Here is a 144,179-nt window from a genome sequence, read left to right as displayed (position 1 = left end):
AGAACCTTGAGACAAAAAAACTTGGTTTGTTTAAAAAAAAAAAAGTCGCAGAAGTCTTGGGGAAAACAGTTCCAGGAAGGGGAGGCGGGGGCGGGGGGGGAGGGGGCTCTGAGCATGAGAGGGGCTATGCAATATGGCTGTGACTGTGGCTGGATTTACAAGTTGTAAGGGAAGTAACATGTGCACTAAAATTCATCTGCTACAAAAGTCAAGGCGGGTAGAAAGACTTAGGCTAAGCAATCAGCCCACTGTCTCCTAGCAACTCCTCAAGGAAAGCAGGATAGATAGGACCAGAAATGAATAGCATTGTAGCCTAAAGCATTACAGGGTTTCTTAGAAGCAACGTTAAAGCCCCCTATTTTCATTTATTATATACTATTTCTTCCGAGACCAGCCATGGAGATTCCATTTCCTCTTTTAAAGGAATCAATGGCACTTGCTAACACATTTGAAAACAAGAACAGTTAACAGTCCAATTGCCTTAGAACTTCCTCCTTTCTTTGTATGGTGAGAATTACAGAAACAAAAAGAAGTATAACAACTGTTTTAAACTTAAAACCCTACATTTATATTCATAATCTTTTATATTGGAAATGCTTTAGAGGTGTAATGAACTCACACATAAAAAATGTATCCTAGAAGTGCCAAGAAATTGGAAACTTTTTTTTTTTACTTTGCCTGAAATTTAAAATTCTCTAACTAGGTCAGGAATATCTTGCTACAAGAGCTACTCCCAGACATTGCCATTTTGTACATTCTCTCTAAAAGCATCGGTCTCAAAAGAAGTTCATGCACAAATTAGTGAGGAGATTTTATTTTTCCAGATACTGAATACATATGATAGAAAGAAAGAGCAAGGTTCTTCATGCATACCTTTCTTGTGCCCTACTTTGATTGGAATCTGACTCTACTTTCACACCTTCCTGGCCTGCCCCTCCCCAAAGTGAAGCAGCAATTGTCTAGAATGAATATAGACTTTGAACCCTGCTGATGAACTGAAAGCGCGGTCCCAGTTTCAAAATCAATGCACCATTTAGAAAAATCAGATACGATGAATTCAAAAATTCAATACATTGTTTCACTTTAAAGGAGCTGTAATTTGTCAAGAGATAAAAACACAAAGAGTATGTTGGAAGTAACCCTGAAATTTTGTTATAAATAGTTTGCCCACTTATAATGCTATAAATTCAGGAAGAAAACATGCCATTTGGTTTTTATGTTGTTGAATAAGGAATGAAAGGTGTTATCTTTTTTCCAGTACATATTGTCATTACTAGATACATTTTAAAATATAATGTAAGATGGCTTTTTCTTTCTCTCTATAACATTTCCAAAGCAAAAAGAGCAATTGAAGGCATGAATTTTATTTCATGGGAGAGATGTTATTATGAAAAGAGAGTGTGTACTATTTATTGTCATGTTTTGAATTTATACTTTTTTATAATGCCTTATGTGAAATATAACATGAAACAAAAGAAAATTTTGGGAATTTGTAGCTAACTCTATACTTTCCGTTAAACTACCCAATTAGAAGCTACATTGATGTTACAGTGAGATATGACTTAATAAGCTCACCTTCCATATTTACCTGATATGAATTTGTGTTTTAACATACTAAGTAATTGAACTCTCAAAAATGGGTAATCACTACATGCTTTTTAAATTGAACTATTTATTTGTGCCTGTGCACATATATGTGCATGGAAGTGGTTGTAGATACCAGACAACAACATAAAGCAGTCAGCATTCCCCTACCACATCCAACTTGGTACTGGACTCAAGTTGTCAGGTTTATGGCAAATGCCTTTGCTAAAGATCTATCAACTAGTTTTCAACATGTATTTGTTTTTAAACAGATAAAGTGTTTCATAGATTTGAAAAAAAAAAATAAGAGCTCTACAAAGTTGGATTAAAAGTGTTTTCCCACCATGGGGCTGGAGCGATGGCTCAGTGGTTAAGAACATTGGTTGGTCTTCTAGAGGATCCAGGTTCAATTCCAGCACCCACATGACAGCTCACAACTGTCTGTAACTTCAGTTTCATAGGATCTGACACCCTCACACAGACATAAGTGCAGGCAAAGCCCCAAGATACATCAAATAAAAATAAATTTTCAAAATCCAATCCTGAAGAAAAGGTTCAAAATATGTTGTGGTACTTTTAAAAAGTAAAGAATTTATTCATCTTATATATGGATGAAATTTTAATATAATATGCTAAGCAAAAATAATCCAATCAGAAAAAAAATACTCTGCGGTTCTATTTACACAAATGCAGAGAATAGGCAAACACATAGAAATAGAAAGTAGATTATTGGTTGCCTTGTGGTGATAGATAAAATCAAACCTAGTGAGCACTGGAGAAAGAAAGTAAGAGATGATGAACAGAGTTATATATCAAAAATCATGTTTTGGATGGATTTGGTTCTAAGGAGGCAAGTGTATAAGTGCTTTTGTCAGTCACTTGTGAATACAGAAGGCAAGGAAACTGCCACCATAAAAATCATTTTTAAGTTTATCTCACATAATGTCCACTGCTGCATATTATTTGTATTGATGAGGACATTGGAAGATGGAGTGTTTCTGGAAAGCCACAGATCTTGTAAGAAATAGAGCCAAGATTCAATTAATTCTCACTGAACAGCAATCTATGCATTTTCCTATTTCTTACTCACTAAGTCATTCAGTCGTGGCAGAGGGTGAGCTTACCCAGGAAATGCCTGTAGAGCAACATGGTGGGAAAACCCAGTATAGTTTATTTGTAGTTCACATTCTGAAAGGAGAATGTAATAAAGGATGCAATTTAAAGGGGTGGGAACTGCCACTTAGCTACAATATTGCTACTTGGCTTCCAGGGGAAATTTTTATTAGCATCTTTGAATGAACATGCCTTTCTGGCTTTACAAAGTGGTATTCGGCTAACAATAAGAGACCAGGTCTCTTAGATCTTTAGCTTCTCAATTTCAATATGATGCCTTAAGTGATTTTTAATTAGCTATTAGATGCTCAAATTATTAGCAGATTATTATCCAGACATGTCTGTATTTTAGTTCTAATATATTTGTTTTCTGCTGCGCTGCATCTCAAAACAAGAGACTTTTTAACTTTCATCTTCCTTTCCATTTTCAACACAATGCAATACACGTATTTGGGTAGATACTGAGAAAGCAACATCTTACTTCATTAACTATCACTGGCTCAAAGAAAAAGTGCAAACTGTCTTGAAGAGATGGCTAATTCTACTGTCTACATGGATATTTAAGGTAACTCATGTAAGAGTGCAGACAGAAGTGGTATTCACAGCAGAGAAAGTTCCTATCTTCTCAGAAGGAACTACGAGGAACAGAATATTAGCAGAACTATGAAAGTTAAAAGTGCTTCTAGGGAGGTGTTCAGATCCTGGAGGAAAGGCCTTCTAAATTATACAATGGCAGAGAACTTGGCTGAATTGTGGACTAGTATTTGGTGGAAGGTAGATTGTTTAAGTGATCTACTTGGATCTCGACCAGAGACAATTTCCAAGCAAAATGTTGGAAGCTGTGGATTGATTTTTCTTCACTACTTACAAGAGCATGCTAGAGGACAGAGGTAAACTGAATAAAGGATTGTTTATAAAAAGGAAGGAACACTTAATGACTTGGGAACTTCTCAACATACTTAAATGCAGGAAAATGAAAAAGTATGCTTTGAAGAAAATGCCAATGGTATAACTATGCTACCTTTTGGTAAAAACACTGGGAATGTGACATGGGTTTAATGAACCATCCCACCTGCAGACAGGAATCGTGATGAGGTTACCTAGGGAGGATTTGTACTGAACTGTCATGTCTAATGGCTTGAACTGCCATGGATTTTTGTGGAAAAAGAAAACGGATACAGTTCAAGAATCTCATACCAGGAGAGACGCTGTCAACTTGGACTGAAAGGAAGAAAGAAAGTCCTTCTGTGAAGACTCGCAGAGGGAAACGTGCCATGTGGAGACAAAAATGATTGAATTGACATCTTCACAAGACAAACAAAGTGAAAGCTTGTCAGCAGCTGCCGAATGTCAGGAAGACAGAAAACCCAACCTGAAGACTTTAGAAGGACTATGGTCTGGTCAGTACTTTGATTTTAGACTTCTAGATACTAAACACAGGAGAATAAATTTCTAGTTTGTACGGCACACAGTTTGCTGTACTGTCATGTCAGTCTTTAAAAAGTAATACAGCAGGTATAAGAAAGTATAAACTAGCTGAAATTCCCTCTTGTGTTGCCCTTACATAAATATTCTGTACTGACCTAGCAAACCAAAATAACCAATCTAACATAGTAAATTTTGCAGTAAATTAATTAAACAATCTGACAAATAAGTGAGCTTTTTCAAGTTTGCCTTACAATACATTTTAAAATTCAAATAATTACATTTTGTCTATTTTCATCTCCTCTGATCTCCAAGCTCCTCATTTCTTTCATGACTATAAAGTCCCAGCCAATATTTTGCATGCTAAATCCAAGTAAATACAGGAAGCATTCTTTTTAACAAACACCACTGCTCATTAGTAAAGGATTTAAATTCTTCAAGGGCTTTATTTATGTCCTGAGCCACGATCTGTCAGTCATTTTGATATGCATAACAAGTCAGAAATACCACCTTGATGAGACTGTCCAACAGTATCACTGCTTCAGTCTCAGATGGCCTCCAAATCCCTGTAATCTAAGTAGCTGGGATGGAATGATCATCTAGTTTCTGACTGCATGCTCTATTGATTTGGTAACTTCTTTCAGCTCTTAGAAGAGTCAAGATTGGATTGCACTACACACTTCTTTTAGCTTTTAAAATACAAGGAATGACATTCATTAGCTTGATATTGATCCTACTGATTGCCATCACTCCCTTCTGCAAATAGTTGTTTCTTGTTGGGTCTCTGCAAACACTGCCTATTACTGAACACATATACTCTGTATGATGCCAGAACTGTGTGCTGCATATCCTGTGTGAAGCCATGATATTAAAACAAAATTAAAATAGTGGTCTCTAGGGAATTATCATGATTTAAAAGTATCTTCAGTTTAAAAATTAACAATTGCCTGTTGCACAATAACTGTGGCCATCATTCTGCTTTTTAAATCAATACTATGACCCAGGTCAAGAGAACCAACACCTCCTAGAAACATAGATTAAAAAAAAAAACTTCACTCTGCAAAAGACACAAAGAAAAAGAGTAAAATGTACAATAATTGGAAAAGCTTTGTGGGTTTAGCTCTTTAAATACCCCTGTGAATTCCTTGAGACCTTGGGACTGGATCTATACAGCTTCCTCCCCTCCTTTTAGCTACTATAGATAGAAGATAGTGTATCAAGTCCTTCCCTTCAGCATTGTTTTTCAGGAACAGTCAAGTCAGTTGAACAGTCAATAACTGCGTTTGAAGATGATACATAGTGGGGATCTAATTAAAATGGTGGAAAGACAGAGTAAGCAATAGAAACAGGTTTTTAAGAGATAAAGTCAAGAAAATGTGGAAATAGGGGAAGAGCAGAAGTGGTGGATGCTTTCAAGACTTTGTGGTTACGTGGCTTGGTAGAGGATTGGTACAAATGTGAGAGAAAAGATAACTATAGTTTGATCTAAACTGTATTAATGTGCCTATAGGAAATCCATTTAAATCAGAATGCTAAATAACTGTTTCTTTAACACTTTTTTCTGTCTGTTAAGTCAAGTTATAAATAATAAATGAATTATGCAGGCCTTAGTCAATCAATCCTTTTACTTCATATTATAAGTCATTGTTTTTACCTGTAGTGAGAATTTTGGTTTCTTTAAAACACACACACACACACACACACACACACACACACACACACACACACACAGGAAATAGGAGAATATGTTCTGTTTGAATCCCAAGTATGTAATATAGTATTGCTTCCAACTGTCCACAGCAGCTGACTATGATTTGCCTCATGCTCTACCAGGGGGAATGATTTTGACAGCGGCAGATAGTTTCTGAGAGTGTGTGACCTTTGTGCTTCTGAAGACTTTTCAGAGGGTATATAGATGCTAGAGGCAGGAGTGGCAAGGGTTATTGTGGGTTGTTGGCTGTTGATTGGTTGCTGTTGGTTGCAGTATTTAAAATAATGTGTGCAAAGAAGAAACAAGAAGAAATTAGATATCCTGATAATAATCAAGGTTGTTCCAAGGAACTCAATGCCCCTGATCAGCAGGAAGTAGTCTAATGATAACATCACCCCCTTTCCCCTCTATCATATTTTCTCTTCTATCTAGTGTTAGGGGATTGAACTGATGAAAAGAGGGTAGAGAATAGTGGAAGAATTAAGAAGCCACAAAATAGCAAAAAGACAGCTACATTACCATGTATTTTTAAAACCTAATTTACAAGGAGAAAAATGTCAATATTCAGCAAATATAAGAAATTCTTGGTCCCGGGAACATCCAGGTTAGATCCATCTCCCAACAATTACATGGTTGCAGAGTCTACCTGGGGTACAGCCAACAGAGGTGAGCTGCACACTGAACTGTGAACTCTGTTGTCAGGACCACAGCACTGCCTGCCTCCCTAAGGAGCCCTGCTGGCATCAGGAACATCTAGCAAATAGCAGGGACAACCAGATGGCTAAAGGCCAGCATACAAAATCAATAAAAGCAGGGCTATGCAAGCAAACCCTTGCTATGCTAACACAACAGAAGCACAAAAACATGACCTTAAATCCAATTTTAGAAAAATGATAGAGACCTTTAAAGAGGAAACAAATACAATCAAACAGGTGACAAAAATGAGTAAAACTGTTGATTGATTAAAAATGGAAATAGAAGTGAAAAATTAAAACACACAAACTGAAGGAATCCTAGAGATGGAAAACCTAGGTAAGGGAACAAGAACTACACATACAGGCATCTCCAACAGAATATAAGAGATAGAAGAGAGAATCTCAAGCACAGATAGTACAATTGAAGAGCTTGATACATCAAACAAATAAAATGTAAAATCTAAAAAGTTCCTGACACAAAACATCCAGGAAATCTGGGATACTATGAAAAGATCAAAATCTAAGAATAATAAGAATAGAAGAAGGAAAGATTCCCAGCTCCGATGCCTACAAATATTTTCAACACAGTCATAGAAGAAAATTTCCTCAACCTAAATAAAGAGATGCTTATAAATGTTCAAGAAGTTTACAAAACACCACATAGATTGAACCAGAAAAGAACTCATTCCCCCCACACACAAATACTAATCAAAACACTAAATGTACAGAACAAGCTACACGAAATAAAGGCCAAATAGCATATAACATATATAAAATGTCAATATGCACCAAATACAAGAAATTCTTGGCCCCGGGAACATCCATGTTAGATTCATCTCCTAACAATCACCTGCTTGCAGAGTCTACCTGGGGCACAGCCAATAGATGTGAGCATATATATATATATATATATATATATATATATATATACATATGTCTCAGAATAACACCCAACTTATCAGCAGATACTTGAAAAGTGAGAAGGGCCTGAGCAGATGTCTTGCATTGCAGACTCTAAGAGACTACAGATGTCATCCCAGACTACTATACTAGCAAAAGTTTTAATAACCATAGATAGAGAAAACAAAATATTCCATGAAAAACCCAAATTTAAACAATATCTATTCACAAATCCAGCCTTACAGAAGATAATAGAAGGAAAACTCCAACCCAAAATGGTTAACTACACACAACAAAACACAGGAAGTAACTCCACATTAGAAAAACCAAATGAAAGGAAATGTGCATGCATACAAACATGCACGCACACACACACACACACACACACACACACACACAAAGAGAGAGGGGGGAGGGAGAGAGAGACACTTATACCAGCAACATGAAAATAACAAGAATTAACAATCATTGATTATTACTATCTCACCATCAATGGACTCATTCTCTCAATAAAATAACACAGGCTAACAGAATGTATATGAAAATAAGTTCTAATGCATACAAGAAACATACCTCAGCCACAAAGATAGAAACTACCTCAGAGTAAAAGTCTAGACAGAGGTTTCCTAAGCATACAGGCCCAAAAGTCAAGTTGGAGTAGCAATTCTAGTATCTAATAAAATAGAATTTCAACCAAAAGTAGTCAAAAGAGATGAGAAAGGACTTAATACTAATAAAATGAAAAATCCTGCAAAATGACATATCAATTGTGAACAGCTATTCCCCAAATGCAAGACCATACATATTTGTAAAAATAAATAAATAAATAAATCTTACAAAGCTTAAATCACATATAAAAATCCACGCATTAACAGTGGGACACTTCAACACCTAGCTCTTACCAGTGGATAGGTCATTGAGACAGAAACTAAATAAGAAATAATGAAACTAACAGAGGTTATTAATCAAATAGACCTAACAGATATCTACAGAATATTTCACCTAATCACAAAAGTATATACCTTCTTCTCAGCACCTCACAGAATCTTCTCCAAAACTGACCATATAGTTGATCACAAAGCAAGCCTGAACAGATGCAGGAAATTTAGATAATACATTTACTTATCAGATTACCATGGATTAAAATTAGACTTTAACAACAACTGAAACAACAGATAACCTACAAACTTTTTGAAACTGAACAACTCTTTATTCAACTACCACCAGGTCATGGAATAAAGAAAGAAAGAAATTAAAGACTTCTAAAATTCAATGAAAATGAAGGCACAACATACTCAAACTTATGGTACACAATGAAATCAGTGTGAAGAGGAAAGTTTATAGAACTAGGTGCTTTTATAAAGAAACTAGAGAGTTCTCATACTAACAACTTAACAGTACACCTGAAAGTCCTAGAACAAAAAGAAGCAAACACACCCAAGAGGACTAAATGACAAGAAATAATCAAACTCAAGACTGACATTAATCAATTAGAAACAAAGATAACAATACAAAGAATCAAGGAACCAAGAGCTGGTTCTTTGAGAAAATCAGCAAAATAGACAAAAACTTAGCCAAACTAACTAAAAGGCATAGATAACATCCAAACAAGAAAAATCATAAGTGAAAAGGGAGACATAAGAACAAACACTAAGGAAATCTAAAGAATCATTAGGTATTACTTCAAAAGCCCTATACCCTAAAACACTAGAAAATTTAAATGAAATGGATGGTTTTCTTAATAGATACTAGTTAACAAAGTTAAATCATGATCAAGTAAACAATTTAAATAGTCCTATAACCCCTAAAGAAATAGGACAGTCATTAAAAATCTCCCAAGCAAAAACAGTAAATAAATAAATAAATAGGCTATAAAAAGTCCAGGGCCAGTTGGTTTTAATGCAGAATTCTATCAGACTTTCAAAAAAGGAAATAACAATACTCCTTAAACTATTCTATAAAATACAAACAAAAGGAATATTGCCAAATTCATACTAGGAAGCCAGAGTCACCCAGATACCTGAACCACACAATGTCTCAATAAAGAAAGAGACTTTCCAACCAATTTCCCATATGAACACTGATGCAAAACTACTTAATAAAATACTCACAAACTAAATCCAAAAACATCATCCATTTTGATCAAGCAGGGTTCATCCCAGGGATCCAGGGATGGTTCAATATATGGAAATCTATCAAAGTAATCCAGTATATAAACAAACTGTAAGAAAAAAAAAACACATGATCATTGGATTAAATGCTTAAAAGGGCTTTGACAAAATCCAATTCTTCTTCACCTTAAAATTCTTAAAGAGATCACAGATACAAGGTGCATATCCAAACACAATAAAGGCAATATACAGCAAGCCAATAGCCAACATCAAATTAAATGGAGAGAAACTTGAAGCACTCCCACTAAAATCAGGGAATAGTCAAGGTTGCCCACTCTCTATCTATTCAATATAGTACTTGAAGTTCTAGCCAGAGCAATAAGACAACTTAAGGAGATCAAGGGGATACAAATTGAAAAGAAATATGTCAAAGTATCACTATTTGCAGATGATAGGACACTATATATTTATCAGCTGTATGAACTCTAAATATTTACTTATTTATTTATTTTATTTTTCCATGATGTCAGAATTTATTAAACAAAAATTTTACAAGCTGTTAGGTCCCAATTTCCTTTGATAGTGTGATCATTGGCAAGTAGAATTTCTTTTTTCATACATTTGCACATGGGGGAGGGCCACCTATACAATCATCTTCAAGAACACAACACACTTTATATGAGACAAGGTCTTTCATTGGACCATAGCTCGCCAATGATGACATACTATTCATAGAGTCACAGGGAATCCGCCCTCTCTACCTCCCCAACATTGAGATTACAGGTCTATACTACCGTGCACAGTTGGTTTTTAATTTTTGTTCTGTTTTGTTTAGTTTTGTTTTGATTTCCTTTGAAAGAGTCTTTTTTTTTTTTTCTTCTTTTTCTGGAGCCCAGTGGTTGGTTGGTTTGTTTGTTTCTTCGTTTTGTTTTTTTTAAAGATATTTTCTTTATTTACATTTCAAATTTTATCCCCTTTCCTAATGTCCCCTCCAAAAATGCCCTATCCCCCCCCCCACTGCCCCTCCCAACACACTCACACCCATTCCTGGTCCTGGCATTCCCCTATACTGAGTCATAGAGGCTTAACACGACCAAGGGCCTCTCCTCCCATTGATGACCAACTAGGACATTCTCTGTTACATATGCAACTAGAGCCATGAGTCCCACCATGTGTTTTCTTTGATTGGTGGTTTAGTTCCTAGGAGATCTGTGGGTACTGGTTAGTTCATATTGATGTTCCTCCTATGGGGCTTCAGACCCCTTCAGGTCCTTGGGTCCTTTCTCTAGCTCCTTCATTGGGGACCTTGTTCTCCCTCCAATGGATGACTGTGAGTACCCACTTCTGTATTTGCCAGGCACTGGTAGAGCCTCACAGGAGACAGCTATATCAGAGTCCTGTGAGCAGGCTCTTGTTGGCATCTGCCTAGTGTCTGAGTTTCGTGGTTGTTTATGGAATAGACCACAAGTGGGGCAGTCTCTGGATGGTGGTTCCTTCAGTCTCAGCTCTGAACTTGCTCTCTGTAACTCCTTCCATGGGTGTTTTGTCCCCCATTCTAAGAAGGAAAGAAGTATCCATACTTTGGTCTTCCTTCTTCTTGAGTTTCATGTGTTTTGCAAATTGTATCTTGGATATTCTAAGTTTCTGGGCTAATATCCACTTATCAGTGAGTGCATATCAAGTGACTTCTTTTGTGATTGGGTTACCTCACTCAGGATGATATCCTCCAGATCCATCCATTTTCCTAAGAATTTCATAAATTCATTGTTTTTAATAGCTGAGTAGTACTCCATTGTGTAATTGTACCACATTTTCTGGATCCATTCTTCTGTTGAGGGACAAGTGGTTTCTTTCCAGCTTCTGGCTATTATAAATAAGGCTGCTATGAACATAGTGGAGCATGTTTCTTTATTATAAGTTGGAACATCTTCTGGGTATATGCCCAGGAGAAGTATTGCTGGATCTTCCAGTAGTACTATGTGAAATTTTCTGAGGACCACCAGAATGATTTCCAGAGTGGGTTTAAAAGCTTGCAATCCCACCAGCAATGGAGGAGTGTTCCTCTTTCTCCATATCCTTGCCAGCATCTGCTGTCACCTGAATTTTTGATCTTAGCCATTCTGACTGGTGTGAGGTGGAATCTCAAGGTTGTTTTGATTTGCATTTCCCTGATGGTTAAGGATGTTGGACATTTTTTCAGGTGTTTCTCTACCATTAGTTATTCCTCAGTTGAGAACTCTTTGTTTAGCTCTGAGCCCCATTTTTTAATGGGATTATTTGATTTTCTGGAGTCCACCTTCTTGAGTTTTTTTTATATATATATATATTGGATATTAGTCCCCTATCAGATTTAGGATAGGTAAAGATACTTTCCCAATATGTTGGTGGCTTTTTTGTCTTGTTAATGGTGTCTTTTGCCTTACAGAAGCTTTGCAATTTTATGAGGTCCCATTTGTTGATTCTCAATCTTATAGCACAAGCCATTGCTGTTCTGTTTAGGAATTTTTCCCCTGTGCCCATATTATCGGGGCTTTTCCCCACTTTCTCCTCTACAAGTTTCAGTGTCTCTGGTTTTATGTGCAGTTCCTTGATCCCTTAGACTTGAGTTTTGTACAAGGAGATAAGAATGGATCAATTTGCATTCTTCTACATGATAACCACCAGTTGTGCCAGCACCATTTGTTGAAAATGCTGTTTTTGTTTTTCCATTGGATGGTTTTAGCTCCCTTTTCAAAGTTCAAGTGACCATAGGTGTGTGGGATCATTTCTGGGTCTTTGATTCTATTCCATGGATCTACCTGTCTGTTGCTGTACCAGTACCATGCAGTTTTTAATCACAATTGCTGTATGAGTACCATGCAGTTTTTATCACAATTGCTCTGAAGTACAGCTTGAGGTCAGGCATGGTGATACCACCAGAGGTTCTTTTATTGTTAAGAATGGTTTTTGCTATCCTAAGTTTTTTGTTATTCCAGATGAACTTGCAAATTGCCCTTTCTAACTCTTTGAAAATTTGAGTTGGTATTTTGATGGGGATTGCATTGAATCTGTAGATTACTTTCAGCAAGATAGCCATTTTTACTATATTGATCCTGCCAATCCATGAGCATGGGAGATCTTTCCATCTTCTGAGATCTTCTTTAATTTCTTTCTTCAGAGACTTGAAGTTCTTACCATACAGATCTTTCTCTTCCTTAGTCACACCAAAGTATTTTATATTATTTGTGACTATTGAAAAGGGTGTTGTTTCCCTAATTTCTTTCTCAGCCTGTTTATCCTTTGTGTAGAGAAAGGCCATTGACTTGTTTGAGTTAATTTTATATCCAGCTACTTCACTGAAGCTGATTATTAGAGTTAGGAGTTCTCTGGTGGAGTTTTCAGGTTCACTTATATGTACTATCATATCGTCTGCAAATAGTGATTTTTTGACTTCTTCCTTTCCAATTTGTATCCCTTTTATCTCCTTTTGTTGTTGAATTTCTCTGGCTAGGACTTCAAGTACTATATTGAATAGGTAGGGACAAAGTGGGTACCCTTGTCTAGTCCCTGGTTTTAGTGAGATTGCTTCAGGTTTCTCTCCATTTAGTGTGATGTTAGCTACTGGTTTGCTTTATCTTGCTTTTATTATGTTTAGGCATGGGCTTTGAATTCCTGATCTTTCCAAGACTTTTCTTATGAATGGGTGTTGGATTTTGTCAAATGCTTTCTCTGCATCTAATGAGATGATCATGTGTTGGGTTCCCCCCCCCCTTTGGGTTTGTTTATATAAGTGCTTATTTTGATGGATTTCTGTATATTAAATTATCCCTACATCCCAGGGATGAAGCCTACTTTATCATGATGGATGATCGTTTTGATATGTTCTTGGATTCATTTTGGGAGAATTTTATTGAGTATTTTTGCATCGATATTCATAAGGGAAATTGGTCTGAACTTCTCTTTCTTTGTTGGGTCTTTATGTGGTTTAGGTATCAGAGTAATTGTGGCTTCATAGAATGAATTGGGTAGAGTACCTTCTGTTTCTATTTTGTGAAATAGTTTGAGGACAATTGGAATTTGGTCTTCTTTGATGGTCTGATAGAACTCTGCACTAAATCCATCTGGTCCTGGGCTTGTTTTGGTTAGGAGACTATTAATGACTTCTTCTATTTCTTTAGGGGATATGGGGCTGTTTAGATCCTTAATTTGATCCAGATTTAACTTTGGTACCTTTTATCTGTCTACAAAATTGTCCATTTCATCCAGTTTTCTAGTTTTGTTGAGTACAGCCTTTTGTAGTAGGATCTGATGATGCTTTGTATATCCTCAGGTTCTGTTGTTATGTCTCCCTTTTCATTTCTAATTTTGTTAATTAGGATACTGTCCCTGTGTCCCCAATTTTGTCAAGTTAAGGGTTTATCTATCTTGTTGATTTTCTTAAAAAAAAAAACAGCTCTTGGTTTAGCTGATTCTTTGTATAGTTCATTCTGTTTCTACTTGGTTGATTTCAGCCCTGAGTTTGGTTATTTCCTGCTGTCTACTCCTCTTAAGTGAATTTTCTTCCTTTTATTCTAGACCTTTTAGGTGTGCTATCAAGCAGCTAGTATATGCTTTCTCTAGTTTCTTTTTGGCGGGACTCAGAGTTATGAGTTTTCCTCTTAAGACTACTTTCATTGTGCCCCCATAAGTTTGGGTATGTTGTGGCTTCATTTTAATTAAACTCTAAAAGGTCGTTAATTTCTTCCTTAACCAAGATATAATTGAGTAGAGTGTTGTTCAGCTTCCACATCAATGTTGGCTTTATATTATTTATATTGTTTTTGAAAATTAGCCTTAGTCCGTGGTGATCTGATAGGATGCATGGGATAATTTCAATATATTTATATCTGTTGAGGCCTGTTTTGTGACCAATTATATGATCAATTTTGGAGAAGGTACAATGAGGGGCTGAGAAGATATATCCTTTTGTTTTAGGATAAAATGTTCTGTAGATATCTGTTAAATCCATTCGTTTCATAACTTCTGTTAGTTTCACTGTTTCTCTGTTTAGTTTCTGTTTCCAGGATCTGTCCATTGATGAGAGTGGGGTGTTAAAGTCTCCCACTATTATTGTGTGAGGTGCAATGTGTGCTTTGAGCTCTACTAAAGTTTCTTTAAAGAATGCGGATTCCTTTGCATTTGGAGCATAGATATTCAGAATTGAGAGTTCATCTTGGAAGATTTTACCTTTGACGAGTATGAAGTGCCCCTCCTTCTTTGTCTTTTTTGATAACTTTGGGTTGGAAGTTGATTTTATTCGATATTAGAATGGCTACTCCAACTTGTTTCCTTGAACCATTTGCTTGGAAAATTGTTTTCCAGCCTTTTACTCAGAGGAAGTGTCTGTATTTGTCCCTGAGGAGGGTTTCCTGTATATAGCAAAATGTTGGATCCTATTTATGTAGCCAGTCTGTTAGTCTATGTCTTTATATTGGGTAAGATATTAAGGAAAAGTAATTGTTACTTCCTGTATTTTTGTCGTAAAAGTTGGGATTCTGTTCTTACTGGGTATCTTCTTTTAGCTTTGTTGAAGAATTACTTTTATTTCTTTTTCTAGAGCATCGTTTCCCTTCTTGTGTTGGAGTTTTCCATTAATTATCCTTTGAAGGGCTGCATTCATGGAAAGATAATGTGTGCATTTGGTTTTGTCATGCAATACTTTGGTTTCTCCATTTATGGTATTTGAGAGTTTTGCTGGGTATAGTAGCCTGGGCTGGCATTTGTGTTCTCTTAGGTTCTGTATAATATCTGTCCAGGATCTTCTGGCTTTCATTGTCTCTGGTGAAAAAGTCTGGTGTTATTCTAATAGGTCTGCATTTATATGTTACTTGAACTTTTTTCCTTACTGCTTTTAATATTCTATCTTTATTTAGTTCATTTGTTGCTCTGATTATTATGTTTTGGGGGGAATTTCTTTTCTGGTCCAGTCTATTTAGAGTTCTGTAAGCTTTTTGTATGTTCATGGCCATCTCTCTCTTTTAGCTAGGGAAGTTGTCTTCTATAATTTTGTTGTCGATATTTACTGGCCCCACGTCTTCATTCTCATCTATACCTATTATCCTTAGGTTTGGTCTTCTCATTATGTCCTGGATTTTCTGGATGTTTTGAGTTAGGATCTTTTTGCATTTTGCATTTTTTTTGATTGTTGTGTCCATGTTTTCTATGGTATCTCCTGCACCTGAGATTCTCTCTTCCATCTCTTTTATTCTGTTGCTTATGCTCACATCTATGGTTCCTGATTTCTTTCCTAGGATTTCTATCTCCAGAGTTGTCTCCCTTTAGGATTTCTTTCTTTCTTTTTTTTTTTCTACTTCCACTTTTAGATCCTGGATAGTTATGTTCAATTCTTTCACCTGTTTGGTAGTCTTTTCCCGTAACTCTTTAAGGGAATTCTGTGTTTCCTCTTTAAGCACTTCTAGCTGTTTAACTGTCTTTTCCTGTATTTCTTTAAGGGAGTTATTTATTTCCTTCTTAAAGTCCTCCATCATCATCATAAGAAGTCACTTTAGATCCATATCTTTCTTTTCTGGTGTGGTGGTGTATCCAGGACTTACTATGGAGAGAGAGTTTGGTTCTGATGATGCCAAGTAACCTTGGTTTCTGTTGCGTCTCTTTTTATGCTTGCCTCCTGCCATCTGATTATCTCAAGTGCTTGTTGCCCTCAATATACCTCATTGGAGCCTGTCCTTCCTATCATCCCAGTTGATTCAGAACTCCTCGGAGTCCAGCTTTCTCTGTGATCCTGTGATTCCGGGATCCTGTGAACCTGAGATTCCTGATATGTCAGAGTTCTTGGCAGTCAAGCTTCCTCTGAGACCCTGAGATCCTAGTGTGTCCAAGCTCCTTGGATCCTGGGATCCTGGAATCCTAAGATCCTGAGCGTGTTAGTGGATCTTATGGAAGTGATGTCTCCTCTGGGAACCATGGGGCTGTCTAGTGTGTTCGAAACAAAGTAAACCAGCACCGATCAGAAGGAACCCGAGCCGCTGGTCAGACAGGGCGCCCTTGTCCTTGCGCCTGCTGTCACAGGCAGGTCACAATTGGTTTGGAACAAATGTTGTGTTCCACTCACCAGTGATCCTAAGATCCTGGGCGTGCTAGGGCACTGTGATGTGGAGAGTCCTCTGGGGACGTGGGACTGTCTGCTGAGTTCATGCCCAAGGTGGCCCAGAGCTGGCGCTGACCAGAAGGGACATTTGTCCCTGGTCAGGTGTGTTTCCTGCGTCCCTGATGTTGGCACAGGCCGGTCACTATTGGTTTGAAACAGATGATGTGTTCCACTCACCAGTGATCCTAAAATCCTGGGCATGCTAGGGCGCCTGCAGCGTGGAGAGTCCTCTGGAAATGTGGAACTATCTGCCAAGTTCGCGTCCAAGGTGGCCCGGAGTTGGTTCCGACCAGAAGGGACCAATTTATTTATTTTTTTACACTCTGTATTCCCACATCCCAAATCTCCTTCCCACCCCTTGTCTCCACGTGGATATCTCCACCCCCACCCCACGTGACCTCTAAAGACAGGGCATCAAATGAGGGAGAGGGGCCATTGCACAGTCACAACTCTGACCCATAATTGTTTCTGTCTGAAAGAATTACAGGGATGGAAATGGAGAGGATCCTGAGGAAAAGAAGGTTCAGGGATAGGCCCAAAGTGGGATCCAGTTCAAGGGGAGGTCCCAAGGCCTGACACTATTACTGAGGCTATGGAGTGTTCACAAAAAGGGACCTAGAATGATTGCACTCCAGAAGATGCAACAAGCAGCTGAAAGAGTTAGATGCAGATATTTGCACCCACCCAATGGACAGAAGCAGCTGACCACTGTTGTTGAATTAGGGAAGGCTGAAAGAAGCTGAAGAGAAGGGTGACCCTGTAGGAGGACCAGCAGTCTCAATTAATCTGGACCCCTGAGATCTCTCAAATATTGAACCACCAAACAGGCAGCATACACCAGCTGATAGGAAAGACATGTATGGTGTGTACTCACTTATAAATGGATAATACCCATTAAGTATAGGATAACACTGATAGAGTCCACAGACCCAAAGACAATAAGTAAACAGGGCCCTAGGTAGGATTCTTGAATCTCACTTAGAAGAGGATATAAAATGGATATCAGAAATGTACAGAGGGAGGGAACTGGGTGAAAGAGAGAGAGGAAGGGGAATGGAGGTGGAGAATCACATGTGTGGTAAATGGGAGTGGATGAGAGCTGGGAGAGAGAATGGAAATTGGTGGGGAACCATCCCTGGGAAGAACAGGAGACTTGGGACATGGGAGGGTCCTGGCAATCTATGAACATGATTCTAGCTGAGACTCCTAGCAGCTAAGGATATGGAGACTGAAGTGGCCACCTCCTGTAGCCAGGTGGGTCTCCCAGTAGGAGGAGCAGACACCAACCCATCCACAAAAACTTTGACCAAAATTTTATTCTGCCCACCAGATATGCAGGGACAAAGATGGAGCAGAGATTGGGGGAATGGTCAACCAATGAGTGGCCCAAATTTAGACCTACCCCATGGGAGACAGCCAATCCTGGACAGTATTAAAGATATTATGTTATGCATTCAGACAGGAACCTAGCATAATTGTCTTATGAGAGACTTCATCCAGCAGTTTATGGGAACAGATAACATTAGGTAGAGTCTGGTGAGACATGTGGAAAAGCCCCAGAAAGAATTGAGGGAGCCCCAGGTGTCAAGGACATCGTAAGAAGAACTATAGAGTCAACTTACCTGTACTCATGAGAGTCACAGAGACTAAACCACCAACCAAAGAGCATGTGTGGTGAACCTAAGACCCCTACACATTTGTAGCAGATGTGTAGCTTGGTCTTCACGTGGGTGCCTGAACACCTGGACTGGGGCCTGTCTCTGACTCTGTTGCCTGCCTTTGGATCCACTTCCCTTAGCTGAGCTGCTTTGACTGGCCTCAGGGGAGAGGTTGTGCCTAGTCCTGCAGTGACTTGATGTTCCAAGGAAAGTTGGCACCCATGGAGGCTTCCCCTTCTTTGAGTAAAAGGGGAAGAGGGAATGAACAGAGGGGAAATGATAAGGAATAGACGGGGCTGTTATCGGGATACAAAGTGAAGAAATAAAAAACAAAATTTTTACAAAACAATGGGACATAAATATTACATTCTGAACCTAAATGTTGCTGACAGTTGAATAAAAATATTTTTGTGGTATAGAGTTTTTGAGACAGGGTCTTGTCACACAACTCTAGCTATCTGATATTTACTACATAGCCTATATTGGCCTTAAACTAGTAGCAGTTCTTTTGTTCAGTTTACTAGTGCTGCAATTACAGCTATATTTTACCATTCCTGGCTTGAATAAATTCTTGTCACTGGACAACGAAGCTTCATTTTCAGAAGCAAGAGGTTTGCATGGGTAGAGAAAGGTCATCCAGTTTCATGGTCCTGGTCTTGAATTTGCTCTGAGTTTTGGGAACCAACTGTTTTCTATACACAAAAGAGACTTGGTTGTGGACACTACAGACAAGATCTTCTAAAGAGAGAAGCTTTTATTCCTGTAGGCAAAGTGTATAAATCACCCCAGGATCCACATCTGCCTGCCCATTATCCATATGTAAGTACAGTCTTTGGCCAGAGCAGCCATGTTACTTGAGATTCAGTCATAAATTTTGAGTTAGCAAATATTGTAGAACAGAGATTCAGTTTATTGTCATAAAAAATCAGGAATTCCTTTTGTCACTGAATAGTTTTAAATGATTGCCATGAATTTTTTCACCAATGTGGAAGTTTTATTTTAAAATGTCTTTTGAAGAAAAAACATCTGCTAATTACTGGATGTGGATGTGGGTGCCTACATGCTCTACATATGTGTGTTGGAAGACATTAGGAGGAGAAGGTATTCTTGCTATTTTTTTCCATTGTGACAGAGAGGAACACATGTGAACTCCAATAAAGTTAAAATAGGGAAAAGTGCCAGAAGTGAAAAATTAGTACCTTTCCTGGTTTCAAATACCATGTGTGTTTTTCACCCACAGCAAGTACAGATAACAAAGAAATACTTCTGCTGATGTGAATGAAATTTCACCCTCTTTTCCAAATTCATTCCTCACTTCAATCCCTTCACATATTGTGAGGACCTACCTATCTCTGCCAGTCTCAACAGAATGCCTTGTACAAAGAAGAAGAAGAAGAAGAAGAAGAAGAAGAAGAAGAAGAAGAAGAAGAAGAAGAAGAAGAAGAAGAAGAAGAAGAAGAAGAAGAAGAAGAAGAGGAGGAGGAGGAGGAGGAGGAGGAGGAGGAAGAAGAAGAAGAGGAAGAGGAAGAGGAAGAGGAAGAGGAAGAGGAAGAAGAAGAAGAAGAAGAAGAAGAAGAAGAAGAAGAAGAAGAAGAAGAAGAAGAAGAAGAAGAAGAAGAAGAAACAAAGTCTAAGAGCAACTTCTCAGCTTCACACAACTTAATAAGACTACAAAATCAAAGGCTGGTTGACTTTGGCTAAAATACACAACAAAGGGGAGATGGAACCTGTAGAGACCACCTCCAGGAGATAGGTACTGCCCCAGTTGAGGGATGGGGTCACCCACCCATCTCAACAATTTTTGTTACATTTACTTAATCTTTTTTTTACATTCCAGATTTTATGCACCTACCAGTCCACCCTCTGTTACATATCCTATACCTCCTCCCCCTGTCTCCATGAGGATGTTCTCCCAACCTCCACACCACCAGACCTCCCTATTCCCTGGGCCCTCCAGTCTCTTGAGGATTAAGTACATCTTTTTAACCCAGAAATGTTCCTATCTAAAGGAAAGACAGAGACAAGAAATGGAGAAGAGACTGAAGGAAAGGTCATCCAGAGACCACCCCACCTAGCGATCCATCCCATCTGCAGACACCAAACCCAGACACCACTGCTGATGCCAAGAAGTGCTTGCTGACAGGAGCCTGGTATGGCTGTTCCCTGAGAGGATCTACCATCACCTGACTAATACAGATGCAGATACTCATAGGGAACCATCAGACTGAGCCAGGGGACCACAATGAAAGAGCTAGGGGAAGGACTGAGGAGCTGAAGGGGACTGCAACCCCATAGAAAGAACAATATCAACTAACTGGTCCACCCAGAGCTACCAGAGAGTAAACCACTAACCAACCTGTGTATATGGAGGAATCCATGGCTCCAGATACATATGTTGCAGAGGATGACCTTATATGACATCAGTGGGAGGAGAGGCCCTTGTTCCTGTGGAGGTTTGATGCCCCAGCATAGGGGGATGTTAGAGTGCTGAGACAGGAGTGGGTGAGTGGGTGGAGAAACACCCTCATAGAGGCAAAGGGGAGCGAAGATGAGATGGAGGAGTTGTGAAGAACTGTGAAGGGAGATATCATTTAAAATGTAAAAGAATATAATGATTAATAAAAAATGGAATTATACTTATGTTTACTTTTAGTCATGATTAAGCCATGATCCTGGCTTTCTACTGTAAGATTCACTCCTGAACATTATTTTATTTTATTACTCCCTAAGTTTATACTTATGCTTTAGTGAGGACAGATCTAAAGACTAGTCAAAATATATTAAATCTGTGAGTGTTAGGACCTGAGGCTCCCTAGCTAGCTACTCAACATCCTCAAGACAGTGTCTCACAAGCACTTCAACCAAAACCACCGCTATCCAACTCCATGATCTTGACTGCCACTTATTTCAGAGAAAACTTTATTGACTTCCCTTATTTCAGAGAAGACATGATTATCCCTCTAAAATGTTCATTTTGGCTCCATCCTCCCACTGACTCATTGGTCCACCTGAATATCTCATGGATCTACTTTGCTTCACCATTTCTCCTATAGGCTTTAACATAGAGAGTTCATAGTTTTTGGACTGAAAGTTTGTAACTCAAGTTATCTTTATTGAGTTTAGTTTTTGACATCATGCTTTTTTCTTTTGCTTCTGAGCTGTTGTCTCATTATGTAGCACAATTGGCTTTGAATTTGGGGTTGATTCTCCTGCTTTCCATCCCTGAGTGCTGAGACAAAAGTGCTGAGATCCACCACAAGTGGATGACTATGATATTTCCTTACAACTTTCAATGGCTTCCTTCTATCCTCAAATCCCATATTATGTGGTTCATTTGGAAAACTCCAACCTATTAGTTTTGATTCACTAACATTCCTTAACTCTCATATTCAGTTTCTTCTTTACTTTAGAACTTTCCAGTAATTATCCTTTTTTAAATTACTTCATACTCCATAACGCTTTCTTCTTGTTCTAAAAGTCTGTAAGTAGTAGTCCAATATCTAATGAAGAAAATGCTCTTCTGAATATATGCATGCTTTTAGAAGGCATCCCAGAGTAGATGGCCTGCATTTGGCAGAATGTATTGTTAAAGTTCATATGACAAAAAAAAAAAAAAAAAAAAAAAAGGAAGATAGGAACACAGTTGAGTTCAAGACTGGGTTAAGTAAATTATAGTATGTACTACAGTAAGTAAGAGACTTTCAAAGGAATGGGATGAAGGTATATTGATCAAAGGGTATGATGTCCCCACCAAAAGAAGGAAGGAGCTTTGTCAGAAGAGTATGAGTCAGAGACCATCCGTGAGAAAGTGATCCCTTCACAATCTCCTTAACAAGTCAAAAGGCCTTGTACTAAGAGCTGGTTGCCACCCCCTTCCTCCCTATTCCTTTCTTGGCACCTGAGGCTATAAAAGCTGAATTATAGTCCCCTCTTCCCTATCTCTTCCTGAGTTCCCATGCCATCCAAGGACATGAGTTAGGCCTGAGCCCAGCCTGACCCCCAAGGCTGTCAAGGAGGATCGATGTTCCAGAGATAAGATCCAGAGTGCCCACTGCCTGGCGCCTGACTTCGGCCCCCATGTCAGCAGATGCCCACTTCTTTGTTCTTTGTATAATTCTCCCTCGACCCCTCCCATATTCCCCGCGATGTATGCTTTTAAAAAGAAGGCACCTCAGCCTAATAAACGAGACCTTGATAGGTTGATATCTACTTGGTCCTCCTACTTTCTTTCTTTTACTCCCATTTCCTTCCAGGTTCGCGGTCCCCCTCGCACCCACGAATAACTGAATCCCGCGGGACGGGTTAAGTATGCACGTGAAAGCATCTGGTACTGTGCTTAGATGCCATGGCTTGAGAAGGAAGACATCCACTGATTGGTAAGAACAGCCAAGGCAAGGAATTTTGATGAACTGGAATGCCTAAGACTCTGCTTCATATGGATTCTTGTGACTATTCTGAGATGGGAGCCACTCTATGACTACTAAGGCATCCCTGTTAGTATAGGGCAGTGCCACAGGTGAGAAAGAGGTGATGCAGCATGCAGAGAGAAGACAGAGCTGCCTGTGTTTAAGGGGAAAAAAAGACCACAGTGAGGAGTGACCATACAAAAAAGCTGGGAGTACAGCATTAACCACACAACTTGGCTAGCATTATAGATTTTCTGCCACCTGAATAATTAAATCTCAAAGAGAATAGTCTATTTGACATCAGAGAAAAGGAAGATGCAACTACCATAGGCTGAAAGAATTAGTAATTTCCATGCAGGTCACCCTTGCCTTACAGTTTCAGCCCAAACCAGAAACTATGGAACTGCTATAAAGCAACTAAATACTTCAGCATAGATTACTACAATAACAATGTAAAACAGAAAATAAAATACATATAGTTCTATGAAAAGGATAACTCAATTGTACTACATTAGAGGTATAAAGCAACTATACACAATCACTGATGATAATTTTTAAAAGAAAACAATGTTATTTATTCCATGATTCAAAATTGTTATGTTTCCAGTGGGTCAGAGGAATAATTATATAGCTTTGATTCAAAGTGAATAAGAGAAGTATGTACAAGTGAAGAGTGAATTGATTATAATTGTGCTGGAATTTTTGCAATTTCTTATCTAGAAATCCAAGAAGCTAAATAAAATTTCCATTATATTTTACATAATAGAATTTATATAACAGGTGGTAGAATTTCTCATGTTTGAGATGTAACATCTCAGAACAAAATTCAATTCCAAAAGAAATCATTTGAGGCATAAAGTAGATCTCTCTAAACCTTAAAAATCTTTCCTTTGTACATGCTTCCAACAGATATATATAATATTTAGTAGTTACTTAAATGGTCACAAGGGTTATAATAAGGCTGTTATCTCTCTAGGACCTTTATGCTGATTAGATATTGAGAGAACACTATGAACGAATATGTTTGTAAAATAATACATCTTGATTTCCAAAGCAAAAGTGATGTCCTCAAAATGTGTAGCAGCTCAAGGATTGTAAACTAATTATTAATGAACAGTTACGTAATCACCAAGATATTTTAGACTGCACAGTAATACAATCAGTATTCTCAGTGATATAGCATAAAATTATGTCTTCAGCAGGTCTTGGAGAATGAGTTAGTGCCACTGTTCTATAACTAGACATAGGGGTTTTTATGTCACTTTAGCTTCTTTATTTATTCATATCAATATGTATTCTCAGCAACTATGTAAATAAGAGGAGTCAAGGTAACAAAGGAGAGATGATATTATGACTAAAAAAGAAAGAGAGTGCATCAACAATAAAGATAGTAGCAGATAGCTAAAATGTATAGAGTAATAAAGGTGATACAGAGAAAATGTAATAAATAAATAAATAAATAAATAAATAAATAAATAAATAAATAAATAGGAGCTCTAGCAAGAGGAACTACAAATAATATATGAATACATGGAAATGAAACTATATGCCTTTGAATGATCAGTGTTACTTGAAAAGTCAGGGTGGAGTTGCCTTCATTACTAGAAACAAATGGAAATGAAAATACAACTTACAAGACCTTTTGGGATAGGATATAGAAAGGTAGATCCAAAATGGACCTTTGCAGTTTTAAGTATCTACATGGAAAAAAAAAAAACTAAAAATCTCAAGTAAGCAACCTATTGTGGCATTTCAAAGTCCAAATTAACCAAAAGAAAAGACCCAACTTGATAGAATTAGGTATGGGTAAAGAATATTATAAAAAACAGTAGTGAAATCCAGATAACCAATCAAGTAATATGTAAAAATTATGTGCAAAGAATTTGAAAAATCTTAAGAACCAAACACATTTCGAGACAAATGTCATTTAATAAAACTGAATGAAGAGGATATGAAAACTTAGATTATATGATAATGAACCACGAGCTTTAAACAATAAAGAGTACTACAACAAAAAAAAACCCTACTAGAATAGATTAACTGTCAAATTCTGACTACTAAAAGAGTAACATGTTTTTCATATCAAAATTTATCATAATTTACTATAAAGAGAGAGCCTGTATTAATGAATTAATAAATATGCAACAAAAGAAAAAACTATACATATTGGTTCATCCTTGATGAGCATGGATTAAAAAATTCATATATACATATATGTGTGTACAAACATATATTACATATATGTGAATGAACATGAATATATAAATGTACTACAGCACATAAATAGAATCAAAGACAAAAAAATCACATAAAGTTATCAAACATTCAGGAAAAAAAAAACCTTTGATAAATTCTATGTTCCTCCACAATAAATATCCCCTAAGAAACCAGGGACAGAAGCATCGTACACAAATACATTAAAAGCTTTATATGACAATCTCATACCCAACATTACAGAGAAGAGCAGAAAACAAAATCAGGCATGAGACAAGTATGTTTAATCTCTTCACTCTTATTCAATGTAATGCTTGAGTTCTCAGCTAGAGTAATGAGGCAAGAGAAAGAATGAAAAAGCATACAAATAGAAATGGGAAAAATCAATTTATCTCTATTTGTAGACAGCATGATTCTATGTTTAAAGACAAAAGACTCCAGTAAAAAAAAAATCCTCTAGATCAGATAAACACTTTTATCAAAGTACCAGGATACAGAAGCAACATAAAAAAATTAGTAGTTATAGGCATGGTTGTAGTAGTGCATACATTTAATCCCAGCATTGGAGAGAAGTAGACAGATCTCTGTAAATTCAAATCCAACCTGTTCTACATAGTGAGACCCTGTGTCAAACAAAACAACAAAACAAAAATCAGTAGTTCTATATGCGCCAATATCAAACATGCTACATATAAAAAGAAAAAAAAACACTGAGGAAAGGAATAGAGTAGAATATAGGTTTTTTGCTTTGTTTTATTTTGTTTTGTTTTAATCTAAACCAATATAGCAGACATGCCTATAGACAGATATAAAATTAAATCTTGCGTTTATATATGAGAGAAAAAAGTAATACTTATCTCTTACACATAATGTTAAATTTTTCAGTTACACTGATTTTCAGAGAATGTCATGACTTCATTTTTTGTTAAGGCTGGACAAAATTCCATTATGCATATGTACCACATTTCAGAATCTTAACCACAACCTTAGAATCCACATCTTCATGGACTGCCACATTAGTGATTAACCCTGTATTGCCAATAATGCATGCATGTCACATTAAGAAGAGAAATAAAAACATTTCCCCCTTGGAGTCATTTAACCAAAAGTGAGTTCAGATTTCAGTTCTCTAGTCTCTATTATCTTCCCACCCTCTGTCTATTTATGAATTTGAATCTGTGCCTGCCTGGGACTTTCTGGTTAATCTGTTAGTTCCTGTGTCTGTTTCTGCCCTGTATGTGACTTTTTCTGCTTCTGTCATTGTGTGTTTTTGTGTTTGTCCATTTTATTAGTTGTTTGTTTCTGTCTGTTGTGTCTGTATGTTTGTTTCTAACAAAGGACTTCATTCTCTGTTTATTAAACAGCACAGAAAGCATCACAAAGAAGGGATGGGGTATTTTAAGGAAATTTTAATAGAGTTTTACAAGGACTTAAGCCACTGGCACCAGCTGGTCCAACTGACCCAGATCACCAACATCATTTATCATTCAATATCCATAAGTGAGTCTTTTCAAACTTTATGGTAGAGTTTAGGATCTTGCTTTCAATTTCTGTATTTGCTGCTTTTAGCAAATGATACTGTTGCATTATCTGGGTCAGGAGCGTGAAGGAAACATAACTTAAAATTAGAACTATACATTAGCTTAAGCTGTAAAAGCTGATCACATAGGAAATCCAAGGCAAGTAAGGTTGATTGTTACATTGCTCCTTTAAGACAATGTTAAACAAACAGTTTGAGTATGCAGCAGGATGGAAGACTTAAGTCTTCAGTGATCTCAAGATACATTATTAATTTTGGCTGTGATGTCCAGGAAAAGTTTCAGTCTCTTAGAATGTAAGAGATATTTTCCTCATATTAAATCACCACACACTGATAAACTAAGAAGAGCTGAGTAGTCAAAACAATCCTGAACATGAGTAATGCTAGAAGTATCACAATACCTGATTTCAAATTAAACTACATAGCAACAGAAGCAAAACCAGCGAGGAAGGAATTAGCAGAATACAGGCATGTGGATTAATGGAATAGAAGCCCTAGAAATAAATCCTTGCAGTCACAGACATGATTCTTGACAATGTTGTTAAAAATGGACACTAGTGGAAAACAGCTTTTTCAACAAATGGCTCTGGAAGAATCAGATGTCCATAAATAGAAGAATGAAACTAGACCCCCTATTTCTTAACAATGTACAAAATATTCAAGTCAAACAGGATCAAATACCTTGATGTGAGACCTGAAATTTAGAAATTATTGGAGGAAAGTTAGAGACAAATTTAGATCTTCCTGGCTGTTCTGAAAAAGGCAGCAATGACCAGAGCTGAGCAAGTATCTGTGGAACAAGGTATCCTGTTCTTTGAGTATATGCCAATGAAGTGTCATAGCTGGGTCATATGATTTGTTTACTTTTGTTTTGGAGATTCTCCATACTGATTTCCAGAATGGTTATACCAATTTGTATTTTCACCAACAGGAACGAGTGTTGCTCTTTCTTTGCAACCTTGACAGCATTTGTTGTTGTCAGTCATTTTGTTAATCTTAGCAATTCTGCCTAGGGTGAGATGAAATTTCATTTGCTATGAGTTTTCCTGATTGAAAAGGATGATAAACATTCTTTAGGAATTTTGACCATTTTTTTCTTCTTTTACGAACTATATTCAGATCCCAAGCCCATTTTTAATTCGTTCACTTGTTTTCTTGACTCATTGTTTTTTGAAGTGTTTGTATATTCTTGGTATTATTCCTTTGTCAGCTGTATAGCTGGTAAAATTTCTCTCCTATTGTGTGGATGTCTTCACTTGATTTATTGTTTCCTTAGCTATAGAGAAGCTTTTCATTCTTATGAGGCTCCCACTGTCAATTGTTGACCTTAATTACTTGGCAAATGGAATCTGGTTGAGAAAGTTCTCTCCTATCCCTACATTGTGTAGAAAACTGCCTCTATTTTCTTCTAGAAGTTTCAGTTACAGAAGAAATACGGAAGGGTTGTGATGATCTAACCTATGAAATGGCCCAGAATTGAGATGAGACAGAAATAGACGGAAAATCCTGGAACATTTTCTCTCAGCTCTTCCATCCATTTCCATTGTGACTTTGGACATGTTCCTGAGCCTCTATTATATTACCTGTAAAGTGGAAAGAAGAGTGTTGCCTGGCTCACTAGATTATTGAAGAATCAAATGAGACACGAAAATTTTATGTCTTTTTGTTTTTAGAAACTGTTGCTTTTAGTAACTTCAGTTCCCTATATATGGGACATAATCTGTGGAATTTCTGTTCTATTTTACTGTCTCTTTGCATATTCCTTTGAGAATACTTAGCCGTCATTATTAATTGTTTTATATTCTACAAGTTATTTGTCTAAAAACTGAAAAGCAGAAAAATATGCATAAGTACAGCACTGAAGTTTCGATACAGTCCTCATGGCAAAGCACTCCAAAATACTTTAGTCTTTTCATTCCGTAAGCCATCCTGGGTATGATAGACAACTAGAAGCGTCTAAGTAATGATTCTTGAGTAATTAAATGATGAATTTGGGGCATAAGTTAAATAAACTTAACATTTCTTGATTCTTCTATATACCTTAGGTTAGAAGTCCCAGATCAGATGAGATAGGCAGAAGGAAGGTATTGATATGGGCATGACTTGTATTAGTAGTAAGAAGTGACAGTGACAGGTAACGATTTGACATTAAAAGAGGAAATTAAAGGGCACACTTTAATTAGAAACAAAAGCCACATGCTTTGAAGAGTAAGCAGCTATCCACATCACTTAGCTGAATTATAGTGTCAGTGAATAATAATTAACATTCTTAATAATGACTGTGACATTTTTAAAAATGTTAATTTCTGTTCAGTGTGTTCTATTTAAAACACTCAGGGTGGTGTATAAGGGACTCAAACATGACTTACATTGTAGAGTTATAAACATGTAATTTGCAATGCACCTTGGGAATTATCTAATCTATCTTTTAGATGAAGAAACTCAATTCAAGAAAGGGGAAATACACTTACCCAAGGTCAGGCACCAGAGATGCACAAGTAAAACTTTTGTTTGCTAACTAGATAACATTTTCCACTATTGTGCATAACAGACATAAATATATAATTTGAGTGTAATAATATAATTGGGCGGGCAAGCTCTACATTTATCAATTTCATATGTGTATATATCAACTACTTATAATTTTTCCTCACTAGCTTATTATTATCAACTAGTCCTTACTGAGTCTGTGCACTACTCAAAGAAAGAGATTTATCTGATAGATATGTCAAAGGAATAGCAGAAGATTGACTGCCATGTCTGGCATCAATGGGAGGGGAGGTCCTTGGTCCTGTGGAGGCTTGTTGCCCCAGTGTAGGAAGATGCTGGAGGGTGAGGCTGGAGTGGGTAGGTGGGGTAGCACCCTGTTAGAGGCAAAGTGGAGGGAGGAATAGGATGGGGGTGTTCAGGAGCCAGAGACCAGGAATGGGGACATTTGAAGTATAAATAACTAAGATAACCGATTAATAGAAAATGATTAAGAAGAAGAATGTCCTTGACTTGAGTGGCTTAAATTTTGAGGAGAAAGGGACAATTTTACCTGCAAGAAGTACAAATGACATAGGCACTTTGGGAATCAGGAGAGGAAAGAGCGAACAAAAGAAGGTCAGACATGGGCATCTGGAAGGAAGTTCACCTAAAGCTGTTGATGTAAAGCCACTGGGGCTGTGGCTTAGATGTAAATTACTTACCATGAGTAAGGCCTGAGGCCTTGGTTGAATCCCTAGTATATGCGGGGTTGGGTGGGGGCTGGGGGTTATAGACAGAGACACAGACAGGGAAAATGCTGGGACAGGATAGAAATTAGGATAATATTTTATAAACCATGTAATCAAGTATATTCTTTAAAAGGTATTATTCATAAAATCTGAGTACAGCAAATATTAAGATTTGAGCCTTCCTAATGTACTCATTAAAAGTGGACATTAGCAAAAAAAAAAAAAAAAACCTACAAAAAAACCCTACAAATTATCCAAGATACACTCCACAGAACTCAAAAAGGTCAACAAGCTGAAGTGCCCAGGTGAGGCCACCTCAGTCCCACTTGGGAGAGAGAAGAAAGCAATCACAAGTGGGGAAGGAGAGAGGGACCTGGGAGGGAAAGTGGATGGGGGAGGGGACGGGCAGTGTGTGTGTGTGTGGGGGGGGGGCACCTGATCTGGTATTGAGTGAGGGAAAAGGACTGAAGCCTTGAGGGCCAACAGAAAGAATGGAAAGAGACAACCTCAGGAAATAGGAGGTTGGGGTGAACCTCCAGAATACACCAGAGATCTGGGAGGTGAGAGACTCTCAGAAATCAAAGGGAGGGACCTTAGATGAAATGCCTGACAGTAGGGAGAGGGAACTTGTAGAGCCCACCTCCATCAGGAAGACAGGGCATTAAGTGAGGGAAGGGGTTGCCATCCCACAGTCACAACTCTGACCCATAATTGTTCCTGTCTGAAAGAATTTCAGGGATGGAAATGGAGAGGAGCCTGAGGAAAACAAGGTCCCTCCACAGACTCAAAGTGGGATCCAGCTCAAGGGGAGGTCCCAAGGCCTGACACTATTACTGAGGCTATGGAGTGCTCACAAAAAGGGACCTAGCATAACTACCCTCTGAAAGACCCAACAAGCAGCTGAAAGAGTCAGATGCAGATATTTGCACCCAACCAATGGACAGAAGCAGCTGTCCCTGTTGTTGAATTATCGAGATGTGAAGCTGAGAAGGGTGATCATGTAGGAGGACCAGCAGTCTCAATTAATCTGGATCTCCAAGATCTCTCAAACACTGGACCACCAAACGGACAGCATACACCAGTTGATATGAGACCCCCAACACACATATAGCAGAGGACTTCCAGTTCTGTGTTCATTCAGAGATGATGCACCTAACCCTCAAGAGACTGGAGGAGGCCCCAGGGAGTTTAGAGGTCAGGTGGGGTGGGGATTGGGGGCATCCACGTGGAGACAGGGGGTGGAGAGGAGGTGTACAATGTGGAACATTCGGAGGTTGGGGGGGCAGGGAATGGAATATGGAGTGTAAAATATAAATAATTTTTTAAAAAGAAAATTAAAAGAATAAAAGGATATGAGACTAAGATAAGTTGACCAAATACTGTATAGCAGCATTCTCTAATATATATCAGACATGTTAGCTACTTTCTAGTAGTCCAACTAAAACTATTAAGAATTTCATTTGGCCAAACTCCTCAGGGCTACCACTTCCATTGCTGGAATCTGCTTCCTCTGCTGCTGTTTACCTTTTTGAACTGTCTGGATATATCTAAACTAACTACTATACCTGCTTTACCACTAGAATGGTCCAACTTTTGAATGGCTCTCACAGGTGGATGAACTGTCCTGTGCTACTATGATATGCACTTGGCCAAAACTCATCCATTATAGATGAAGAAGCTGTAGTATGTGTTGTACCCAGTTAGAACCAAAGTCAACACACCCTCCCAACTTAACACACTAAGACCAAGTCTCATCTGGGGTTTTGTTATTAGAGATTTTTATTATTAATTCAACCCCATCCCTCATTATTGGTCTGTTTAGACTGTCATGTTGTTATTGTTTAATTTTGGTGTTATGTGTACCCAGATACTTATCAATTTCTTCTAGGATTTTGTATATGTTTGTTAATAGTTGATCCTAATAGTCTTTAGTGATTCGCTGTATTCATTTGTTATTAGTTGTAATAGCTCTGATTTTACTGACTCATTGGTATCTTAAGACCAACAAAGTACCTATAGAGTTGCAAAAATTCTCAGTAGAACACTAGCACAAGCCAAGTACAACAACACATTAAAAAATACTATGCACCATGATCAGCAGGATTAATACATCAGTAATGCATTACAACACACCAAATGACTAAAAGATGCATCTGATGCTCTAAGGCATTCAATACAATTCAACATGACTTGAGGATAAAATCCTTCAAAAATAGGAAGGAACATATATATATATTAGGACTGCATATAACAAACCTCTAGATGAATCATGTTAAATTGTCTGTAACAAAGCACATATGTGCACTTTTACCACTCCTAATCAATAAAATAGTACTAGAGTTCTTAGCCGGAGGAAATGGGCAAGAGAAGAAAGGTAAAAAGTTCTCCCAGTTGGGAAAGAGGAAGCCTGTTTTGTTGTTGACATGGCTGTATATGTAGGCAAACCTATGGATCCTACCAAAACACTTTGAACTGGTAGTCAAGCCCAACAAAGTGTCAGAAAATGAAATAAAAATTTAAAAAACACAGCATTTCACAAATCAATGGCAAGCTGTCTAGAAAAGAAATTGAAATTTAATCCTATTCATGATAGCCATTCAAAACCCAAATTTACCTAAGGAAGTGAAAATTTATTTGTAATGAAAATTTTAAGACACTATGAAGTAAATTATAGTATACAAAATGGAAACAGATAATCATACCCATGAATTAGGATTAACTCTTTTAAATTTTATATACCACCTAAAGTGAGATATCGAGTCACGCAATGTATATCGAAATATCAATGACATTTTACCAAGAACTAGACAGAAAAAAAAATGCAAAAGGTCTCCAAGAGCCAAAAAGAAACAGTGCAGAAGGGAAATGGTGACATCCTAATTGCTGACATGAAAACATACTACCAAGCTATAGTAACCACATTACTATACTAAACATTTCTTAAGCAACTGGTATAAAACTAAGTTCAGACACCAATGTGATACAACACCAAAACGTAATCTAGAACTCAATCCAGGAATACCAGCTAACTTATTTCAGCAAGCATGTCAAGAACATCCATTGGACTGTCTTCTCTATGAATGATATTGGAAAACTAGATATTCATAGACAAAATTCTGAAACTAGGTCCTTGCCTCTTCCTCATACTGAAAAATCAACTGAAAGTGGATTAAGAACCTGAATGTAATATACAACACTGTGATATTGCTGGACAAAATGTAAACAAAGACACTATGACTGCAGATATTTCCTATATATGACTCTAGAAGCACGGGCAACTCTAGAGAGATAGACTATATTTAACCTAAGCAGTTTCAACCCAGCAAAGCAAAAACTCAACAAGTAAATAGGCAACATACAGTGTGGGAGAAAAATATAAGCCAAATGATCATTGGACACAGAGCAAGTATCTAAAATATATAAGAAATTTAACAATAAGAAAATCAGCAAACAAAAATTAGCAAACAGTCCTGCTAAATGGACAAATGACATGGAAATTTACATTTTTAAAACAATATATAGACATATTGTATTATTATTCGTTATCTGCCTGATAGGGCAAGCTATGGTTTGTTTTGACTCAGGGTCTCACTTGGTAGTGAAGCCTAGACTAGAACTCACTATTCAGCCCAGGATGTCCTCAAACTTGCAACAGTTCACCTGCCTCATCCGCCCAGTTGCTGGGATTACGGGTGGCAACCTAACATATTACATAAACCACCATACAGTTCTGCCATGTTCAATGTCAAAACATTTCTTAAGTCCATTAATGTGCCTTGCCACTCACTTGTTTAGGTCATATCTCTTATCTGTATTGCTGTTGCAGATTCCCAAGGCTGCCTACTGAGTATTGCTCCACTCTAGTCCATGCCCTGAATGGCAGTCAGGGAGCTCTTTTCCAACAAGCTTCAGAAAGTGTCACCTCCATGTTTAACACTAGTCAGAGGCTTCCCTGTAGGAGCTCTGTCCATTTAGCAATTCTTCAGAAGCAAATCTAAAATAGTTCCAAGTTAAAATTGCCTTTATATCCTTAAAAGGCAAGGGGTAGGGGGCTTTCATAAAAATATGAGGCCAAAAGAAAGGAAAATCTGACCATTTTCCTAAACAGGTACTAAGGATTTCAGTATTTATACACACACCCAGAAACTATTCCCCATATTGCAGGACTAAATATGTCATAGTGAGTTTAGTTTATTACAACTTCCTCTTACTGCTATGACTATAAAAGCTACAGAAAGTTAAGACAATTTTTGCCATAAGCAAATTTTCTTAAGCCTAAATATTCTGCAATGCTTGTAACCAACTAAAATATTATTTTTAGTAAAGTAAACTGCCCAGTCAACTTAGTTGGAATACTAATTCTGTCATATTTCAGTAACAAGCTGTGCCTCAATTACAGAAAATCTTTATGAGAATCAGATAAAATTAGGTGGAAAGTGAAAGCCAGTGCTGAGGCTAGAAACGTGACAGTCAATTGGGAAAAGGTCTATCTAATCTCGCGTTTTAATTATATTGGAAAATATCTGGTCAGGAAATTCTGCCCTCTAACTGCCAAATGTGCCCTCAGTCATACAGCTGACAAATAATTGTGACATATGCCATGACAGGGAAACTAACAGCATAAGACAAAGCATTTCATATGGTTTGTGACGTACTGTATAACCTAATTACTTAAGCAGCTGATTATTCGGCTCCTAATTCATATGAGGCTTTTCTTCGTGTCTGGGACATTCTGTTAAGCCCCCAGAGATGAGGCCAACAGGCATCAAGTGTCTAGTCATCCGGGCACTGACTTTGTGAGAGGCAGACAAACTGGTTCAGTGACCACCACCTACCTCTAGCTTGTTTAAGATAAATCTCAGGAGACATTCCAAAAGAAAAAGAGAAGTCGGGTGACTTCTCAAAGCGAGAAGAAATGAGAGAATACTGGAGGTTTTGTGTTCTTCCTTGTGTGAATGTTTTCTTTTCCCTCGTGCAACCCAAGGGGCAAAACACAAAACTTCTGGAAAGATGGAAGACATCCCCCTCAGGAGAAAAGGGCATTTCACTCAGCAACTGAAGCTGGCTAGGTGTGACATACATAGCCACAGGACGGCCCTGTGACACCAGAATGGATGCAAGGGGTTCTTGCGAAGAATTGAAAGCAATTCCAAATTTCTGAGGAAGAGCAGCCCTAGCACTACATTGTCCTTTGCTGAAGTTAGAGCCACCTCCTGACAGCTGGAAGGGAAACGGTGAGAGTAGGTACCCAGCCAAGACTGGAGGGAGAAAGCGTGACACATTTCTCTGGAGGCCAACTAGATTCTGTGGACAGTAGCCAACTATGAGCATTTTTAAAATTATCTATCTTCCAGAATGGTGAGGGATCCGAAGAGACATGATGTCAAATGTTAAGAGTTAAGGAGTCATCCTGAAATCACTGTGACCTTTGTCATAGACTTGGCCAATACTAAGGCCTCCATACAGATATTTGAGGTTAGAAAAGCTGTGAGATTAAGACCCTGCAGCTGAGTGTTTGCTGCTGACTGATTGCTAGGACCACTCAAGAATTGTTCTTCCAGTGTATGGACATTTCAGAAGCTAGCCAGAACCAGGAGAAAAGCTAAGCTCCTAGAATAATCTAGTTTCTTTCTCAACTGCTGGTCAGGCTAAGAAGGGAAAAGGGGCAGGGAGGTGTTTCAGTCAAGTGCTTGCCTGGGTTTGGATACTTAGCAGCTATATAACAAGATAAATGGTAGTGCCCTTGTGGGCCTGGGGTTGTACAGGGATTCAGCAGTCTGACTCAAGTTTTGGTTTTTGTAAATTAGAGACTTTTTCTTTAAAAGACACTGGCCAGGACTGAACCAGAGAGGTTTCTGTAAGTGAGGTTACTGCTATTGTTAGCCCAAAGATCATAAGAGCAAAACCCACAAAGTTACAATTTTGGGTAGCCAAAGTAACTTATCCCATCCGGATACAAGCAAGGCTTAATTCTTTAAGGTACAGCAGGAACCTTGGCCATCCAAGCAAGTGTTTCATACCAAAGCAGAACAAATAAGTTAGCCTCTTTAATCTTCTGACCTTGTAGGAATAGCTGAGGCAGTGAATAATTTTCCAACAATCAGCTTTCCTTTCCTTTCCTTTCCTTTCCTTTCCTTTCCTTTCCTTTCCTTTCCTTTCCTTTCCTTTCCTTTCCTTTCCTTTATTTTTTTTATTTTTTTTTTTCTGAGACAGGGTTTCTCTGTATAGCCCTGGCTGCCCTAGAACTCACTTTGTAGACCAGACTGGCCTAGAAATCAGAAATCTGCCTGCCTCTGCCTCCTGAGTGTTCGGATTAAAGGTGTGCGCCACCACACCCGGCTTTTCTTTTCTTTTTTTTTTCCTTTCCTTTCCTTTCCTTCCCTTCCCTTCCCTTCCCTTCCCTTCCCTTCCCTTCCCTTCCCTTCCCTTCCCTTCCCTTCCCTTCCCTTCCCTTCCCTTCCCTTTCCTTTCCTTTTCTTTTCTTTTCTTTAAAAAAGAGCCCAACTGTACCAGGAACTGGTCCATCTGGGTCTAGCTGACAGGGTACATTCTAGGTTGGAGCAACTTCCTCACAGATCATATAAACAAAACCATTTTTTTTTTACAAGCCCAGCACAGTAGATTTATCCCCTAAACATAATGTTCATCACCACAATGCACACCTGCAATTCGGTGCCGGGAAGGTGGTGGTAGGAAGATCCCTGGGGCTTGCTGGGGCACACAGACACACAGACACACAGACACACAGACACACACACACACACACACACACACACACGCACGCACGCACGCACATGTTTTAAATTGAATGTGATGATATTTTGTTTTTTTTCTGTTTTTTTGGGGTTTTTTTTTGGGGGCGGGTTTTTTGGCTTTTTCGAGACAGGGTTTCTTTGTGTAGCCCTGGCTGTCCTGGAACTCACTCTGTAGACCAAGTTGGCCTCGAACTCAGAAATCCGCCTGCCTCTGCCTCCCAAGTGCTGGGATTAAAGGCGTGCGCCACCACCGCCCGTGATGATATTTTGTAATAGTTTGAATTTTAAAATGGAAGTGTATCCATCTTATTCCGCAAACAAGATAACCTAACGAGATAATCAGTGCAAATTCCTACTTCTGCCTCCCATGTTTCAATCTCCCGCACTTCTCTCTAAGATGTGACGATTTGCATTAGTTTCCTGTGGGCGCTGGAACAAATTATAAAGTGTTATGGTTTAACACAATAAGAAATTTATTCTCTCAAATTTCTGGAGGCTTCAAACTGAGAAGGTTGAACTCCGTCTGCCTCAGCACAAAGCAAGGGCTGACAGGGGCATGCTTGCTGCAGCTTGCCGATTTTGGCTGCTGGCAGCTGCTAGAACTTCTTGACAAACAGCTGATGTAACTCCATTATCTGCCTGGATGAATAGGTCCCCCCCCCCCCAGCTTCTCTGTGCATAACCTCTTTGCCTCTCTAAGGATACTTGCAATGGCACTGAGAATTCCTCTCAAAATACCACATAAATCTGATCATCTTTACCATGTAAGATAATAGGTACACATTCCTAAGAATAGGAATAGGTGTACTCATGGAGGCTGTTAGCCTCCCACACTTATGCATATGTATAAATATAAGCAAATAAAAGCAGATAAAAAGCATATAATACTTTTCACTTTTCAATAAAAGTCATTCACAATATTCTGCTCTATACTTTAGATCGCTACTCTAACAATATGTTGATGCTAGGCATGGTGACTCATGCCTGATAGGAAGAGTTGGGTATAAGGCCAGCCTGGGTTACACAGAGTTCCAGGCTACCCTAGGCTACAAAGCAAGACCCTATGGCCAAACCAAAACTTCACAATCTCTCTCTCTCTCTCTCTCTCTCTCTCTCTCTCTCTCTCTCTCTCTCTGTCTCTGTCTCTCTCTGTCTCTCTTCTCTGTCTCTCTCTCTGTCTCTCTGTCTCTGTCTCTGTCTCTCTCTCTGTCTCTCTCTCTCTCTCTCTCTCTCTCTCTCTCTCTCTCTCTCTCTGTGTGTGTGTGTGCGTGTGTGTGTGTGGTCTTTCTGCCTCAGTGCAGAAAAAGCATCCTTTTATTTTACAAGTCCATAGAACATCTACCATGGAACATCTACCATGGAATGGGTATTTGCAATTTGATGAATTATTTCCTTCCATTATTTTTATTTTTTCCATTTACAATGAGAAAATAAATAACTCTGTACACATGTATGCACAAATGTACACACAAATAAATTTAAGCAGTTTGACTGAAGCAGAATTTCTTTCTGAGGTTATAAATGAATTTGTAATTCTGAACAGATATTGCCAAATTACCTGTCTAAGAGATCTCTGCATCTCTACTCCCACCTGCAGAGCACAAGAGTACAAGTTTCCCCATATCCTTGTCAGCAGAATGTATCATCAGACAACACTTGGATTTGTGCCAATCTTAAGTTGATTATCTTGGCAAATTGTTTCTGTATATGTGAACAGAATTTTTAAGATTTGCAGAATATTCTCACATCCTAAAAATCTTTCCCTACAGTCAGACATTTCAGATTTTATTGTTTGAAAAAACACATTGATCATATCTTAGCATATATCTTTTTAAAATTTGTTTCCTTAGACTGTATTTCTAGCAGTTCATTTGCTCAAAGATCGTGAGGTTCTAAGGTCATGGATACAAATTGAAATCAGTCTTCTAAGAAATGTCTTAACTGATTTTGACCAGTAGTATAAGCAAGATATCAAAAAAATTGGATTTTGATTATGTACAAGAATTGAAGTTATAGCAGCAAAGGGTGTTAGTCATGCGATTATGACAAGAACACATTTATTAGGTACCTAATATGTGCTATTTTCCTAAATACTTTATATATGTTATTTCATTTAGGAAGCATATTTTACAGTTGAAAAAGCGAATGACTCCATCTCTGTGCCCTAAACCTATCCATGTTTGAGTATTCAGGTCCAACTCTATAGAAATGTAAAGACTTACCTAAAAAATAGGCTTCCCAGAAGAAAGGAGGGCCTTCTTCCTCACGTATCCTTCCAAGCCAAACCCTTCAGAAAGTCTTTATCCAGGCCATGGATTCTTCTGAGACCTTCTTTTTAAAAAATATTATTTGTTTATTTTATGTATGTGAGTACACTGTAGCTGTACAGATGGTTTTGAGACATCATGTGACTGCTGGGAATTGAACGCAGGACTTCTGCTCACTCTGGCCCCACTCCCTCTGACCCAATGATTTATTTATTATTATATGTAAGTATGTTGTAGTTGTCTTTAGACACACCAAAAGAGGACATCAGATCTCATTACGGATGATGGTGAGCCACCATGTGGTTGCTGGGATTTGAACTCCGGACCTTTGGAAGAGGAATCAGTGATCTTAAGTGCTGAAGCATCTCTCCAGCTCCTCTTCTGAGACCTTATCTGGACAGAAGAAGAGAAAGCTAAGATTTTTTTCATTAATTTTATTTTTTATTTTTAACATGTATAAAAAATAAATGTAATAAACCAAATACATGGACAAAAACACAAGAATCATATGATCATCTCAATGGAAGCAAAAAAAAAAAAAAAGAATAAGTCTTTCATAAGATTCAACGTCATCTTAATAAAGGCCCTAGAACAAGTAGGAATGTAGGAAACATATTTAAACATAATAAAGGTTATATATGACAAACTCATGGCCAATATCATCCTAAATGAATGAAACTATTAATAAGCCCCATTAAAATCAGTAATGGGAGAGGACTGCCCACTATTCCTACTGCTCATCCATAATGTGATTGAAGAATTAGCTGGAACAGTAAGGCAAGAGAAGGGATACAAATGGGAAAATATTAGGTCAAATTATTTTCAATTGAAGATTGCATTATCTTATACCCAATGTTTCCAAAATTTGACTAGAAAAATTGTAGAAATTATCAATAATTTTAGCAAAGATACATAGTTGATATGTATATTTTTTTTACAAAATTTACCAGTCTTAATACATATGAATAACAAGCATGCTCAGAAAGAGGTCATGGACACGACACATTCCTCTTCCTAGTTTCTCAAATAAAATAAGATATTTAAAATATACATAACAAAAGAGGTTAAAAAAAAACCCTCTACAATGAAAACTTTAAATGTGTGAAGAAAGAGATTAAGAAACATTCTAGAATTTGAAGACCTCCCAAGAGTATAGCTTGGTAGAATTAACATTGTGAAAAAAGACCTTCTTACCAAAACAATTTACTGATTCAATGAAATCACAATCAACATCCTCATCTCATTCTTTACATAAATAGAAAGAAAATTCTCAATTTGATATGGTACAAAAGACACAGAATGGTCAATTAGTCCTACATAAGTGTTTGTTTCTATTCATTCTTCTCGTTTTAAGTGCTAAGTGAATCTGTCTATGACCCCAACTTTTATACATCTGTTTCTATTGAGTTGATTTTGTTCAATATTAGAATGGCTACTCCAGCTTGTTTTTTGGAAAATTGTTTTCCAAACTTTTACTCTGAGGTAGTGTCTGTCTTTGTCACTGAGGTGTGTTTCCTGTATGGTAATTGAGAGTTTTGTTGGGTATAGTAGCCTGGGCTGGCATTTGTGTTCTCTTAGAGTCTATATGACATCTGCCCAGGATCTTCTAGCTTTCATAGTCTCTGGTGAGAAGTCTGGTGTAATTCTGATAGGTCTGCCTTTATATGTTACTTGACCTTTTTTCCTTACTGCTTTTAATATTCTTTCTTTTTGTTTATTGCATTTGGTGTTTTGATTATTATGTGATGGGTGGAATTTCTTTTCTGATCCAATCTATTTGGAGTTATGCAGGCTTCTTGTATCTTCATGGGCATCTCTAGGTTAGGGAAGTTTTCTTCTATAATTTCGTTGAAGATATTTACTGGCCCTTTAAGTTGGGACTCTTTGATCTCTTCTATACCTATTATCATTAGGTTTCCTCTTCTCATGTGTCCTGGATTTTTTGGATGTTTTGGGTTAGGAGCTTTTTGCCTTTTGCTTTTTCTTTCACTGTTGTGTCAATGTTCTCTATGGTATCTTCTGCACCTGAGATCCTCTCTTCTATCTCTTGTATTCTGTTGGTGATGCTTACATCCATGACTCCTGATCTCTTTCCTAGGTTTTCTAACTCCAGGACTGTGCAGGGGGCCTGGGTCCAAACAGTGCTTTCTCTTTGGTTGGTTATTCAGTCTCTGGGAGGCCCCAAGGGTCTAGGTCTTGTTGGTCTTCCTATAGAGTCCCTCTCCTGTTTGGGGACTAGAGTTATTTTTGTGTTCTTAGATCACCCCCAGCTGTTTTACTTCCTGCTATTCCTGGTTCTCAGAACAGGAACTTCTTGTTTGAGATCCCACAATAGCCAGTCTTTCCCATGTCTGTGGTGATTAGCTAACCCCCCCGATCCATGTGAATCACTGTTCCACAGAAGTGTTTGTAAAGGGTAGGAGGTTGGGAGAGCGGAGTGGAACAGGCAGAATCTGGCTCTTTTTCTGATTTAGTCTTCTTGTCCTTATGCAGAAAGCAAGCCAATGCTTAGGTGCTACTTTCATTTTGATGTGTCTTTACCAGCTACACCAAAACCAGACAGTTCAGTTCCCGGCAGCAATGCTGAGCTGAAAGAAATTTAACCTTATGGAGGTTAAATAACTACCAAGATGTTCCTAGCTAGTCAGTGGAAGATCCTAGATTTGAACTCTGATTGGCTATTTCTAAAAAAAGTATTCTTGGTAATATACATGATTAGTTGAAAGCCATAAATGAGCTATTGCAAGCAGAGTTCATAAAATGGTATACCTTTAAAGTAAGACTTGCTACACATTGCAAATAATACATAGGTATATGATATCAATTTTCTATATGAACTCTCTGGAACTAAGATATGAGGTTAAGAGAAATAATTTCCCCGTATCTGTAAACTTTAGAATATTCCCTACCAATTCTACTTACAGATTTGCTTCTGTCTAATGATTTTACTTTTCTCACTAGTCTGAATGATGGTAGATTTTAATTGTAAAATAGAGTTCACATTTATTTTATAGCCAGGCATATATAGATGATTTTAAACAGGTTATAGCTTGAAAAATAATTCAACTCCTTCTGCCTACATATTAATAGCATTATTCTAGAGCTTTTTTTTGTTTAACCAGCTATTTATCTTTGATGAGAATAAATGTGGTTTCTAACTATTTTTCCAACTTGGAATTTCTAAAATGTAAGTGTCTGAGTTAGTAGTGTATTTCATGTGTTTTGAACAAAACCTCAGCTACTATCACTTAAACTATTGCTTTTGCCTCAACCTTTCCCTTTCTTGGAGATTTCTAATGCATAAATGTTATAGCATGTGTCATGGCTTGGCCCCACAATGGCTTTTACATGGTAATCTCTCTTCCACCTTTCCTTCTCTGTTTCACTTTCTGTTATGTTAACCTACATCCTAGTTCATTAACTGTATTCTACTGTCTGTCGAGTAAGTTGTTAAATACATGCATGGAGTCTTTTATCTCAGAGGCTGCAATATTCAATACTGACTGTTTTACTGGGTGACTAAGTGCTCTAATTGCTTTATAGTTCCATTTCTCATCGTGTCTCTCTATTTTAGACATATTTAATACATCACTTTACCATTATCTGCTAGTCTCAGTATCAAACCCATGTGGATGGACATCTTTATTTTTTTCTGGTGGTATTTTAGTTTTTCCTTATTGCATAGCTAGAAAATACTGTGTGCCAAGTGGTATATACAGATGAATCACAGATATTGCAGATGATTTTATCTTTTACCAGAGTCATTTTCCCTTTTATTTCATTAGGCAAGAAAGATGAGGGATTAATGAACTGACTCCAATCAGAAATCATGTAATCTGGACTGTATTGCAACACTAGTAAGCTTCATTCAACATCTGACATGTTACTATTCCTTGTTCCTGGAGGGTATATATGAGCTCTCAAAGTTAAGAAATTTTTAATTTCTAAAAGTTTCCAGCTTAGCTCTTTAGTTTCCTACTCCATTCAATTTGAAACCTTGGCAAAGGTATTGATGGAGAAACCAACTTTGTGTTTTAGGTAGACCTTCCCTTGGAAGTTCTGTTTTTTTTAGAAAACTGGGGGCTCAGTGCCACATTTCTTGGGTAGTAACAGAACTATGTAAACATTCTAATGTGAAAACTATCTGAATGTATGAACCTTAATATATTAATTTATCATTATAATACCATACAACTGCTAAAAGGCTGCTGCTTTCTTTCTCAAAGCAGAAGTCTTGATTTGAAAACTGATAGAAAATCTTACCCTAAGAGGTGATAAGAAGTCAATTGGGGAACAATTCTCACTTTTCCTTTTTACCCCTCTTCATTTATTATTAATTCCAAAATTTTTCTTTCTTAAGATCATTATTTAAGTTTCCTATTATCACATTTCTTTCATTCTTTTTTTGACAGGGTCTCATGTATGCTAGACTGGCCTTAAATTATATATGTAGCCATAGAAGACCTTGAATTTCTTTCTTCTTTTTCCACCTTTTACTAAAAATAGCTTCTTTTCTCATACAATATATGGTTGTTACATTTCCCCCTCTTTCTGATCCTCCCCATTCCTCCCAATCCATTAATGTCCACTCCCTTTCTGTCTCTCATTAGGAAATAACAGACTTCTAAGACATAGCAACAAAGAATAATGAAATAAAATATAATAAGAGAAAGTAAAAGCCATCTCATCAAAGTCAGACAAGACACCCCAACAGACGAAAAATTGCCCCAAAAGCAGGCATAAGAAAACCCACTTGTTCACACATTCAGAAGTTCCATGAAAATACTAAGCTCAGTTGACTTAGAGAACCTTTCTCTCCTAGTGTTTTCCATCCCCTCTGGCTCTTACAGTCTTTCTGCCTCCTCTTCCAAAAGTTCTCTGAACTCTGAGGGGAGGGATTTGATGGAGACATACCATCATACTATTTAGTGCATTTAGAGCTCTCTCTCTCTCTCTCTCTCTCTCTCTCTCTCTCTCTCTGTGTGTGTGTGTGTGTGTGTGTGTGTGTGTGTGTGTGTGAGAGAGAGAGAGAGAGAGAGAGAGAGAGATGTTGGCCTTTGTGTCTCTGTATTTGTTCTCATCTGCTGAAGGGAGACGCTTCTCTGATGATGGCTGAATAAAGCACTGAGCTATGAATATAGCAGAATATCATTAAGAATCATTTTGTCACAATTATATTTAAAAACTAGTAGTATTCTGTTTTACCCCAGGTCTCTGGGCTGTTTGGTCTCTGGTTCTCAGCTATCCAAGTAGTGTCAGATATGAGTGCCATCTCAAGGAGTGATCCATAAGTAAAATCAGACAGTGGCTCCTTACTCCTGCAATTTTTGTGCCACATTTGCCCTAGCATATTTTGCAGGAAAGGCATCATTATACAACGAAGATTTTGTGGCTGGACTAGTGTTGTGGGTGGCTACTCTTTGGTAGCCTTCACAGTACTTCCTCATACCAAAGATACTAGAAAAGAGGAGTGATGGTTTTATGCAGAGATCAACTCAATAATTCCATATTCAGTGAGTTATATGGGTGATTGTGGGGCAGTGGGCTGTGCACAGACAGCCTGATCTCCAATGGAGCAAAGGTCTGGAACCCCAGGGACCTGATGGGTGGTGATTTCCATGGGATGGAAGGTGTTCGATCATGTCTCCCGGACCCCCAGCTCCTGTTGAAGTTACCGCCCCTGCAGGAGACATGTGTGGCTATCAGTCACATAGGAGCAGCACCAAGCTTTCCCACATGCAAATAAGGTTTCCCCCCAAGCTCTCAGTCCAAGTCAATGAGAGGTACCTGCTGTGGAACCCTGAATCACCCCCAAAACTGTATATAAATCCTATCCAGGGAATTAAAGGTATGTGAGGACTACTCTGTCTCTGAGTTTTGTTCCAAGAGCTGTAACACTTGGGAAGAGATCTTCTCTCCTGAAGTTCCACCTGAGGTTCCGCTGAACTCCTCACTGGATAGTCGCTTCTCCGTGGTCCAGCCCAACCCGACTCAGTGCAGAGCAGCTCAGAGTTACCAAGTGACCTGGAAGGCATGGCAGAGACTTTGTCTCCCTGCCAGCACTTGCATCCCTTTGCCGGAACCGTCATACCAGGCCTGGCCAGAGATCTCCGTGGAAAACCTCTGGTACCCAGGACCACATCTGGCTCCTGATGCAGGACTTGAACAGACAGGACTGCACCGAACAGATACTTGGGAAAGTGATCCCTCCACATCTCTGGCAACAATTAATCTGTCTTTTCCTACTGTGCTTTTGGTCAGTGCCATCTTGTGGATTTAGACAAACTAAAGGGGCAACTGAAGCCTCCTGGCCAGAGCTACTCTCTGGTGTTGGCTGAAGGTCCTTCTGGCCTCTGTCTAAATCCTGACAGCGTGCAATGGGCATCAGCAAAGACTCTCTATCTAACTTGTCCTTAAAACAAAAGGAAACCCTGATAATGCAGCAGCCACTTAAAAGCCACAGGGTGGCTGCCAGTTCTTAAATCTGTGGGAAGGCTTAGCGTTTGGACCTCTGTGGAATCCCCCGAAGCCAAATAGGCCAAGGGAACACTCCCATTGGACATGTGCTTCTCCTCTTTTCTATCATGGGCAACCTACCATCACATAAAACATCACCCCAGGCCAGGAAAATATGTGCCCTACTAAAACATGGAGGAATAAAGATAGCCAAAAAACCAAATCTCTTTGTTTTGGGAGGAAGTTCTTCAGATAGTACCATACATGGCCAATGATAATGTTTATAGCCCGGACTCATGGATCAGAGTAGCTTCTCTCATCAAAACCAAAGATACCTGAGAAGGAAAAATACCCTCCCATGATTTTTTACCAATCTTAGCCTCAATTAGGCAGTGCGTAGGGCCATTTAAAATAGGACAGACTGATAGCAACACAGCTCCTGAGCCCCCTCAGTCAGAAGAACCCAAAGATCAAGGCCCTAAAATCCACTCCATTTCAGATCTCACAGCCCTTATCCAATTAATAAGAGAAATAAAATCCATCAATCCACCACAGCCTCCTTATGCCTCAGAGGAAACACTAAATAAACCATCTGCTCCTCCTGACACTCCTTCTTCCACTCAAAGGCAAGGTGCCATTAAAAAAACAAAACAAAACAAAGGAGCTACCACCTTCATCTCCCACCACCCAAACCAGAGAGAGGTATCTCTCCTCCCCCTTCTCCAAGCCGTAAAAGTGAAATACCTTCAAAACTCATAGATGAAGTCATGCAGGTGTTGTCTTCAGCAATGGAACCTTACCGTTCATTGGTAGTGAATAATTTACCCTGACAACTGCTTAGTGCATTTTGGGATTTCCATGGGACTCCATTGGTCCAAAATTAAATTGGATTTAAACCAGTCTAGTATTGGAAGTTTCATTTGGTAACAAGAGATGACTAGTCAGGATTCCATCTCTCAATTGGAGATGGAGGATTTGGAGACTTCATTAGGATTGCCTTCATGTATTTTAGGAAGTTTCTACTGTATTAGGTTTCCATGCCACCTTTCCAAAGGTGCCCATTTCTAGCTCTCTTTCCCTGCATTCCCTCCCTTAACTCCATCTCACCTATCCCTTTCTATGTGATCCTCCAAATTCCATCCTCCTCACCCTGCCAACAGTCTACACCAAAAATCTATTCTTTCTCCCTCCCAGGGAGATCTATGTATCCCCCTCTAGTCCCTTTCTTTATACCTGACCTCTCGGGGTCTATGGATTTTTAGGTTGGTTATCCTTTACATAAAGACTAATATACACATATAAATAGATACATTCCATATTTATCTTTCTAGGTCTGGGATACTTTACTCAGAATGACCTTTCTTTTTTTTTCTATTTCCATCCACTACATGGATGCCATTTTGTTATGTCATTGTTTTAGTAGCTGAGTACTATTCCATTGTGTAAATGTACTACATTTTGTTTACCCATTCTTTGGTTGGGGAACATCTAGGTTGTTTGCAGTTTCTGGACATTATAAATAAAGCTGCTATGAACATAGGTGAACAACTGTCCATGTGATAGGAAAGAGTATCCTTCAGGTATATGCCAAAGAGTGGTATTACTGGGTCTTGAGGTAGATCAAGTTCCATATTTCTGAATAACTGTCATACTGATTTCCATAGAGTCTATACAAGATTGTATTCCACTAGCAATGGAGACATGTTACCCATATTGCACATCCTCACGTGTATGAGCTGTCACCTGTGTTATTAAATTTAGCCATTCTAACAGGTATATGATGGAATCTCAGAGCAGTTTTAATTTGCATTTCTCTGATGGGATACTGAAAGTTTCTTTAAGTGTTTCTCAGCCACTTGAGATTTCTCTGTTGAGAATTCTGTTTACATTTGTACCCCATTTTTATTGGATTGTTTGGTTTGTTGTTATCTAGCTTCTTGAGTTTTTTATGTATTTTGGATATTAGCCTTCTGTCATAAGATGTGGAATTGGTGGAAATCTTTTCCCATTCTGTAGGCTGCCTCTTTCTACAATCCATGGTGTCCTATGCCTTACAGAAGCTTTTCAGTTTCAAGAGGTCCCATTCATTAATTGTCAATCTTAGTGCCTGTGCCACCAATGAATGGATGTTCTGTTCAGAAAGCTGTCTCCTGTTCTAATGAATTTAAGGCTTTCCCCTACTTTCTCTTCAGTGTGTCTGATTTTATGTTGAAGTCTTTGATCTACTTGGATTCGACTTTTGTGCAGGGTGATAATTATAGATTTATTTGCATTCTTCAACAGGCAGACATCCAGTTTCTTCAGGACCATTTCTTGAAGATGCTTTCTTTTTTCCACAACCTATTTCTGGATTCTTCATTAAAAAAAAATCAGGTGTCAATAGTTGTGCAGATTTATGTCTGGATATTCAATTCTATTCCATTGATCAAGATCTCTGTTTTTATGCCAATAACACTTGGATTTTATTGCTATAGCTTTGTAGTACAACCTGAAATTGGGGAAGAAAACCAATAAGGCAACAAACCTTTATCCAAATTAACTAAAAGAGCAGAGAATAACCAAATTAACAAAATCAGAAAAAAAAGGGTACAGGCATAAGAACAGACATTAAAGAAATCCAAGGAATCATAAGAACATAGTTTAAAGACCTGCACTCCAACAAATAGGAAAAACTAAAATAAATCAATCATTTTCTTGATAGATACCACTTACCAAATTTAAATCAAGACCAGATAAACATTGTAAACTTTATGACCCCTAGTTAAATAGAAGCAGACATTAAAAGTCTCCTACCCCGAAAAGCCCAGCACCAAATGGTACTAGTGCAGAATTCTACTCACTTTCAAAAAGAATTAATGCCAATACTTCTTAAATTATTCCACAAAATAGAAGGAGAAGGAATATTGATCAATTCATTTTATGAGGTCACAGTTACCCTGATATCCAAACCACATTAAGTCCCAATAAAGAAAGAAGATTACAGATCAAATTCCCTTATGAATGTTGATGCAAAAATAATCAAAAATTACTCACAAACAAAATCTAAGAACTCCTTAAAAAGATCACCTATCATGATCAAGTAGGCTTCTTCCTACAGAGATGGTTCAACACAGGTAAATTGATAAATGCAATCCACCTTGCAGACAAACTGCAAGACAAAATTTACATGTTCATCTCATTAGATGCAGAAAACGTCTTTGGCAAAATCTAATACCCCTTCATAATAAAAGCCTTGAAGAGATTAGGGATTCAAGAGACATACACAAGCATAATAAAGACAGTTTATAGCAAGCCCATAGCCAACATCAACTTTAATAGAGAGAAATTCTAAGCAATTCCACTGAACCTATCCAATACAGTACAGGCAAAATCAGAGAAATAAGAAAGCTGAATGAGATCAAGGGGACCATTAACTTCAAATTCTCCAGCTGAGATTACAAGCTTGGATCCGAGCACTTGGATGCTAGAGGTAGATCCCAGTTTTTTTGGAATATGCTAAGCAAGAAATATAGCAGTTTAGCTTTGTGCTGTGTCACCAATTCTCCCTCCAATTTTTGCCTAAGTGAAATGTTGTTTTAACAAGTACCAAATTATCACATTCATCTGGTGTTATTTATGAACTTTCTATTCTATTGTGGTATGTTTAAACACATGACAGAACTAAACTTTGACTTACTGACAATCTACTCTGCATGTTAATATCCAGTAGGGAGATGCTATTCCTTCCATGGTTTTTTTTTTTTTTTTTTTTTTTTGAGAGTTCCCATGGTCTTTCTGGATTGCAGATTTTTACACAAGAATTTTAGAATCAGCTTGACTTATTTCTTATGAACCCTACTGATATTTCGGTACATTTTCAAGTGAGCATAGTACTGAAATTAGTGTCATCTGCTTTCCAATTTAGGAATATGGTATGTGCTATTGCCAAGTCTTATTTGGAATCCTTTAAAATGTGTTCTGCATTTGGCTCATAAACATTTCTTATTATGGGCACTTTTTGTTGCTACTGTAATTATGATATTTGCTTTCTTATATAGTCTCATTTTGAAGACAATAGACTGGATTGAGCTTTTCAATATATAAAAGTGAGATTGCTCTCCAGTACAGAGAAATTGCCAAAAAAGCTACTGAGATAAGCCAGAATTACTGTTTGAGCACAGAAGGAAGAAATATTGTTCTCCTTGAGTGCAGACCATTTAATGAAAAAACATGCACACAAAATTAAATGGATTCATCAAGGGAATTCAAAGTACTTTTCGTCCAAACTTTATATCTTTTATCCAAATTATAAACTGAAGTCTTTTTTTCTACTCCATCCCCTATCACTAACCATCTATTCTACCTCATAACAACCATCAGAATGGTATTTTGTGTATGTGTGTGTGTCTGCAGACATGTGTGTAGGTGTATATGTAAAAGTCAGAGTTCAAACTATATAATCAAATCAAATGTTCAATAAATAATACTTCAGAGTTAGGGGTGAAACTCTGTGGCAGAAGGTTTGACTAACATGTATGACACCCTTTTGCACCACCTAAAAATCATCATAATATCTCAAAGGTATGACTTATGTATTGAATCCCTTTATGATGTTCAAAATGCTCTAGTGTGAATTTCCTTGTATGTGTTCAGTCTTTCTCTCTCTCTCTCTCCCTCTCTCTTTCTTTCTTTCAGATTTATTTATTTATATGAGTACACTGTCATTGTCTTCAGACATACCAGAAGAGGGTATCAGATCTCATTACAGGTGGCTGTGAGCCACCATGTGGCTGCTGGGAATTGAACTCAGGACCTCTGTTAACAGCAGCCAGTGCTCTTAACTGCCGAGCCAACTCTCCAGCCTCGATTTTCCTTTTTTTCTAGCATTATTTCTGAATCATTAGGTAAAACACCAGCAGAATACCTTCAGTCTTAAACCACTTCCAACATGAACACTCTTGGCTTTTATCAGATTCCCAAAAGATAGCTTCTTTTTTTAAATGAAGACTTCCTTTCTCAGATCATGTTTCTAGTGGACATAGTCCTTTAGAGTTGCCCCCTTGAAATACTAGGGACACTTGTTTAACTTTGTCTGGAGTACTGCTCTGTGTGATTATCTCTCCATTGAGAGTGTAAGCCCTTTAAAGAGCCAAGTCTTCTTTCCATCCTCAGCCCCTAGACATGTACAAAGTACTTAATGAAACCATAGGCAAAACAGGACCAAATGGACAAATCTCTTTATCTTCCACTTCATGGGCCATTTGGTATCTTGAAAGAGGTAAAACATTTTGGTAGGAATATCATCTGGAAGTATTACAGGAGATGGCACCTGTAAATAGAAAAGAGATTTCCACCTCTTTTCTTCTCAAATGATGAGTACTCAAACAAAACAAAGGCAAAAGGTTTCTAGCCTAGACAGCTTACATTTTTTATTCTAGAATTCCAAGTCCTCTATTGTCATGGTCAAATAATGACAAATACTTCAGTTACTGGAAGACTTAGGTGAGTCTCAAAAAGAATCCAGGTCACTGCCAAGCTGGCACAGTACATAGCAGTGCATGCAGTCCTGGGCCAGATCATGACTTTTAGCAGATCAAGCAACCACTGCACCCTCTGCAGCCTGCACAGCATCTGCAAGATCGGCAGTGCCCAGAACCACACCTACAGCAAGCTACTGTATGGCCTGCTGTCTAATCGCTTACACATCAGCCCAGATCAGATCTACATCAACTATTAAGACATGAACACAGCCAGTGTGGGCTGGAACTGTTCTACTTTCTCTTGAGTCCTGCTCTCACCTGCACGGCTGTTCTTGGAACCTTGCTGCACACAATGTTTTGTGTTCACCCACCCATAGCAATGCCAACCTTCTGGTCAGGAGAAATAAATGGTTTAAGAGACAAAACAAAGAAAAAATGATTGAAAGTTTGACATTGGTTTAAGAAATCCCTAAATATGAACCAGCAATAGCAATACAAAAATTCTGGAAAATGATACTACTAACAAAGACAATGAGATCAAATAGAAAACAGATAGAGTGCATTATAGCTATTGTTGGAGGGAAGCGGTTATGAGAAAAAAAATGCAGTGGATGCTATTACTTGACTGTCAGAATATTGCCATTGCCAGATTTAAATATAGCCAACCTTTTCCCTCATATTTCAATTGTGTTATCAAAGTTATAGTTTTAAAAATTGTGCATTTATAATTCTATATTTTAAAATTACTAAATGTAATTTGTCAATATAAAACTACCAGGTCATGACTGTTTTATTAATATCCTGACTACAAGCAGAAAAACACAGTATCAAGAGAGCAAAGGTTATAGTTACTGAAGGCTTAAAACCTTGGCATTCCTTACTGGCAATGTGACCTTGGGTATATTATTTCACCTGCATGGTATCAGTTTTTCTATCAGCAAACAAGCCTTAGTTAATAGTACACACCTTAAAGTAGCAGTGCAGAAAAAAACATTCTATGACTATGTCCTACTTTGCACAGACCAAATGCTAGCCACTAGCCACATGCAGCTTTTAAAATCTTGTTACAGCAAGTAAGGATCCCAAATTAATTTTTAAATTCTATTTTAACTCATTTAAATGGAAAGTTGAGTAACAACACATGGCACTCTTGTTCAACAAATGGCATAAATACTACCCAACAATGCTCACCACAGAAAAGTGATATACAAGCATGGGTTAGTTTCTGTCAATCTTATTCTACCTAAAACTTATGGATATTTTTTCTTGATATTTTTATTTTCTCACTAATTTTTCCCCTTTGCATGTGGCAAGAGTTTCAGAAAACACTAGACTAGTCTGTACAGCTATCCTCATCTTCTTTGTGGGGGGAAACATATCTGTACTGCATACTTAGCCTATTTTAAAGGATTTTTTCCACCAGTAATGGATCCATTCAGATTCTAATACAACAATGGTTTGTTGTGTTTTGTTTTTACTACTTTTATCTGAATTTTTAAAGTATAAAGCTATAGCATAATTTCCCTATTTGGAGAATTTATAAGATTTTATTATTGCACTTGACATAAATTGCCCAACCATTCTAAACCTTAAAACATTTCATTAGGCTCTTAAAAAAAATCACACTAAAACTTACCATGTTTTATAAGATGGCTAGAAGAGGTTAGAGAGGGTTAATATTTCACACAACCCTGGAAAGGGAGTAAGCTCAAATTAATAACCCTAGGCCTATGTCATATAGCAATAACACTTTATTTTACCAACAGTCCTAGGACATCAAATCACTTTTTCTTTTCCAGAAGAAAGATGCACTGAACAATAAAAAAAAAAAAATGATCAAGGTTCCTTCTCTTGTTACAGGACAGGAGCCAGCTGAGAACATAAGATTCTTATTGCTATAAGAAATCACTGAAATTCTGAACTCTTCAGATGTGTAAACACATAAGAGAGAAAAAAATGTTAGACAGATATAGTCCTTCCATTTATCATTCCATATTCTACAACAGGAAATAGTGAGATTCAACCAAAATGGTCTGGCACACAGCTCTCCTCAATGAGGAAGATGTAAAGCAAGCTGGCCTGCTGTACATAATAGAGGGGAAGCAGAGGTCAGGAGGTGATCTCTGCACTCAAGCTAAAACAGGAATTATTGCCTTTTAGTTTAAAATCATTCTAGAATATACAGACAGTTTAGAACACACAATAAGACCCTGTCTGAAAGAGAGAGAGAGAGAGAGAGAGAGAGAGAGAGAGAGAGAGAGAGAGAGAGATTAAACATTTTTCAAGTATATGCTAGTATCAATGCTAGCAGCCAGAAACAATGAAACCTTCATTTTCGTCACAGGAAATAATTTTTTTCTGAAGTAATTGGCAGTGCAGTGAAAACTGCATTTGATTTGACTCATGGTGTAACAATGAAAATGATATCTACTTTTAATCTCATTCCAAGGCTTAATTTCCTGTAATTATAATTCTCAGCTTTTAAAATTAGGACTAGCTACTTCAAGCAGGATCTAGAAAGAGTTCTTTCCTCCACAGAGGACCAAGTCCTTTCTCTCAGTCTGATTAAGTCCAAGAGGGTGGTCTTGGACCAGTTCCAGATCAGCTATTACTGCCAAAGAAAGATCTTGCGTTTGCTACCTTATTAAAGGTCAAGGCTAACCTCTGGAATTGGTGAGGAAGTGTTGTGGATAGCCCTGGTGCTGTTTGTATTTTGATGCAAATTCCGCCTGGGGTGAGGTTGCCTGCGTTGAGGAGTGAATCAGGTACTTAGGTGACATCATGTGAACCTTTCCCTAATGAATAAAGATTTCAAGGAACCAATCCCTGGGGGAGTAGGTGGAATTTCCGGGTCAGAGAAAGGGATGGTGGGAGAAGAAAGTTGACTGTTCCACAGGAGAACACAGAAGGCCAAAGTGTAGGTAGTGGAGGTCCCCTTTCAGGTGGCAGATCTGTTTGGATCTGCTACAGGAAGATTTAACTTAGAATGGCTTACAAATTAGGATGTTAGTTGCTGGGTCCAGCGAATGTGTTGCCTTTTGATTCTAAACTAAGATTATGTGGTGTTTTCCTTCATGTGGTGACGCAACTGAGTTCTAGTGAAAAGGTAAGGTGGCCAGGCACCCCAGCTGGCCATGGGAAATTGGAAGCGTGGGGCTGGCGTGGCAGCCACCTGCCATGGGAGTTTAGCAAGCTGAGTGGAGAGATTTTGGAGCTCTGAGACAGAAGGTCTGCTGGGCTGAGAACAAGCTGGCCTGTCCTCTGTTGCCTTGCCTGCAGTAGCGTGGGTGCTTTATTAATTTTACTCACTACAAGTGGCAATCCAGCATGGGAAGCTAGAGTCCACTAGCTAAGATTCTTAGCCTATGAGTTAAAAATTTAGTTAGAAATGTGGAGGTTTGGTGAGCTGAGTAGAGTGGAGTCATATGAGGACTCAATAGCAGGACCTTGCAACAAAGAAAGGGTTCTAAGGTCCCCTGCTGTGAAAAGAGTCAACATGGCTGCTCTGAGCTAGAGAGCCAGAGAATGGAAGCTGCAGGCTTCTTGGGGCAGATATTGACTGAACTGTGAATTTATAAAATTGGAATTATTTGCTTTTAGGATAGATTTATATACAAATTTTGTCCGAATCAAATGGGGAATTTCGCCCGTATGTTGAAACTAGAATAGGGAAAATTACTGACTCCAAGTAGAGAGAAGTGATAATTGTCTGCTATGAACAGGTATTAATAGAAGTCTATGGCTCCAGGCAGAGAGCACAACAGATAGATGTTCTAACAGTTATTAATAAAATAAATGTCCATGGCTCCAGGCAGAGAGCATAACAGATCGATGGTATATTAAAGTCTGTAGGAAACTCACATTCTTTGAATATGGGCTCCATGAGAATTTTGAGTTAATATCCTGGTTTGACTAGCTGCCTGCTTCTTATTAGCAGATATTAATAGAAGTGTGATTAAATTGTTTTTATAGTTAGAAGGAGAGAATACAGATTTTCAAGCTGAGTAGGATTATGAGGATTTGGGGGTTATTATTCCTCTGGAAGAGAAAGCAGAATATAATCTTTCCTGATTGCTGATTTGGGAGAAAGGTTTTGTCTTTGTGTTTTTAGAAAAGGTGATTAGTATCTATACACCTTCCTGAGTAACATGGATCAGATATGAAAAAGGGAGATCCCCCTGAAGAACTAGATTCCAGAGAATCAAACAAAAAAAGTTACCTTGATATTAAAATTTTGTCTTGAGATTTGTATATTACAGATTATGCAGCCTTGGTGAGTCTCATCATCAGACATGCTGAACTGACCTGCTTGACCTTCTGATCTCAGGGACTTTCAGCCAGATCCAGTCAGGACACAGACATCAGAGACTAAAACAATCATTGGTGTGGCCTTCTTAAGGCCAACCAGCTCCCACATTCCCTACCCTCCCCTTCAAAAATACCTCAACGCCCGTATTCAGCTGGGAGTAGTTATGAAGAATCATTGCCCCGGTTCCCTGAACTTGAGCTGGGGGAAAAAAGGGATCTTTCTAAATAAAAAGTTCTGATACAGAAAAAGGAGGATATGGGTGAACAAGAGGTAGTTAATAGAGCACATAATACTTATAACTCCTGACAGAACTTGTAAGGACTAATGCTAAACATATTGATGCCAAGTGACAACCTTACTGACCATAACACTACTTACACTCTGTCCTAAGTGACTACTTCTATGAGGAAGTGGATAATTAAAATTCAAGTTAAAGGGGGTAAAGAACTCCCTAGCTGAACTCAGGGCCAATGATGTTGAGCTATTTACAGGTATAAGTTCTTTCTCTTTTCTTCTCATCTCTTTTCTTTTTGCTTTCCTTTTCTTTCTTCTGTCTCTCTCTGTGTCTTCCTGTTTTTTTCTCTCATTTTTTCTCATATAATACATCCTAACCACAGCCTCCCCTCTTCACTCCACCCAGCCCCTCCTCCCCTCCAAAAGGTAAGACCTTTCATACAGCAAAGCCATTGGCCAATATCCAAACAGTGAGAGCACCATGGGTGTTTTGCTTGCCTTATTGCCCTGATCAAAAATCAGTGTCTAAACAGGACCTACTTACTGAATACAGCAAGCAGGATAGATACTGAAAAGAGATTCTAAAGAGTGAACAAACATGCCATTGGATTGTTGTTTCAATGGTACAGTACAGTATCAGCATCTAAAATGCACAATACCTATGGGTTATAAATTAAGGCCCTTTCTTTAATATCAATAAAAGTTAGAGGGACTTTTAAAAATAAGACCAGACTATAAGCATTCCAAGAATATGGACCAAAGGAAAATAAGGCTTTCTGTGGTTGTTAAGGTACTAACCAAGTCAAATCAAAGATATAGATAACCCCAAATGGTAAACAGAACAAGCCCTCTGAAGAACTCAATGAAGTATACAGTTTGTGTTTCAGCATTCTTTCGACTTCACCAACTGTCCTTAAATGCAAATATGTCATGTTCTTCAAATGGAGTTGCCTGAGGGAGGTAAAAAAAAAGTCTACATTTGCAACCTCTGAAAGTGGGAGGTAATTTTTTCAAATAAAATTTAGAGAACATGGAAGAAAGATGATTTCTCGCTATGTCTAGTACTGTACAAAGGGAAAGCAGATGGGAAGGAGAGGAAGCAAAGGGAAAAATCAAAGCCTTGTCTAGGTTTCTAGCTTAGATTACTCGGTTTTCAAATTTTTATTAGGGGAAACAGCTGGACATGGAAGTTGATTATATATTTTTTCTCGAGACTAAGGAAAAATACTTAGCCAATTCTAAATGGTATAAAGGGATGTTATCAAGACAATAAAATATTCACTTGCATAAGTAGAGCTTTTAAAGTGCCTGCTGTTTTTAAAAGTGATTACAAGCAGGGTATAAGCTCAAGATGTTTGTGTACCTCCCTCTAATTTGGTTTAACTCCCCCCACCGAGTTGGTGACAATACTAATAACTATAATTCATAGGTTTCTGTGCAAAATTAACCATATGTAGTCAGGCTAGGTAACACAAGCATGTAATTGCAGCTATTTGGGAGAGTGAGGCAGGATAAGTGTCAATGCCTGCTAGGCTACAGAATGAGTTCAAGATCAGCTTGAATATCTTAGTGAGACTCGGTTACAGGACAACTGGATACAATGCAGAGATCAAGAGATCATGGGGAGCCCGGCCCCAGAAGATGCAACTAAGACTCTGGGAACATCACAGAAGACAGGCAACCAGGATGTCTGTCTGCTGGGACACTTGTGTCTCTCAGACATGCTTGCCTAAACAAGACCAGAATAATGGTAATATCAACAGATACACTAATGCAGGATGGGAAAATCTCAAAGTGGCTCATCCTTTGACAAAGAACTACAGGCAAGCCACTCCCACGATGAATTCCCTAGTTTGTTATATAATATCAAATAGTCAACCCAGCATGTTCCATGCAAACAACAAAAGGACTCAGCAGGCTCTAGCTATATCTTTGTTGCATATGTACAACAATATTAATTTTAAAAAGGCCATTAGTTTGAGAGGGAGATGGGGTGGAGACACGGGAGTGATGGGAAGGAGGAAAGAGAAGGTGTAAATGATGTAATTTATTTTAATTAAGAAATTTATTAAATTTTTAAAAGAAAAGAGCTGGGTATATACAGCTGAGTGATAAGAATATTTGCTTAGCTGGTATGAGAATCAAGGCTTAATCCCTAATACTAAAACAATCATATGTATGTACAAATATGCATATGAATGCAAAATTACTGATAGGCATACAGCTATCTGTGAATAAATATTACATTTTTGACCCTTTACTAAACCTGGACCCTGATTAAGGTATTTTGAATTTTTTTTCTCTAAAGAATTTGGGCAAACTGACAGTTGTCAAGAAAATAACCTATATTCTTTTCAACCATTTACATACCCAGATCATTAGGTATTGAAAATTCTAAAGGAAAGAGCAATTAGCACTCGTGCATGACACATACAGTACCAGTTTTCTATAATCTTTATCTCTTTCAACTAGGAAGGAAATCACCATCTTATTCAAGGATAATAGAACAAAAAGGACCAAGATTCCTTTCGGGCTTATAACCCACCCCCTTTCCTTTCTTTTCTAGACATTCTTGTTATTAAGAATTCTTTTTCAGGGTTAGAGGTATGGCTCATTGGGTAAAAACACTAGGCACCTGAGTCCAGGGCCGGGGACCCATATGGTCAACGGAGAGTGACTCCCAAAAGCATTCACTGAAGTCTACAAGCATACCATGGCAATTGCACACAGACACACAGAGAAACACGTATATGCTAAATTTTCTTACAATTATTTTTAGAAAGAGAAAGTAGGTGGAATTTTCCTCCTTCAGATGTCTTTCACTAGATCTTACATATCAGTTCTCTAACGACTTTTCACTTGAAAATTTCTCTCTACTGAGAACCAGTCTTCTGTTTAGTTAGAATTTAATATTTCAGTTTTGGCCTGTAGTTGGGATTTCAGAAGGCATCCAAAAGCATTTTCAATTTTCTTTTGCATGTACAATGTGTGAGCACAGGGACATGCTTAGTGCATCTTCCATCTTGTTTGAGATGGAGCCTCTTCTAGCTTGTCACTAATGTCTCAAGCTAGTCTCCGTGAATTTATGGGAATTCTCCTGTCTCTACTCTTGTCACAGTAGGTGCATGCTTCTGCGTCCAGCCTCTGCAGCATCTCTGCATCAGAACTGTCCCCAACCATGCATGGCAGGTGTTTAACCCACTAAACTCTCTGCCTAGCCCCACAGTTTTATTTTTAATAGAGCAGCTTATGAGGTACACTTAGCCCTTTGAGAGAGATGTACTTCTAAGAAAAATGTCCCGAGTTCTTTACATTCTTAAAGAGCTATATAATTTCAGAGCAGCTGATTAATACAATATAACCAGGGCCTTGCACGCTAGTCTCTCTTGTCACTACATTTAATTTTCCAGAAGAGCTACGTATTTAAAGAAACTGTGGCTTCTGGCAATCTTACTGAATTTTCATCCACTTGAAGCTTGTTTTTACTCCCCGTGTTCCACTAAGCATCAAAATACACAAAAGAAGCAAGTGTTTTGTTTTGTTTTGTTTTTGAATAGAACAAAACATTTTTTACTTAAGTGGTAAGTTTAAGGAAAGATTTCTCAACCTAAATTATTTACATTTCAGTTCTTTGGATTATTGGATTTAGTTATTTGCTGTGTGGGCTGTCCTTGCATAGCAGAAGGTTTCAAAGGATCCTGGCAATAACAATCCTTCAGAAGTACACTGGGGATATTTCGGGCATCTAGTAGGTAGAGGAGGCCAAAGATGCTACCAAAGCTCTAATTAAGCACAAAACAAAGCTCCACAATAGATAACCACCCAGTCCATAGTGTCACTAACACAGGTTGTTACCCTTTCTCTGTTTATCTGATTATATAAACATAACATGCTGCCTGACAAATTCTAACACAAAAAGAAAAGCCTCCGGATATAGACAAATGTCCCTTGCTTTAGTAGAAGCAGGGGGAGGCAAAACGACAACATAAGAATTGCTCCTCTACTAGGAATACTATATTGTGTCATCAGAGCTCATAATTGAGCTGAGATAGTGGCACATACCTGCAATTTCAGAACTCGAGAGGCTAAGAATGGAGGATTTCTTCAATCGTAAATAAGACAAGTTCAGGCTCCGTAATTAGTTCTAGGACAGCTTAGATTACAGAAATGAAACCCTACATTAAACACATGCACACTACAAAAAACCCCAGTAAAAGAAAACAAGACTCTAGGAATTATAATAAGCTTTAATCTTTATATTATCAAAACCTAACAAGTGAGGCAAATAATTATGGAATATTTTAAATCATGAGTTTTAAAGTGCAATTACAAAATTGGCCAGTGTCTTTACAATGAGGTCTGATTTCAACTGAATCTCAGCCAACGCCAAAGTCATCTCCGCATAGCTGCTGCCATTTACTGTCATATTAAGGTGCTTCAGTATCCTTTCTCTCTGAACTTTGCGCTTGGACTGACGGATTTTGGCCCTTCTCCCTAAAAATGTCATGGCCCTATTATCTGTTCTCCTTATTCTACAGTTATATCCACCTCTAACATACTCGAAGGCAGAAGTAGAAACTGAACAAAAGGTAACCAGTTCTGCCTCCAAAGTGGATGACAAATGATCAACTAAGAAATCCTCATTTTCGACCTTCAGATATTTGAAGGAACATATTTCAGGGAGAACTTTGATGAGATGGTCGAGACACTGGAACAAAACTCCTTGGCTCCTGAAATAAAAAACAAGTCTGTGTGATATGACTGTGACAACATACAACAGTCACATGCAAAATGCTCTAGCAATCAATTAATATTTATTCATAAACACAAAGATCAATAGAATCAAAATGCATGCTTTGATTGATAATATATTAGTTATATCAATACACGTGTCCTATGCCAATTAACATGGTAGCAATCAACCCAGGGGCCGTATTATGTATCACTTGCTCAGTAACAGCAGCAGCGTAGTATTTACTGAATATTCCCTATAGACATGAGGTAAATTCTAAAATAATTACTAGGTTCAAAAAACAAATAAAACAAAAACAAAAGACTAAAACAGACATTAATTTTCTATGCATTCAAACAATACCAAGCCATGACTGCAACCTATCCGGGCACACAGTTCTACACAGAGATGATGTTTGTTTTTTGTTTGTTTGTTTTCAACACGGGGTTTTTCTGTGTTGCCATGGCTGTCCTGGAACTCACTCTATAGACCAGGCTAGCCTTAAACTTCCAGAAGTCTGCTTGCATCTGCCTCCCAAGTGCTGGAATAAAGACATACACCACCACCACCTGGCTTTGAGAGACTGTTATTAGACCACCCAGACACACAGATTTCTCTGAACTGGTTTGAACTGGATGTGCATTACCTGCAATATATTGTTAAAATTCCTTCAGATGCTGTTCTCTGCTCCCAGGAGAAGAGTGCTCCACAATTTCGTAGCTTTTTATAAAGGTATATTTCTGTACATTCTTGAATTCTTTCACATTTCATGTGTTTCAAGAGCCATACCTTCATAAAATTCGGGGCATGGGTAGGTGATGTGACACAGAAGGGATACTTGGGCAATACTCCAAGAAGTGAAAAAAGATCCTCTGTATGTTCTATAAGAAAAACACATCCCAAGTTCGAGCCTTAAATTCTGTCTACGAGCAACCATTTTTCAAAATCTTCTGATTCAATTAAGTACACAACAACAAAAATGACCCCTCAAATTACCTACTGATTCCTTCTTTGGGAATGCCAGGAGGTGGTTCTTACTAAAAAGATCTTGTAGATTAAAATCAAGGTTGCCACAGACAATATAATCATGCACAGTAGCTTTAGGATTATCTCTGTCACTAATGTTTAGCAGCACAGTGCAACACAATTGGTTGAACACTAGAAGTGGTGAAAGAGACGTTACAGCAGTGATTATGCGTGTAGACTCTGCCTTGGATGACTGGCCGCAAAAAGAGCTTTCCGCTTCCACGCTACTAGAGACCAGCTGCATCCTTTCGCTGTCTGGTCCTGCTTCCTTTGACATCAAGTATGCTTCTGGAAAAGAATTCATACTCAAACTAATCACCTGACTGTGACACTTCATAAGATGAAAACTGGACCTGTTGCCTTGATTCATTATCAGTGATAAAGTCATCTCATTAGATCTGTGGGGAAAAACAAAAGAATTTGGTTTATTGTACACGTTTTTTTTTTTAAATCAAATAGATGATTAAATGTTTACAAAAACAACAAAACAGTCATTCCCTCCTTCCCTTGGAATAATCATTTCAAGGCAAAATATCTAAAGTATTGGGAGTAAAAGCCTCAGAAATTTGAAGAATCCAGTGACCTCTCCTGGGTAGGCCCAACCCCACACCCAAGAGGAGCTGGCCAGAATAAACTAGGCTTGCTGGTTTTTTGTTTTTTAAAAATGGAAGCAGAGATAACATCAAGTTGGGTAGAGAGGGAAGTGGAAGCTGATGGGGAAGAGTTGAGGGTGGAGGGTTAATATGATGACAATACATTGTATGAAATTATCAAGGAATAAGTAAAATAATATTAAAAATAAATGAGAAGAAACTAGTCACTGTTAAGTTCTAGTAATAATTTAGAGTAAAATACCTTTAACATAAAATATGAAAATACTTCTGTCTTACACTCTCCTGAGTAATTGAAAATCTAACTTAAATATAGATTATTTCTTATCTTTCAGAAATTCTTCTCTGATGTAAGCTTATTTAGGCACATTCCAACTCTATCAACATTATCAAGGAATGGTGACACACCCAAAGAGGAATCTGCAAGGCCTACTGAACTATACTAAAAATTACTCAAAGAACTTTAAAGAAACAACTTATTATAGTCATATTGTTGATATTATGATTCTCTGAATATCATACATCGATTACACAATGAAGAAAACAGCAATTTTGTTGGCATAGCAGAGAACAAAATTTTCGGGGGGGGGGCAGTGAGAAATGGAGATACAAGACTGGTAGTGATAAGACTATGAATATGGATTTTTTAGTCTGAATTGAAAGTATCAGCATGGATTTCTGTTGGGTTTTATTATTAAGAACAATACTCCATAAAGAAATACCCAGAAACAACAATCTACCCAGGTCCCAGCAAGCTCCACGTTAAGTCCAGGCTTCTATGGCTAATCACAAAGCACAATATTTAAGGCTGTAATGTAAGTATGTAACTACCGAGGAGCGAGGGCCTTTGCTTTATACGGTTATTCTGGCTGCTAAATCCCAAAGCACTTTTACATGCTTCTTGATGAAAGAAGGCACCACCTATGAAGTACACCCTTAACATAAATTCCAATGTCACTCTGGCTCAGCCTTTCGATCACACTTCTGATTTAGGAAAAAATAAAGGTGACAGGGCAACACGGAAAGGGATAGCACAGCATGAAATCAGTAAAGTCAGCCCATAGTTCTTTACAGGGGGAAAGGCAGAGTTTCAAAATATATATTGCATGAAAAAACAGCACACATATTCAAATTTGCAAAACTTGTATCCTAGAAAATAGATGCACCTAAGTCACCACGTGAAACAAAAAGCCCAAACCCTATATGGTCCATCGCCTCAAACATCTTAGAAATCAGTGAACAAGCAGGAATAGTAACACACACTTGGAACCCTGTAGCTGCAATAACTAGGACATGAGAATCAAGAGTTTGAAGCCAGGGTGGTCAAAACAGGGATCTAGATCAACTTAGGCTACAGAGGAAGATCTTGTCTCAGGAAACCAAGAGACTCACTGAAACAAGATTAAGTGGAAACCAATCACTAAGTAAGTTGCTTGGACTCCATTACTGTTAGGACAGTTGAATCTACATACTAGCAGAGTCATTCCAACCTTTTCTTTCTCTGCGTGCACATTTGTGGATCCCTAGTATGGTGGAAACAGCAGATATTATTTTCCTCTCCATGGATTCTAGCCCAAAGGAGAAAAATCCACTATTATTAGAGACTGTTATTTAACAAGAGAGATAGCAAGTATGAATTGCAATGTCGCATACAAACCAAATTTCAAAAGCTCAAAATGAAAACAAATAGATCATTAATAGTTTTCTTTTTTTGTTGTTTTGTTTTGTGTTTTTTTTTTTTTTTGTCCTGAGTATTATGTTGAAATGAAACTTTGGGCAGAAGGGACCCAATCAAATATTGAAATTAATTCTACTTGCTTTCTTTCAGTTTTTTTTCTCATTCAAATGTATTTATTTTTAATTCATTTATTTATTTACTTTGGGATTGTGGATTAAAGCCAGGGTTAGTAGGCTTGCTGTGTTAGTGTCCGATGGCCCCAGCCTAGAGAGACTTCTAAGTCAAAGCCAGAAAAGCAGTGGTATCATGTGTTTCCGGATACATGGAAACTGTTAACTCTTTTAGTACAAGCCTTGAGTTTATAGTACTTTTCTTACAGCAGTTACTTCTAGTATATGTATGTGTGTGTGTGTGTATGTATACACATGCTTACCCTTTCTTTCAGTTTTTAATAAGGCTACTAGAACAATGAAAATTGCACGTGCCTTGTGCACATGTCTATTAGGCAGTGCTGGTCTCCAGCATCCCTGTGGCATTATTACATGAAAATGTACTTACTCCTTCAAAGATGTGACTTTTGCGCCCACAACTAAGTCATCATCTAGTACATGGCACCATGTCTGCTCTACAATATGTTCTGGCTCTGGAAAATTGTCTGGTAAGTTTTCCTCAGGGGTAGGGACACTGTCTTCACCTTCATCACAGAAAGGAACAAGACCGTCCTTAAAGAAAAATGTTAAAATAGATGACTAAAAAAAAAAAAAGAAAAAAAAATACACTGACTCACCGAAATGTATATAAGGCCCATCAGCTTTGTAGCTTCATGGCTTGATGAAGCGTGCTGGCCTTGGGAACCATAGACCACACCCTTCTGAAGATAGCCATGAATACAGCCCAATACGTTTGTAGATGATTGCACCATTTTGCAATGTCAATAGGCTAGGCATCACAGAAACTTTTTAAAATAAATTATAATAGGGCATAATAATAAATAATGAAGATAATAAAATAACTTAAAAGTTAGAGGTTACATATAACTTACTAAAATAAAATTCATGAGACAATTATATACTCAGGTCAAGAATCACAACCTGAGTGGAAGAAGACTTATCCAATATAGAGCCAGTAGGAACATAAAACTGGATTTTAATAAAGCTTGACAATATATACCATATGTATGGTGAAAACAATCCAATATGTGACTTGCACTGAGCTTAAGATCTGAACTTCCGCATTAATAAAACTAACTAAATTATCCTTTTATGGGTAGTTTATAGAATTCTGCTGAAGTTTTATCATTACTCTCCTGACCATTCTCAAGCCATTTCCATAAACACAGGATTACAATTTGAATAGAATGCACAGGGTTAGGAGAAATAACTATTACTTATTGAGTCTATTACTTTGATGTCTAAATACCATCTGTGCATCAATACATTAAACCCTCATAATAAGCAGGGTAGCCTTTGCCAGTTGTAGTAGTCTCTACATTTTACACATAAGACAAATGAGCTAGAGAGGTTAAGTAACTTGTTTGAAGTCACACAGCTACAAAGTGGTACAGCTGGCTTTGAACTGAAATAGACCAATAAAATATTGAAACCAGTGTTTTTCAATATTCTGAACATTGCTTGGTTACTCTTCTTTTCAATCCAACAAGCGATATTTTCTACTTTATTCTAATTTAAATAAATCCCTTCAATAATCGTACATTGTCAATTGATTAAATGGTTAAAAAAAAAGAAATGCCATGATTAAGTTTACCTGGTCTAACTTAACCATTTCATCACTTGGCAGACTGTCACCTTTCCCATAAACTGCGTTTAAAAGAGCCTTCCAAGACTTTGCAATAAATTTATCCTTAAAAGAGATATGCTGCTGGATTTTGTTAAGAAAAATAAAAGAATTCTGTAAAACAAAAAGAAAACAAAAGTCACAATTTCAACAGGGCGTATTGTGAGTCCAGGTTCCTCCAGATAACCTCTACAGAGAACACTTGCAGAGAAAAGCTCTTTTGTTTATAGACTGTTACTCTTAGTCAGAGAGTTACTTTGTGTTCACAGCAGGATTCTGGAAGTAACAGCTATGGAGTTTAGTCACTAAGTTGGGAATCTCCATACAATAGTATCCATTTTATTGCGGAGCTAGTAACACATACCACTCTGAATAAAACCGAGGCCTCGCAACATTGTTACATTTATAAAACAAAACAACAAAACCTTTTTTTTTCTTTTTGAAAGAACTTGTTTCAAAACAGTGTTTAGATGAGTAAAAACATCCTGAATCGAAAAGTTAACCTGAAGTTTGAAACTCTGTTCATATACTTTTGACAACAAAAATGTAAAGGTAAGATATAGTAATAGTCATCATTTGCTTTATTTGGTTTTGTCCTGCTATATACTCTATGTTGCGTTCTGTCTAAGTTCCGCCCTATAGCTACCGGGCAACAGCCAGGTAAGCTCCTTCCCACAGTTACCTGGCAACAGCCAGGTAGGCCTGACCCACTATTAGAGGGGCTGCTTGCCCCCTCCTCCCTCTCTTGGTCTCTTGCTCCTCCCTTGCTCTTTTCCTGCTTGCCTTCCCCTTTCTCTCCCCATTCCCTTCCCCCCTCTTCACTCATGGCTGGCCTTTACTCTCTCCTCTCTGCTCTACTACCCTTTTAACTCCTTTCCCTGTGCCCTGAATAAACTCTATTCTATACTATACTGTTGTGTGGCTGGTCCCTCATGGGGAAGGGATGCCTTGGCATGGACCCGCTGAGGCACCGCCTTCCCCCATACCTCACCACACCCCCATAGAACATACTCTCCTCTTTTTTATAAACACAACCCTCTACTGACAAAAACAAACAAACAAACAAACAAAAACAAACAAAAAGAAAACCCTGCTAAGAACTACTGAGGAAACTAACTTTGGCTCAGAACAGGGCATAGAGCAATATATCTTTTACTGTACAAGATTCTTAGATTTTAGCTCTAAGGATGAAAATAATCATGGACTATACTTTGCTACTAAAGCAGTCTTGTCATTGGATTGACTGAAGTTGTTTCATTTAGATAGACATGTGAGACTGTTTAAATATTAATACAGTTTCCAATAAAATGTTCTACCATATTCCAAAAACTTTTTAGCTTTTACCTCATTACAAAGTGTGTTATGTGTCTAGTTAATATTTTGAAGCATCTCAGGTAGGCCTAGCTCTCCTGGCTTCGGACCGCTCATACTCCATCGCTCATATACTTGGGTATTTATAATTTGGGTGGGAGGAGATGTATCTACTCAAGGTCGGCTGACTGAAAAGGAACCATCTGAAACTAACACTGGCCTCTATCGGGTTTTCTCATCCTGTCCCGTGTTCCAGGACAAAAATAGCAAATCTCTAGTTTCAAATATTGTGAAGCTTGGTTATTAAACCATAAAACTAAACCAAGCTCACTGTAGGAAATGTAATCACTATCAAAGGGTTCCTAGTCGTCTTTTTGTAGACACATAATCCTGGAACCAAGAGATTGCTTACCTTTCCAGAATTTTCTCACATATGGTAAGAACTGTTTTCTTTTATCTCCTTTCAACCAGAAATCCAAACCAAACCCTGACATAGCAACAGACTGCCCTACTTAACACTGAACCCTGCTTTAAAATTCCTTATTGTGAACTCTACTACACAGTCCCCAAACGGCACAATTTGGAAAAGTGTGAAGTCTAAAAATGCAGTCAGCACCCACAAAACTTCATCCAAGTAAATGTATAGATTCTAGGAGCTGCAGGAGAAGCCTGAACAATTTTTTTTTTCTTTCTAGGAGTCAACACTACCCTGGAGTCTTACCAGAACTTTGCTTTGCCTCTGAATTTTAGCACATTTTCTCCATGTTCTGAGGAGAATTTTTAGGCTTATATTGTTTCTGAACATTGCCTCAATTGGACCATTGTGTGTCCATCAGCTTTTAAGGTTGCTCATGCTGTCCCTAACAGCTGTTGATCTTCCTTTTCAGTGTTTGACACCATTCCAGCCTATGATTACACTCAACTTCTGGTGACCAGCATTTGTGTTGTGTCTACTTGTGGGACATCATGAACAATGACATCAACATTTGCTACATACTCAATCGTCTCTTCCTGGTGTGGGTCCTCCATGTTTTTCCCTGCTAACAACTAAGTTGATGCAATGGACTCTAGTTTTTTTAACTCTGAGGCGTTTCATCTTTCTGGGTCTGTAGATTCCATCCCGTGTAAAATGAGAAGTAGGGGAAGAACAGTCACTAAAAGAATTTCTACTTTCCAGATGACCCTGGCTTCTTTTGTCAAGTTGACAAAAAGATCAATGAACACATGATCTGTGAGGGTATTTCCAAGAATAAAAACTAAAGGGGGCATGGGACACTCTGGATGTGACAGAGCATCACCCTATAGGCCAAAAGAGGGAAAAGAAAGATGCACATTAACCCAGGCATACTCTGCTTCCTGGCTACCATGAGATGGGTGGCTGTGTTCCACCATACCCCTCCTGTCCCAATATGCTGCTTCATCTGAAGCCCTAAGCAACTGCTGCTGGCCAGGCAGGAACTGGATTCTCTGAAACTGGTATCCAAAGAAATCCCTTCCTTAGAGCAATGGTTCTCAGCCTTCCTAATGCTTCATCCCTCTAAAACAGTTCCTCGTGTTGTTGGTAACTCCCAACTATAAAATTATTTTGTTCTAATTTCCTAACTGTAATTTCGCTACTGTTAGGAATTGTAATGAAAAAAAAAAAAAACCTCTGATATGCAGGGTTATCTGATATGTGATTCTCAAAGGCATTTTACCCCCCAGGTTGAGAACCATTGCCTTGGACATTATGTTAGGAATGCTGTCAGGAATGAAAACTAACAGAGTGCTATATGGCTGGTACATTTAGCTAAAAGCAGTAATTCTTTTACAGGGACTTTGGTGGTTGGTCTGAATTAGTCTCATCTATGCTGGCTTGGAAGTTGGTATATACTGACCTTAAACTCTTATTTCTCTCAAGTGCTGTGGATACAGGCATGTGCTACTATGCCTGGCTTTTGTAGAGAATTTCATTAGGAAGAAGATGAGAGTAGACTGCTACTTGTCGTTTAATGTGCTGTATGTAAGTCATTATATTCATTGCTCCTCTAAGAGACACGCTAAAACATACTACTGATCTTATACACCAGAATGCTTCCAAAACTGGGCTTCTTTGATTTTTGTTCATAGAGCTTGTCAACCCTACTAAATCCTAGAACAAAATGTTATCATTTCTAGACAACATACTTATATGTAGCATCACAATCATTTGTGTTATTATTTTTGAGACAGGTCTTGTTGTATTGACTCAGCTGTCCTGGGACTGTGTATAGACAAAGCTGGACTCAAAATAACAATCACCCTGCCTCACCTTTTCAAGTGCAAAATCACAGGCCTAAAACACCACAATCTACCTTCAGGGTATTAACTGTTTTTTTTACATCTGTGCCCCAAACAGAGAGTTCTCTAAAATACCCCTTTTGTCTAAACACAGAGCTGCTTAATCCCACAAGCATATTTCTTTCAATGCTATGTGCTTCAGTTAGAGCTCGTTAATGAAAAAACAAAACAAAGCAAAACAAAACAAAACAAAAACAAACCCAGAGGTAACTAGGGAACAGAGACACTAACGTCTAATTGGCCTTCCAGTGCTGGAAGCACCAAATAATAATTTTCATGCTCCTCTTCAGCCAAAGGGTCTTCACAGCAATCCAGTGGTTTGGTCTAATGACAGAAAACAGCAACACAAATTGTGAAACAAATTGAAAATTCAGAGGATCCAAAAAAAAAAAAAGCAAACCATATTTACCCAAAGGACAGTTCCTCATGAAAAAAGAAATAATGTGTTTTCAACATCTGGAAATTAGGCAAATATCACTGTGGGCCCTACTGTTACCACCTCAAATTTCTATCACAAAGTATCAGCTCATTACTTTCTAGAAAACCCTCGAGCAAAGAACAATTATCTTCACTGTACAAACAAACAAACAGAAAACCATTGGCAGAGCTTCCCATTCTGCTTAGATCTGAAACTTCGGGGAAAATAATCCCCCTTATGATAAAAGTTTCAAGGTTGCTTCACCTCTTCCTTGTACTTTAAAGCATTTATGGCATTCATTCCATTTGTTTATTTCTGGGGCTGTTTCCCAGCACGTGTCCTGGCGTGTACGTGGAGGTCAGAGGAAAACCTGTGGACGTCAGCTTTCTCCTGCCATGTAGGTTCCAGGCATACAACTCTGGTCATCAGGCCCTCATCACTAAGCCATCTCACATCACTCCTTTCCTCTTTTCAGAAGGAGCTTCGTGCTCTTTTATTCCTTCATCAAGGCAATACTGCTTACTGGTACAAAATGGTATTTCAGAAGCAAAATACAGCACTACTGACATTTGAGTGACCATTAGATATGCCATATGTAATACAAGTTTATGTAAAAAAACATGATCGATTTATATAACATTTGTTGAGAAGGATAACATATAAAAGATTCACTGATATAATTTTAGAACTTTAAAGTATGAAATCATAACTATTTCAATAGAGGAGTAAGTATTTAAGTACTAAAATGACTCTATAATTTATATACATTATATTATATCTCTCTATATATATCTCATATTAAATATATAACATACTTAGAATATTAAAATAAATATAAAACATATATCATATATCTATATCTATATACTAACAACCATACTACATAAACAGAACTTACTGAATACCATATTTTGACAAAATCTGTTACTGTAAATGAGGTCAGCTGATCTGCATCCAGAGAGTCCTCAAAAACGACCAGTACTTGTTCAGTTCCAACTCCAGCAAAGTCATTCACCAGTACTAAGCTAAGTTGTTCCCACTTAGCAACAACCTGAAAGAAAGGCAGCATTACAGGAAGAATACAGAAAAAAAGAAAAAAGAAATGTAAACCAACTGGTAAGTCTTTTTGTTCCACGCAGTTTTAAACTGTTAACTTCATTCTTACAAATGACCGATGAAAGTAGCAATATAAAAGCTAAAGATAAAGCTACTATAGATCCAAAACCAAATACTGAGATATTTATATCATATTTTGTCAGAGCTTATCTAAAGGCTTTTATCATCTCAATTTCTATATTTAAAATCTTATGATCTGTGTACAAATTCAAACACTTCCCATAACTAACACTTTGGGAAGCCTAGCATTTAGCATGAGTAAAACTCTAGTAAAAGAGTCTTTTCTACAGCATGGTTAATTTAAGGACGACCTATTTCCCATAAGCCTCCGTTGATATGCTGTTTACAATCAAACCAATTTCCTGAGGAAGTCAGTATCCCTGATAATTGAAAGGTGATGAACTTAACAGCTTTACCCCAGTGGTGGTGGAAGAGGCACTGTTATTATCAGGGATAAACAGCAGGACACCTAGAAGCATTCTACCTAAATAGAATGATCTGTTACATTTAAAATAGAATAGCAGACGAGGAGTTTAAAATAGATTTCTTAAAGGTCCATAGAGCTAAAGGCTTTTAACACAAGTATCAGATCACCTCCCTTAGGCATAATAGCTCAACTTCCCACTTAGAATCCAAGGAACATAGATAGACCTGTTACCTAGATGACATGGGTAGGTGGCTTATGCCTCAGAAGAATGTAAACAGGGCACTTCAATCTCCATAATAAAACACCAACCCTGATCCTCCAGTATTACTTTCTAAAGCTGTGATTCTTCACTTGTATAGGGAGGTGGCATATCTGAAAACCCACATGCCTTCCCATTGCACTACAGAAAGAAGACACTGACAATCAAAATCCGTTTCATGTGTTCAGCTCATGTGTAGGCAGTCATGCTGGGGAGATTTTATGGCTGTAGATCCTAACTTTCCTAGGGTTCCTAGGGCATTTAAACATCAAAGAACTTATCCATGAATGTGCAAGCATATTTGCAGTGACTCTTTCAAGCACTGCTATTTAATACAAGTAGAACTGAACCAAAAATGGGAAGTACATATATAATTTTAAACTTTCAGTAAAAAGGTAAAGATAATTTTAATATTGTCACCTTTCAGTGTAAGTGGAAGATTCACTCCTAAACCCTCTCTAGATTAAAAAAAAAATCTGTGGATTTTTATTGGTATAGAATTTGTATATAATCAGCCCAAGCATGGTGGTGCATGGCTTAAGTTCCAGCACTCGGGAGACAGAGGCAGATGGATACCAGAGTTCAAGACCATCTTAGTCTACAAAGTGTATTCCAGGATAGCCAGGGCTACACAGAGAACCTCTGCCTCAAAAAATCAATAACAATAGTAATAATAATACCCACATTCTGCCACATACTATAAAACATCGAGATTATTTAAGATGTCAAATACAATGAAAATTCAACATTACAGTGGTTATACTGTACTAGATAGGGAATAGGGACAAGGAAAGAGTTTATATATATTCAATAAAACCCCCGTTTGTGTCAAATGTTTTAAATCGGCAGTTGGCAGAATCAATGTATGTAGAACACCTAGATATGGAAGGCTGGTTATTTAACCTGGTATAGCCACACCATTACCATTTCAAGTCAATGTAATCAATTAGGAATCACAATATTTTCCTGCATTTTTACTACATCCTTTTTTTCAAAGACAGGATTGTATTAGTTCAGCCTTGGTTTCCCCACTGTTGAGATGTGGCACCATACCCAGCCCTTTACTAAGTCTGAAATCTCAGATTGATTTCATATTATTAATACGTTTTAATTCTGAGCACTCACATCTCAAATACTCAATAACTCCATAGGGCTAGTGGCTATATTAGACAGTACAACTACAAAACGTATGAATCTTCTATTGAAAATACAAATATCTGTGCATACCTGACAATGGGCTCAAATTTGAAATGTTCACTAAACAGATTCTTGTCAAAACTTGCAGGGACAGTTTCCACTTGAGAGAAAGCCTAAGAGAAAATGTAGCCCTAGCACTGAATTAAATATCCCTGGAGCTTTTATGAAGGGCTTGTCTGGGAGCAAATGCAATATTTAATGACTTAGATTTTCATTATTCACTTGAGTTAATGCTCATTTGTATTTTTGTAAGCTACTCAATTCCTTCCTGGAATAATGTAGACTGAACAGATTCATGGATAACACCAGGAAAAAGTCTATATGGGGACAAAACTGCTATTAAAAGGATAATTTTATAATTTAATAAAATATTCATTCTATTAATCAAAAACCTCTCACACATGGCCATAAATAGTATAGGCTCAGAGTTCAATATTAGCAAATGTTCCATTCCATTTTTAATTCCACCATATGTATTGTTTTGCTTTAACTGCTAAGTATAATAGTTCAAATACAATTAGTGTACTTCCTCTAACTTAGGCATTCCAATATGGTTATACTAATAAAAATTATAGTTATAATAAAAAGACAAATAAATATAATTAAAGTTATACATTTATGCATCCAAACTCAAAGTCATTATGACTTCCAACACCAAGGCCCCAAACCACATCAGGTAGAGTACACACAACTTTAAGAAAAAAAACAAACCAAACAAAACAAAACAAAATGGGCTGGAGAGATGGCTCAGTGGTTAAGAGCACTGACTGCTTTTCCAGAGGTCCTGAGTTCAATTCCACATGGTGGCTCACAACCTTCGATAATGGGATCTGATACCCTCTTCTAGTGTGTCTAAAGACAGCTACAATGTACTCCTACACATTGAAAAACAATGAAAAACATAAAAAGAAGAATCATCTACAAAGACTAATGATTAAAAACTGACTAACAAAATGGAAATGCTTAGAAAGTCTAGAAACCATTGAGCATGATGGTAGCACAAAGCTGTAAACCTAAGACTCAGGAGGCCAAGAATGCGGACTGGAAAATTTACAGATCCAGTTGTTTCAAACAAAACAAAACCAAAATGAAGCAAAATATAAGAAAAGCCCAAGATTACAAACAGAACTACTAGAAGAGTGATATTAAGCCCCGTACCTTAAATTTCTTTTCTGAAACAGCACAAGCCTTGGACGGGAATGACACGATGAAAAATCGGTTTCTTTTCCCTGCATCTAGAATCTGAACTGAACGGGGACCTGGAAATGGAAGCTGACATGCTCTTACAGGAATGCCATTTTGAAACAAAATGAGCTGATTCTTTCGAGTCAGGGCAATCAGAGATGTTCTTAACTGGTGGTCAACCATCTCCGCCGCCCAGACATGCACGTGTGTTACCATAGTACTGTAAGCAAGAGGGATCAGGTAACCATTGCTTAACATTTCTTGACTTTTAAGAGCATATGCGCAAAGGCTGGAATTGGAAAATTCATAGTCTGATTCTGAAAGCTTCTGGGTACATTTATCCTCAGATGGTTCTGCTAGCCCCAAGAAACCTAGGCCAAAGTTTTCAATCTCACCGATCCACTCAATAGAGGAAAGCATAAGTGATATAGTAGTAACTTTCCCAATTGCAGAAGAGATATAGAAGAACTGGTTGAGATACTGCCAGAAAACTATAGGGCCGTCAAAGATCTTTGTGTTCTCATCCAATGCATGGTTTAGTTCAAAACTCAAAAGTCTCTCCACTCTGTTGAGATTGTGAAGAAGCAGGATACAATATTTGAAAGCTTCACTATTGTACTTTCTACATTGTATCAAAACGCAAGGAAGGTTAATTCTAGTTCTCAAATCGGACACACAGTTACAACACAGAATTTTTAAATGAGAATCTTTTTCGTTGATGTTTAAAAAAACAGTGGATATCAGAAGGAATGTACTAGTTTCTCTGTCAAACATCATCCTTTTGACACCTAAGACCAGTGGATCTGTAGGCATTTCTAAATCTGCACGCTCTCCTCTGGACAACTGAAAGACAAGGATTTCCCCATGATAGCACAAGAACTTTGCTTGCTCATTAAATGGCATTGCTTGTTTGCCGGCCACTCTAATGCATCAAGTCTCTGTGTTGATCCAGTTCCAACTGCAAATGGATTCCAGTTGAGGCCTTTAATCCTAAAGAAAAAAAAAAGAGAGAGAGAGAGAGACTGAAGAGAACAGATACAGAACAAAACAAATGTTGTTAGAAACTTATTTATCACAAGCTAGCTAATAGATCTTAGATGTTCTCTTTAAAGTACCTTCTGTCAGAGAACTGGGGAAAAGTGCTTAGCTGTGAATGCCTGAACAAGTGGGAGGAGCAGAGTTCACTAGGGAAAAAAACAAACAAACAAACAAACAAACAAACGAAAAAAGAAAACAACCCTGATACAGTGATGTGCCCTGCAATCAGTGCATTCCTTTCTTGAGATGGGAGACCCTCCTGAAAGCCCACAGGAATTATAAAGCTGCAATATGCAAAGCAGCAGCAGAAACTAGAAAGACTGCCTCAGCAGAGTAGAAGGTAAGAACAACTCCAGAAAACTATCCTGTGACATTCATCTGTGTACCACGCCCGCGAGAGCACGCACACACACACTCGAGCACCCCCCACACACACACATGGGTATAATGAACAAGTAATTTATGAAACAGATGACTACAGATTTTAACCCAGCAATGAACTGAACTGTGTTTCTTTGGCAACTGCATTTCCAACCTGACCCCATATGAAACAATACTACAACCGGGAAATATATACTGCACTCCTATTTGCAACATAAAAATTAAGAACTTGAATGATTACCATTAAGAAAATAAACAGATGGAATATCACACTACAGTTAAAAGGAATGTAATCCTTACCATGATGGTTGACTTTTAGTAAAGAATATGGGTATCAAAGTAGGGAAGTGGGAGTCTAGGGGAGCTCGGAGTTACTCAAATATTTTTATGAAAGTTTTCAAACAAACTTTAAACAATGTGTTCAAATTTTCCCATAAAAACAAATATTGAAAACGCTTTGGGAAAAGATGTTAACTGCCTTTTTAAGGTCAACCAGCTACAGACTAGGTAAAACGTGGGTTGTCCTTTTTGGCAGAGGGGCAGGGCTGCTGAGGCTGGAACTTGAGGTCTCCAGCATGTGCTGGACCTGTGATCGACATCCCCAGTGCCTGGGAAAACGTTTTCTCTAATTGCCAGTACAAGTAGTCTTCAGTGTTGGTCAGTTTTTAAGAAAGGCAGCATTGTTATGTTCAACTAAGCCACCAAAGCTAATAGTTTGTTGTAGTACTTTATAAATCTAAGCTTTCACCAGTCTCGGCAATGTTTGCATTTCACCCTGGATAAGTATTGCGACCTGTCCTGCAAGCTTGGCAGCATCGTTGGCTTCTCCCCATTAGAAATCAGCTACACTCCCATTCTAGAGCGGTGACACCCACAAATGTCACTTACATGGCAGGAACAAGAGTCTACCCCCACCTCGTTAAGAACAAGTAACTCAAAATAACATCTTTCCTTTTAACTTTCTATAACCACTTAACTCAGAGTTCAAAGACGGTTGCCTTGTGAGCGTCTCCCAGTCCACAACTGTGGTGGTTATACCTGTAACCAGGATCAGAGAGACTGACACAGAAAACTCATGTCTGAGAAGGGAGGCCAACCTAGGCTACAGACCAAGTTGCCAGCACTATAAAGCCAGACACCACAGCCAAAAGAAAAGAACCTTAACAGAAATAATCGCCGAATATAGCGAATACTCACAATGCAAGTTATCTGCGAGCGGTCAGGAGAAAACCAAACCAAACCAAAACCAGTTCTCCAAGGCTGCCAAATTGCCACGTTCCAGTTGCACCAAAGGACTCCAAACCTCCCGCCCGCGCATTGCACGCTGGGACAACCGGCCCAATAGTTGCCTGAACAACTCAGGCGGCAAAGCCTGCAGGAGGTGGTAGCCAGAGGGGACCTGGGAGGGGCGGAGCCTCCGAGGGCTGGAAGCAAATGGCCAGCTGAGCTGTAGGGGCTGAGCTTCAGGGAAAAGCATCAGAGTGCTCCAGGCTACTTGGGGCGGGACACCGGTGCCAGGAGGTCGTCGGAAGGCGGGGTTTCTCCTTTAGAGAAGCAAGTGGGAGCCCAGCAGAGCACTTATTCCCGCCTCTACCCCGGACAACACTATGGGATTGGACAGTGTGGAGGCACTTCCTTCTACGTTCCGGTGTCACGCGACCCCCTCCCCCCCTCCCTCCCTTCTTGATCTACCTTTGGGCTGGGCTGGCTGGTGATGAGACACTTGGCTGCAGGCTGTGGAAGGAGCGACGGGTACAACCACAATAGGTTCCGCGACTGTGACCATGGCCGAGGTGAGCAGCACCTCATCGCTGCCTGGGCCGTGAGCCTGGAAGACAGCTTCCAGGCCCAGGGCCCGTGCGCTCCGGTGCAGGTGAGCTGTGTTGGGAGTGATCTGGGTAAGGACCGAGAGCATCTTAAGGTTTTGTTGTGTCTCCTATCCAGAATAACGCTCAGAATAAAGCCAAGCTAATCTCAGAGACCCGGCGGAGATTCGAAGCTGAGTATGTGACAGGTAAGCATGCTTTCTGTGACTTAAAGTGGGGTGTGCAGTGAGCATATCCAACTTTTACTGGTGTGTTTGTGGGTGTTTTGACGGGAGATGTTAAGAGACCTTTCCAACCTTCACTGGAAAGATGCTGTACATGTTTCAAAGGTTTTGCCATACTGTGTGCGCTGCTTTACTTGGGCAGATGGTGGGCTTCCTTTAAACGGTTAGTGAAAGTTAGAAATCAAAATGCCTAGCATCTCCTTATATCCATGGGCCTCACAGGCTATGAACATATTGGCCAATGACATAGGTGACACTGTTCAGTTCATGGCTCCTTCGCTGGCCTTTCACCAGAAAACGAACCTGGAAACTGCCATTGTACTGTTGCCATATAGTTTGTACATAATTTGGTAATCCAGTTCCTTTTATTTTGCTTAATTCCGCTTCTTAAAACCAAAAGTGCTACGCACAAGTTCTCGCTCCACACTGTACTTAAAAGTTTCTGTAAGTGCAGAACTGGTTTATTGGTTGAATAATCTGGTCACTGTCATAGAATCTTGTCAAGTACTTAATCTGCTGACTTAGTGCTTGTACATTGTTTTTAAACATTTGGAATAAGTTGCCTTGATTGATACTAATGTAGCCCCCTTCCACAAAATAGCTTACTTCCATGTTCCGAGTTCCTGTTTCCATATCTATGAAATGCAAGTAAGGTTAAGAATTAAGTGAAGAAACGTGTATCAGACCATCAAGTGTGGAACTAAATCCAGTAGGTGGTCAATTTAGATTTTGCCTCAGTCATTGGTTACCATGGAAAGAACTAAACTGTTGTATTTTGATTGTAGTGCTTGGCAGAAGAGTCATACACCTTTATACTGTTCTGTGCTATATATCAGTTCATGACCTAGAACAAATAACTAAGTCCATTCCAAGTAGCCTGGCCCGTAAATCTTTTCATGCCTCCTGGCCAATTTTCTTCATGTACCAAACTTTGTACCAGAGAGTTGCAAAAGCACTCTATTAACTTTTAGCACAGAGATCTTATTCATGTCTATTATCATCTCTGGTTACAGTAAAGAAGTACTTCTAAAATAACTTTCTATAGGAGTATACTTCATCGCTATGTGGTTTATAGTAAGTTGAGATATAACTCATAACTAATGAATTGGCCATTCTACAATCATCATTTACTTATGCTCAAGGAAACAAGCAGAAAATAGATGAATTATGCAATCTCCAAGGTCTTAAAAGGTCACCGTGATGCCACTGTCTCATCTTTAAATGAGGGAAGTGATGTGTAGTACGATTAAGCAATTTGCTCAGAATCTCGGGTGTTAGAGTCTTAGCTTGGCTTGCTATTCAAGCCTTTTGGATTTCAACTTTAGTAATCTTTCAGCAACGTTGTGATGTCAAATTAGATCATGTCATTCCCCAGCTTGAAACCCTTCACTGTCTTCCCACTGTATGTATTTAGAATAAAGTCCCCATTCTTCTCAGTGGCCTACAATTGGGAAGCCATATGTTTTATAGCTCCTAGCTACCTGCTACTTCCTTTCCTGTTATTTCTCTCTTTGCTTAGTACAGATTTGACCACTCCCTGCATTAAGGAAGATACAAATAGTAACCCAGTACACACACACACACACAAAACCAAACTTGAATACTTAGTCTAAAACAATGTAGCTGATGTATTTTCTATTTGACTTCCTTTAAAAAAAATGCAGTGACCTACAAAGTTGACATCACAATCCAAACCATGACCCACAGTTTGAAAAATATAAACACACTAAACACACTGCCTCATTTGTGTGCTTCAAGCAGAATGAGTTTGTTTGTATCTTGGGACATTTCCATTTCTCTTCCTCTGGGATGCTTTTCCCCAGTTAGTATGTAAGGCTAGGTCTTTTTTTTTTTTTTTCCCTTTTGTCTTTTTAGAATTTAAATGTATCTGTGAGGCTTTTAAATGTATCTGTCAGGCCTTCACTGGTTATTAAGTAGCTTCCTGCCCTGCTTACTTTCCATCCTAGCCTGTAATTGTCTGATTTGTTTATTGTTCATTCCCTCCAGTAGCTAATGGATGGGTTGGGTTAGTAGCAGCTATAGAAGTTGGAGGCAGAAGCCTTTTATTCATCTTACTCCTCAGTACCTTGCACAGTGCTCAGTACCTACTCTTTAAGTGCATATAGCACTACTTTAAGATATGCATTAGAAAACCATTGGAAGAATTGACATTTTAAACCAAGAACTATCTAACCAGCTCCCCTTACCTACCAAAAGCCTGGCAAACAAAACAAAGACAAAAACAAAAACAAGAAAACAGCCTTCATCATATATATTATAAAGACAAGCTTCCTTTCCCCCAGAATCAGGCACTGTGTATGGTATTAAGTATTGGGGTGGTTTTACCCTTAAATATACACAATGAGGTATAGGTGAACTGGTGTGTGAGTTTTCTCCACAGAAGTTGTAACTGTTAAACACTTCTGTTAGTAAGGAAAGCAGAAACCGTGAAAGGCCTTCCTCACCTGAAAGTTGCACTTGTATTCTGAAATACGATAAGGCTCTTTAGTTCATATGCATTCTCCCTTCTAAGTTTGGCTTATAGAAATTAAGTTTGGTAAAGCTGATGGGGTTCATTTGCGCATGTAATCCTAGAATTGAAGAGGCTGAAGGAGGAGGACATTTAAGTTCCAAAGTAACATGGTCTGTTATGGTGACTTCCGGGTAGGCACGAACTAAAAGGGAAATCCTGATTAAAACATATAAATATATAAACATATAAATAGACAAATAGATAGATAAAATAAGAAAAAGTAACTTTGTATTTAGAACATTCACTTGCTTTGCAGTCTCTATTTTCATTAGTAATATTTTGTTTCATAAAAGGTTTAAAGCAAACAAACCATAATGATGTTTTTCCTAAATAAAACTATTTATTTTCCCCAAGGACTTTCCTTTCAGACATTCAGTTGAAAACAGGTTCTTGGGAATCCCAAGCTCATTTATTTTTCATGCCTTCAGAAAATATTACCAAATATGGATAGATTTTTTTGAGCAGACAAAAAAGAAGAAAATACAGGTTCATAATTAATTTTCTCCTTCATTGTTACTGTGAGAAATTCCATGCTGAGTCTCAAATGAGAAACATGTTTTATTCTTTTTACTTTCTCTTTGTGACAATAATTTATTCAGTCCTGAAAGTACTCATTATCTGCTTAATTCTATAAAGCAGTTTGTCAGTATTAGAGAAAGTGGAATGATAGAGCCATTTTTCTAACTTGTACAATCTAGTGAAAGTATTCGAACAAAGACAATCCGCCAAAGAAGGTGAATTCCATTCTGAGCAATAGGAACTGAAGAAGTCCCTTGGCGAGGCAGTATGCACCTGTAATCCTAGAAAGTGGGAGGATGTGCAATTCAAAGAAGCTAATTATCTCTGCCTACCTAGTGATGTGCACTCCAGCCTAAGACCCATGAAACCTTTTCTCAAAGAACTTCTTTGAGTGAGAAGTGCTAAGGAGAGAGAGATACCTCTTGGTGATCAGGTTAGGACTGAGTGAGAAGCAACTTCATGGCCAAGCTTGGCAGCTCCCAAACTGTAGAAAAACTTGCTCTAAAACATGGTGCTATTGGGAAATGGCAGAATCTTTAAGAGCTGTTTACCGAGTAAGGGAGTCTTAGATTATTGGGAGTGATGCCTTTAAAGGTGGTTATGATACCCTGCTTTTTTCCTTTTCCTTGTTTTGCTCCCTTGTTTGGGCCTGCTACATGCCCACTGCCTTATGTCCCTCTTCATTCCAGGCCCGATGGCATCTAGGCCAACTGATCACAAACGGAACTGCTAACCCTCTGAGACAAAATAAACCTTTACTTTCTTCATCTCAGAGACTTGCGATGCCAGGAAGCTGACTAACCCAGGTGGTATTTCTTAGGAATGTAGGCAGAACTTCGCCCGGTAGAGAAGTGATCACCCAGGGTCAGAGAGTCTGAGGAAAGGCACTGAGGTGAAAAGATATGCAGCTCCGTAAGGAAGCAGTAGAAGCTTGCTGTGGTGAGCCTCGACGAGAAGTGAGCACAGGGATGGAAACAGAAGAAATGTGCTGGGACCTTGGATGTCAGTGTTTGTACTCAGGACATGTTGAGAGGCAGCTGAGCTCAAGGACTGGGTCTGATATTTACAGGCATATGAATCGATTTAAAGGAATTCCGTTGATAGCAGAAAAGTCAAAAGCCTCCATACCATCTAGAAATAGTGCTACCAACACTAGATAGATTTTTTTCCTAATCTTTTTGTCTATATGCTTATGAAAGTAAAGTTAAATGACCATCCTGTTTATTACTTGTATGCTATATTTTTATTAGGATATCATCTATTTTTAATATTTGGATCTATTAATAAAAAACAGTTACCATTTAATTTCGATAATCACTTATTGGACATTTAGATTGCTTCCATGTTTTTGCTAGTACAACTTTATGAAGCAGTTAAAATGATTTCCTTTGGATATATGTTGTACTGGCTGGTTTTGTGTGTCAACTTGACACAGGCTGGAGTTATCACAGAGAAAGGAGCTTCAGTTGAGGAAATGCCTCCATGAGATCCAGCTGTAAGGCATTTTCTCAATTAGTGATCAAGGTGGAAAGGCCCCTTTTAGGTGGTGCCATCTCTGGGCTGGTAGTCTTGGTTCTATAAGAGAGCAGGCTGAGCAAGCCAGGGGAAGCACGCCAGTAAGGAACATCCCTCCATGGCCTCTGCATCAACTCTTGCTTTCTGACCTGCTTGAGTTCCAGTCCTGACTTCCTTGGTGATAAACAGCAGTATGGAAGTGTAAGTCGAATAAACCCTTTCCTCCCCAACTTGTTTCTTGGTCATGATGTTTGTGCAGAAATAGAAACCCTAAGACACATGTCTTGAAATCAGATTATTATGTCCACAAATAAACACTCGGGACTCACTTGATAATCTATACCAAACTCCCATCATATAAGTCATATAAGCTGCAAGAGTTCATTGCTACTGGCCCTGTAGAATAATGTTTGTCTAACCCCACCTTATCCACATTTAGTGTCATAATTCCTTAAATGGTAGTTTTTTAGTTTTCATTTGATTGCTAGTTTGCCTAAACTTCTTTTCATATGCTTATATTCAGTTATATAGTGTTTTTAGTTTATGCCACTATTACTGATTTGGGCAGAATTTTAATGTATTCAGAATTACCCATTGTATTGTGGTTTCTTCAGTTGCTATTTGATTGCTCTCACCCAGGGACAATTCTGCACTTTTAATTTTTATTTTGTTTTAATTGAATGCTGATGTTTTTAATGGACATAATGTCTGAAGCTGGAAAGAGTAAGCAGCCGTGTGTGAAAGGTCTCCTCAGCCAAATGTCTAGATCCACTGTCGTCAATGCTTTCTATGTCCTGTGACGTTTGAGAGACACTTTTCCTGCCCTTTGGTCTTGCTCATTCTCTTGCTTTGTATTAGATCTATGAAGTTTCCTTCACCAACACTTTATTAGATTTTTGTCTCTCTCTTTCTTTCTTTTTTTTACCTTTATTATAGAGGCTAAAGTCAGCTTTTTAAAAGGATCAAGTTTTATCCTTATGATAGATCTAAAATTACCAAGCTTGAGTTATAAACTTAGATGAGAATAAAGAATTGGTAGACGTGCTTACAGTTTAATCATCAATCTCAGTAATGACCCCCTCCCCCTCCCCCCACCCCTCCTCCTCTTTCAGTGGGCAAAGGCTCCCCTGGGTATCCCCCTACCCTGGCACTGTCCCCTGAGTGGCTCCACCCAGCAGTGGACTCAGACAGATACAGACACCTACAGCCAAACAGTGGATGGAGCTTGGGGATTCTTATAGAAGAGTTTGGGGAAGGATTGTGGGCCCCACAGGGGATAGAAACTCCATAGAAAGACCAAGAGATTCAACTAACCTGGACCCTTGGGACTTTCAGCGATGGTACCACCAACCAAAGAACATACATGGGCACAGATGTACCAGATGTGCAGCTCATACTTCATGTGGGTTTCTGTGGGCTTTTTAAAATTCATATGTGTATGTTATTTATCCCTATTCAATTTTCAGTGTCTAGTGACAGTTTCACTTTTAAACCATCTAATAATGGAAAGGTGTCACTTCTAGGATGGTGGTTTTTTTTGTTTGTGTCACAGTTATTTTAGAAGCTTGGACAAGAAGAGTACAGTATGCTTATCTAATTAACAGTATAACCTTCATTTATTGTGTGGTACTAGGGAGCCCAGACCCTTCCTTGGGCTAGACAAGTACAGTACCAGTAGCCCACATCTCCAAAGTTAACATGTGCTCCTGACAATAGGGTATAGCAGAGATTTTTTTCATTTCTGAAATTTTAATATCTTAACTAATAAGTCTGATTTGGTAAGTGTTTTAGTTTCTTTTAATTACTATAATAAAACACCCTGAAGAAAAGACAATAGAAGGGAAAAAACACTTTATTTTACTTAAAATCCAATATTATGGGTAAAGGGAGACGAGAACCTCAAATTGCAAGTCACATTACATTTACAAACAAGACAAGAGAAAAATGTATGCATACAGGCTTATTTGCTTCCTTCCATTTGCTCAATTCCTCTACTCTTACAGAGTTCTAAACTCCTTGCCAAGGGAATAGTGCTGCCTACAGTGGGTTAGACATTGCCACATTCATTAACTTAATTAAAACAGTCCTCCACAAACATGCCACAGTCCAACCCAATGTAGAGAGTCCCTCATCGAGACTCATCCTAGATGATTCCAGGTTGTATCAAGATGACAATTAAACCTGATCATCATAATAAAGTGTCCAAAAGAACCGAGTGTGATAGTTCATGTCTAGTATCCCTGCACTTGAGGTGAAGATCGAGCGTTGAAAGCCAGCCTCAGCTTCATAATATATCTGAGGCCGTGTTGGGATGGATCCCTGTCTCAAAATAAATTAAAAAAAGAAAAAAAAAGAAACAACAGAAGATCCCTACATGATTAAATAGAATAGTAAGAATCCCCAAAGGACTTTTCCTCTTCTTTCACCATTTTTCAAAAGGGATATACATTTGTTACATTTCAGTAAACAATGTTACAACATTTATGTTCTTTGTTGGACTTGTTATTTATATTACTTTTTCTAATTAGAATTGGTTCTTTTTTTTGTTGTACTGCTGTATATTCTCAGTGAACAAGTCATTTAACAACTCAAAAGCTACTTATATAGCCTTAAAAATGCTAAGTTCCAGGAATTATAAAGGAAACTTGAGAAATCCATGCACCTGTGAAAGAATCTATTCCTGTACATTTCCTTCACTACTAGAACACAGCACACTTAAGATTTCAGAGTTTAACACCACAGTGAACTAACTTGACTGTAGATATGCATATGTATGTATAGAGGGGTATGTGTGTGTGTGTGTGTAAGTTTTGTACCAAACAAATAGAAAATAAGTATTTTAAAATATATCTTTCTACTCTTGTCATGCTTACAAAACTTATCATGTGATCAATAATAAAAAGTCTCAGAAAATCTAAAGCAGCTAGATCATAAAGGCCAGGTTCTCACACCATTATATTTGAATTCATAATATTATATTTGAAGTCATAATAAACAGGTACTTAAAAGTAAATTAAATTTTAGGAAGCCGAAACAACCAACATATCTCTCTGGATTACTAATGTTGCAGCAATGTGTGTAATTCTTACTTCTACTAAGTAGCCCATATTTTTAATGAGGGTATCACAATGGAAATTACCAATTATATGTCAAAACTAATAGAAAACTAATATGGAAAGATCAAGGTAATTTTAGCTGAAGTCATTAAGCTAGGTTTTGCTTGGTTGATTTTTTTTTTTTGGGGTAGGTTTTTGGTTGTTGTTTTGTTGTTGTTGTTGTTATAATACTTTGTGATCTTTGCTGGCTAGGTATTTGATAAGTTTATTTTCTGTAAATCTTTGACTTATAAAGAGCAAGAACAATGTAATGTATTATTAAAGATCTGGGCTATGAGGAACATCAGGGGTGGTGGGAGCCAGACTTTCATGGAGATAATCATTCTATATCAAAAATGTACTGTGCATCAATTTTTGGTAAGGATTAGGAAGGTGGGGAAGTGACATTCCAAACTGCCTGACCTCTTGGAGCTCAGCAGTGGAGGTCAGTGGTAGCCCTACTCATCTCGTACCTGCTCCCTCATTACACAGGGACTCTGTGGGTGTGACTTAAGGAGCTGTTCCTGCTCGGTTTTCATGAACAATATTTCCATATGGTATGTGTGTGTGTGTGTGTGTGTGTGTGTGTGTGTGTGTGCACGCGCGCGCACGCGCGCATGTATGCTGGAGATTGAATGCAGGGCTTCACACATGCTAGCTGGCACACTGCTATTGAGTTGTATAGCTCAGCCTTTCTTTTCTCAGTTCTTAGTTTGAAAAAGTATCTCGTTAAGTTTCCTGGCTGTCATTGAATTCACTGTGTCACTGGTGTAGGTCTTGGCCTTGTGATCTTCCTACCTTGGCTTCCTGAGTAACTGGAATTACAGGCTTGTGTTGCCAGGCCTGGATTTTTAATGAAGTGGGCCCCACACTCTCCCATTTGACCTGGGCTAAGAAGAACAAACACAAGATTGTACACAATGAGCCCACAAGGAGGCCCGGACAGAGTCCATGATAATGTAGGAATGGCCAAAATGCATTAAGTCTGTTTAGCCTGGGTATTAGCTGGTGACTGGTGAGAATTTAGCCCTTGTGCTCTTGATGGATAGCAACTGAAATAGAAAGTTCCACCTTCCATGCACCTGACCGGTGATCATTTAAGGCCTGCTTCTATACAGCCCTTGCCTGAGAATTTTTTTTTCCAGTTTATGTTTTAAAGGGATTTTAAATAAGCATACAATGTATCAGCAACAGAGGTTATCTATTTCCCTCTAGGTATGAGTTCTTTTTTAATCTAACTTGCCATGGGGTAGGGTGGTGAGAATTGCCAGGTCCTGCAGTAGGACAGAGGTTCACTAAATCAATTCCTAATTTAGATTGTTGATTCTTGGATACCCCCACCCACACACACACAAATTTCATGATCTAGACACAGAACCCAAGAATGCCTGTGTTAGCATCCTCTTGTGACTCTGATACATATTCTGTCATAGAAGATCACTTTTCACTCAGTCTTCCAGATAGCTTGACAGATACCGAGAATTTTGGAGTAGATTGTGGCCAAGTGCTAAGGAAGTGGTTTTTGGTTTGGTTTGGTTTGGTTTGGTTTTTGCCCAATTGTGGGGCAAAAATAGGGTCCCGTGATCGCTTCGGGGCTAGGGCCACTGGGCGAGGTGGACTCAGGAGTTTGACTGCGCTGTAGAGCCCACAGAACTGAGGGCAGGTATTGGACTGTGAGAAGCCATGGGATCCAGTTCCAGGGGTGAGGAAAGGGCACAGTCTGGGGTCCCCCAGAACTGCTGGGCTCTGACCCTCGGGCACCACAGATCCCTGGGCACCGCGGAAGAGCTGGTTCTGGGGTCGAGGAAGAGCTGAGAACTAAATGGGGACCCTTGGGCAGACTCTGGCCTGGGAGGGGGGTGGCAAAGGAAAAAGAGCAGGAAGGAGAGCTTCCGCAGGTTGCCCTGGGGAGGAGAGAGTCTGGCTAGCTCAGGCGGCTTGCTCAGGGGGGTGGCTTAGGGTGGTGGCAGCTGTGGCTGGAGTATAGGGAGGCCTCTTGGAGGGAGGTTAGACCCTTAGCTTGTTAGGGGAAGACCTGCTCCATTGCTCCAGCACGCTGTCAGGATGAGCAGAGAAGGTCCATGGTTTTAAGGTGTTTATTGTAGAAAGGTAGAGAGAGGGGAGAAGTGTAGAGAAGTAGAGGGCAGCCATGGCAACATGGAGAGAGGGTGGAAGGGAGTGGGGGAGAGGGGAAGAAAGAGGGCAAGAGAGAAGCAAGAGAGTAAGAGAGCAAGCAAGAGAGTGAGGAGGAGCCGGGCATGGTGGCGCACGCCTTTAATCCCAGCACTCCGGAGGCAGAGGCAGGCGGATTTCTGAGTTCGAGGCCAGCCTGGTCTACAGAGTGAGTTCCAGAAGGACAGCCAGGGCTATACAGAGAAACCCTGTCTCGAAAAACAAACAAACAAACAAATAAATAAAGAGAGCGAGGAGGGGGCAAGCTACCTGGCTGTTATGGGGAGTAATGCTGTTGCCAGGTAACTGTGGAGGTGGAGCATACCTGGCTGTTGCCAGGTAACTGTGGGGGTGGAGTCCAGACAGAATACCAGGAGCTTGGGGCATTGCCTACATGACATTGCCACACACCTCTCTGGTGGGGCGGGGTGGGGGTGCTGTGGAAGGCTATAGCTGCAACAGGAGCCAGGAGCCAGGAGCCAAGGAGGAGTGGCTGAACTCCTACCGTCCCATGAAGGAGGAAGTCATTGCCCATCTCTGGGGTTCCAGGCCAAGACCAGGCTGTCTGTACATAGCTCACCACCCCACACCCAATGCCCCATACCCAATGACTTCCATTCTTAACACATCCACAGTTCTCTCCCAAACCCCTATCAGGCCTTTCATGTAACCTATACTAAAGATTCATGGAGGAATCTAAGGCCTAGGAGGAGGTTTCCTCTGGCCAGCACACATGCACCTGTGCACAGTATAAATAATTCAAATAAATAAGAATTTGTAATAAATTAAAAAAAAGAAAGGTGGATTTTGTTGTACTAAATATAGCTAATAATGTCCCTTGTTCATGCTGTCCGTCCTAAGCCATGGGATGCTGACCTTTCGCTTTCTTCTCTGTTCTCATTATTCTCCTTCTGTCTGCCTTGTATCCCTGGTCTGTCTCTTTCCTCTGCTGCTCTCTTGTGTTCTCTCCCACTTTCCTCCCTTGGCCTTTTCCCTCTTTCCTTTTGTCGCTACTTTTCTCCTGCCTCTCTCTGCCAAACTCTTCCCCTTTCCAGCTATCTCTTCTCATTTCTTTCCCCTTCTCTGATTTCATTTTTGCATGCCCAGGATTAAAGGGTTAAAACAGCAACAACAGAATTTCCTATGTAAATATGTTCCTATTAATAATAATCATGCTCAATGGAGATCTTCGATTTCAGAGACTGGTGTACATGACAACTACAGAAGGAAGCAGACTTTAAATTTCTAGTAGTAGTCTGTGTCTTGTTAATGATGGGGCTACCGGTAGCAGTCATGTTAACAATAATGGTTTCCTTTTATTTTTTAATTGTAGTTCATTTTAACTGAGCTTGCATCACTTGCCAAATATCGTTCTAAGAAAGTATATTTCAGTGTAGGCTGGGACCCTAGTGGATATCTAAGACTCTTGTGGGAGCCAGTGAGGTCAAAATTCTCATCATAATCCTAAATATCATTTGCTTCTTTCATTGTGCTGACATTTGTACTGGTTATACAAAAGCAATGGGAGGTGAGACTGCTGACTCTATGACCCGAGCCAGGGCAAGGCATCACTGTAGTGTTTGTCTTAATCATGAACAAAAGGGGACAGAAAAAGCCAGATTTGTCTTTGAAAGTTTCTAACAATGGAGCAAATTTTAAACCTTGACCTTTGAACACATGTCCATTTAATGTCTCCTATGAAACCATGGGGATGAAGCTATAGAATATTTCTACATGCTTAGTGTGTTTGACTTGGGAACTTACTTAGTCTCCCTTTTCACTGAATATCACTTTTATTGGGAAGAAGAACTAGGAAACTCTGCTTATGCAAACTTGGGTACTTGACAGACATTTTCCTGCAAGAGGATGAAGGCAACTGTAATTTTAAGGAACATATCCTACAGGTACAATGGCCAAACTAAATGATCCCTCCTTAATGAGACAGAAGGTCATGTTATCTCTTTTAAAGTCATCTTATTCTCTCAAATGTCATTTATAATTAAAGGGAAAATGTGCTTGGAATACAAATTAATTTTCAAATTACAGAGCTTAAACAGTTTTCCAAGGTTGATGTAGTATGAGCCCTCTCATTTTATAAATTAGAAAAATAGAGCCCATATATTGAAAATTTTACCCCAGATGACATTTCACAAATGGATGATTTATAGAGTCCTATTTTATGGTGGTTTAAATTTCCAGGCACTTTCATGCATTCTTTTTTATCTGACCCTCACACAGGCCTCGGAGTATATAAAACAGTATAAAGATCAAGAAAGTGGAGACTCAAAGAAGTTAATCGGCTCAAAAGCATTTTCTACTTCCTGCCCTTTCTTCTCTTAGCTCAAGGTCCTGAACGAAAGGCAGTGCAAATGTAGAGGAGATGGACATTGTACAACTCAGCAACTAAATATTTGTGAAAGATGAGGAAATGGAGAAGCCAGGGAAATTCCTGAAACTGCTGTAGCACTTGGAGGAGAATGGATAGTTGAGAAACTGAAAATAAAAACAGAATAGAGTCTTTCTCTCAATAAATGTTGTGTCATCTGCTTTGGAGAATTCTTCGATGTAGAGATTCTGAGCCTTTACTGTTTTTTGGGAGAGATAGCATGCATACCAGTAACTCAAACTTGTTGAGGGTTGATCTGTTACTATGTATTTTAGTGTTAGATACTGGCCCTCAAGGTCTACTTAACCCCAAGGAGGAGGAGATCCGTACTACTTAACCTAGCTCCTTATTTTAAAACCATTGGTAAAATAAAGAAGCCTACAGCCTGGGCAGAAGAGAGGTGGGCGAGGTTTTGGTTCCTGAGCTTGGAGTCTAAAGCAGGACCAGGAGGGAGAAGATGGATAGAAGAGAAGACACCATGGGGTAATGGATCCTGAGAACTGGCCATGAGGGCTAGCCAGTTGGACAGAGTAAGAGCATCCCAGGTAGACCGTGGCAAGTTATATCTCAGGGTTATTGGCAGGAAGTAGACATATAGCATAGAAGTTAGACATCTGCCCAACTCTAGTGCTTTTTCACATTATAGTTTTATTATTATTATTTTATTTACATTCTAGCTGTTATTCCCCTCTTTGTCCCCCCTCCTACAGTTTCTCATCCCATTCCTCCTTCCCCTTGCCTCGGAAAGGGTGCTCCCCCCGCCAGCCCACTTCCTTCCCTGGGGCCTTTAGTCTCCCAAGGATTAGGTACATCATCTTCTCCCTCTGACACCAGCCCAGCCCACGTATGCTGCCTGGTAGGTGGCACAGTCTCTGGTAGCTCCCTGGGGTGTGAGTTAGTTAAGACTGTTGGTCTTCCTATGGGGTTGCCCTCCCCTTCAGCTTCTTCAGTCTCTCCCTTAATTCAACCATATGGGTTTCTGACCTCAATCCAATGGTTGGGTGTAAATATCTGTGTCTGTCTCAGTTATCTGCTGGTTGGGACTCTCAGAGGACAGCCATGCCAGGTTCCTGTCAGTAAACAAATCATAGCATCAGTAATAGTGTCAGCCCTTGATACCTTACTCCCCCCACCCATAAGATAGATCCCAAGTTGGAGCAGCCATTGGAGCTCCTTTCCTTCAGTCTCTTCTCCATTTTTTGTCCCTGCAGTTCTTTTAGACAGGAAACAACTGCCAGCTCTAGTGCTTTAAAGGGTTAAGTTTTACATCATTTATCTGGGAACTGAATGATCAAAGGTGGGATAGAAACCTCTGATTGAGATGAACTATTTACTACAACGCTAACTCATGATAAAAATTGTTCCGTGCCTAAACAAACAAACAAACCAACCTTAAATGAAGTTCTGTTGCTTGCTCACTGAAGAATTACTTTTGGTCACAGGAAATGTTTGTGTAAAGAGGAAGTATCTGAAAAGAGTGTTACCAAATGGTAGAATTTGGGTATGTAAAGGTGATTACATGGAAACAAGAAGAATTCACCACAGTAAACTAGTGAGAGTAGTATATAGGGAGGAATATCTGCTATAGAGGCTAGTGGAGAATATGACGTGTATATGAAAAATGATACACAATTACAACTGAATATAATTACTCCACTAAATTGTTGGAAAATTTCCCTCAGAATCTGGCAATGTGATAATGTTGCATGCTATGTTTACATGTGAAGTAGTTCCTGAAAAACCTTGTATGTTGAAGGCTTGGTCCCCTGCCAGTGACAGTTGAGAAGTGACTGGATCATGGGAGCACTTACTTCATTAGGGCACAAATCCATTGATGTCTAGCTGAATGGTCTGTTAGGAGACAGGGCCCTGCTGAAAGAAATTAGTATACCCATTCCCTGGCCCCTTGATGGCTGCCTCTGCTTCCTGTCTGCCATGATATGATCAGTTCTTTTCCCTAGTACCATTCTGCTATAGCATACTACCTCATCACAGGAGGAAGAATAATAGAGACAGTTGGCACAGACTAAGACCTCAGAAACTGTGAGCCACATCAGTGTTTCCTCAGCTGGTCTTATTGGTGCACACCTGTGATCCTAGGACTTAATTGAGGATGAAGGATGACAAGTTAGAAAGCATCCTATAATCAAAAAAAAAAAAAAATCTTTCCTTCCTTGGTTAATTTTGTCACAGCAACATAGTATTAGCTAATTCACTCTAGATTTGGACAGTTCTCTATTTGAATTTTTTTTTAAAGTGATACTCTGTGGGATGTATAGAAGTGTATGACTGTAGGTCCAGCTACTTAGACTGAGGCAGGAAGATCAGTTGAGCCTCCAAGAATTGCAAGACATCCTGGACAGCACAGTTAGACATCTCCTCAAATTCTGTAGCCTTTCGATAACTTTAGTCTGATCTCACTGAGAAATCCAGTCAATTCTTTCAAGTGCATTTTCACCTGAAAACATCCTTAGTGTGCCTTGGAGAAGCTTGGATTGGTCTTCCAGATCTTTCTTCTCCTTTGCCAATATGTTACTTTTTTTTTTTTTTTTGCCAGCGTAATTAACCTGATTTAGATGTTCTTTCCTCCTTTCCCCTAGAAAAGTCAGAAAAATATGATTCACGTGATGTTGAAAGGCTTCAGCAAGATGATAACTGGGTTGAAAGTTACTTATACTGGAGACATAACGTTGTGGATGAAACCCTGAAGATGCTTGACGAGAGTTTTCAGTGGAGGAAAGAGTTCTCTGTCAATGGTAAGCTGGCCGACTTAGCCTGGCCAAGGCAGGAGCATCTGTATAATTGTTACTGTTAGATGTTTGTCTGCACTTGCACTCAGTCCTAGCAGTCAGCATAAACATTACAAGATTACCTCTAGAAGCCTAATCATACTTTCAAAGGGACAGTTTATGACAAATTCTTAGGAGGCGAATCACTCATAAGAAAATCAGATGACAAGGAACTGAGTCACACAGTGTCACTAAAAGCATGATTACCTAGTCTGTGTTTGGTTTGGTTCTGTTAAACAACAAACATAGCCTTCCACCTCAGGCCTAAATAGAAAAACTCATTGCTGCGCTGTTTTTTTTCCCAGTTGTTTCTCATATGTTTCTATATCTCCAGAGTACCTTATGCCTATTGATTATTCTAAAATTGAATGGGAACCCCCAGAAAGAAAGTTTCTTAGTGTTGTTAACACGTGTTGACACGTCAAGTCGTTATTTGAAACCCACCCAGAATCTACAGAGGCAGCCATAAAAATAAGAGCCTTTCCTGCACTTTCCATTATCTGTAAATCTTTTGTTACTTGTTTTCTCTGGAAATCCTTTGCCCATTGTTTTCTCAGAAGCAACTCTTTCTAGTTTTTTGTTTGTTTTTTTTTAATTTATAATCCAGCCATTGCCCCCCCCCCCCTGCCCCGTTCCCAGTCCACCCCACAAAGTTCCTCATCCCATTCCTCCTTCCCCCTGTTCCCCGAGAGGATGCTCTCCCACCAGCAGGCCTCCGCCCTCCCTGGCTCTTCAAGTCTCTGGAGGATTCAGGCATGTCTCCCAGTGAGCTGGGACCAGGCATAAGTTATATTTTATTCAAGACTTAAGTAAATTGTATCTTGTTCAAGTCTAAGTGAGAAGAAACTACTATGTGACATTTCCTTTACAGTGTGAGTTTTCTTTTTAGAACCATGAATTACTACCATGACTGATCCAAGTTTATCACTTTCTAGACCTTAGTGAATCCTCTATTCCAAGATGGTTATTAGAACTTGGTGGTATTTATCTCCATGGTTATGACAAAGAAGGTAACAAATTATGTAAGTATATGTGATTCATACTCTAGACTTTCAAGACCTTGCAATATACATCTGTATATATACTTTCCATATGCATATATAACTAGTTTTCTGCAACTGGAGATAGGTGGCCATCTTTACTCCTGCCAAATACTATCAAGGCATAGTTTGCATTATTATAAATTAAGCAGTAAACACAAATGCTGTGCTTTAGTTTCTTGTCTATCCAAGGAAATGTATAGAAGAGGTTTTGGGGGGACTTAGGGTTTCAGAGGGTTAGCCTTCACCACCATAATGGCCAGAAGTATGGTAATAGGCAGGCAGGCATGACACTGAAGCAGTAGTTACTCAGTCATAGGCATTTTAGGTAGTCATGATCTTCTTCTCCCTTGTTGCTAGTGCTCCACCTAGTATGTCTTTTTATGGAGACTCTTTGGACCATTGCTAAATAGCCAAAACAGACATGTAAGTGTCTCCTGGTCTCCTCTTAGCCTTTTCTGAAATATGTGTAGTAGTGGGCATTAAGTTGTCTGTTGTTCAGGTGCCTTTTTTTTATCCCCTCTTCCACTTGCGCAAATCTCGGTTGAGTTTGTACTACAGTATCGGAGCTTATGGGCATCCTGCTCGCCTTTTCCTTAGCTTGTTAACCTCACTGTATTTTGACAGCACACTGCACAGTCTTCTTATTTCTCTGCCTCTTCTTTCTTAGTTTCTTTTTCTCATACTTCTTCTGTGGTTTGCCCCTGAAACATGTTTCCCAAAGCCTGCTCGAGCTGATAATGTCCCCATGGGGTCATCTCAAACACATCAGCCTTGCCAACTTCCCAATTCATGGGGCAGATCCTGTGCGATTTCCAAACAGCTCGCACATGCCCAGCTGGTGTCTCTTGACTGTGATCTGTCTTCATCATGATCTACAGCTCACACCTACTGCTCGTCCTCCTTCCCTCTTGCTCAGCTCTGGCCCATGTGTTGGCTCTCCCTGCAATTTAGCTTTCATTGTGGCCCCGTTTCTCTTCAGCAGCCACTCCCACAGTTCAGTCCTGCCTGTCCTGTTCCCCTGATGTCAGCTCCTTCCCTGGTTGTGACCAGATAGGTTCCTCCTTCACCTCTTCCACTCCAACATCTATGGCATTGCCCAAGCTAGGCTTTGAAATGGGAAGACCAAATGGAAGGGAGGACTTCAGAATTATTTAGCTAGTCTATTCTCTGTCTCTTTTCTACTTCTTTTCTTGCCACCCATCCCATTTTAGTCTTAGCTGCCACCACCTGGAGCATTTGCATGGTCCACTCGCCTGCACCACACTCTCCCAGGCCTCCTGCCCGCCTGCCTGTGTCTCTTCTCTGTGTGGAATGTGTTTTCTAGCAATTTATCAAAGCATTGGCTTTCCTCTTGAGCATAGTGAAGAACACTTCTGCTTTATTACATGTTTGTTCACCTGCAGTTCTCTTTTCAGAGAGAATGTCACTTAAATGTGAAGTCTGTGTATTTCCTAAAGGAGAAAAAAATAGTTTGCCTCTCTTCTGCTTTCATTTAAAGCTACCAAGTGCAACTGTTTTTTATTTTAAAGGGGGGAGAGGTGTTTTTATTCAAAACAATTTGAATTATAACTGAAGGAATATGTCAAAGGAAAGAATATATATATGCATATATTTCATATATATAAATATATATTTCATATGTGTGTGTGAAAATGCCATAAATTATATGCTTATTTTTTTATCTGTTTTTCTGCATAAGTCTGGATCAGAGTGAAGTATCACATAAAAGATCAGAAAACCATAATGGACAAGAAGAAGCTCATAGCATTCTGGTTGGAACGATATGCCAAGAGAGAAAACGGGAAACCTATCACAGTGATGTTTGACATGTCCGAAACTGGACTCAATAGCATAGTAAGCATTCTGCATTAATTCTGAGTCATTCTTTGTTCCCATTCCCTCCATCCTTGCTGTCTTTTTGCCAACCAAATATTGTAAAATGAAGCTAGCAGAATGCAAAAGGATTCATTTCCCCCTTGCATTGCCTGTGAAGTTAGACATGGACTAGGGTTTGCAGAGAATGACATTTGCTTCTGTATTTGGCAATATTCCCTGTCTAGTGTATAACATGGAGAGGTAAGACTTGAAGGATGGCAAGGTACATGGCACTGTGATGGATGCTGAACTTTATTTTTTGCCATGTTAAAGTCCCCCCACACCAACCTCCATGACTGGCACAGAGTAACACACTCACTAAATATCGAAGAAGCACATGCATGATCGCTATGACCTTGTATTTTTACCTTGTTTTGAAGTTGCATGTGAGTTTACCCAGTGTCACGCTCTGTGTATTCTTCTTGGATTTTTAAAAATTTGTTTACTTTATTTGGTAAGGTTGAGAAACCAGCTTTCTTCAGATGACTTTTGGCAGCTTGAAAACAGAGTTTAATTAGGAGTTGCAGTATCAATACTTTTTTACATACACACGGATAGCCCCAGCACCTCATGGAGCTGAGGCCTAAACATCATTTGAACTTAGGAGTTCAGGGATAGCCCAGGCAGCAGAGTGAGAATGTCTGAAAAAATAATGGAGGATTAGAAAAAGTCTCAATATCCAACAGGACAAAATGGTAAATTATATTATACCTAATTGGTAGCCATATATGTTGGTGTCTGTGAAGAATGTGTAATAATATTGGAGAATACATTTTTAAGAGGAAAAGAACTGCGTTACGATAGTATATTGCTGTGTAACCCAAAATGGTGATGTCTTAGATTTAAACAGCAAAACGAGTTAGAGAGAACAATTCAAACGAGCTTTAGGGGAGGGAGATGGAAGCATGTTTTTTCACATTAAGAATCTAATACCCATCGCTACTCGGCCTTTTGGCTAAGATCAAGTGAAGAATCTAATACCCTGTATTTTTTAAATGTAGTTGCCGTTGAGTGGATTTTGAGTTATAAAGTAAAATGTTTTATATCATAAATTAAACTCAAATTATTTAAATAAGACTATACTCAATAAAGTTAGACTATGATTCTATTGTCCTTTAGGCGCCACAGTCACCTATTTATTACCTTGCGACTACAAATAATGTATGCTAATGATTTCTGATCCCTAATATAGGGAGAGGGAATTGACAAGCGCTATCTGATGAGTTTTCAACAGACTCACATGTTGTCATTTCTAATTTGTAAAGAAAGTCTATTGGTTCTATTGGATACCTCATTCTTTATCAATGTTATAAAGCACCTGAGTCTTTATTGGATAATTTGGTTTATTATATAACACTCATGATTCGCAAAGTCAGTTTATAAAGATGCATATAGCTGAAAGGGGTTTGCAGCCCCACAGGAGGAACAACAATATGAACTAACCAGTACCCATTTGATTGGACTAAACCACCAATCAAAGAAAACAAATGGTGGGACTCATGTCTCTAGCTGCATATGTAGCAGAGGATGGCCTAGTTGGTCATCAATGAGAGGAGAGGCCCTTGGTCCTGTGAAGGTTCTATGCCCCAGTATAGGGGAACACCAGGGCCAGGAAGCGGGAGTGGGTGGGTTGGGGAGCCAGGGGAGGGGAGGGGGGTTTTGGAGGGGGAAACAGGAACAGGGATAGCATTTAAACTGCAAATGAAGAAAATATCTAATAAAAAATTTTAAAAAAGAAAAAAATGATGCACATATGGGACATAAAATGCTTTAGTAAGAATTGGACTACCATGTTGCCTGTAACCTTTTGGCTTCCTAGCTAAAAAGAATGGAATCATTTAATATTCTACAAATAGCTGAATTTTAATAATTTAGGAAAATGCATTCTCAGCAGTTGAACTAGAAAGAAAAACCTTGTATTTGTCATCAAGAGGATGAACACTGTAAATGACACAGATACCATTCTGAAAGCATCCTTAGAGATTGTACAATGGTCTATTTCATGGAGGTGTGTTGTGTAATACCCAGTGTAGACATACACCACTGACTTGAAATCCCCCAAAATGACCTTTTATGAACAAGGACAGCCTACTGAATAAATGATGGTAATGACTACTAGATAAAGACTAGTAATAGCTGAGAGTAGTCACAGATTAAATTAGGTAACCAGTATTTTATACAGCAAGTTTTTAAGTCCTTTTATCTGACTTTTAATTAACTGTAGATTTTTTAAACTATGCCTACTGCATATAAAGACTATTTATAAAGGTATTACTATATACTAGGACTTCTCACAGAATAAATAGTTATAGTTAAGGATGCTTGATTTCAGTTTACTGCAATTAAAGGCACTGCAACTCATATGCTAGGAAAGACTTTATAGCCTCTCCTGTCTAGAATTACCAGCCTTTCAATAGCTGTGCTGGATTGCAGCTTGTCTACTTAGCACTTCAAACTAGAAGTGTTTATAAGGCTGCTGAACAGGATGAATGGATTAATATAGGGGATGGAACATGACTAATATCCCTGATGGCCTCATTTCCTGTTGTTGTGTATGAAGCAAGAAAACTAACGAGGCAGCTGTTTAATACAGTCTCCTAAAAATTGGAATGAATAAACAGCTCTTGATCATAAACTAAAAAACAACAACAACAAACTAATGCAGGGCATCTTAAATAAGAAGTAAATTGGCAGGTCAGATCAATGGGATCCTTGTATAGAGAAATAATACAGCATATTTTATTGAAATTTGTATAAGGTAAAAATTAGATTTAGGAAGTAAATACTATACCATAATGGGTGTGTTTGTGTGTGTGCATATATATTATTTAAGTTAGTTATGTTGTAAACTGTATATCCTTTTCAATAGTTCTTTAATTGTTCAATAGAAATTTTAGAGTCTCTCTGTGGGGATTGCTTTTATATCCATTGCATGCCCCATGGCTTTTATAGCTTGAAGCATATGACTAATTTGAAGTAATCCAAATAAATTTTAAAATACCCATGAGTATATGACTTCTTCAACTCAATTTTAGGGCCAATTCTTAGCTTAATAACCTAAAACCATAACCCTTAGGGCTATAGATACTTATATTAGCTTATTTTTTAAGAAAAATAGTTGTCTCAGTTACATTTAATAATTTATCACTGTTCAAAATGTATAATTTAATGTTGTCTGATACGGACAGTCTTAAAATTTAAATATTTATTTTAGGACATGGACTTTGTACGATTTATCATCAACTGCTTTAAGGTGTATTACCCCAAATACCTCTGTAAGTAACTTAATCCTTTATAAAAATATAATATATTGAGATTGTAGATGGTATCCAAAAATGGTAGTTTTATGTTATAGACTCTCCTCCCTGAAACACTGGGTTCCTATGAAGTACTTTAAGTGTATTCCTAGGTAGACACGTAACACCTTATCTCAGTAGATGCATACTTTTCTGAAGTCGTTTTCCTTCAGGGTTGTTGTTATGAGTGAAGTGCTAGACTCCAAAAGAGCCTGCAACACTGCTCACCCAGCTGTCTGCAATTATATATATATGTATTTGCAACATGAGCCCATGTGGCCTGATCTTTGTCTAAAATTATATTTCTCATACGGAACTTGCTGCATGCAAGAGCAGATAAGCGGTACTAATAAAGTTCATTGTAAGGCAAATAATGCACAGTGTGTTACTACTTGCTGCTTTAGAACTAGCAGTAAGAGAATACTAAACCAGAATGTACTACATTCAACTCTGGTATCTAGAGGGTTTCTCGTTGTTCTGTTTTCTTATGGTGCTGGGGATTGAACACGGGGCCTTTGTCCTTGCCAGGCAAGTGTTGGTTCTACCACTGAACTAACATCCACAGCATTGTTTGGTTTGTTTTTAATTTTAACTCTCCCTTTAATGATGGGAGTTCAAATTATGGACTCTTTCTAAGCCTTAGAAGCTCATTTTTCATTTGTTGGATTTATGTAATAGATTACCCATTGGGAAAGTAAGTGACCAACCCATGCAAACAGTCGATTTTATTTCGCCCCAGTGTGATACAAGCCAAAAAGGCAGAAGAGGCAAAGGGCTATCAAAAATGGAAATTCACAGAGCTGCCTGCATGCATTCCTGGCAGATACCACAGTTATGGTCTCTTGGGGAGCAAAAGCATAATGGAAGTCTAGAGTCAACGCCACTTGCAGCCTTATATTGAAAACCCTTCGGAGGCTATTGTTGAATGTTTATAGATAAAGAAAATGACAGTATTCAGGTTGGGAAACTTGAATATTCTACAATTCCTTATATATCTGGCACATGCCCTGATTCATTAAATCTTGCTAAGCGGTGCCCATGAATGGATACTAAAGAAATACTACTTCACGATATCAACTTGCTTCTTTTATGGACAAAACAAAACTGAAATATTGAACAATCTAAAGGATAAGCCATGTAGAAATAGTACTAATAACAGTATAATATTACTTTATAAAATACATTCAGCCTTCTAAAACACCTGTTGGCTGAATATTTAAGTTTGTGATGAGCCTCTGAGGGGAAAAAGTGTAATTATTTGTTATCTATAAAATATGTCCAGGATTATTTTGAAAGAACTGTTCATTGATTCACAGATTTATATAATGGTACATAGAAATATCGCTCATCTAGCTAATTGCAAATGATGTCTCTGTCCTATCGAAATTGTGTGGTTTTGCAGACATAAGGTTTTATAGGGTCTTAAACTTACTGTTCAAAAGCTGTCATGAACTCCAACTATTAGACCTTAGTTATATCCCTGCTCCAAAGCAGAAATACTAAGCACTGAGCTACCTCTTACTGGTACCAAGTTCTTTTTGTATATTTTACTTTGTGCTAGTTTTACATAATAGTCTAGGGGATTCTCATTTTGGACAAGAGTGAAATTGCGTATTGATTCATCTGCAATAGAAGAAAGAATCGGCTATCACAAATCCCCTTTGTGGTTTCTGATTTCTTTCTCACATTTGCTTATAGGGCTACTTAACATTCTCAGCTCCATATGTAAATAACAGTTGTGTATACTTCAGAATTTTTGGCTTCCTAGAGTTCATTAACAATTAAGAAAAGAAACAATTTCTGTGTCTCAGAGTCAAAGGGAAGGGACAGCAGTATGACTAGTCAACGGTGTAATCTCAAGGAAATGTATAAGTGAAGCCATACATTAGACATGGAAATCTTGTTTTTAAAGTCTAGCACATCATACCCATGACCCCTTAACTATTTTCTTTTGTACCTTCGTTAAACTAGCAAGTGAACAGAGGGATGGATGGGTTGTTTGCCAAAGACCAGGGACAGTGCATTACTGGGACTCCTCCCCATTGTGAGTCAGTGGTTCAGTTCCAGCCCCACTCACACATTCCTGAATTAGACCCTAAGCAGCCAGCTTCATAGTTCTCATATGCTAGTCCTTTTCTAGGTCAGGTCAAACTGATAGACTATTGTAGAGGGACTAAGTCACATGAAGTGATTTTTTTTTTTTTTTTGGTCTTTCAGCAAAAATAGTGATCTTTGATATGCCTTGGATAATGAATGGTGAGTATGTTATTATGTTTTTTGATTTTCGTTTGTCTTACTTGGCCAACTCAACTATGTGTCTAATGCCGTTTAGGAACATGTTCATATTATCCTTGTGGACTCTTAAAAGGCTGGAGCCAAAGTTCTCAGAGGTTGTTTTGTGAAGATACAGGACTGCCTGCCATTCTCTCCTCAGAGCTTGGGAGTTCTTCTTCTTGTTTTTTCTAAAATCAGCAGGAAGCCATTCCAACACCTGGGTAAAACAATGATAAGGAACCCCCCAGAGGTGAATTACAAAACATGCATTGGCTAGGTTTTCTCTTGGTTCAAGTGTTGAGGGACAAAGTGGGAGAAATCTGAAAGTCACCCCAGATCACTGAAGTCACATGGCCCTTTTTGACAGCCATAATTTTGCTAAGAGTCTTTTGAAGTGGCTATTGAAAAAAAAAATCCCTAGTGATTTGAAAGGCAATTCTTTTCTTCACATTGATTTTGTTGGTGTTCCATACAGATAGGACAGAGACTACTGTTACATACACAGCCAACAACAGGGAAACTCTGTAAACTGAAATTTGGTGCTTTCAAAAGTTCTTTATTGGCAAGCCTTTTAATACTGGTAAAGACTAACCAAATAAAACACTTATATTATTAAAATATTAGATCAAAAAAAAAAAAAAGCCCAGGTCACTACTGACTCATGGAAATAAAAAAATAGTTATAGCAATGAACTTCAAAAATGAGATGAAATTGATAAATTATTAGAAAGACCTAGACTGCCAAAGCTGACTCGAATCAGAAGTATTGGCCAAAAGTAAATTAATCAATCAATTAATTGATTGATTGATTGATTTAAAAAAAGTAAAAATAAAATTTTAAATCCCACAAAGAAACATTCAGGCCCTGGTGAATTTTCTGGCAAATTCTATGAAATAGTTAAAGAATTTACCCTGACCCTTTGTAAACAGTTCTAAAAATAGGCCCCAAAGGAAAACATTAACTCATTTATAAGTAAATACAATCCTGCTACCAAATATCCGACAACAGGAAAACTGGAGATGGCAACCCCTTCCAACTACAGATGCACCAATGCTCTGATGTACATGCTGAAGGTACAGCACTGGCCTGGCCTGTGTGGAGCCCTGAGTTCCACACTGCAGAAGGACAAAACTATCAAACCATAGCCAAAGAAACATAAAAAGTATTACAGGTGGCAGAGTGCTTGAGAACTGAGTTTAATCCCTAAGAATCTATACAAAGAAGCCAGTCATAGTAGCAACACGCGCTTATATCCCTCAGCTCTGAGAAGTGAGGGTTGGGAGAAGGAATAAGCAGAGCTCTGGAGCTCTCTGCCCAGCCGTTCTAATGTAATCAATGATCTTAGGACAGCGAGACCCTGTCCCAAAAAGACAAGGTAGAAAACTATTGAGCTGTGACAACTAAGGTTGTCTTCTGGCTTCTACATACATGCATATACATGTAAGCACAACACACACACACATACACACACCACCACCACCACCACCACCATACACCAAAAAGCATTATAAGCCATGACAAAATAGGACTTGTCTTAGTGATGCAAAGTTGGTTCAAAGTAAAAAAAAAAAATTCGGTATAATATATCATATTAATAAAATGAAGAGTCCAAACTACAGAATCATCTCAGTAGAGTAAAACACACACACACACACACACACACACACACACACACACATGCCAAAAATCTAATACCCTTTCATGATAAAACTCTTTTAAAAGTAGCAACAGTTATCAGTGAGTACATATTGTGTGAGTTCCTTTGTGATTGTGTTACCTCACTCAGGATGATGCTCTCCAGGTCCATCCATTTGGCTAGGAATTTCATAAATTCATTCTTTTTAATAGCTGAGTAGTACTCCATTGTGTAGATGTACCACATTTTCTGTATCCATTCCTCTGTTGAGGGGCATCTGGGTTCTTTCCAGTTTCTGGCTATTATAAATAAGGCTGCTATGAACATAGTGGAGCATGTGTCCTTCTTACCAGTTGGGGCTTCTTCTGGATATATGCCCAGGAGAGGTATTGCTGGATCCTCCGGTAGTACTATGTCCAATTTTCTGAGGAACCGCCAGACTGATTTCCAGAGTGGTTGCACAAGCCTGCAATCCCACCAACAATGGAGGAGTGTTCCTCTTTCTCCACATCCTCGCCAGCATCTGCTGTCACCTGAATTTTTGATCTTAGCCATTCTCACTGGTGTGAGGTGGAATGGATACCCACGATATAAGATACAATTTCCTAAACACATGAAACTCAAGAAAAATGAAGACTGAAGTGTGGACACTATGCCCCTCCTTAGAAGTGGGAACAAAACACCCATGGAAGGAGTTACAGAAACAAAGTATGGAGCTGAGATGAAAGGATGGACCATGTAGAGACTGCCATATCCAGGGATCCACCCCATAATCAGCTTCCAAATGCTGACACCATTGCATACACTAGCAAGATTTTACTGAAAGGACCCAGATGTAGCTGTCTCTTGTGAGACTATGCCGGGGCCTAGCAAACACAGAAGTGGATGCTCACAGTCAGCTAATGGATGGATCACAGGGCTCCCAATGGAGGAGCTAGAGAAAGTACCCAAGGAGCTAAAGGGATCTTCAACCCTATAGGTGGAACAACATTATGAACTAACCAGTACCCCTGAGCTCTTGACTCTAGCTGCATATGTATCAAAAGATGGCCTAGTCGGCCATCACTGGAAAGAGAGGCCCATTGGACAAGCAGACTTTGTGTGCCCCGGTACAGGGGAACGCCAGGGCCAAAGGGGGGGAGTGGGTGGGTAGGGGAGTGGGGGTGGGTGGGTAAGGGGGACTTTTGGTATAGCATTGGAAATGTAAATGAGCTAAATACCTAATAAAAAAAAATGAAAAAGAAAAAAAAAAAAAAAAAAAAGAACTCTAAAAAAAAAAAAAAGTAGCAACAGAAAGTACTGTTGAAACAAGTCGATTTTAAAGGGATCTGATCAATCTATAGGACTGCCATCAACAAATTCAAGAAGTTCCCTAAATGGCTTTCAAATGTTTGATCACTAGCTAGAGCTCACTGAAAACAACTGTGCTCGTCATTGTTATTTATTGCAAGGAAAAGATTTAGAAAGACGTTCCAAATGTGAAACAGATCACGCTCACTATCGATGTGACCAGCACACAGGGAATATTGCCAACCAAGGAAATACTGAAGTGAAGGCTGCATGCCTTGGTTATCAGAAATTGTCTTGGGGCTTCATTATGTAGGCATGAGTGATTTTGCCTGAGCCTAGTCCCAACTAGTGCTCCATGGCCTACTGCCCTACCTTAAATCACACTTGGTTCTTCTCTCATAGCCAAGTCCTATTCTAATCCGAGGTCATGTTGTTCCCACTACACCAAGGCTCCCAGGCCAACAAAAAGAGACAATCCTACCAAACAGGAAGGCTTCCTCCCAGAAGCTGGGAGCAAAAGCCAGACCTCTCTTTAGGTAAGGGTAATTTTTTTAACTGCATCTGCCAGAGCTCTTTGGCCTGACAAAGGGCTTTTATGGTAACCCACAGCTAGAAACAGTTGTGAATTATTTCAATAAAGCTGGCATGAAAAAAAAATCAGACTTAACACTTCGTTTAATTCCAAGAACATAACTTCAATCCTGTCAAGGCACAGGCTGTTTTAAATTAAAAGGGAAAGTTTAAATAGTACTTGAACAAAAGCCTAAATCATAGGGAGCCAGAATAAAGAAAAAAACATGATTTTCTAAACCACACTTTAAGGGTTCTATTATTCTGGTTTCTGCTTTCTTGTCTACTGCCACTTTTGCATATTTACTGCCACATTATACTTTTAGGTTTTTTTTTTCAAAATAGGTTAAAATGTCCCATTAGAAATAATATTTTAATTAAGTCTAAAACTAATAACACGACATAGGACAGAATTGTAGCTGTCAAGTAGCTACATTTGGTAGCAGTTTATTCTTGTAGCCTCTTTCTCGTGGTTATATAAACTGCGCAGCCTGGGAAAAAGGCAGAGTTCTGAGTCAGGAAGGAAGCTGGTTCTGGCTCACACCCATAATGAGCAGGCCCCTTCCTCCTGTTTCTGCCTTTCCCTTTGAGGAGGGATTTTATATTGAGGGTTTATCAGAAGAGCCACACCGTAAAGGACTCTTCACAACATCGTGCAGTTCCTTCCTGAGACACAGAGCCATTTAGTTCATTGTCTAAAAGTCATAGTTGTTGAGGCCACTGATGGATGTGGTCACAGGTCAGGACCCTGAGAAGCTTTTCGGTGAGCATCAGGGTAATTTAGGCTTCCTGGATCTCCGTGGAGCAGTCGAAGCGTTGTGAGGGGCATGCATACCACAAAGCCTGCTGGATTTAAAGGATAGCAAGAGTCCAGCCTCAGAAAAAAGGCAGAACAGCTCCAAGTTCTAACGCTTTCAGAAGGGCTGGGCTAGTGCATACAGTAAAGTGCTTGACAAAGCCAGTGTGGTGACTTGCTTGTTTTTCCTCAGCTGCTTTCAAAATTGTGAAAAGCTGGCTTGGCCCCGAAGCAGTAAGCTTGTTGAAGTTTACAAGTAAGAATGAAATCCAGGAGTATGTCAGTGTGGAATACCTGCCTCCCCACATGGGTGGGACAGTAAGTACCATCCTTGAAACTTGTTAAGGTAGAACACCGAACAATGCTAGGCTTCTATACTATGTATTCAAAAGGAAAAGGGCAAATCTTTTTTGTCTGTTTGTTTGTTTAATTTTTATTCTTCTCCCATACAATACATCTCAATCACGATTCAATTTCCCCTACCCAAGGAGATGTAGGCCCTATCTTAATGCAAAAAGAAGGATTAGTGATACCCCTAAAATAAGATGCAGTGGTGTGGATATTTTCATGTTTTAAAGTTTACTTTTTGAATAGGCTATGTGTACATATGATTCTAAACTGGGGGGGGGGGAGGTGCATTCAATATTCAAAAGTATATTTAGAAGCAGTTCTTTATAAAATGTCTCCTCCTCGTGTCTCAAGCACCCTATTGTCTTCTGTGGTTGCATTTCTTAGATTAATTTCTAGAGATGTGCCTAGCATGTGTAGACAGGTGTAGGCAAAGACACAGAAGCCTTCCTCCTACTCATCTCTTTTTTATATAATATCATTTTTTATTAATTTATTTTTTACACTCCATATTTTATCCACCCCACCCCCGTCCACCCTTCCACTGTTTCACATCCCACACCTCCTCTCCACCCACCCTGTCTCCATGTTGATTTCTTCACCCCCCACCCCACCTGACCTCTAAACTCCCTGGGGCCTCCGGTCTCTTGAGGGTTAGGTGTATCATCTCTGAATGAACACAGACTTGGAAGTCCTCTGCTGTATGTGTGTTGGGGGCCTCATATCAGCTGGTGTATGCTGCCTGTTTGGTGGCCCAGTGTTTGATAAATCTTGGGGAACAATTAATTGAGACTGCTGGTCCTCCTACAGGGTCGCCCTTCTCCTCAGCTTCTTTCAACCTTACCTAATTTCAACAACAGGGGTCAACTGCTTTCTGTCCATTGGTTGGGTGCAAATATCTGCATCTGACTCTTTCAGATGTTTATTGGGTCTTTGGGAGGGCAGTCATGCTAGGTCCCTATTTGTGAGCTCTCCATAGCCTCAGTAATAGTGTCAGGCCTTGGGACCTCCCCTTGAGCTGGATCCCACTTTGAGCCTGTGGCTGGACCTTCTTTTCCTCAGGCTCCTCTCCATTTCCAGCCCTGTATTTCTTTCAGACAGAAACAATTATGGGTCAGAGATGTGACTGTGGGATGGCAACCCCATCCCTCACTTGATGCCCTGTCTTCCTGCTGGAGGTGGGCTCTACAAGTTCCCTCTCCCTACTGTCAGGCATTTCATCTAAGGTCCCTCCCTTTGATTCCTGAGAGTCTCTCACCTCCCAGGTCTCTGGTATATGCTGTAGGGTCCCCCCAACCTCCTATTTCCTAAGGTTACCTGTTTCCATTCTTTCTGCTGGCCTTCAAGGCTTCAGTCCTTTTCCCTTACCCAATACCAGATCAGGTTCCCCTCTCCCCCGCCTCCCTTTCATTTTCCCACTTTCCCTCCCTACTCATCTCTTTTAAGTAGGTAGTGTGTTGGGACAGCACTGTACCTCTCCGGTTTCCCTTCACAACCTCGTTTAAAGATCATTCTAAGTCAGTGTATGGCTGCAGTCCTCCAGTTTCATGAACTATAAGTTACTGAATTTGATTTTGATGTGTGCCCTTGGTTTTCTTCCCTGCCTTTCCTACCCAGTGGTCCTTTTAATGTAATGCAACCTTAAAAACGTGCTGCCAAAGTTTAGAAGGGTTGTTTGACTTGCACTCTAAGGATCAAACCCTGAGTCAGATTCATGCTAGGCAAATGGTATTGCCCAGCCCTCAGAATTTTTTTTTTGAACTGAGTTTTATTTCTTAAAACATAGGTCAGAAATGAGTGGGTATGTTTAGAAATATTAATGTTGTGACTAGGTGTGGTAGTGCACACCTGTACCCAGCACTCAAGAGGCAAAAATAAGATCAAAAGTTCTGGGCCAGCCGGGACTGCATGGTGATTCTTTGTTTCAATTAAGTTTGGTTTTTTTTTTTTTTTTTTTTTTTTTTTGGTTTGGTTTGGTTTGGTTGTTGTTGTTTTAGAATTTACATAGCTGTAAAAATGAATGCGAAAGCGAATATTCTTAAAGTGTGAAACCTCTGTAAATGATTGTAAGCATATTTTGCCTGCCTGACAAAATTGGATTTAAAGAGAAGCAAGGATTAACAACATTCGCTTTTGGTGTCACTGTTAGTTTTCATTAATTAGAAGAGACTTGAACCAATAAATTTAATTTGAAGTCTGAACCTTTCTTATTCGGAAACTTTACACTTTGTATTTGAACCTAGGAAAACTGTATGCTACGTCGGATACTATATTACACCTGTAGTTAAAGCAAAACCATGGTTGCAATTTTCCCCTTTTTTATATTTTATTTTTGAGGCACAGTCTGTTGTAGCCCAAGATTGCCTCAAACTTCCAATTCTTCAACCTCTAAAGTACTCAGATTATAGGCATATAGCTGTCATACTCACCTCTCCTGTTAAACACATGAGTTTTGTTTATCCACATGAGTTTTGTTTTTTAAAATGTGTGTGTGTGTGTGTGTGTGTGTATGTGTGTGTGTGTGTGTGTGTGTGCACTTTTGTACATATATGTGCAGGTATCCATGGGGGCCAAAAGACACTTTAAAAAATACCTTCGAGCTGGAGTCAGGAGTGCAATTTTCTGTGAGCTGCCTAATGTTGGTGCAGGGATCTGAACTCTGGTCTCTGATAAAGCAGTAGACACTCTACCACCGAACCACATCTCTATCCTTTGGCTTTCTTTTTGCTTGATTCTGTGTTGTGTATAAGGCTGTGTGCACATTTGTAAGTGCATGTGTTTACATATGGAGGCTACAGATCAACAGTAGATGTCTTCCTCTATTGCTTTCCACCTTATTTTTTGCATCTATAACTTACGGATTAGCTAAACTGCATCTATAACTTACGGATTAGCTAAACTGGCTGGCATTTGATCCCCTAGGGTCCTCCTGTCTGTACCTCCCAGTACTAGAATTAAAAGCAAGTATAACCAACCACACATGGCTTTTCACATGGGATCTAAGTTCAGCTCTTCATGCTAGCTCAACAATCACTATGCCCACTGAGCCATATTTTTTAATATATATTTTGTTTGGGTTTTGGGATTTTTTTAACTTGGTTAGTTGATTTGGGTTTGTTCTGTTTTGTGGTGCTAGGAATTGAAGCCAAGATCTCAAACATGCTAGCGAATTACTCTACCCTTGAACCACATCGAGAACCAATTATCAATATTATTGCACTGCCTGTGTTCTGTGCTGTGTGTGGATGAGTCTGCCCTACTTAGATATTTATTCATTTCATTCCTCTTCTGGTTTTATGGTTTAAAAATCGCACAAGATATATACAGTACACTTCATGCGTTTAGTCATCTGACCTTTTTTGTGTGGAGTAAGCTAAAGATCTAACTTGAGTTGTTTCTTACATGGCTTAGTCTTTATTTACTGCTCTTTCCCTTTTCTAGTTTGAAATGAATCCCATTTTTTCTTTATAGTTATGCTTATTTTCTTGGCCAAAGTAGTCCAGTTTTCAGTATACCATAAGAGAATTATTTCTCTCCACAGTAAGAGCAGACTGATAACGAACGTTGTCTCATGTAGGATCCATTCAAGTATAGCTACCCACCACTGGTAGATGATGACTTCCAGACACCACTTTGTGAAAATGGGCCAATTGCCAGTGAGGATGAAACCTCAAGTAAGGAAGATATAGAAGGTGATGGTAAGGAAACCTTGGAAACGATTTCTAATGAGGAGCCACCAGCTCTGTCTGAAAAGGTAATTTTAGGAACCAAGTATAATGGAATCAAAAGCTGCCAGCTAAAGCTTGGGACATAGCTCGTTGGTACAGTACTTGCCCAGCATATATGATGCCCTAGGTTCAGTCCCCAGCACAGGGGAAAGTACTGTGCTGTCTTCCAAGCTCTGCCAGGGGTGAGTGCTTGAGCCAATCCAGTTACCTTGCCTCTACACTTTTCTTGAAAAAAAATGGGATGAGGGGAACTGAATTACAGCATCATATATTTATAAAGAGCTAACTCTGTGCTTTGTACAAAACACGGTGAAGTACATCTGGAAGGAATCTTTGTCAAAAATGTATTTAAGGTTAAAAATAAAAATGATTAATTTGAAATTTCACCAGATCCAGTTCTTCTGAATTTCATTTTGAAGGACTTGTTAATTGCTGTTCTTCACAAAACTTAGCAAGAGCTTGCTTGATAAGTACATTATAATTTAGAGCAGAAACTACCATCAAGTCTGTCCTGTTTATAAGGGCATCGTACAAGTATTTCCCCATGGTCAGTCATGTCAGTATACATTAAACATGTCATTTAGACATGCTAAACATGTTTTAAAAAAACCTTTGTTTTGCTTTGAATCTAGATGGTTATTTGTTTTCCCAGTGCCTTGTTCAACTAGAACTAAAACATCTTCATCTTTTCTACCTTGTTTCTGTTTCTTTCTTTCTTTTGTTGTTTTTTATGTATAGAGTAACCCAACTGAGTCTGTTTCCAAAAAAGATGAAAATGAAAAAGTTGATTCAAAGACGAAAACTTTTAAAAAGCCATTGAGTGTTTTTAAAGGACCCTTATTACACATCAGGTAACAAAGCTTGTATTGGCTGCCTTCTTGTAACAGGTCTTGATCATCTTGGCCGAGGATGGGGTACTAGACGATTAAGAAGATTAAGAAAACTTCTACCCTGGCATTAAGAGTACAGTACAATTTGTGCAGAGTACAATGTGCCTTGTTTTCCAGACTTAGTGACCATTTCTATCTTTTTTTATTATTATTATTGATTGCAGTGTGTGTCTCATAGCCCTCGTCACACTTTGGATAGGAGTATTGAATATTGACTAAATCTTAATGATGCTTGGAAAAATAAAAATAAGGGGATGAGTTTGTTGATCTGACCTTCTGAAAGACCAGCTTGCTCTTGAAGAATGAGGCTTTAACTAAACCCTAAAGGAAGACATGTTTCTCTCTGTTCCAATTTATTAATTCAGAGGAGTCAGATAGGGAGCTAGGGATGTAGCTCATAGTTAGGCTGCTTTCCTGCATTATGTGAAGCCCTGAATTTGATCCCTAACACTGAAAAGTAAAAGAAGCCCAGAGCTATTTCCTGTATTATTCTGGTCAGTATTGCTATAGCAACACTAGTCAGTGATGACCTAATGTGACCTTTTGGTCCCTTTCCTTTAAACTTTTCATATGTAACTATGTTTCGAGTATATCATCCCTCAACAATTCAGCCAGACTGCTACAGAATTTAATCTCAAAGTCTCTAATTGACGAAACTGTTTCTTCTACATATGGGTTGAGTACTATTGGAGTGGGATGTATAGCCATTGTCTGTGTAGATATCTGAGTAAGGAGAGACACATAACATAAATTTTGTCTCCCATGTTGTTTCTTTGCCATTTTCCTCCTTTGGAGTTTGTATGTTTGCACTTTTTTGTCTGCTACTTTGGAAGTCAGTGTTCCATGCTTCTCCGTAGACCCATCCGAAGCATAAATCCTCACCTGCAACTCTTGAGGGTTAATGGTGACAGAAGCCAGTAAGGCAGGTTAGAATAGGACAACTTCCAGGATTGCACTGTAAACATGACTCTAATACCTGTGCCCTGATCAGAGTCACAGAACGTCTCCTTCACATGCACAAGGTCCTCACCAGTGTCATCTCCCCATGCTGCCTGTGATATTTCTACTGTTTACTGGGAGGTACTCTGACATCTATAACATTGCTGTGCCTTCATGTCTCCTGTTCTTTGAGCTCCAAAAAGGACTGAGCAGTTCTACACTTTTAATGTCTTGCCCAAAGGTGGGCAAGGTCATCCTTAAACATGAATATCCTTGATGTGTATGACATGTCTAATGTAACATAACAGACAGAAACATACCTGCAGCTAGGACTACCAATGCAAGGTTTCAATTCCAGCAGTCTTAGGAGGCAAGAGGCTCACACTTGAAGGCTAGTCTAGGCTACCTAGAGAGTCTGAAAACCTTCCTGTTGGAAGTGTGTGTGTGTGTGTGTCCCACCACTTAAAGCAAAATCACTAGCCCAGATGTCCTTCTGGTTGTTTTGAGGCACTTGATCTGTCCGGCTAATGCTATTAAACTACACAACAATTTTTCCAGAGAGTTGAGTCTTTTCATTTTAGGTTGTAGATCTTCCAGTAGCCACTAATGGCAAACTTGGAAGCTTGAGTCTTTAATAGTTTTACTAGTTTAACTGCCCTCTGGAACTACTCTAAATTTCTTTCCATGTCTATTTTTTTCTTCTCCATTCTCAGAAAAGCCATTCTATAGTAAGAAATTATTCTGTTACTTAAATGTATCCCTAATAATCTTTCTCTGAGCTTATGTTCTTCTCTGTTTGTATAAAAAGGATGCTCGTGGCTAATCTGTTTGTAATTAGGGAACACTGAAGCAGCAGTGCCTTCTGTGTTTTTGATAATAATCTATAACCTCCCAAGGAGTTTAAACTGAGCCACCTTAGATTGTGTTGATTGTAGGATTAATTCAGCAGCTTCGTAATTCTCTTCTTTCCCTTTTCTATTTTTCTTCTGACCTTAGGGAAAACCATAGGGCTTCCCAGCATGCATAGCATCAGGAAGTTTAATATATAAAATGGTATTAGGTAACTGTTTTGGCCACCATCTTTTGTAAGGAAGTCTCTTGAGCATAAACTACCGGCCAAACATGTTTTTAGACTCATGAATCCAGTGCTGTTTAGTCTGAGTACTGCAAATGCCTTCTTTGTTTTCCTCCTAGCCCAGCAGAGGAATTATATTTTGGAAGCATTGAATCTGGAGAGAAGAAAACTCTGATAGTGTTGACAAATGTCACAAAAAATATTGTGGCCTTTAAGGTAAAAAAGAAAATCTTAAAGTCATAATAAATGACGAGGGTGGGTCAATGGCAGATGATTTGGGGCATTCCTAAAGGAGACAGTTATAGTTAAACAATGTGTTGTGTGTCCTGTCCCCCACCCCCATCCTGTACTCCCTCCTAGTAGAAGGGCTGATAAGTGAGCTTAGTCTCCTACACTTCGTATTTGGTGACACATTAGTATTCAGTAGAAACTACACTCCCAGCTATATCACGTGTGAGGGAAAAGGCACATTTGATTCGATTGTTTTGTCCTTCAGGGTTGTGGTAAATTAGATGTTTTATCTAATAAAGATTGGCCTCTGGCCTGCACACACATGTGCATCATACAACAAGAGGAAAACTAGGGACAAGTGTAATATAGTGCATGTCCTTAATCCCAGTCCATAAGAGGCAGAGGCAGGTGTGTCAGTATGAGTTGGAGGCCAGCCTAGTCTACATAGCCAGCTTGGGACCAGCAATGGCTACAAAGACCTGTCTCAAAAAGGTGGGGAAAAGCCAAGTGCTGATAGAGCTTAAAAGTAGTTACTTTTATCTTTTTGGTGATTTGTTTATTCGCTGCTCTTCTTTTTGAAAGCCGTTCTTAAGCCTTGCCCCCAAAACAGCATGTGATTAGGGGGTAACTATGTTTCTAAATAGGTGAGAACCACAGCTCCAGAAAAATACAGGGTCAAGCCTAGCAACAGCAGCTGCGATCCCGGAGCTTCCATTGATATCATCGTTTCTCCACACGGAGGTGAGCTGTTGTCTCTCTCTCTCTCTCTCTCTCTCTCTCCCTGTCTCTCTCTGTCTCTGTCTCTCTGTCTCTCTCCCTGTCTCTCTCTCTCTTTCTCTCTCTCTCTCTCTCTCTCTTCCTCTCTCTCTCTCTCTCTCTCTCTCTCTCCCTGTCTCTCTCTCTCTCTGTCTCTGTCTCTCTCCCTGTCTCTCTCTCTCTTTCTCTCTCTCTCTCTTCCTCTCTCTCTCTCTCTCTCTCTCTCTCTCTCTCTCTCTTTCTCTCTCTCTCATATGTTCAGAAGTAGTTGACCACCAAATAATGGACTCCAGAGGATTTTTGAGTGCTTTTATTTGGTTACAGTTTGGGGGTGGGGGTGGGGTGTTTGTTTTCTGAGTGGTGGTTTATTTTGTTTTCTTGGTTGCGGGGAGTGTTGTTATATTGGGGTTTTGTTTGATTTTTGAGAAAAAACTTAAAGTTTGGCAGGGTAGGGATGGGAGAGGATCTGGAAGGACTTGGGGGAGGGGAAGAGTATGGTCAAAATGTTTCAACTTAAACTGTTTTTCTATAATAAACTATATTTTAAATAGTAATAACGCTTTAAGCCACAAATCCAGCCCCCCACCCCCACCCCAGTGGCAGTTCGAGTTCATAGGTCAAATTACTCTTTTGAAATGCAGGTTTAACCGTCTCAGCTCAAGACCGGTTCCTGATCATGGCTGCCGAAATGGAGCAGTCATCTGGCACTGGGCCTGCAGAACTGAGTCAGTTCTGGAAAGAGGTTCCAAGAAACAAGGTGATGGAGCACAGGTAAGTGTGTCTGCTAGCAGCCTCTCCGCTGTGATGGAAGACCCAGAGTCAGACCTGCCTCACAGGGGGACGGAGGCCGACACTGCCCATTCCTTGCAACGGTTAGATTCCTGGGCTACCTCGATTAAAGAAGGGAGCTGCTCCAGGCCTGACCAGTGGGCAGGTGCATATCTCAGACCTTCAAGCCCCCCTTGTCAGAAAGCTCACCTGCTTCAGAGACATACCGGCACTATTGTCTGTATCAGGGGAAAGACAAAGCAAAGGGGACACTGGCAAATCCTAGTGAGTTCTATTGGAACTGTCCCATGCCACAGTGGCCCTGGAGCCACTCCAAGAATCGAGTCACTCTGTTCCCACGGGAAGAGACAGCATAGATAACAGTTACAAAAGCTGCTCAGAGAAACAGTATCCTATTTAAAAGGAGGTGGGTGCACAGTTCTTTTTTGGGGGCGGGGGGGTGTTCGAGACAGGGTTTCTCTGTGTAGCCCTGGCTGTCCTGGAACTCACTTTGTAGACCAGGCTGGCCTCGAACTCAGAAATCTGCCTGCCTCTGCCTCCCGGGTGCTGGGATTAAAGGCGTGTGCCACCACACCCGGCTCTGGGTGCACAGTTCTAGCCTTGCGGGCCCCTGTATGTCAGCCCTGAGGAGTGGCTTTAAATGGACCAGGGAAGGTAAAGGCCACAAGGGAGGACTTCTTCCTAGTTTGGCTTACTTTCACACCCTTTAAAAAATGGGATAACTATTTCTTGGAGTGACATCGGTTTTGTCCCCCCTCCTCCCCGCCCAAGGACATTTGCCAGTATCCAGAACCATCTTTTGTTTTTCACAACTCAGCAGTTGGGGCGGGGGTGGGGGCAGTGGGCATCTAGCAAATGCCCCTCCACCTCCTACAGTGCATTTGATGAACACCACTCCCTCAAAATTATGACAGCCCCCTCTTACACGCGTTCACGCGACGCGACCGGCCAGGAAGAACGCAACAAACCGGAATCTTCTGCGGCAAAGCTTTATTGCTTACATCTTCAGGAGCCAGAGAGCAAGAGAGCAAGAGCTCTATTGCTTACATCTTTAGGAGCCAGAGAGCAAGAGAGCAAGAGCTCTATTGCTTACATCTTTAGGAGCCAGAGCGCAAGAGCGCAAGAGTGCAAGAGAGCAAGAGCCAGAGCAAGAGCTCTATTGCTTACATCTTTAGGAGCCAGAGCACAAGAGCGCAAGAGTGCAAGAGCAAAAGCAAGAGCCAGAGCAAGAGCTCTATCGCTTACATCTTTAGGAGCCAGAGCGCAAAAGAGCAAGAGTGCAAGAGAGAGAATGGCGAAACCCCGTCCCCTTTAAGGAGAATTATCCTCCGCCTAGGACGTGTCACTCCCTGATTGGCTGCAGCCCATCGGCCAAGTTGTCGTCACGGGGAAGGCAGAGCACATGTAGTGGAAAACTACCCTTGGCACATGCGCAGATTATTTGTTTACCACTTAGAACACAGGATGTCAGCGCCATCTTGTAACGGCGAATGTGAGGGCGGCTCCCCACAGCCCCCCCCCAAAAAAAAACTAGTAGCACTAAGGTAGAAACCCTGGTTTATAAAGTAGTTAAGGATAATCTCTCTGCTGGCCATGACTAGGACCTGAGGGAAATGAAAGAGGAAGTCACATGGTGACTGTGACTGCACAAAGAGCTTTCTGGTAGCAAGCAAAGCAAGTTGCAAGAAAAAAAAGAAATGTACTTGGCTTACGCAAAAAGCAGCAAGGAACTGCTCCATTTTCCTTAACTGGGTGGGGTGGCCAAGAGACAGCTGGGAGAGCGAGTGCTGGCTCATTGCTTAGGAGGAATTCTCTCAGGAGGGCCTGACCTGGAGGAGCATTCTGTGATCAAAGGACTGCTCTTGTCAGGGAGGAAAATGTGTCTCGGAGCAGAAGTGAACCATGATATTAAGCACTGCCATTCAGAAAAAGAAAGAGTATTGGTGCTGCCCACTTGATGGTTACATCACTGACGGTTTTGATGATTTTTTTTTTTTTGAGACAGGGTTTCTCTGTATAGCTCTGGCTATCCTGGAACTCACTTCGTAGACCAGGCTGGCCTCAAACTCAGAAATCTGCCTGCCTCTGCCTCCCGAGTGCTGGGATTAAAGGCGTGCGCCACTACAGTTTTGATGATCTTAAAGAGCTCTTTCAGGAGGCAGGAATCACAGAAGCCAGAGCCCATGCTGAAGAGACAGATGGAGACCTCTGGGCTAAACTAGAGGTGCCACAGATTGCAGGGCAACTGTGGAGCTGATGAAGGAGGCTTGGCTTCTGTTTGTTACAGGGTTTTGGCTTTTGTTGTTGTTATTGGTTTTTTCTTGTTTGTTTGGGGTATTGGTTTTCTTAATGTTTTGTATTGTAATGTTGGCATTTTGGGGGTATGTGTTTTATGATCCATGATCTCATTATGTAGCCAAGGTTAGCCTCAAACGTGTGACAATTCTCGTGGCTCAGTCTTCTGAGCACTTTACCTCACAAGTGCTCTCCCATATGTCTAGCCTATCTTGGGGTTTTGAGAGTGAGAAGTCCGAGCACTGTTCATTTAAACAGGCTGGGGAGATAGGTCAGTACTAGAGTGCTCGTCTCACATGTGCAGGGTCTTAGGTTCCATCCCCTGTACTGGCAAATAGACAAAAAAAAAAAATGAGGCACATGGCAACAGAGACCTATGACTGCAAACCACAGTCATAGGAGGTTGCAGCAGGATGGTCAAGACAGAGGACTACATGAGCTAAATATGGAAACCACGCTTCAAAGAAGAAAAAAGTTAACAGAAAAGTATTTCTAGCATCACTGGAAAACGTTTATGCAGGTCGGGCTCTGAGGAGAAGTAATAACATGCATAAAATTTCAAATTATAGGCACAAAAATGCATCTGGTCATGCCTTTGTTTGTTTTGGTTTAGTTTAGTCTGCTGTGTTCATGAAACAGGGCTTCGATATGTACTCCAATGGTGACTGAGCCTCAAGACCTTTTTTGGTTTGACTGAAAAGCATGAGAAATTGTGGAAATATTAAGAATGAGTTACATAATAAGAATTATGAAACACTCAGAATGAGGGGTTTTGTTAAATAGAAGTTGCCTTCCTTTTTCTGTTGCTTTGGGTTTTACCAGTTCCTAATGGCTGCCTTCTGTGGAGCTATCAAGAGAAAATCACTGTTCCCACCTAGAAGGTGGGAGGGATCCTGGTGGTTTGGTACTAAAAGCTCAAGTAAAGCACTATCCGTCCATGCTAGAAATTGGAAGGTAATCTGGGTAAATTCTACTGAACAACTTAGAAAAGGCTTTCTGTTGAATCCCCTGGGGTGGTAGGCAGTATGCACAGCCTCTTGTTCTTTATACACAGAAGGTAGCTAAAAGGGGACTGAGGGCTAAGCACAGTGGTTTATAAACAGGCACAAAGCCTGGCCTTTGATTCTTCAGTGGAGAAAAAAGACCCTGGAAAAAAATAAAATATAGACTGAGCTGCTTTCTGAGTTGAGCCTAGGGAGAGGAGTTGAACCTTTCGTCTCCCAATACACAACCACTTGCATTTAACTCTGCATTTCCTAGTTTGCTTTCAGAAATTATATATATATGTATATATATATATGTGTGTGTGTGTGTGTGTGTGTGTGTGTACACTAAAGCTTTGAAGAAGTTATGTTTCCTTTGAATTTCATAGGCTAAGATGTCACACCGTTGAGAGCAGCAAACCGAACAGTCTCATGCTGAAGGACAGCATTTCCACCATGTCAGATAAAACCAGTGAAGATCTGTACCTGCAAGTAAGTGCCTTTTCTCCCTCCTTGAACAATTGCCAGTGCTGATCAGTACCACAGGGCCATCTGTGCTCCACTAGCCTAATGGGAACTTTTAGCAGAGATACTACCAATGTTTCAGGATTGCTCTTTGTCCAACTCTTTCTTCCTCTTTTAGTTTTGGTTTAGTTTCCTTTGTGGGGCTTAGAGTTTGTTTGTTGGGGTTTCTGTTTTTGTTTTGTATTGGTTTGGGGGGGGGCTGTTGTTTTTTATTTGTTTTTGTTTTTTTGGGGGGGGAGGAGCTTGCTTTTTGAGACTAAGACTCACCTTGAATCCACGATGGCTTAGAACTCCTTGTATTCCTTCTGTATCAGCCTTCCAAGTGCTAGAGTTACAGCTATAAGCCACCACACCTGGCTTGGAAGTGCCCTCTTCTTTATGAGGAGGCCAATCAGAAATGGTAAGTGCCAGGTTGCCATCTGAAGGTCTCTGCGTGTTTAAAGCCTGGCAATTTTACTATGGAATCAGAGCCAAATCGTAAAGCACACAGTGCTTTGGTGAGTACAACAGACACCTCTTGTATAAAAAGCACCATCTAATGCCTTTCAACGTGAAGGAAACAAAGAGGCTTCTTGCATAGAACTCAGTGGTGAAATGTTTACTTGGCACACAGTGCCTGGGTGTGATGCCCAAAAGAAAAGAGTATCCAAAGAGAGAAATATCTCAAAGGTGCCTGGACCTCCAGGAAGTGAACACTCTCTTCCCGTCTCAACTACAAAATTGGACCTTTTAGAATAGAGCATCAGGGACATACATCTCCACCAAACATAATGGATGCCTCCCTGGCATTTCTAGTTCCCAACCTTTCAGAGTAGATGGGCCCCATCCCTTCAGTGTTTAGAGTTCTGATATTCCAGTTTGGCATTCTCATGTTGTTTTATTGATATCAATCTCTCATCCTTTTTCCCCCCATTCAGCTCAATCGTTTACTAGAAAGCAATAGGAAACTGGAAGACCAACTACAGCGCTCTATCTGGTTCCAACAGCTACTGCTTGCCTTAACAATGGTCTTGCTTGCTTTTGTTGTTTCTTTCTTTTATTCATTATACAATTAAAAGTGGCACCTGGTCAAAACCATAAAACTCCTTCAGGCATTATCTGGAGAAGGTATACAGATCCCACCCAAACCTTTCCACACATCTGGGCTTCCTACAAGGAAATAAAGCAGCACATGGAAGGGTGCCTATCTTGGAAATGAGTTGTTTGGCTAGAGAGACGTTTGAGGCATTGATTATTAGAGACTATAGCTAGTTAGGAAACTAAGTAAACGTATGTGCATTGTACAAATTAATAGCATAAACGTAATTTATTTTTCTTTTTGATTTGAACGCTTTCAAAGCAAATTTTTATCATGTAAATACACTAGCTGAACTGAAAAGACTAATATGCTTTGTTGTAGCCAAAAAAAAAATGTAGTCTGCTTTTTTAAAAATTACAGAATTACTAGCCAAGCTGACTTATTAGTTTTTCTATACTATGTATGTAAAATATGTATATTAAAAAAGGAAGCATACTTAAATAATTTATGTGATCATGACTTTGTAACTTGGAGAACTACTTCCAGATGATAGTCGATATGCTTTTGGAATGTAAAGCTATTTAATGCCAAACCTCCTTAGCCTTTGTTTCTCAGTGTCACTGAGCAGCCTGCCTCTTATTAAATCCGGGCTCTTTAATGAATACTCTGTTTTCGATACAATATGAAAAGCTACATGTGGTTGGGTTTTCTTTGATTTCTCTTATTAGTGCCCAGAAGGAACGTCTCTGAAAGAGCCCCCCTTTCTAGTCAATTCTATGCAGTTTCCCTATGTTTGGACACTGAACTTTTTGCCTGGGTTTATTATAAGGCCCTACTTTTCCATTGTGCCATCTTCATCTTCATTCCAGGGCAAAGGAATCTCCTCTGTGGACCACAAATGATGCCACCTTCACCCTCGCTTTTAAATGAAAGGCATTATTATATAACATTGTTTGAAAGTCTAGTTGTCCATTACTATAAATAACCGTGGGTTCCAAATGGTTCTTGTGAAAATTGTTGATGAGAAGGAAACTTTAAAAGTATTCATGTGTGCAAATATAAAAGCAAAGCAGAAAGGCTTAGAGAATGGGAAGAATTATCACTTCCCGTGGCTTCTCTGGCCCACTGACTGCTCTGCCTTCCGTATACTTAGACTCATTCATATGGCTCCTAAATTCCTATAGAGATACACCTTGCAGAAGCAGAGGCTAATGAAATAGCTTTGTGTAATCATTAACATGACCAGTTTCTGTCACTTTCGATTCAAATCCATATCTGCCTTTTTAAGGAAGAAAGTCCTCTGCCTAGCAAATGAATATTCCGCCATGTTTGGAGAGTTGTTCTTCTCAGGAGTAGAGTTGGGGGCTCTCATCTTGAAGCCGTTGATTCCCAGACCGAGTTTGGAGGAGTGATGTAATGGAGCTCCTTAAGAAGTCGGCCGAGGAAAGAAAACCTTAAAGGGACACTAGTGTGATGCTTTGTCTTAATGTGGGTTTTTCTGTTTCAGTTTGCCACCTCCAGATGTGAAACAGACTGCAGTCCACACTAAGTACTATGTCCCTGTATGTTCACAGTGACTTCCCAAGTGGTAGAGTTGGGGGCCTTAATATAATGTCATCCCAAAGTATCTGTCTATGCTTTTCATTCCTCATCAGATAAACAGGCAATTAATTAGCCAAGATGAGGAATATAATTGTCCTAACAGTGTCCCTTTAATGTTTCATAAGGAAATCATGTTGATACACTAAACACCCTTCTTTGCTTGTTGTCTGGTCAGTTGAATTTAGTAACATCTTGTTAGCATTTCTGTGTGGTGAATGTGACTAAAAAGGACTTTGGGAAATTAACATAATGTCAACAGTAACTGGACTCTTCTGCTAATCTTGATTAATCTATAGAGTTACATTTGATTTTGTCCTGTCTTTATTTGGTTTAATCTAATCATATGTGCATGATTATTTTTAGTATTCTGATCAATAATTTTCTCTTTAATCATGTCATTGCTTTTTCATGATCAAATTACCAGAGATTTTCATTTTGATTTTTATTTTCACTCGGGAATGGAAATTAATACATTTTCCATGAAAACATTAATAAAAGATCATTAGCTTGATCTGCAAGTAGCCTAAAATACAAATGCTGGTTAACCTAGTCTCAAATTTCATAAAACCATAACTTTTATATCTTGCCACTAATTTTGACTGGATTTAATAGCACTTTATTGTACAATTATAAAAAATATATTCCTGGAATTGTTGCCAGTGTAATTTCTCTAACGTTCTGGTGCTTTTCATATATTTTCAGTATTTTTATTACTATATTGGTATTTTCTTTGTATAAATTGATCAAAAGAACATGTTTTCTATTTTAATATGTTTTAGAAAATAATTACATTTATGAAATAAATATCATCAGGAAAAAAATCTTTTGTCTCTAATTGATAAAGCATTTTTTTTTAATCAGTGTTCAGACCAACTCTGCTCTTTTAAAGATCATTGTAATTCTGTTTGGATCTGCTTTGCATTTTTATAAGGACAGCACTTTAGACTTCCTGTGTCAAGAGACCCTGTCCTCCAGTCTGTCCTGTTTCTTCTCATCCCTGTGTCTAGCTTAGGGTGCACACCAATATAGTTTTTAGCATTAAACTTGCTGCCTGGCTTGAGGCTCTTCAGCCCTGCCTGGAACCACATGGTACCCATGTACCTTGAGTCTTTGTATCCACACACCTTTGTACCTGATGGACCGCCACATCCAGGGGACTTGGAAGATAGCAGTGCATCGTCGATTGTTTCCACAGTGAAGTGTAGCCTTAGGCCGATGGGTGATGGAGGAGCACAAAGGCAGATCATGCTGGTGACTGAAAAGGCCTTTGAAGCGGATAATATTTGTCCCTTCACTATTAGAAGACATAACTGCCCAACAAAGCAGCACTCTCTTCAGAAAAATAAATAAATAAAATGAATAATTGTTCCCCTACATTGAAAAACAGAGATACAAGCAAGACCAAGTAGGAAACAAATCCAATACATGTGGTAAAAGAAGAAAAAGACACTCACAATGGCAGACTGTTAACAGAATAAAGTGCCAACCTGAGACTAGGTGATCTTTCCTAAAGGAAGGCTTTTATAGGCATCGAGTTACTTGGGGGAAATCTCTGCTTAGGGAAGGATTGGTTACAGAAAGCTTTCTCCCTGCAATTTTCATTATGCATTGGAGGGTTCCTGACATCACTGGTCCAATGAGCTATCCCAGACACACAGGATATTTCCTCCATCAAGAGCCCAAAGAAACTGGTTGGAATCCTTTGTTCCAAGTAAGACAGGGGGTACACAGATTGCCTGTGTCCTTGTCACCTCCCTGTTCTTTGTATCTGGGGAAAAGTAGCCCGGGTATATCTTTTCTCTATTGGGTGAGTGATACCTTACACGTGATAGGTTTGAGAGTGAGAAGTAACACAGTTATCCTGTCTACTGATGCTGGCCTCCTTTACCTTTGTAGAGAACTGTCCACAGCTTAGTTTCCTGAATATTGCACCTCACTGAAAACCAAATGTCAATCCTGTAAACTTCCCTATTCAGTATTCCTATCGTTGCCCTGGTATCCCAATAAAATCACCAAATCATATCTTTGCCCCTTGCATACTGATGGTTTCCTTCCTCTGAATAAACAGTATTGGCTTTTAATGTCCAAAATCTCCTACCTTCCTGACCTCACTCTAGGTCATAGGACTGGGAACTTAGCTCAGTCTGAAAAATTGCTTGCTTTTTAAACGTGAGGATCTGAACTTGATCCATCCCCAAAGTACACATTAAGAAAGAGGCAAAAGAAAGGAGAGGGGCTGGGCATATGGCTGCACACTTGTAATTCAGGCACTGGGAAGGCAGATAAGAGAATGCCAAAGCTCAAAAGATAAAAATGATGGCTAGGGTGTGAACAAAAGCATGTGAGATTGTCCTCTGGATCCCATACACACATACAAACTCCCCCAAAATGACAAGATAGTTTAATTGACCAAAGTATATGCACATTACAAGGCAACAATTTGGCCCTTGAAACTCAACAGGATTTTCATGCTCCTTTCTCCTAACAGGCTGCCTCCGTATATCATAAAATCATGGGGTTTATGGGTAAGAAAATTGCAGATCTTACAAGGGATTCTTTTCTCCCAAGATTACATGGCTATGCAACTTCAGAACCAAGTTGAGACTCCTTCCCTCTTTTAATTCCTATTAAAAAAAAAAAACACCAAGGCTAGCTCATCTGAGAAACTGGTTAAACTGTACAATGGGTAGCTCCAACACAGCATTGCCTTCACTAAACAGTGTGAGAAGAAAAAGAGAATGAACACAAACAGCTCAAAGAAAATCAGGTGATAGAATAGCTGAAAAACTGGTTTTATGAGACTGGAGAGAGAACTTTGTGGGTAAGAGCACTTGCTGAGTAAGTATGAGGACCAGTGGGAGGATCACGGGGGCTTGCTGGCAACCAGCACAGCTTTACATTCACTTAGTTAACTCTATTTCAAGGAGTAAGGCCAAGAGTAACAGAGGACGACACACATCTCCCAGTGTACTTCATTCACTTGTGCACATATACCACACACACACACACAGTGAGGTTTTCAGTTGTCTAAGGTACAGACAGACTTATCTTATTGCGTTCAATCAAAAGTCATAGACAGACAATTTAAACATATATTTAATAAAGCTAAGCAAAGCAAACACTCCAAAGAGATAGTCAAGTGAGCTGCCCCAGGGCAGGGAGCTGCTCAGTGGGTTGTGCAGTGTGAATTTTAAAGGGATTCATATAAATATTTTTAAGTAGGTGGCATCCTCTTCTATTATGATGGACTGAAGCTCCTTTCAAGGTATTTCTTCTCATAATATAGAAAAACCCACGAAAGTGGAAGAGTGATCCAAATGAGTGATATTTTAAAGATGTCAAATTTTTTCAGGCTGCCATCCCTTCATCAGTGCCTGTGTAGGTGAGAGTGCCAGAATGCTTTAGTTTGATTTGTTGGAGGCAGAGGGCTTTACTGTCAGCCCCTAGAAGTTACTCTGCTCAGGTCTTTGTTCTATAGGCCAACACAAGCCATTCACAGTGGAGTTGCCCTCTCTTGAAATTTCTTCTTCCCAAAAGGACCCAGTTCCCTTTTAAAGGTCTGTCTAATTAGGTCATACCTACCCAGGGCAATCTCCTTCAGTAGTAACTCAAAAATAATTCTTTTGGAACCTTAATTAAGTCGGCAAACTATGTCATATAGCTTAACTTAATTAGGAGAGTGATGTAACATTACATTCTCAAGCTCCACTCCCACAGGCAAGTAAGTAGACAGTTCAGAAAAGACTGTGTTGGGTGGGACTTAAAACTTTCCCCAATTCTGTACCATAGGAAGTAGGATCAGAGCTCGACTTGCCTTCTGTGATGGATGGAGTTGAAGTCACAGATGTTCCCCACTTGAAAGAACATCAACTAGAGAACAACAGATAGTCATCAAGTGGCAGGCTCTGGGATAGTCTGTCTCTGGCCTAGCTTCAGTTCACACGCACGAACTTTCCGTGACTACAAATCTTAAGAAATAGCACAACCCCCACCTTGAATATTAATTCTGTCATAATGACTCCCTTCCCCTCCCCCCCAAAAAGATTCTGATAATGAGTTATTTTGCTAGGACAAAAGGCACTTCCAGTAATTGTGTACTTTTCAAAATGACACGCTGGTAAAACCAACTCACCTTGGAAAAATGTTTCTTTCCTTTTGGAAATATCTGTCCACTTCAATAGGTTTCTTTAAAGTTAGTTTTCTTAGACATAAGGATTATTTGTGAAAAGAACTAAATGACTGTTAAAACTATAAAAGGGGCTAAAAGGAAGAAAGGGAGAGCACATATCCTCTTTCCCAGGACCTGCATGCAATTTCTCACATTGTTGAAGCTATCCGATTTCTTTTGAAGCAAATTCTAATACCTTAAAGCCCCCCCACACACACATGCACAAATCCTCTGTGCGTTTTCAAGTAGTTCTCAAGCTGTGTGTGCCTGTTGAAAATCACACTGATTTCCTAATTCTAGAATTTGTATGTGTGCAATTTTCTGACTATGATAAAATTTCCAGATCTGTAATAGTGTCCCTTTCCTAGCTGGAGCTGGGACTACAACAAACTATGAAATAAGTTGTCTTTCCCTAGTGTACTAGCAACACAGACAATGGAAGCGTAACTTGTGATGTATCGGGCTATGACATGGAACGGTTTGTATGATATGTTATATTAAGAATATGCGATTCTGTTCAGCTGGGGATGGAGAACTGGATGTGATTAACATAAGACCAGAAACCACTTATGGACCAGGCTCCCTCATACTACCACACAGATTCATTGAGTAGAACTTGCTTGCACTTAAATTTGCACTGAAATGCTCTCAACCAGGAACATGCAGATGAGATAGAGCAACATGAGTCAGAAATCCAAAGATTGTTGACAGCTGACAACTAAATGTCAAAAGAAAAGTGCTTTCACTATTCCAATCCTGTGACTCCAACTACTTCCTTTCACTGGTGCTGCAGACTACAGGAGGTTATTATTAGGAGGCCATAAAAATAGTACGACACAGTCTGGAAAATGTACTTTTTTTTTTTTTAATGTGGCTGACCTGATAGGTAGTTGAAAGAGAAAGTTGGAAGGAAATGGAGATATAAAAAGCAAATCTTTTTTTACAAGTCCAGAACTTCTCTGAGATTTCTGAAAACACTTAAGACCATAGGCATTAAAGGCAGAGGTCCATCTCACATAAGTGACATTTTTAAGTCACTGCTTAGGGCAGAATCAATTATAGTCTTCCTTAAACAGTAAGGAAATTATCATGACAGAGACAGGCATAGAAACTCCAACATGATGAGTGTGAACTTTCACTTTAATAGCAAATAAAGCATTTGCTTTATTTTCACTGTTTTAGTGAAAAGACAGAGGTCATGTATCATAATAAATATATATTTCTTTCTTATTAAAGATTAAAACCCACAGCTTCATGTGTGCTACACAAGTACTCTACCCATAAGGACACCTCTAGCAGACTAGTATATCTTTAAAGCAACATGCCAGGGCCCTAGAGAGATGGCTTAGCAGTTAATAGCACTGGTTGCTCTTCCAGAGGACACAAGTAGGATTCCCAGCCCCTCCGTAACATCTCCCAACTGTCTGTAATTTCAGTTCATGGTGATCTGACTCCCCTCCTCTGGCCTCTGTGGTCACTGCATCTAACTAGAACACATATACATACAAGCAGGCAAAAAGTACACATAAATACAAATAAATAAATCTTTAAATTAAAAAAAAAAACAAGCCTTATAATTTGTCCTTTGTGCTGGGGAAGACTCCTAGCCAGTCTGCTCTCTTGAAGACACCTTATCGTGACGCATCCTAGAGGAGCCACTGTACTCAGAGCAGTTGGTAAGAATACCAGCAGCCCCCGGAAGTCCCAGGGCTACCACTGGAAGCCCAGTGGACTTGGGACCCATCTCCCACCCCACACTTCTGCCTTCTTGAATACCAACCCCCTTCTGCAACTTCTGCCCAGTCCTTTCTGCTGAGACAAACTCCTAGCTTGTCTGTTCCCTTGAAGGCCATAACCTGACCCATCCTAGAGGATCTCCTCCACTCAGAGCAGTTGACACCACAGCTTGAAGGCATGCAGGGCAACTGACCTGACAGACTGAAAGCCTTCCTGGAGTTCTGCTGCCCACAGGAAAACAGAAACAACAGTCTGTAGGCTCCCCTGAAGAATATCTTCATACAGGACAACAGCTTGCCTGCTCCTCTGAAGACCCAACAGTCTGAAGGCCTCCCAGGAGATTTACTGTAGCCAGGGTGACAAATCAGCAGCTTCTCTGCCCCTCTGAAGAGGCCCCAGTTGGAAGGCCCCACAGGTGGTCTGATACAGTCAGAGCCACAGACCTACCAGAAGACCTAAACCAAACCAGGGACAAAAGAGGCAGGCTCCAGACAGAGTCACCCAGACCAACTAACACCAGAGATATCCAGATGGTGAGAAGCAATTGCAAGACCATAAGCAACAGAAGCCAATATATGTGGGTATCATCAGAACCCAGTTCTCCTACAACAGCAAGCCCTGAATATACCAACCCACCTGAAAATCAGGAATCTGTCCTAAAATCCCATCTCAGGAGGATAATAGAGCCCTTTAAAGAGGATATCAATCACTCACTGAAAAAAAGACAGGAAAACACAGGTAAACAGCTGAAGGAATTGAATAAAGTGATCCAAGACCTAAAAGTGGAAGTAAAAACAATAAAGAAAACACAAATGGAGCAAACCTGGAAATGGAAAACTTAGGAAAGAGGTCATAAATTACAAATGTAAGTATAACCAACAGAATACAAAAGATAAAAGATACTATCAGGTGTAGAAGATACTATACAACAGATTGACACAACTGTCAAGGAAAATTCCAAACATAAAAAACTCCTAACCCAAAACATCCAGGAAATTCAGTACACAATGAAAAAAAAAAAAACAAAAAAACAAAAAAACAAAACTAAGAGTAATCAGAATAAAGAAGAACAAAGATTCCTAGCTCAAATGACCTAAAACTGTCTTCAACAAAATAATAGAAGAAAACTTCCCCAACCTAAAGAAAGAGATGGCCATAAAGGTATAAGAGGCCTACAGAACTCCAAATAAATGGGACCAGAAAAGAAAATCCTCTTGTCCCATAATAATCAAAACACTAAATGCACAGAACAAAGAAAATATTAAAAGCTGCAAGGGAAAATGGCCAAGTAACATACAAAGGTAGGCCTTTCAGAGTTACACCAGACTTCTCAACAGAGACTATGAAAGCCAGAAGAGTCTGGTCAGAGGTCATGCAGACGCTATGAGAACACAAATGCCAGGCTAGGTTACTATACCCAGCAAAACTCTCAATCAACATAGATGGAAAAACCAAAATATTCCAGGACAAAACCAAATTCAAACAGTATCTATATACCAATACAGCCCTACAGAGGATCCTAGAAGGAAAACTCCAACAAAAGGAAGGTACCTGCATCAAAGAAAGGACAAGATATTAAGCATCACACAACAAAACCAAAAGGAGAGAACCACAAGCATATAAAGCCACCTACAAAAAGAAGCATATCAGAAACCAACAGTCGTCTCTCTTTAGTATCTCTCAATATTTATGGACTCAACTCATCTATAAAAAGACACAAGCTAACAGACTGGATATGTAAACAAGATCCAGCATTTTGCTGCTTACAAGAAAGACACCTCAATAACAAAGACAGTCACTAACTCAAAGGGAAATGATGGAAAAAGTCTTCCAAGCAAATGGTCCCAGAAAACAAGCAGGAGTTGCCATCCTAATATCCAATAATATAGACTTTCAACCAAAAGTTATCAAGTGTGATGAGAAAGAACACTTCATATTCATCAAGGGGAAAATCCACAAAGAGAAAGTCTCAATTCTGAACATCTATACCCCAAGTGCAAGAGCAGCCAAATTCATAAAAGAAACTTTACTAAAGATCAAAGCACACATTGAACCCCAAAGAATAATAGTGGGAGACTTAACACTCCACTTTCACCAATGAACAGGTCATTGAAACAGAAACTCAACAAAGACACAGTGAAACTAAGAGAGGTTATGAACCAAATGGATTTAACAGATATCTACAGAACATTTTACCCTAAAACAAAAGAATACACCTTCTTCTCAGCACCTCATGGTATCTTCTCCAAAATCAACCATATTTGGTCACAAAACTATCCCCTACCTATACAAGAAGATTGATATAATCCCATGCATTCTATCAGATCACCATGGCCTAAGGCTGGTCTTCAATAACAGCAAAAATAACAGAAAGGCCACATATACATGGAAACTGAATAACACTCTACTCAATGATAACTTGGTCAGGGAAGAAATAAAAAGAAGAAATTAAAGACTTCCTGGACTTTAATGAAAATGTTGACACATCATACCCAAACTTATGGGACACAATGAAAGCCATGTGAAAAGGAAAATTTATAGTGCACTGGAAAAGAAACTGGAGAGATCTTACACTAATAACTTAACAGCACACCTGAGAGCTCAAGAGCAAAAAGAAGCAAACTCACCCAAGAGGAGTAGAAGGCAGGAAATAATCACACTGAGGGCCAAAATCAACCAAACACAAACCAAGAGAACAATACAAAGGGTCAAAAACAAAACAAAAAAACAAAAAACGAAACAAAACAAAAAACCAACAACAACAAAAAAACAAAAGCTGGTTCTTTGAGAGGATCAACATAGATAAACCCCTACACAAACTAACTAAAGGACCCAGAGGCTATATTCAAATTAGCAAAATCAGAAATGAAAATGGAGTCATAACAACAGAAATGGAGGAAATTCAAAAAAATCATCAGATCCTACTATAAAAGCCTATTTTCAATAAAACTGGAAAATCTAGATGAAATGGATGTTTTTTCAAGAAAGATACCACATACCAAAGTTAAATCAAGAGCAGGTAAACTATCTAAACAGGCCCACATTGTACAAGGGAATAGAAGAAGTCAGATTTTGCTGAAAGGACACTGATATAGCTGTCTCTTGTGAGGCTATGCCGGGGCCTGGTAAACACAGAAGTGGATGCTCACAGTCAGCTATTGGATGGAACACAGGGCCCCCAATGGAGGAGCTAGAGAAAGTACCCAAGGAGCTAAAGGGGTCTGCAAACCTATAGGTGGAACAACAATATGAACTAACCAGTACCCCCGGAGCTCATGTCTCTAGCTGCATATGTATCAAAAGATGGCCTAGTCGGCCATCACTGGGAAGAGAGGCCCCTTGGTCTTTCGAAGATCATATGCCCTAGTACAGGGAAATGCCAGGGCCAGGATGTGGGAGTGGGCGGGTTGGGAAGCGGGGTGGGGGGAGGGTATAGGGTTCTTTCAGGATAGCATTTAAAATGTAAATGAAGAAAATATATAATAAAAAACTGTTTTCGAAAAAAAAAAGAAATGTTCAAAGTCCTTAGTGATCAGAGAAATGCAAATCAAAACAACCCTTAGTTTCCCCCTTACACCAATCAGAATGGCTAACATCAAAACCTCAGGTTACAGCACATGTTGGAGAGGATGTGGAGAAAGAGGAACACTCCTCCATTGCTTGTGGGATTGCAAACTGGGGTACAACCATTCTGGAAATTAGCCTGGAGGTTCCTCAGAAAATTGGAAATAGATCTACCTGAAGATCCAGAAATACCATTCTTGGGAATATACCCAAAAGATGCCCCACCATGCTACAGGGGCACGTGTTCCACCATGTTCATAGCAGCCTGATTTGGGATAGCCAGAAGCTGGAAACAACCTAGATGTCCCACAACAAAAGAATGGATACAGAAAATGTGGTTCATTTACACAATGGAATACTACTCAGCTATTAAGAATAAGGACATCCTGTGTTGTAGGCAAATGGATGAAGCTAGAACATATCATCCTGAGTGAGGTAACTCAGACCCAAAAGTGCATGCATGGTATGTACTCACTAATAAGTGGATATTAGACACACACACACACACACACGCAACTACATAAATAGTCCACAGAACTCAAAAAGAGCAACAAGCTGAAGTGCCCAAGTGAGGATATCTCAGTCCCCCTTGGGAGGGAGAAGAAAACAATCACAAGTTGGGAGGGAGAGAGGGACCTGGGAGGGAAAGTGGAGGGGGAAGAGGGGAGGGGAGAAAGGGGAATCTGATCTGGTATTGGGTGAGGGAAAAGCACTGAAGTCCTGAGGGCCATCAGAAAGAATGGAAACAGGAAACCTCAGGAGATAGGAGGTTGGGGAGACCCTACAGCATATACCAGAGACCTGGGAGGTGAGAGACCCTCAGGAATCAAAGGGAGGGACCTTAGATGAAATGCCTGACAGTAGGGAGAGGGAACTTGTAGAGCCCACCTCCAGCAGGAAGACAGGGCATCAAGTGAGGGAAGGGGTTGCCATCCCACAGTCACAACTCTGACTCATAATTGTTCCTGTCTGAAAGAATTACAGGGATGGACATGGAGAGGAGCCTGGGGAAAAGAAGGTCCAGTGACAGGCCCAAAGTGGGATCCAGCTCAAGGGGAGGTCCCAAGGCCTGACACTATTACTGAGGCTATGGAGAGCTCACAAAAAGGGATCTATCATGACTTCCCTCCCAAAGACCCAACAAACAGCTGAAAGAGTCAGATGCAGATATTTGCACCTAGCCAATGGACAGAAGCAGCTGACCCCTGTTGTTCAATTAGGGAAGGCTGAGAGAAGCTGAGGAGAAGAGCGACCCTGTAGGAGCACCAGCAGTCTCAATTAACCTGGACCCCTGAGATCTTTCAAACACTGGACCACCATATCATATGATGGTACCAGCTATATATGAGGCCAGCATACACCAGCTGATATGAGGCCCCCAACACACATATAGTAGAGGACTTCTGGGTCTGAGTTCATTCAGAGATCATGCACATAACTCTCAAGAGACTGGAGGCCCCAGGGAGTTTAGAGGTCAGGTGGGGCTAGGGGTGGGGACATCCTAGTGTAGACAAAGGTTTGGGGATGAGGTATGGGATGTGTAACAGTCAGAGGGTGGACGGGGCAGGGCAGTAAAATCTGGCGTGCAAATAAATAAATAAAACTAGATATTGGAAAGAGTCTCTTGCTTTAAGAGTCACAAAGGAATTGAGGGGGTGGACTAGCCATTTGTCTTAGTTTTGTTTCATGTTACTGACAAAAGCAACATGAAAGGAGGGGCTTCATTTTAGTACCGAATTCCAGGTTATAATCCATCATCCAGGGTAATCACTGCTGAAGGAGCTGGAGAGAACTGATCACACTGCAACCGTTATCAAAAGAAGAGAGCAATAGATACATATTAGTGTTCAGCTGCATTGTTTTCTTTTTAACAGTACACGGACCAGCCCAAGGAATGGTGCTAAGCACGTTCAAAAGTCTCCACCCCAATTAAGTGAAATAAGAAAATCTCTCTGTCTCTGTCCCTGCCCCCCCCTCTCTGTGTGTGTGTGTGTGTGTGTGTGTGAGTGTGTGTGTGTGTGTGTGTGTGTGTGTGTATAAAATGTCCGTCTTTAGTTCTCTATATTTGTTCCCATGTGCTGCAGAAAGAAGCCTCTCTGATGATAGCTGACTAAGACAGTGCTCTATGAGTATAACATGGTATCAGTAGTATTTGGTTTTAGCTAGGTCTCTGAGCTATCTAGTCTCTGATTCTTGGTCACTCAGTGTCAAGCTTGTGGTCTGTCTTTTGGAGTGGGCCTTAAGTCAAATAAGACATTCATTTGCTACTCCCACCATTGCCCTAGTATATCTTGCAGGCAGAACAGATTGTAGGTCAAAGCATTTGTGTCTGGGTTAGTGCTTACATTTCAATTTGAATAGACTTATAACACCTAGTGAAACAAAAGCAGTAATTAAAATATACTTTGTATTAAAATATCTGTATAATATTTTTATTAACACCTCTCTCCCTATTGGATTCTAAACTACCCAAGGGAGGTGAAGATGTCCAGTATGGACCCCCAGCATGGCGATGGCTAGAATTTTAAAACAAGAACATCCTTAAGTTCTGCACTTGCATTCTTCCTATTCATTTCTGAATTTCCTCCCCATGTACATAACTTTGCACCCATTAGCTTAGCTTTAGGCAAAGCATATAACAGTGCTAATAGAACCCAGAATAATTGGTTAGGGGCCTGACTGGTAAGTGGAGTTAAGTAGGACCATTGTATTTTCAGAAAATGCAAAAATGTTTCTTCTATCATGGCTTCAATAGAGTGGAACACTGCTGGGGCTTCCCCAAATCTTTGGGGAGCAGGAAGCTTTTTCAACCTTGCTCATATCTTAGCAGGGAGAACTATGACCCATGTAATATTGCATCAGATTACATCTCTATGTACTGTTTCTTAGCTCTGCAGATCATCATTTTCTGAAGTGGATCCCTCCCAACATGACTTCATAGTTCACACTTGGACAAAAAGTTGCCATTTCATATAATGTTAAGAACTGTGGCATTGGTTACACCGATTCTCTCTTCCATAGGATTTCTCAGAATCTCTTTATGTTTTGGTGTGGTGCCTGGGATGGAATCCAGGGCCTGTTACATGCTGTTCAATTGCCCTACGAATACAACTCAAAAGAACTAATTTCTGATGCTATACCCCAATAGACCAATCTAAAAAAAAAAAAAAATGGAATCATTTGTGCTAAAACAACATTTTACCAAGCTGACACTAAGAGAAATAAGGATTAGAAATATACCACTGTCTCTGTTGCTGCATTGGGTTTCCTCTCTGGCTACAAAAACTTGCAATCCAAAATTTATCCTGTCTACAAGAAATGCAGGCATGGAGGATGGAGCAGAGTCTGAGGGAATGGCTAAACAATAATCCGCCCAACTTGAAAACCATCCCATGGGCAAGCACAAGTCCCTGACATTATTAGTGGTACTCTGTTATGCTTTTAGAAAGGAGTCAAGCATGGCTGTCCTTTGAGAGGCTCCACCCAACATGTGACTCAGACAGATACAAACACCCACAGCCAGTGGATGGAGCTTGGGGATTCTTTTTTTTTCTTTTTTTTTTATTACGTATTTTCTTCAATTACATTTCCAATGCTATCCCAAAAGTCCCCCACCCACTCCCCTACCCACCCATTCCCATTTTTTGGCCCTGGCGTTCCCCTGTACTGGGGCATATAACGTTTGCCTGACCAATGGGACTCTCTTTCCAGTGATGGCCTACTAGGTCATCTTTTGATACATATGCAGCTAGAGTCAAGAGCTCTGGGGTACTGGTTAGTTCATAATGTTGTTCCTCCGATAGGGTTGCAGATCTCTTTAGCTCCTTGGATACTTTCTCTAGCTCCCCCATTGGGGGCCCTGTGATCCATCGAATAGTTGACTGTGAGCATCCACTTCTGTGTTTGCTAGGCCCCGGCCTAGTCTCACAAGGGACAGCTATATCACCGTCCTTGCATCAAAGGCATCCAGGGATCCATCCCATAATTAGCCTCCAAGCGATGACACCATTGCATACACTAGCAAGCCTTTGAGCTTGGGGATTCTTAGGGAAGAACAGGAGAAAGTATTGTGAGTACAGAAAGGGATAGGGACTCCGAAGGAAGATAGATCAACAGAGTCAACTAACCTGGACTCTTATAGCTCTTAGAGTCTGAATAACCAACCAAAGAGCATACACAGCTGGACCTAAGCCTTCTGGCACATATGTAACAGATGTGTAGCTTGATCTTCATGTGGATCCCAAACAACTGGAATGGGCTATAAAAGCTGTTGTCTGTGTATGGATTATGTTCTTCTAGCTGGGATGCCTTATCTGGTCTCAGTGGGAGAGGAAGTCCCTAGCCTTGCAGACTTGAAATGCTATGGTGGGACAATAGTCAGGGGGGCCCCATATGCTCAGAGGAGAAGGGAAGGCAGGATGGGCGAAGGATAGTGGGAGTGGGTGACCGGAAGAGAAGCAATGAGAGGGATGTAAAGTGAATAAGTTAAAATAAAAATGTTAAATTAAAAAAAGAAATATGCCACTGAAAATTCTCAAGTAGACTACTTGTATGTAGAGATAATGTTCCTTCTGCCTAGAACTGTAGACAAAAATAAAAATGAAATAACTTGATGTTAACTGATCGGTTGCCTCCTGCTGTTCTGCCACCATTTCCCACCTTAGCAGCAAAGTAAATTCAAAATGATCATTCCTCCTGGCTCTACTATATACCTGTTGTTCTAGGTAACAATGCCAGTAAGGCTGGAGAAAGCTAGCCTTGACAACATATCAAGACTCTTTCTCAAACAAAACCAAAATACATGGAACTTTTTCTTTTGTTTCTTCTTTATTCAAGCATTTCTCTGGAAAGTCAACCCCATTCACTCAGACTTAACTAGGTCAAAGTCAAAATGCCACGGCACTTGTAAATACAGGAGGGGAGAGTTCATTTTTTCTTGCTTTCTGACTGTCATTGGTAAAATTAATTAGTTGTGCTAAAATGTGGGTTTTACCAACAAGGACAACAGCAAAACCCCCATGGAATCTCTAAGACCTTTCAGTGGATTTCCTTTCTGTTTTTCATTCCCACCCCCCTACAGTGGTCTATAGTTTAGTCATGACCAGAGTAACATCTGTGTGTCTCTCCCTTCCTATTCTGTGCTTTCTCAATCACGTTTTTGTTCGTTATCTCTCTGTAGATTGGTTGAGTATAGAAAGGGTATCTGAGGCTCACAGGGATCCAAGGTCATCATGAATGTCACTATCCTTACTTTAGGGGACCTCATTACAAATACAGCAGGCAAGTAAGTATTCACACAACACTTGTTTCAAGTTTGTGCTGTTCTCTAGATTAAACTGCACATAGTTTCAGGACACCTTGCTTCTTCATGTGTTTGTGACATTTCTTTAGGAGCCTTCTTGCTATTTTATGTTCCCCTGAGCTCTTCTCTACATTCGATTGACATTTTAAATTTCAATGATTCTGACACTGATCTTTGGCTAATTGTTCCTATTAACCCTTCTATTTTATGGCTTAAAATCAATATACATTTTTATTAAAGGCTGGGGAAAAGAAAAGGTTCTGTCAACTGGCTATATATAAATGCATTTTATTTACCCCAGGCACATCTTTTTGCTACTTATTGAATCTAATGTTCTTTAACTCAATTATAGGTGAAATTTTCACATCTCTTTTCCTGCCCATGGGACTCATTATTCAATATTGCATTTTCCTGCCCTACAGTAAACAGCATGCATAATAGCATTAGACTGTTTGCAAGGCAGTCCCTAAACAAACAGAGATTGAATCAAATGGACTGAAAGTTCGACATTTTGTAGGGTCCAAAAACTATGAGAGATAGAAAACTGGTTTTTCCTCTCTTATCTATAAGCCCAGGAAAGCCAATCAATCATAATGGGGATATAGAAGCATCAAAAAAATCACTTCTTAAGCAGGGCCAGATGACCTTGAAGACAGATCAATAAGGAATCCTTAGACCTATTCCAGGAGTGTGTTAGAAGGACTCATTGAACTAGAAGCCAGGGTGTGACTAAGAAGAGTTGAGACTGGCCTGAATGTTCTGAATTTTCAAGGTGCCAGGCATGCTCAGGTCAGAGTACCTGAGCTATCCTTTGAGGACAAAGACTGCAGAGATGCTAGAAAAGACTAGCCGGTGACTAGCCAACTGGTCTCAATGAGTAAAGCACTTGCTGAACAAGCATGAAGATCTGAGTCCGGATCCCCAGAGCCCACACAAAACTGAACATTGTAATGGATGGGATGTAATCTTAGTACTCCTGTGGCCATGGGAAAGATGGAGCCAGGAGAATTTCTGGCATCCATAGCAGTAAACAAGATGAATAATAAGGACCAACACGTTAGGTAGTTCTTTCAGTTCCACAAGGGCATTATGGCATATGCCTACATTCACACACACGGGTCTGCTCTCTCTCTCTCTCTCTCTCTCTCTCTCTCTCTCTCTCTCTCTCTCTCTCAACACATGCACACACAGATAGAAGGAGAGATAAAGGGAAAAAAATCAATTGATCTCAGGGATATGGCCCCTACTGTCAGGAAATCATTGAATTCAAGTAGGGTGATTGATTCTAGACCAGATTTAACATATAAAATACCAAATTATTGTTTGGATATGTAGAAAGGATATCAAGAAACAAACTATTTTTTTTTGTCATGAATCCTGTTCATTTTACATTTGGGTAGCTGAAGTGTAGTATTTTCTAGCTGCACATGTTCCAGAAATGTACAGATTCCTGGAGGGATTAACATACCTAATAGAGGTTGTTGGTGTTCTGTCTGGACTCTACCCCCACAGTTACCTAGCAATGGGGAAGGGCATGAGGAAGGTAGTTAAGAGAGTAGTAGAGGCAGAGATAGGGAGAGAGAGAGGGAGAAGTAGAGGCTGGCCATGGCTACATGGAGAGAGAGGAGAAGGGAACGCGGAGAGAGAGGGAGCAAGAGGGAAAGAGAAGAGAGGCAAGAGTAAGAGAATAAGAGGGGGAGGAAGGGGCAAGCAGCCCCTTTCATAGTGGGCCAGGCCTACCTGGCTATTGTCAGGTAACTGTGAGGAGAAGCATACCTGAGTGTTGCCAGGTAACTGTGGGGGTGGAGTCCAGACAGAATACCAACAGGGGTCATACTTGGTATATCATAACAAGGGCATTTAGTAGGTAAGGACTCCCATTGAGGAAATGCCACCAGGTATTTCAATTAGCAAATCTAGAAGAAGAGCTGATAGAGCCATTTCTCCTAATACAAACCAGGTTTCAACCTCCCCTTTCTACTTGCAGAGGAGCTAGCTGATGATATGCACAGTTTCAAAAATGGATCTCCAGAGGGGAGTGAGTAGGAAAAAAGAAAAAGGTACTTGGGTGGAAAATAGCTTACCCTTGTCTCGGAAATGTGTCCTAGAAATGAATCATCCAAAATAATGTAGGAACTCAGTAGATGAGGACTATATAATGTAGTCATTACTTGTCTGGTTGTTCTGGCAAAGACAACTATGGAAGAAAGGGCTGACTGAAGTTTATAGTTCCAGGGTATAGAAACTATCCTGGTGTAGAAGCATGAAAGTAGGAAAGGGAGGTGACAGGCCACATAGCACCCCATTAGGAATCAAAGAGGAATGAGTGGTAGTACTCAACCAGCGTTCTCTTTTATTTTTATTCATTCAAAGGCCTCAAGCCATAGAATGGTGTCAACCACAGTTAATCTGTGTTTTCTTACCCACATTGACTTAATGGAAAAAAATCCTTCAGAGATATACCCATAGGTTCTCCCCACAATGGGATCTAAATCCCATCAAGTTGACAATGAAGATTTAACCATCACAAATGAAAATGTCAGTGGCTTCAGCTTTATTATTTGGAAGACTAGCTGATGCATAATACACTGTGTGTTGTGTTATGCTGTGGTTTGGAAGACGTACCACTAAGCACATTAACTTAGCATTTAAAAAAAAACAGGGCACACAGTGACCTGTATTTGCTGGGGGCTAGTTGTTAGGACTGTGTGTCTGATCACTAGTAGAAAATGACACTTTGGCATTCAGCTCTGAAAACTTAATTCAGATGTTTAATGCAAATCAGTAGAATCATTTAATCTTTTATACCCATGATCCAAACAAATTATTCCAGAGACCAATTAGTTGATATTGGAAATTTCTCCAGAGCGAGCGAGCAAGCGAGCGAGAGAGAGAGAGAGAGAGAGAGAGAGAGAGAGAGAGAGAGGCCTGAAAAGGTATTATGCACAGTTTCTTTATACATATTTCAGTGTGGTTTCTATCCCTACATATAAGATGGTCCTTGGAAAGAAGAAATACTTCCCAAAAATCTCTCCTGGAAACCACCATTTTTAAGCTAATAGATTTCATTTGTGTGCTCATTAAATAGCACACAATTTTGCTTTAGTGGGCGTGTGCAATCAATCCATTTGTTGCTTAGCTCCTCTAGATAATGTATCTAGCAACTTGTCTCCATTTATTTGCATCTTATGGGGAAAACGATTCTCCCCAGTAAGGCTAGGGACCAAACATCCTCAGGATGGGAGAGAAGGGTATGGTTCTACATGATGACTGTTTCCAAAGAGATGTCACTGAAATGCAGACGAGAAAAGCACAGGGCTTTTGGTTTGTTTCTTTGGCACAGCATCTTGCCTGCCACTCTTAAGGTGAGAATAAAAGGGCAAGTTTGCATCTACAAATAGCCACCGAATTAAATCAGTAACTCTTCTGGGCTTTGCTACCAATGGAGAGATTACATGTTTTGGCTCCCAAGTGAGATAAGTGGTGGGCTGTACTAAGAGAGGGCTCTTGGATTGAACACATGTTTGAATAGGTGGTAGTGTCCTCAGAACATTCTAGGAGGGATTTACCTGAACAATTATGAAATATGAGACTTGTCGAATTCAGATTTGCAAATCCAAACCCCTTTCACAAATTGTTAAAATGACTTTATATCCAAATGATTCAACAATCATAAAATGACAAAAATTATTAGGATATGGGTTAGAGAGATTGCTTAGTGGTTAATAGCACCCTGTGCTCTTCCAGAGGACCCACATCCTAGTGCCCAGCTCCCACATCAGTCTAGTCACCAACACTATGTAACTCCAGTTCCTAGCTTTTGCTGCCCTTTCTGGCCTCCATGGGCACTCACACACGTATGCTCATAATCACACAGAAAAATGAATAAAAATAAAAAAAAATCTTTACATTTAAAATTTTTTATTTCACTTATGTGAATATTTGTCTACATGTATGCGAGTCTACTATGTGAAGATAGTGCTCAGAGAAGTCAGAAGAGGACATTGGATCTCATGAAACTGGCATTACAGGTGATTGATTGTGAGCTGTCATATGAGTGCTGGGACCCAAACCTGAGCCCTCCGCAAAAGCAGCAAGTGATTTTAACTATTAATCCATCTCTACAGCCCCTAAAACAAAATCTCAGAATATCTCAAAATAGTTTTTGACAAAATTTATATGAAGAAATCAGACATTGTGTGTGTGTGTGTGTATATATATATATATATATATATATATATATACATATATATATGTGTGTGTGTGTATGTATGTATCCATAATTACTCAGAAAATATAATTCAAAAAATGTTTAATCTTTTATGAGAGATGCCACACTCTGAAAACATACTTAATTAACAGCAATTGTCTTCATGGTAAGATATGGTTTTATCCATTTTTCCCTTTCCTTATTTTTTTTTAAATGTGCTTATGATACCTCTGCTTTTTATAATTAAAATTTGATGAAAGACATTAAAACTTAATTATAAAAACAAATTGAATTATCACTTATATCAGTTACCTAATTTCCTTTGGTACATCAAGATTATTTTAAACCAGTATCAAAAACAGTTATGAATCACTGTCACTGAGTGCAACAGGAAAAAAAGCTTTTTTCTCTCATGGTGTCTTTCATGTCAGACATTCCATGTCTCTGCCTTTGCTCTCTTCCCTTTTCAAGGAGAGATTCAGGCTCATTCCTCAAAGTCAAGATCTCAAAACCAGAGTTCTTTTAATTTGTGTGCCTGGTGGGCCATGAATAATTATAGCCTTTGTTCTCCCCAAAACAGCACCATGGCAACTTGCTTTGTGAGACACTAACCTAGAAATTGCTTAGGAATTTAGAGGTGTGATGCTTGCTCTGTCTACAGCCTTAGTGTCTGTCTTCAATGCATCCCATGTTATGCACATAACTTGCTGGAATTTACCCTTTTTCCCCCCTCAAAGCCTTAGGACAGTTCCCATTTTATCCAATACCACGTAGTCTATAAAGCATATGAGAGCAGCTAGAGACATTCACGGTTTAGCCAACTTTCAGTGCTCAAACACCTTATAAGAGTTACCCATATCTGTGATAGTTTATATTGATTGATGGTCAACATAATGTGGATTCAGAATTACCATGGAAACATGCCTGTACATGACTATGAGGGAGTCTATGCACTGGTTTAATTGAGGTGAGAAGATCTACCCTAAATATGCATACTACCATTCTATGGGTTCAGGTTCTAGACTGAATAAAAAGGAGAGAGAGAGAGAGATAAGCATCAGTATTCATCATTTTGTGCTTCCTGACTGTGGATAAAATACAATCAGCCACTTTAAACTCCTTCTATTATGACTTCTCCTTCATCATAGACTGTACCGTTAAATTTTGAGCCCAAATGAATCCCGTGTTCCTTGATTTTGTCAGCACATTTGATAACAGTAACAGGGAATGTCATTATCACAATATCATTCTGGAAAAATAATAAAGAATTCCATCTCTCTATTGTCTTAGGAGTAATGCTTTCAGCTCCTACTAAACCAATGAATTCCCCGGGGCTCTTGTGAAAATGCAGATTATGACTCAGTGTGTCTGAAGTGAGGCTTAAGATTATGTTCTTTCAAAAAGCACCCAGATAGAGCTGATGCTGCACTATGTTGGTTGCCCCAGTATGTTTTCATTGCTATAATAGGATACCTCAAACGGGCAATTCATAAAGGAAGGAAGCTGATTCTGATCATGGGTTCTGGGAACTGGAAATTCAGAATCAGGAAGCTGCACTTGATGAAGGCCCTTGAGAGGTAATAATGTGATGGAAAGTAGAAAAGAAGTGCGTGTATATATAAGGTGTCAAACATAAAGGGCAGGCTTGAGTTAGAGCAACCCATTCTCATGTAACTAATTTAGTCCCTTAAGGAGATGGCTCAGTGGGTAAAGGCATTTTCCTCCAAGCCTGAGGATCTAAGTTTGATCTTCTGGGTCTCACAAGGTAGAAAGAGAAGAACTCCCTCCAAGTTGTCCTTTGACCACATTAGTGCCATCCACAACCTTACAACGTTATGTACATAGACAGTTTGGGGCCGGCCTGGGCTACATGAGACACTGTATCAAAAAATGAGCTCTGATTAAGTCTGGTTACTTCTGCAAGTCATAACATAGGTTGAAAATATGCAGACTTATGACACGGTGCTACCCCCACCTTTATGATACCAAAGAATATAATTTAAAGGGATCATTTGAGACTCAATTTACTTTTCCAGCATAGGACCTAAAGGATAGTATGGCACAGCTCTTTAAAGAAATGCACTTTCTTAATCAGACTTTCCTTTCATGGGAGGAGCTGTTCATCACTCTCTTCTTGAATATCAGGAAGAAGTTGTTTATACAAAAACAAACGAGAAAAACCTTCCTGAGGAAAAACAAAAAACAAAAATCAACCAAACAACCAGACAACCAAACCCCAAAACAAACAGTAACAAAATACAACCATCTCTTTCATACAAAGGTGACCGAATGGGGGCCAGCAAGACCCACTCTAGATAGGATTTTAGTGAGTCTGTCTTACTCGAAAGATAACCACTCCAAAAAAGGGTGGGTCATGCCAAATGGGGCTTTAAAGCTGCAAAGCACATTGTTTTGAGCAAAAGTAGTCACCAAATATTGCTTACCTGGATGTGTTTAAGGATTCTGACTTCAGAATCAGCAGCCTGCTCATCCAGGAAGAAGGGGAGGTCAGTTGCTCTCATGCTTCCATTGTGTTCAGCCCAATCACCATGTTACAAAAACATGCTGTGATAATAAAAAAAAAAAAAAAGCATCCTGTATCCAGTGCTAGTTCATCACCAACACTATGAATGTCAGGGTCATATCTGAAGATCTTTTTGTTTGGTTTGGTTTTTTGGTGTTTTGAGACAGGGTTTTGTTGTGAAGAGCCCTGGGGCTAATTATATTTGATGTTAATTCTGTTCTCCTGTGAGTGGTTGTGAACAAGGAATGAGTCAGCACTCAGGTGATTTCCTGTAAACCTGCTTCCCACCTTAATATGTAAAATAAAGGAGAGCTGGTGATTGGGCAGATAAAAGGGAAGGTAGAGCTGAAGGTGGAGAGAGGGAAGAAGGAGAAAATGGAAGAGGGAGAAAAGTGGAACAGAAAGCATATGGCCTGGAGAAACCGCAAGTTCTAAGGAGTCTCATAGATGTGGAAGATGATAGTGTAGCGGTAGATCTGTCCAATCTAGGTGCACAGCATGTATTCATATCAATTGTGTTTTCATTGCCAGGGTATATTTGGGTTGGAGATTTACCACAACAGGGTTTCCTTGTGTAGTCCTGACTCTCCTGAAACTCATTATGTTAACCAGGCTGGCCTGGAACTCTGCCTCCCAAGTGCTAGGATTAAAGGTGTGTGCTACCACCACCCAAAGATCTTAATGGGACAAAATAGCCACAGTTGATATAACCTGAGAGTGCCCCATTATTTGTCCTGAACTGCTCTACTGTGCTGTCATTTCCCTGTGAGTTCTAGCACTTTATCTAATGAGAAAGATTGCTGTTCCTATGCTGTACACACTTAAGGAATATGTACTTATATATAAACCCTGAAGATGCAGGACCATCAACTGAGCAAATTCTATTCACTTGGTACAAGCTTGCAAAGCCTTTGTTCCAACTAGGGCAGCAACTGGGTCCCTGACTTACGCTACTTTTAAATAACAATGTATATTTAAAGTTCAAGTTTACCATGCAGGGATTTTATTACACACGGACACAATTTTATTATGTTTTAAGCATACTCGGGTTCATAGTAGATTAGAAAATCTTTACAAAATTGATTTTGAGGGCTGATGGGATGGCTCAGTGGGTGGGCAAACTGAGTTTGACTACAAAGAATCTCCAGACTCTTGGGTGCCGAAGCAGGAGTGTCTGTAAACCTAGTGCTCTTATGAAGAGATGGGGTGCAGAGACAAGAGGCTCCTCAGAAGCCTTGAAAGAAACTAGTGGGGAAACCCCCACTCAATTCCCGATTCGATGTGCACCCAAGAATCACGAACAGACGACCAACTTGATGTAAGAACACGAGGTAGTTTAATGGCGGAGCTCCAGGTCGAAACTTATCTCACGCAGGAGATAGTGGATTCGACCACGAGGCTTGGAAGCTAGGGGATTTTAAAGAAAAGGGGTGGGGCTAGGGGAGGAATTGGCGCGGTTTTACATGATTGGTCCATTTAAACATCAACAGACTGTCAGAAGGGCGGGAGATAGGGAGGCACCAGGCCAGTCAGGACATGTAATGACGGGCCTGCCCAGGCATGTCCTGGCCTGTTCTGCTATGTTCTCAGCCCCAGGTTTCAAAGCTCACAAACAACTCTTTGGGCTATTTGACATAAATTACATGAATCACATGTCTCAAGTTTTATTTCCTTTCAGCCTCACCCAACCAGCAGCCAACAATAAAGAGACACATCTCAAATAAGATAAAAGCAAGGACTGACCCTTAAGCTTGTCCTCTGACTTCCATAGGACAACCAGAACATTCTACCCATTCTCAAATGCAGAAACATGTACAAACATACAGCACCTACATAATCACACATAAGCTGGTTTTCTCTACTGATAACTTTAAACATTTTGTTCTAAATCTTCTAATCTGGGCCAGATCATCTGAAGCATCAGTGGTCAGTTGGTATTTTGAGGGGGAGTTGCTTGTACCTGGTAGGCAGTTGGCAATGGCTGGGGACATTTTGATTTTCTTAACTGGGAAGGTATGGACCATATGTCTGGAAAAGGGCACTGATACTGTGAGATACCACACAACAAACAGAGCAGTTCCTCAAACAAAGACTGTCCACTGTCAAAGGTCAGTAGTCTAAGATTGAGGGATATTTATCTGAGCTCAGAAAGTTAAAACTAGTTTGGAGCCAACTCTCCCCGCTCCCCTAGTCTCTCCACCCCTTCTTTCCCTCCTTCCATCCTACCCTCCCTGCCTGGACTATCTTCAGGTGATAAGTTGCTTCTTCCCATTAGAACTACACACATAAAGCCACACACTGATATGCTTTCATGCTTAGGTTTGATAAGACCTTTCTGTTCCTGATCCCCTTGGTTTCCTCACAGAGAAGCAGCCCAGGATGATGATTTCACCACCCCACGTTGTTGTCCTCTGTCATCCACTTCCTCTGTCCTCTGAAGCTTTTATTTTTTATTTCCAAGGCTCATATTTAGAAGGGAGGTCAGCACGAATTTGGAAGCAATGTTAAGGAATTCCCATTACAAATCCTATTCTGCCCTGGTCATTCTGGCAACCATCTTCATCGGGATAGAGTGAAAACTCTTTTCTTGCTGATCTTGAGGTTGGCACTCAAGATATTTGAAAAAAATAAGTTTTCAAATAAATGTAAAACAGGCTCAAAGAAGATCTGCTAAACAAAATATTTGTTGGATGGGTTAGTTAGTTTTCATGGTCAAAAGGATTGGATTAAGAAACACCAGGTCCAGTGGGTAAAGTGCTTGCTATGCAATCCTGAAAACCTGAAGCCCATCCCTAGGATGCATATAATTGATGGCCATGCTGCTGTTGGAGGGAGACAGAGACAAACAAATCCCCAGAGCTCATTGTTCAGGCAGCCTAGCCAATCACTGAGCTCCACGATCAAAGAACAAGATGACTGAGAAAGATTTTCAACACCAACCTCTGTTTTTCAAAGTCACATACGTGAATGTATACATGTGCAT

At 39.3% G+C, this 144,179-nt stretch overlaps 2 protein-coding genes and 1 pseudogene across 14 annotated transcripts; 2 read left to right on the top strand and 1 right to left on the bottom strand.

Moving 5' to 3' along the window:
* On the top strand, positions 50,580-51,159 carry Gm51261 (predicted gene, 51261; annotated as a pseudogene).
* On the bottom strand, positions 59,409-76,201 carry Fancb (Fanconi anemia, complementation group B). Of its 4 annotated transcripts, none has more exons than NM_001146081.1 (9): positions 75,871-76,089; positions 73,228-74,244; positions 69,969-70,121; positions 68,884-68,976; positions 64,993-65,136; positions 63,787-63,950; positions 60,910-61,337; positions 60,560-60,794; positions 59,409-59,911 (listed from the first exon to the last, which is right to left on the bottom strand). In NM_001146081.1, the coding sequence occupies exons 2-9, from the start codon at positions 74,155-74,157 to the stop codon at positions 59,497-59,499; spliced, it is 2,562 nt and encodes an 853-aa protein (NP_001139553.1). In that variant the 5' UTR covers positions 74,158-74,244; positions 75,871-76,089; the 3' UTR covers positions 59,409-59,496. The 4 variants fall into 4 exon arrangements, 3 of the variants coding, with proteins under 3 accessions (NP_001139553.1, NP_778192.3, XP_006528895.1); NM_175027.4 differs by having other exon boundaries at positions 60,560-60,702; positions 61,259-61,337; XR_387084.4 differs by having other exon boundaries at positions 59,417-59,911; positions 61,259-61,337; positions 75,871-76,201.
* On the top strand, positions 76,176-120,512 carry Mospd2 (motile sperm domain containing 2). 10 transcript variants are annotated; one of them, XM_030251516.1, is made up of 15 exons: positions 76,176-76,466; positions 76,618-76,687; positions 91,520-91,699; positions 92,668-92,754; positions 94,475-94,629; positions 97,865-97,925; positions 100,164-100,202; positions 104,706-104,830; positions 108,438-108,614; positions 109,327-109,439; positions 111,612-111,708; positions 112,368-112,464; positions 113,121-113,250; positions 116,936-117,038; positions 119,597-120,341. In XM_030251516.1, exons 1-15 carry the CDS (start codon positions 76,458-76,460, stop codon positions 119,636-119,638), a joined length of 1,485 nt encoding a protein of 494 aa, XP_030107376.1. In that variant the 5' UTR covers positions 76,176-76,457; the 3' UTR covers positions 119,639-120,341. The 10 variants fall into 10 exon arrangements, with proteins under 10 accessions (XP_030107376.1, XP_030107377.1, XP_011246177.1 ...); XM_030251517.1 differs by having other exon boundaries at positions 76,203-76,466; positions 119,378-120,341; XM_011247875.2 differs by having other exon boundaries at positions 76,203-76,466; positions 100,155-100,202.
* Positions 120,513-144,179: the final 23,667 nt, after the last annotated feature.

Source organism: Mus musculus, chromosome X, assembly GCF_000001635.26.
Source record: "Mus musculus strain C57BL/6J chromosome X, GRCm38.p6 C57BL/6J".
Classification (NCBI taxonomy): Eukaryota; Metazoa; Chordata; class Mammalia; order Rodentia; family Muridae; genus Mus; species Mus musculus.
The sequence above is the reverse complement of the archived record's forward strand: the minus strand, read 5'-3'. Positions and strand labels throughout refer to the sequence as shown.

Bases quoted from the DNA above. Each gene is read 5' to 3' on its own strand.
- Fancb (NM_001146081.1), bottom strand. From the start codon at position 74,157: ATGCCATTTAATGAGCAAGCAAAGTTCTTGTGCTATCATGGGGAAATC. The intron at 65,137-68,883 runs GTTAGTGTCTCT...TTTGTTTTACAG, and splicing joins CACTGGAAGGCCAATTAGAC to AATTCTTTTATTTTTCTTAA. The intron at 59,912-60,559 runs GTAATGCACATC...TTTTTATTTCAG, and splicing joins ATTTTAACAATATATTGCAG to GAGCCAAGGAGTTTTGTTCC.
- Mospd2 (XM_011247873.2), top strand. The intron at 91,700-92,667 runs GTAAGCTGGCCG...ATCACTTTCTAG, and splicing joins GAAAGAGTTCTCTGTCAATG to ACCTTAGTGAATCCTCTATT. The intron at 113,251-116,935 runs GTAAGTGTGTCT...TGAATTTCATAG, and splicing joins AACAAGGTGATGGAGCACAG to GCTAAGATGTCACACCGTTG.